Source organism: Microtus oregoni, unplaced genomic scaffold, assembly GCF_018167655.1.
Source record: "Microtus oregoni isolate MIOR12 unplaced genomic scaffold, Mior012 000035F_ref0000213, whole genome shotgun sequence".
Classification (NCBI taxonomy): Eukaryota; Metazoa; Chordata; class Mammalia; order Rodentia; family Cricetidae; genus Microtus; species Microtus oregoni.
Genome location: NW_024543094.1, coordinates 19,703,486 through 19,836,572, shown reverse-complemented (window position 1 = coordinate 19,836,572; position 133,087 = coordinate 19,703,486). Strand labels below are relative to the sequence as shown.

At 44.7% G+C, this 133,087-nt stretch overlaps 3 protein-coding genes across 5 annotated transcripts; 1 reads left to right on the top strand and 2 right to left on the bottom strand.

The window, feature by feature from the left end:
• Nucleotides 1–20,073: 20,073 nt before the first annotated feature.
• On the top strand, nucleotides 20,074–28,866 carry Ucma (upper zone of growth plate and cartilage matrix associated). Its single transcript, XM_041630873.1, has 5 exons — nucleotides 20,074–20,230; nucleotides 20,607–20,672; nucleotides 20,764–20,859; nucleotides 24,563–24,661; nucleotides 28,407–28,866. The coding sequence occupies exons 1-5, from the start codon at nucleotides 20,173–20,175 to the stop codon at nucleotides 28,502–28,504; spliced, it is 417 nt and encodes a 138-aa protein (XP_041486807.1). The 5' UTR covers nucleotides 20,074–20,172; the 3' UTR covers nucleotides 28,505–28,866.
• Nucleotides 28,867–34,825: 5,959 nt separating this feature from the next.
• Nucleotides 34,826–61,467, bottom strand: Mcm10 (minichromosome maintenance 10 replication initiation factor). Its single transcript, XM_041630745.1, has 20 exons — nucleotides 61,441–61,467; nucleotides 58,291–58,378; nucleotides 56,225–56,560; nucleotides 54,630–54,734; nucleotides 54,370–54,507; nucleotides 53,719–53,953; nucleotides 52,599–52,764; nucleotides 51,656–51,823; nucleotides 48,676–48,792; nucleotides 48,314–48,510; nucleotides 46,736–46,836; nucleotides 45,422–45,529; nucleotides 45,215–45,332; nucleotides 42,866–43,094; nucleotides 40,932–41,076; nucleotides 40,061–40,176; nucleotides 38,505–38,618; nucleotides 37,599–37,744; nucleotides 36,803–36,845; nucleotides 34,826–36,488 (listed from the first exon to the last, which is right to left on the bottom strand). The coding sequence occupies exons 2-20, from the start codon at nucleotides 58,295–58,297 to the stop codon at nucleotides 36,405–36,407; spliced, it is 2,673 nt and encodes an 890-aa protein (XP_041486679.1). The 5' UTR covers nucleotides 58,298–58,378; nucleotides 61,441–61,467; the 3' UTR covers nucleotides 34,826–36,404.
• A 5,358-nt stretch (nucleotides 61,468–66,825) lies between these two features.
• Nucleotides 66,826–108,490, bottom strand: Optn (optineurin). 3 transcript variants are annotated; one of them, XM_041630795.1, is made up of 14 exons: nucleotides 108,314–108,490; nucleotides 97,530–97,706; nucleotides 96,337–96,539; nucleotides 92,171–92,353; nucleotides 88,587–88,660; nucleotides 86,458–86,592; nucleotides 82,122–82,221; nucleotides 80,524–80,639; nucleotides 79,055–79,204; nucleotides 78,833–78,926; nucleotides 76,785–76,943; nucleotides 74,911–75,041; nucleotides 72,372–72,454; nucleotides 66,826–68,928 (listed from the first exon to the last, which is right to left on the bottom strand). In XM_041630795.1, the coding sequence occupies exons 2-14, from the start codon at nucleotides 97,693–97,695 to the stop codon at nucleotides 68,801–68,803; spliced, it is 1,722 nt and encodes a 573-aa protein (XP_041486729.1). In that variant the 5' UTR covers nucleotides 97,696–97,706; nucleotides 108,314–108,490; the 3' UTR covers nucleotides 66,826–68,800. The 3 variants fall into 3 exon arrangements, with proteins under 3 accessions (XP_041486729.1, XP_041486730.1, XP_041486731.1); XM_041630796.1 differs by having other exon boundaries at nucleotides 72,372–72,451; XM_041630797.1 differs by lacking the exon at nucleotides 86,458–86,592.
• Nucleotides 108,491–133,087: the final 24,597 nt, after the last annotated feature.

Sequence of the window (133,087 nt, the reverse complement as noted above, 5' to 3'; positions counted from 1 at the left end):
AGGTGAAGCTGCCAGCGAACGAGGAAAGAGATTTATTGCAGGTGGAAGAGAGCCGATCAGAAAGCAGTAGCTGAGAGATATTTGGGCCAGATCTGACTGCGAAGACAAGTTTAGAAGCCCTCAAATGGAGCATTGAGTGCAAAAATTGGAGGTATAGACAGTGCCAATGTTCCCATGAGTGAGGCAGACAAGTGAAACCCAAGGGTCTGTAATTTTTAACGTCCCAAAAATTCAGAGAGGGTCAATGTCGAGAAGACACAGGCGGCTCAGTGATTCGTCAAGGGGTCAAGGGCTCTGAGCCCAGAGTGTCACGATTGCCTGGTACCGGGACTTGTCGAGACCCAAAGGGGAGAAAGCACGCTTGAGAGATGAGTCCTCACTTGTGGAAAATGGCCAGAGGTGGAGAAAAAAATGGGCCTCACCAGTCATGCCGGTGTTAGATGGAGGGTTCCGGTGATACGTTAGTTGGAGAAGTGAGGCTGCCGTATGCGGACCAGGTTCCAGGGTCCTAGGCATGCCTCAAACTGCTGGCAGTCAGGAGGAAAGCCAGTTAGGGAACCAATGTTATGATTTAAAAAAGCAATGCGAGGGCCTGGAGAGATGGCTCAGGGGTTAAGAGCATTGCCTGCTCTTCCAAAGGTCCTGAGTTCAATTCCCGGCAACCACATGGTGGCTCATAACCATCTGTAATGAGGTCTGATGCCCTCTTCTGGCCTGCAGACATACACACAGAAGAATATTGTATACAAAATAAATAAATAAATAAATAAATAAATAAATAAATAAATATTAAAAAAAAAAGCAATGCGAGTTTGAGAAAAAGACGCCATAGAGTTCACATTAAGGGTTTTTTATTAGGGGAAATGAAACACAAAAAGAGGGAAGGGGCCGGGCAGTGGTGGCGCACGCCTTTAATCCCAGCACTCGGAGGCAGAGGCAGGCAGATCTCTGTGAGTCCGAGGCCAGCCTGGTCTATAAGAGCTAGTTCCAGGATAGGCTCCAAAGCTACAGAGAAACCCTGTTTCAAAAAACCAAAAAAAAAAGGGGGGGCGGGAGACCAGTCTCTGGGGACAGGAGCAGCAGCAGAAGAGAAGAGAGAGGCAGAGAGAGAGAGAGAGAGAGAGAGAGAGAGAGAAAGAAAGAGAGAGAAGGGGAGAGACAGAGAAATAGGCAGAGAAGCAGAGAGAGAGAAAGGGAGAGAGAGAGAGAGAGAGAGAGAGAGAGAGAGAGAGGACGGGAGAGACAGAGAAATAGGCAGAGAAGCAGAGAGAGAGAAAGGGAGAGAGAGAGAGAGAGAGAGAGAGAGAGAAGAGGTGGACAAGACCCACTTTTTAAAAGGGAGTGCAGTAAATGTGCACAGGAGGTTCCTTTAGTGACTCCATCTGAGAAGGTATCCTGTCAGAACCCCAAGGGCAGGCCAGTACAAATGCCTGAATACTAACATTGCGTGTGGTGAAAAACTATGATGTCCAAGAGCCAGTTCCTGACTTACACCTGGACCAGTTCTCTGTGGCTGCCGTAACAAATCACTACAAGCTTGAAAGGCTTGAACTACACATTGGTTTCCTCAGTTCTGGAGGCAGAAGTCTGAGTTTGCGGTGTTGGCTGGTTCCTGGCGAGGTTTCTGTTGTGGTTTCCCTGTGGGTGCACCTTATTTGAAACTGGGTCCCCAGCTAATGAGGAGGGGGCCTTTAGGAGGTAGAACCTCTGTTGTATTCAGAGTTCTATTTCTGTGAAGAGACACAATGACCAGGACAACCCTTATAAAGGAAAGCATTTAATTGGGGCTGGCTTGCAGTTCAGAGGTTTTAGTCCATTATCATCAAGGCAGGAAGCATGGTGGCGTGCAGGCAGACATGGTGCTGGGGAAGGAACTGAGAGTTCATCACCAGGATCCAAAGGCAACAGGAAGAGAAAGAAAGACACTGGGTTTGATTTGAACATTTGAAACTTCAAAGCCCACGCTCCAGTGACACACTTCCTCAAACAAGACCATACCTACTCCAACAAAGTCACACCTCCTAATAGTGCCACTCTCTGGTGACCAATGCCTGTGTGTTTGTGTCAACATTTCCTCTTCTTATGAGGGCACAGTCAAGTCTGTTGGGGCTTAATTTACCTTAACATATTCTTTGTTGTTGTTATTGTTTTTATTATTATTATCATCATTGTCATTGAGACAGGGTCTCTTTGTATAACCCTGACTGGCCCAGACTTGCTGTTAGATCCAGATGGCCTCAAACTCTCAGAGATTCCCTCTGCTCTGTCTCCCAGTTGGTGGGAGGTATGTGCCATAATGCACGCACTACAAACTCTTTAAAGTTCTACCGTTGAATGCAGTACTGGTCTAGGGACAACGTGTGAGTAATTGAAAGGACAGTCAGGACTTGGCATACCCTCGTGGAGCTTTGAAGCAGCCACGGGAGCCTCTGATCTTCCTGGAATTGTTACCCTCTGGGCTGTAATGCATATCAGCCCACTAGGAATAAATATTGCCAACTAGGAAAAGGAGAATTATGGCTCCCAACAACGTTTCATTTAAAAATGCCTGTGTTGGTTCCTTTTTTCATCACTGCATCTAAAATGTCAGAGGGAATAACTTCAAGGGAGAAATGATCTACTTTGGTTCTTCTTCTTCTTTTTAAGATTTATTTATTTATTATATATACAGCATTCCTTCTATGTATGTTTGCATGCCAGAAGAGGGCACCAGATCTCATTATAGATGGCCATGAGCCACCATGTGGTTGCTGGGAATTGAACTCAGGACCTCTGGAAGAGCAGTCAGTGTTCTTAACCTCTGAGCCATCTCTCCAACCCTACTTTGGTTCTTCTGTTTCAGAAGAACACTCTCATTGTTAGATAACACGTCTCTCTAAAATCATACTGACCCAGGCCTCGGGAGAAGGCTCCATTGGTTAAGAACTTGCTGTGCAATCAAGACCTAACTTCAATTCCCTAGCACTCATACGTAAAAAGAGAAATACAGCCGGGTGGTGGCGGCACATGCCTGTATCCCATGTAATCCCAGCATGATTTACTATGGAGAGCATACAAGTCTTCCTTGGTAGGTGAGTGGATATGCAAAAAATGTCACCTATACACATAAAAAAATATTATTCAACCTAAAATGGAAGGAAATGCTGACTCATGCTGCTACATGGATGAAGCTACAGGCTGCTGCTGTGTTAAGTGAAGTAAGCCAGGCCCAAGGACATAGGGTACGAATCCAATTATATGAGGTCTTTGCAGCAAATTCATACTGCAGTATGATAGCTGATTGTGGTGTCCAGGGTTATAGAAGCAGAAATAGGAGCTGAGGGTTAGTGGGTGCTGAGCTTCTGTTTTAAAATAAGGAAAGTGTTCTGGAGATGAGTGGTGGGTGTGGACACATTGTAAAGTGAATGTGATCAGTTCCATGGAGTTTTCCACTTACATATGGGTAAAACGGCCCATTTTATGCTCTATGTATTTTGTTACATATTTGTGTTTTTAAATTTTTATCATAAAATTTAAATTATATGCTATTTACGTGTGTGTGTGTGTGTATGTGTGTGTTGGTATACATGTTGAAGTTAGAAGATGATTTTTCAGTAATCTGTTCTCTCCATCAAGTGCCTTCTAGGGATTAAACTCAGGTCTTTAGGCTTGGCAGCAGGAACTTTGACCTGCTGAGCCTCCTTGCATGTCCCTTACCACGCACATACTTTTAGAAACATAGGCTTGGCGTGGTAGCACATGGCTGTAGTATAGGCTATTCAGAAGGAAGAAGCAGAAGAATGGTGAGTTCAAGGCCAACCTAAGCTACAAAGCAAGATCCTATTTCAAAATTAAAAAAAAATAACTAAAAGAGGTTGGAGGGAAGAAAGATTGTAGGAGCCAGAGGGGTCAAAATCAACACAAGAAAACCCAAGGAAACTAACCTGGGCTCACAGGAGCTCACAGAGACTGAACCAACAAACAGGGAGCCTGGATGGGACTGACCTAGGCCTTGTGCATACATGGTACAGTTGTGTAGTTAGTGATTAATGTTGTGTGTCACCACTGCCCAGCACCAGGACGTGGAATAGAGCTAAATCCTGTGTTCAAGGAGATGAAAGGATTTGGAAGTGGAATAAAGGGAGTGGTAAACTCAGGGCAAGGTCCCCCACAACTGAATTTCCAATTTGTGAAAAGGAACCAAGGGAAAGTTTAGAGCTGGGTATGGTGGTGCATGTCATTAATTACAGCACTCTCGGAGGTAGAGCTGGGGGATCTCTGAGTCTGAAGCCAGCCTGATCTATGGAGCAAGTTCCAGAACAGCCCAGTTTAGGCAGTGAAGGTAACCATGGAAACAGAAAGGTGGTGAAGAGGTAATTGAACTACAGGGTCGTGTTCCAGCTCGAGCAAGCAGGAGAATGTTGCAGTTTTGGTCACGTGGTTCTGGCTTTAGACTCAAGGAACAAATAAGGAAAACCACTGAGGCCAGGCATGTGTGCGTGTGTATGGGTGGGGGTGTGTGCAGGAGGCAGTGTCCCTGAATGGAGGCCTAGAGGGGCCATTGTGTGAAGTAATGAAGAAGAAGCCTGGATTACCTTGAAGACACCAAGATGTTAGAGATGCCGTGGGATACCTGCTGAGCAAGGCTGCTAACAGGGAGTGGGACCAGCCTAAGAGAGAGAAGTGTGTTGCAGTCAGCAAAGCTGGAAGGACTTGGAGATCTGAAGAGCCCTTTGATATCAAGCATGGAAGTGCAAAGTTTGGAGCTTGCCCAGCTGGTCTCAGTCTTGCTTTGGTCGAGTATTTCCTCACTATTCTTCCTTCCCTACACTTTGGAATGATAATATGTGTTCTATGCCATTATGTTAGAAGTATGTGTTCTGGGTTTTTATGTTGATTTTACCGGTGATTACAGTTAAGAGATTGCATGAATCTCAGAAGAGACTTTGAACGTTAGACTTTTAAATAAGTTTGAAACTGTGATAGACTACTGTTGGGACCTAATGGAGTCCTGGTCTTCCTACTCACCTCCCCTGTTGGTGACCTTTCTTCCCCTTGTTGTTCTGGGTTTCTGAGAAACTTACAAGTTCTGTGCTCTCAGAGTTGTTTACCAACCCTGCTTCCTGAGTACGCATTGCCTTAGATCTAACCCGAGGATTCTGTGATGAGGTCTCCATCCTGTTGACCTACCTGTCTGGGTTAGGTATAAAACCCCTCTTGGTGATGTACAATAAAAGGGGCTTCTGATTCTGCAACATGCAGAGTGTGTGTTTCATTAATCCTGACATCCTTCGCTTGGACTTGGCATCCAGGCTGCTCTGGCGCGGCAGACTATGGGGATTTTTAAAGTTGGACTGAATGCAGTTTGCATTATGATATCCTTACAAGCTTATGGGGGTCATGGAGTAGAATGTGATGGTTTGAAAGAAAATGGCTCCCAAAGGGAGTGGCACTATTAGGAAGTTTGGTTTTGTTGGCGTAGGTATAGCCTTGTTGGGGGAAGTGTGTCACTGTGGAGGCGGGCTTTGAGGTCTCATATATACTCAAGCCATGCCCAGTGTCTCAGTTCACTTCCTGTTGTCTTTCAGCTCTAGCACCACGTCTGCCTGTGTGCCGCCATGCTTCCTGCCATGATTATAATGGACTAAACCTCCGACTGTAAGCCAGCCCCAGTTAAATGTTTTCCTTTATGAGTATCGTCACAGTCATGGTGTTTCTTCACAGCAGTAGAAACTCTAAGACAGGTTTCCCCTTTTTATCTTCTGTTGAGCAGCCCATTCAAAGGTCTTTTGGTAAATATCTTAAAAATGGAGGTCATGCCAGTGTACATCTGTAATGTCAGCATTTGGGAAGCAGAAACCAGAGGAACACCAGGCTCAAGACTAGACTATGAAGCATGACCAAACCCTATATCTAAAATTAAATTAAAATTAAAAAGGGGGCTGGAAAGATGGCTCAGGGGCTAAGAGCACTGCCTGCTCTTCCAGAGGTCCTGAGTTCAAGTCTCTGTAACTACACGGTAGCTCACAACCATCTGTAACAGGATCTGATGCCATCTCTGGCATGAAGGATTTACGTGCAGAGCCCTCATACACAAAATGTAAATAAATAAAATTTTAAAATAAAAAGCAAAATTTTTACAAATCTGAAGCTGGGACTAGGAATATAGTGGGGAGAGCGTTTACCTAGCGTGCATAAAGTCCAGTGTTCTGAGTACTTGGCAGTCAGAAGCAGGAGGAACAGAAATTCAAGGCCATCCTCAGCCACACAGTGTATTGGAGGCCAGCCTGAGGTACACGGGACCCTGATTAAACACCATGCCTGGCTCACGATGAAACTGTATAAATCTGTCACATCTATAACAACTCCATTATATATATATATATATATATATATATATATATATATATATATATATCTGTGTATAATTAATATATGCTAATAAAATAGCTTTTAAAACTGCAAAACAGAAAGTCATAATTTGTTTTCAAGAACACCTGGACCACATACATAGTGTGGTGACCTGCTTGTTATTGGGACTCCATTTAAAAATTTGCTTGAACCCTTGAGAGAAACCCCGTATTGCTATAACAGAGCCTTCAAAGCCACAAGCCCTCAAGTTCCAGGAATGTATACAAAACCAAATTTTCAGCAGGACCACAGAGGGTTAAAAGGAATGAGTACAATAGAAATGCATTAGGAGCTGGGTGGTGGTGGCACACTCCTTTGATCCCAGGACTGAAAAGGTAGAGGCAGGCAAATCTCTGAGTTCGAGGCCAGCCTTGACTACAGAGAGAGTTCCAGGACAGCCAGGTCCAGAGAAACCCTGTTTTGAAAAAAAAAGAAAAAAGAAATAAATGCATTAGGTAAATGTATGAAAATAGCACATTGATATATATATATATATCTGTGTATAATTAATATATGCTAATAAAATAGCTTTTAAAACTGCAAAACAGAAAGTCATAATTTGTTTTCAAGAACACCTGGACCACATACATAGTGTGGTGACCTGCTTGTTATTGGGACTGTTTACCTTGTTAAATTCTCGTTCCTTGAAAGGGATGTGGAGAGCTCAGTCCCCTGAGTGGGAAGAAAAATAATGAAAGGTTTTGAAACAAGGATTTCATAAAGGGCAAAGCCAGCCTGAGGAAATGGTCCTAGACTGTTCAAATGTTGAGAGGCCAGAAACATGTTTGCACATTCCTGGCATGCCTCTGACCAGTCTCAGAGTCTTGGTGCCAACCATTTCAAAGATGTCCCCAGTCCCCCGAACAAGCTCCCTTTCACACCTCCTCTCACAGGAGACTCGCCTTGCACAGGCTTTCACTCACTCACCTAGTTAACACTCGAGCTGTTCACAGTGGCCCATTCATGCATTTCCTCGTTTGTGGGTGCATACACCACACACCAGCTGCCTGTCTGCTTCCCTCTGCTTTGTTTGGCTACAGACCACCACCAACCCCCTTCTCCAGCTTCCACCCAATGTCTCCACATTAATCTCCACCAGCACTGTTGGGACCCCTGCGAGAAACAGAACTGAAGAAGGCCTGGCCTGTGCTTGGGGAGCTGAGTCTTTTGGAGAAGGGGTTGGGGCAACCCCATAAAGTCTGCACACAGAAAGACAGGCTGTAGAAGTGAAGAGAAGCACGAAGAAAAGCGTGAACAAAGGGAAAGAAGGAGAAGGAGGCACAGGGAAAGGAAGATGGGTTGAGGAAAGAGGCACTGAACAGTAGGGCTTTGGAAAAACCATCAAAACCGTTAAAGATTTTTCTAGAGAAGTTTGCTCACCAAAGCGTGTGGAGAAGGGGAATTCATGGGCATGGCCAGAGTATGATGAGCCAGAAAGCAGAGAACAGGATAGCCATGAGGTTGGAGAGCACACGGAGAAAGTTAACAAAATTTCTGTCATGTCATGCCAAGTAAAGAAAATACGTCCAGCTGGGTGTGGTGGCACAAATGCTTTAATCCCAGCACAAAGGAGGCAGGGGCAGGCAGATCTTCATGAGTTGGAGGTCAACCTGGTCTGCATAACAAGTTTTAGACAGTCAGGGTTACACAGTGAGACATTGTGGTGGCAGAAAAGCCAGGTTGTGGACTGAAGAGATGGCTCAGAAGAGAACTGACTGTTGATAGAGATTTCTGTCTCCCCCCCACCCCGCCCCATCCCACAGCCATTTAGTTCCAAAGAAACATATAGAGGTCTACATTAATTATAAACTGGTTGGCCTATTAGCTCAGGCTTCTTATTAACTCTTATATCTTACATTAACCCATAATTCTTGTCTGTTAGTCACGTGGCTTAGTACCTTTTTATCGGTGAAGCATTTTCTTCTTGCTTCCTCAGCATCTGGATGATGATTGCAGACTGAGCCTTTCCTCTTCCCAGAATTCTCCTGTTCTGATCTCCCTGCCTATACTTCCTGCCTGGCTACTGGCCAATGAGCATTTGATCAAACCAAATACAAGTGGAAAATCTTTACAGGGTACAAGACCATTGTCCCACAGCAACTAACTATACTTCTGTTCTTCCAGAGGTCCTGCATTTGCTTCCCAGGAACCACATGGTGGCTCACAACCACCTATGAGATCCGGTGCCCTGTTCTGGTGTGCAGACAAAATACTGTATACATAATTAATAATCTTTTTTTAAAAAAAAAGAAAAAAAGCCAGATTGGTTTTACTTTTTACTGGATTTCTAATCCATCCTGGTAAATTTATGATATTTTCATTTTGCTATAATTAAAAATAGGGGAAAAAAAGAGATAACATAGTTCCTTTAAATTTCTGAATCTTTAAAAAATGATTTATTCATGTGTTTGTTATTATTTATTCAGCATTTTACGTGCATGTGTTGACATGTACCATGTGTGTACAGTGCACATAGAGGCCAGAAGTGAGCAGGGGATCCTCTGGAACTGGAGCTGTAAGTGATTATGAGCTGCCACATAGGCAATGGGAACTGAACCCAGATCTTCTATAAGAACAGGGAGTGCTGAGTCCTGTGCATCAAGGAAGTAAAACCCTCCAGGCATATCTGGGTATGTGTGTACGAAGAATCTGAACAGAAAGACCCTAGGGCCTTGCAGTTTTATGCAGTAGACTTGTAGTAAGAATTTAAGGATTGAGAGGGAACTGTGTCTAATTTCTAACTGCTAAAAAATATCCTGTCCTTGTATGTTAAAAAATGGTAGTAGTGGCTTTAAATTCACTACTGTATTTAGAATTCACCACTAGTTTCACAGCATAGCCATTTTACTTAAAATGTTAATTCCTATTGTAGGTGGACTTTCCTTTCCTACCACCAGTTCCCAAATAACTGACTTGGAGACTCAATTATGAAAGCTCAGCCAATAGCTCAGGCTTATTACTAACTAGCTCTTACAACTTAAAGCAACCCATATTCTTATCTAAGTTCTACCACATGGGTCATGGCTTGTTACCTCATTTTGTACATGTCCTGCTTCCTCTGTGTCTGGCTGGTGACTCCTCTGACTCAGTTCTTCTTCCCAGAGTTTTCCTAGTCTGGCTCTCCTACTCAATCTCCCCTGCCCAGTTATTAGCCAGACAGTTCTTTATTAATCAGTGAGAGTAATATATATTTACAGTGTACAAAGATTGTTCCACAGTAACCTATGATATGGCTTAAGGTATTTATAATAATTTAAGCTCAAAACCGTGGATGTCAATCCATATTGTGGAATCAGAGAATGGGTTCCCAAAAGGTTATCTTCTGACCATACCGGAGTCATGGCATATACATGCCATCCTCACACCTGTGTGTATGCACATACCAAATAATAAATAAATAAATAAATAAATATATAAAAAAATTTTAAAGACCTTCATTTTAGAATCTGTTTTGTCTTGGCTTCATTTCTGTGTTCACTTACGTATAGCAGGGAAGTGGCTGTCCAAGGTTCCAAGGAATCTGAATACTGCGAGTCATGAAATCTGATGAATTATCATATTTTGAAAACTTTTAAAAGCCCTAAAATTCTTGCCACTTGATCTCTTGAGCCAGACTGGGAAGAAAAAGAGCAGTGAGTGATGGGTAGGGCAGAGAAGCAGCCATGGCCAGGCAGCGATAGGGATGCTTCCTGAGCCTCTGGGCTTGCTGGGAGAAGCTGGGGAGGAAAGAAGCAGAAAGCAGTTGGGGGTGCAACTGGGAAGTTACAGAGCACATTCTCTCTAAGTAAGATGCCCTTTGGCCTCTAACAGGGGAAAAGAGTCAGAGGTCATCAGGGGTCAGGGTCATTATTTCCCTTGCTTCTCTAGGTCCACTGTGACTTCACCAAACAGAGCCTCTACACAAGGCTGGCCTTCAAAGCCATGCCCAGGAGGAGAAGAGTGGATTCTGTGTTTTTTCCTTCCCGTGGCATGGCTCAGGCAGGTCCCGGCTTCCTTCTTGCTGGATCCAGCTGAAGCCCAGTTTTAGCTCAGAGCACAAGCTATGCATTCACGGATTCCTGGAAGGCTGGGAGCCAGTCAGTTAGACAGATGTTTCTTACCCAAGACCTGATTTGTGTGCTCCTTTGTGGCTCTGCCAACAGTAGTCCTTCGCTGTCTAGGCCCCGTAAATTCTATCATGAGATCAGAAAACAGCCTGTGTCCAAGGCAGGGATAGAGAGATGGAGGAAGAGGGAGAGAGAGATGTTGTATAAGAGCAGCAGAGCGGTGGGGCTGCATCCCGCTAGCTTTACACCTGAAATAATTACACGGAAACTGTATTGTTTTAAACACTGCCTGGCCCATTAGTTTTAACCTCTTATCGGCTAGCTCTTACATATTGATCTAACCCATTTCTAATAATCTGTGTAGCCCACGAGGTGGCTTACCAGGAAAGATTTTAACCTGTGTCTGCCTTGGGTTGGAGAATCATGGCGACTGCCTGACTCAGCTTCTTTCTCCCAGCATTCTGTTCTGTTTACTCCACCCACCTAAGGGTTGGCCTATCAAATGGGCCTAGGCAGTTTCTTTATTAATTAACCAATGAAAGCAACAGATTAGAAAGAAATCCCTCCCACATCAGAGAGGGGGGATGTTTCTAATAAATGCATGTTCTGCTCAAGTGGGTATAGCCCAGTGCCCCCCACTTGGTTCTTTATTTTGTTTCCAATTTTGCATTTTCATAGATAAAGATGCTCTCAACTTGCTTGTGTGTTAATCTTTGTAAAGAGGTGAGATATTAATGGGACTGGGAGTAGAATTTCAGGATGGAGAGCAAGAAGATACAGGGATCATAGAGGACAAGGTCAGGAGATTTGGGAGCAATAAGGCAAGTGAGGGATCGTCCTGGGCATTGGACACACATTTACCATCTCAAATCGAGTCTCTCTGTGGGCACACACAGTTTTCTGGAAGACTGGGCCACGCATCACCCTTCAGGTACTGGACTATGTGAAGTGAGGCCTGAGAGACCGTGGTTGAGGGCACCAGACTGGGCTCAGATGAGTAGCTGTTGATTGACTGATAAGGATGGAGGTGGAGATAGTATGATATGCATTGATCAGAGGGTCTTCTGCGTGCTAATGGATATACTGCTATAGGCCTATGTCCTCAGCCAGTTTGCAAAAAAAAAAAAAATTATTTTGAGACAGTCTTGTTAATTTGCTCAGCTGGCCCTGATTTAGGCTCCTCCTACCTCAGCCTCCAGTGAGTAGCTGGAATGACAGGTGTGTCAGGCAAGGAAGTCTCTTGATGTTTAAATAATTTGTGTAGCCGTAACAGTGCTTCTGTCCTGTGATGGTCACTTTGACTGTCACCTTGATACAAGCTAGAGTCACCTGGAAGACTTTACGGCCTGCATCAGGTTATCCTGTGGGCATGTTCATGGGTGACCATCTTTGTTTGTTTGTTTGGAAGGGGATTTCGAGAGAGGGTTTTTTCTGTGTAGTCTTGGCTACCCTGGAACTCACTCTAGACCAGGCTGTCCCTGAACTCACAGAGATTCTCCTGCCTCTGCCTTCTGAGTGCTGGGATTAAAGGTGTGTACCACCAACACCTGGCATGTGTGTGATTATCTTGGTCAGGTAGTCCTGAGGGCACGTTTGTGGGTGATTATCTTGTTTGCCTTAACTGGTGAGAAAGACCTCCTCTGATAAAAGCAGCACTATTACCAGGTTTGGGGCCCGGGCTGTATAAGGGTAGGGAGAGCAAACTGAGCAATAGCGTGTGTCTCTATTCCTCAGCATTCTTGGTTTTTGTTTTGTTTTGTTTTTTTCAAGACAGGGGTTCTCTGTAGCTTTGGAGCCTGTCTTGGAACTAGCTCTTGTAGACCAGGCTGGCCTCGAACTCACAGAGATCACCTGCCTCTGCTTCCTGAGTGCTGGGATTAAAGGCGTGCACCACCACAGCCAGGCTTTCCTCTGCACTCTTTTTTTTTTTTTTTTTCGAGACAGGGTTTCTCTGTGGCTTTGGAGCCTGTCCTGGAACTAGCTCTTGTAGACCAGGCTGGTCTCGAACTCACAGAGATCCGCCTGCCTCTGCTTCCCGAGTGCTGGGATTAAAGGCGTGCGCCACCATCGCCCGGCTTCCTCTGCACTCTTGACTGTAGATGTGGGTAGCTATTTCAGGCTCTTGCTACTGTGACATCCCTAAAAAGTATGGATTATAAACTGGAATCATAGACAAAAATAAGCCCTTTCTCCCCTAAATTTCTTTCTGTTAGGCCATTTTATCACAATAATAGAAGTGAACGGAGGACCTTCTGTGAGGCAAGGTCTATACAGATGCCCCATGATGCTGTGGGCTTCCACAGAAAAAGGCACCAGGTAGGATTTAGGAACGTCTTGACTCATGGAGCTCTCAGGTTCCACACCTACCTGTGTCAGCACAGAAGCTCCAGGAGGGCTTCAAATGAACTGATTTAAAAAAATTACAGCCTGTCCTTGTTACAATTCGAGTCTAATAAGCAGGCCTTCACATTTGTAATGACGATGCTTCCCTTCCATAGCCCCTACGGCTAGAGAATGGAGGAAAGATGATCATGTCTTCCCGGACAGGGCTCAGTTCTGGAAACTTCACTTTTTAAAATGGAGGTCATAATTAGTCCATTAAGAATGAAGGAAAATGAGGCCGGGTGTGGTGGTGCACACCTTTCATCCCAGCACTCAGGGGGCAGAGGCAGTTGTATCTCTGTGAGTCTGAGGCCAGCCTGGTCTACAGAGCGAGTTCCAGGATGGCCAGGGCTACATAGTGAGGGAAAATGAAAGTACCATGAATTACTAACGTTAAGAACAGACAAGACTGTATGTTTATACAGGAAAAACTACAGGTGAGCCAGGGCATCTAGGCAGCTCTTTGTGCATGGATACAGTCCCCTAAGATCATTTCTACATGGCATATGAGTTATGCCCAATGTCCTCGGAGGATTAGATGGAATATTGAGTCAATGCTATCGTCAAAGCTAAAATGCATCCAACCATTTTAGTCTTTGTTCCAGACTATGATAACACGTGAGTGGGCCTGAGCCAACTGTTCCAAAACCACAAGAGCTTCATGGGAGAAGCCTTCATGACTCCAAGTTAGGCACTTAACCATTTCACCGAGACTGGGGACAGGAGTGTTGGGTCTTTCCAAGTTTATGTTGCAGAAAGATGGTTCTCAGAGAATTCTAAGTGACATTCCTGGGTGAAACCAGAAGTCAGACACATAGTCAGCCTTCTGAATCCAGTCTGTTGCATCTGTAATTTTTCTAAAAATATGTTTTCTTTTCAAAAATTTTTATTTTATACGTGTTAGTGTTTTTCCTGCATGTATGCCTGCGTACCACCATATTTGTGCTTGGTTCCTGAGCAATCCAGAATAGCTCATCAAATCCCCTGGAACTAGAGCTACAGACATTTGTGGGCCACTATACAGGTCTATGTTGGTGCTAGGATCAAACCCAGGTACTGTGGGAGGGTAGTAAGTGCTCTAACCACTGAGCTATCACACCAGTCTCTCTGAAATCTATTTTAAACATTTCAGGTGAGCTGAGTGTGATGGTACCCTCAATCAATCCCAGCACTGGGAGGCAGAGGAAGGCAGAGCTTTATGAGTTCAAGACTAGCCTGATCTACATAGTGAGTTTCAAGCCATCCAGAAATAGAGAATGAGACCCTGTCTCAGAAAAGTGTATGTGTGCAGATGGTTCGCAGTTAAGAGTCCCAGCTGCTCCTTCCGAGGACCTTGGTTCAACGTCTAGCATCTGCATGTCTGCTTACAACTGTCAGTAACTCCAGTTCCTGGGGCTCCGATGCCCTTTTCTGGCCTCTCTGAATGCTATACACATGGGATGTACAGACCTACCTGAAGGCAAAACACTCATATACATAAAAGAACAAATTACAGGTGAATGAGCCAATCATTCCCTAGCCAATATAGTATGGCTTACATACCACTTACATTGTATTGTAAATTATAAGTAATCTAGAGATGACCTGAAGTGTAGGGGAGCCAGGCATCATCGTGCAGGCCCATCATCCCAGCATTTGGGAAGCTTAGACTATGGGGTTATGAGTTCAAGGTCAGCCTGGACTACTGAGTGAGCTCAAGGTCAATTTGATCTACATAGCAAGACAATATTTTAAAAAACAAATAAAATGAGGTGCATCAAAAATATGCATAGGTAGTATGCGTGCATGGTGCCACTTTCATTTAAGAGCCTGAGCCTTTGGCTATCCACACGGCCTGGAACTCACTCCCCTCAGCTGGGGAGAATTGATTTTCTAAAGCGAATGTTCCATGAAAAGGCAAGTTGGGGGCCTCGAGGCAGAAAGAGATTTGTTTAAAGTTTGGCTCAACTGGGGGAATTTTAAGGGCATCTTGCTGACCCTTTTGCACAGCTCGTCTTAAGTGCACCCCCAAACTCACTCTTGCTGCTTGAGAGGGACCCTATCCACAGAAACACGTGGCTACAGAACTCTCAGGCCCCTGTATGAGTTCTTTCTCATGAACAGCCCATTGAGATGAACACATGAATGTTCTCTTTTAATGCGCTTAGGCAAGGGTATTTTCACTGATCCAGTAAACATTTACGAGGCAGCTAGGCTGTGCCAGGTGGTATGTTAGGCACAAACCAGGTGGAAATTCCACTCAAAGAGACCTCAAAGCCCCAAAGGAGACAGATGAATAAATGAAAACTTTAGATATGAGAGTCCTTCAAAATATTAAACATAAAGTTGTCCTGGGATCCAGACAGCCCCAAGAGAAAAGAAAGCACGGGCCGGTACAAACACCCACACACAGAGTCCACTGTAGCGCTCTCCAGAGTGAGTGAAAGGTAGGAGGAATGTAGCGAACGCATGGACAAACATACTCTACCCTCGTCAGTGTTAGTCATCAGTGAAAAGAAATGAAGTTCTAATTCATGACACACCATGAGCAAACCTGGAAAACAGTTTGCCAAGGGCAAAAGGCCGGGCACAGAAGGCCAGGTGTTGTATGAGTCTATTCAGTGGAAATGTCTAGACTGGGCAGATCCATAGCCATAGGGCATGCAGGAGAGGTTGCCTTGGGCTTGAGGAGAATGGGGAAATGGCTACTAGTGATCTAGGGGTTCCTCTTTTTTTTAAAGATTTATTTATTTATTATGTATACAGTGTTCTGCTTGCATGTACACCTGCATGCCAGAGGAAGGCACCAGATCTCATTATAGATGGTTATGAACCACCATGTGGTTGCTGGGAATTGAACTCAGGACCTCTGAAAGAGCAGCTAGTGCTCTTAACCACTGAGCCATCTCTCCAACCCCCTAGGGGTTCCTCTTAAAGAACAAAAGTGAAGTTGATTGTGGTGAAGTTTGCCTCATTTTGTGATTAGTTTCCGAAGTGTTGGGTTGCAGTTGTGCACTTTAAATAAGTGAATTCTATGTTCTGCAAAGTCCCTCTCAAAAAGCTTGTCACAGTGGGGGCTGTAGAGATGGCTCAGTGGCTAAGAACACTTGCTGCTCATCCATGAGGACTGGAGTTCAGATCCCAGCACCAACATTGGGCTGCTCACAAATGCCTGTAACCTACAGGCATGGGGGCACACACCTTTAATTCCATCGCTAAGGAGTCAGAGGCAGATGGATCGCTGTCTCTATGAATTTGAGGCCTGCTTGGTGTACATAGCGAGTTCCAGGCTAGTCAAGGTTACATAGTGAGACTCTACTTTAACAAAACTAAAAAAACAAACAAAAACTCTAAATGTCTATAAGGTCAGCTCTAAGGAAACTGATCCCCTATTCTGAACTCCACAGGCACCACACCTACCTGTGCATATGGTCACACAGACACACGCACATACACACAAATAAAATTCTCCCGTGCAGAGTCAGAGACGGGTGTGGTACGAGACACTCAGAGGGAAGTGAAGTCTGAGCAGGGGAAACTTGAAAGTCAGTGTTTCCACAGCCTTGTAGAGCAGAGGACACACATTAGAAATGAGTTCGTGGATGTCTTCTGTTTTGTTTTTTTGTTTTTCAAGACAGGATTTCTCTGGGCAACAGCCCTGGCTGTCTGGAACTCTCTTTGTAGAGCAGGCTGGCCTTGAACTCACAGAGCTCTGTCTGCCTCTGCCTCCTGAGTGCTGGAATTAAATGTATGTGCCACCATGCTCAGCTGGATGCTCTATTTTCAACTTCTCATGCAAGAACATTTTCCTTGATTGACTCAATAAACATTTATGAAGCATCTAGTTTGAGCTACTTATCATATTAGGGGAGAATGTGATCTACATCTTCCTTCAAAAAGACCTCATGGCTCTATCAGAGATACATGGAGCCCTATCAGAATGGAAAGCATTGCCAGAGACCCAGAACCAGCCACTCCTGAGGATAAGCAAGTATCCCAGTGGTCCCAGAACATAGGAGACTGCTTGGGCATGGAGGGAAGTCTGACTTACACACACACACACACACACACACACACACACACACACACACACACCCTGAAACAGGAGAGGCTGACAACTGGGCACACAGACCTCAGGGCCAGGTGACTCGGACTCAATTCCAGCTCTGGATTTACTGAACTTTATGGTTGAGCAATCACTTTACCTCCTTATTCCTTAATCCCCTCCTCTGTGATGCAGATTGACAGGAGAATAAGCACCGAGGCATCCAAAGTCCTTGCATTGAGGTCTGGCAGGCTCTGGGTGCGTCCTGTGTGTGGACCTCAGATGGTACTGAATCCCTGCCGAGCGACCCAAGGGCTACTCAAGGTCATCCTTCAAGGTTGCGCAGGGCAAAGAGGCGAGACTAAAGCGCTGCTGAGATGGAGGAGGAGGAGGCTGCAGTCAGACGTGGTAGGTGGTCTCTGGGGAGGTCAGGAGCAGGGATGGCAAGGAGAGAGAGCGGTGGATAGACACCAGAAGAATAAACACCAGAGTGTGGTAAAAAGCTAAGGGCAGGAGGAGTTGAGGTGTGCCCGCTCACAGGCAGGTGGTTGCTGAGTTTCTGATTTGGATAACTGGGTGGATGGATGGTGGGATCCTTCATGGAGGTGGAGAAGACAGAACAAAGAGAAAGTGTACAAGTCATGTCAATGGCCATGTCTAGTATATGGTACTTATGGGATCCAAACCAGGCCTTTATGATCACTACTACTACTACTATTATTATTTTATATTATTTGTACACAATAATTTCATGTTAATTATATATATATATTCTTTTGATCATATTCACCCTGCTTTTCTTCTTTTGTCCCCTCCTGCTTCCCAATAGTTGTCTTTACCTCCAATATAAGCTATATGTTACATGAAATATGCATGTTATATAGTATTGTATATGCAATCTATATTTCACCTATGAGACTCAGGCTCACAGAGATCCACCTGCCTCTGCCTCCCAAGTGCTGGGACTAAAGGTGTGTGCCATTGCTCCTAGGCTGTGTCTGTCTTGTCTTTTTTTTTTTTTTTTTTGATTTTTCGAGACAGGGTTTCTCCGTAGCTTTTTGGTTCCTATCCTGGAACTAGCTCTTGTAGACCAGGCTGGCCTCGAACTCACAGAGATCCGCCTGCCTCTGCCTCCCGAGTGCTGGGATTAAAGGCGTGCGCCACCACCGCCCGGCTGTCTGCCTTGTCTTAATGTAAAGCAATGATAGCAATGATCTTCATTCAGTTCCATCCATTTTCCTGCAGATGACATAATGTCTATTTTCCTTATAGTTGAATAAAACCCCATTGTGGGTATCTTCCTCCCTGCCTCTTCCTCTGTGTGTGTGGGAAGTACGTGTTAGTGTGTACATACCTGCAGAGATGTGCGGTTACTCCCAGATGTCTTTCCTTGATTACTCTCCACCTTTATTTTTTTGAGACTGAGTGTCTCCCTGAGCTCATTGGCTCCGCTGGGCTGAATGGCTAAGGTGCTTCTGTGATCTGACTGTCTCTGCATGCCTCAACCACTCCCTCCCCTGCCTTTTTACATAGGCTCTAGGGAGCCAGACCCAGGTCCTCCTGCTTGCATGGTGGACATTTTACGAATTGAGTCATCTCCCCAACCTATCTTCTTTATCTATTTTATCTGTCACTTAGTTGACAGACAACTAGGCTGATTTCATAATGTGGCTATTGCGAATAGTGTCACAGGCGTGTGGCTGTCTCTTTTGTACAGTGATGGTGATACCTTCGGGAATATACACAAGAGTCAAACTGAGTCTTCAGATTCCAGACCTAGACCCTTCCAGTCACTAGAGTTATGACCTTTTCTTGGCTTGTTACACTACAGGGTAGACATCATGAATCGGCCAGTTCTGCTGTGCACCCAGCCTGGTGGGCAGCCCTGATACAGAACGAATGAAGACTCAAGGGTATGACCAGCTGGGTACCAATGGTTTGGGACTGAAAGTTCCAAGGGAACTGGGAGATCATGGGAAGCAGCTAAGGGCCATTTCTGGGATCAGCTCAGCATACTTAGCACAAACCTAAGGCCAACAACTCAGAATGTGAGATTCACACTTAATTCTCCTCTGAGGACTCTAGTACTCTGCTCAGAGACTCCTGACTCTGGCCATTGTCTTCCAGGCTGCTTTAGGAGGGCAGCATGGGGGTCACTCTCTAAGCCTTTTGGCACAGACAATGTATATACAAAGCCCCAAAGTGGGAATAAGTGATTTTGGTGAAGTGGTAAAGTTTACCCCAAACGGACTGGCTGGTGACTGACTGATAAAGGGGTGTGGGAGAAAGTCAGCGCTCAATAAGTCTGTGGTTGAATGGGGGATCTTTCCATGGTCATGGGTAGGCAGGGATGTCAAGGTTGCCACAGGTATTCCCACATCTACTGTTTCACCTAGGATTCCTGCCAAAATGGCTCTGCCCTATGGCCCATTCCTCTTGCGGGACCGTGTGCTAATATACCCATCCACCACTTCCAGTCCTCGGCAGGTGTGGCAAGCGCTCTTTAGCTGAGTCGTCTCCCCAGAGCAGCAATAAAGATGTGGAACTATTTTGCTAGTGTTGTCTACTGAAACCTCAGCAAACCTAGAGTTCCATGTTTTAAAGCTGTTATAACTAATTCATGAAGTTTGCAGTTCTGGGAATTGAACCTAGAGTCTCTCACATATCAGGAAAACTCCCTGCCACTGGCTATACTCCCAGGCCAAAGGCTTCATGTTTTGCTTGACAAACATCACCTCAGAGAACAATGGACCAAGTGAGGAAATCCTGTAGGTATCATCAGAATGGCCCCCGCGTCTCGGTGAGCATCACCAGACATCAGAGTATACTCCAGACATTAGGGACCATCCTTGTCTGACATTTGAGTGTAATGATCTGTGAGAACTCCATATGTTTCAGCCACGATTACCAGGGTCCTACCCTTCCTTGAGCAAAGGCAAAGAACTCATTCAAACATGCCACTGGTCTCCCCACCCTGACTCAGGCTGAGTATTCTTCATAGAACCTCCTCGGGCATGGTTGTTGGGAAGGACACTTCAAATCTGTCCCTGCCAGGGCCCCCACCAACTACAAGCTCTGCTTCTGAGCAGGTTTTGCCAGGCGCCAAAAACATCTCCAGTGCTCTGGCCAGGAGCAGCCAATGGAAACCACAGCCAGGACCCCTCCCACTCTCCCCCAGTGGCACCCCAGCTTCCTGCCTCCTGTCTCTCTTTCCTGACTGTCTGCCGGACTCAGAAGTGAGGATTCACCGGGCAGCAGCTTCAGCAGTACTGGAGGCTCCAAGACACCGCATCTCATCTGCCCTGTGGTCTCTGGAGGCGCACTGCAAAGATGTCCTGGAGACAAGCCATCCTCCTGTCGTCTCTCTTGGCCATGGTGCTCCTGTGTAGTAAGTATGGGAGGGCTGAAGAGTGGGCTGTGTCAGCTACATCGTAAGACCTTCTCTGTATAGGTCAGCTTGCTCAGCTTGCTCAGGTGGCATGGGTAGGAAGAGATATTAAGGTACCTATTCTTGGGGGGTGTGTGTGTGTGTGTGTGTGTGTGTGTGTGTGTGTGTATACTAGATAATATAACACTGAGAAAAATAGCAAAGATAACAAATAGGAAACAAGCCAGCTCACACGGTAGATTCCATAAAGATTGGCTATGGGGCTGGTATATTGAGGGGCAGAGGGTCCCAATGTAGTCTAACAAATCACCACACCCAGAATCATTGAAGCCCCACCGGGGCCTCTGATGCTGCAACCTTTCCCTGTACCCCACAGTGCTCCAAGAGGGGACCAGTGCCTCTGTGGGCAGCAGCCAGGCAGCCGGAGAAGAGGCACAGGAGGGTGAGTCTATGGGCTATCCTTACACGCGGGACAGGTGGATCTTGCTCCCCCAATCCCACGCTGGTTGTGAAGAGCGCTTTTCTGGTTTCAGGTATGAAACAGAAGATTTTCATGCCAGAGTCTGACGCTTCGAATTTCCTCAAGAGGCGTGGCAAGCGGTCTCCCAAGTCCCAAGATGAGGTCAATGGTAAGGATGTGAATGGTCTCCCTTCCATAACGAATACCAAAGCTCTTGGATGTTAGGTTGACTAGGGCTCTAAACGACCAACAGTGTCATATTTGGGGTCAGTGAGATAGCCCTATGGGTGAAGGGGCCCCGAATTCAATCCCTGGAACCCACACAGTAGGAGACAACTGACTCCTACAAGTTGACCTCTGACCTCCGTGTGCACACTGTGTCACATGTCCCTAACAAGTGAAATAAAAATGTAGGAACTGGTTGTCAGTCACAGGTTGGATCAATGTGGCACCAAAGTAAGGAACAATAAAAACGATGCTACCTCAAGAGCACCAAGATGTATTCAGAAGGTGATAAAAACTCAGGGTACCGGTACTAGGGCCCCACGTGCTAAGAAGAGTGGGCTTGGTAACAGTTCTGCTGCAGAGTGGCCCCAGCCATTCCCTCCCTCTGATTCCAGTTTCCTTATCTATAGACCCAGGAAAGATGCCTCAAATTTAGGGCAATGTAGCAAGAGAGGGGGGCTGGTGTTTGTTTGTTTGTTTTTCTGCAGTTTAATTGTCTGTGAATTTCAGAGTCTCCAGGACTCTGAAGTCTGGTTCTTGACTTTCCAACCCAGCAGGGACTGAACTTTCCTCCTCTGAATTGATTCTTCCAAACCTCTGAGTTCAGACCATCCTGGCTGAGTCTGTGGCTTGATTCTTTCCTTGTGCGTGTGGATGAATGAACTCTTTGTGTCCCTTACCACGGTCTGCAAGGTGACTTCTCGCTCAGTAAAAACAGCAGGATTATTTTCAAATGACGGGGAAAGAATGGAGATGGAAGTGCTTGCAAATCCTCCTTTTTTTAAGATTGGAGAAGTCTAACCAACCACAGTAGGCATAGTGCCAGACCTCACACAGGTTGAAATTTGAAGTAGGCCAATGTCAAGCAACACTGAAAGTCTGTGCTAGAGGTTCAGACCTTGATTGCAGCCACAGAAGCAACCTCTGGCAGACACTGGGGAAGGAAACAGGTGTGGACTGGCAATTATCTTCTGCCTGTGAAACTGAGTCAGAATAATGGGGTGTGCGATTAAGCCTGAGCTCTCTCACCTTGGAAGGCAGCTCAGGCAGGAAGGTAGTAGGGGAGGCCCAGCATATCCAAGTAAATACCCAGGACTTCACAGAAGGGGATTGGCAGTCAATGGGCCAACTTCTGTGGATAGGCAGAGAAGCATCACCTTGGAATTAATCTGAACTTGGAACTGCTTTAGAAAAAGAATTGGATGTGTGTGTGTGTGTGTGTGTGCGTGCATACATGTGGGGACCAAAAGACAATTTCAGGAGTTATCTCTAAGTTGCTGTTCACTGTTTTAAGGCAGGGTCTCTCAGTGGCTTGGAACTTGCCAGATAGTCTAATCTGGTTGACCAGCAAGCCCCTTGGATGTTTCTCCCATCCAAGCTCTGGGATTACAACTGCATGGCACCATGCCCAGTTACTTTTTGAAAATATATACAATGCGTATGCTGCATCCCATGAAACATTGTTTAGGTTGAGTATGACATCATCCTTTGTTGCTGTTAATGTCAGGTGGCCAATTGTTGGATGGTTTCTTTTACGAAGATGCTTCTTTAGAAACAGGTAGTCACTCATGATGGCCTTCCTAAACCTGAGCGCTCCTGCTGTAGCTTCCTGACACCTGGAGCCACATCAGAGTCTCCAGTGGGTCAGAAGGGAGACACTGCCATGTGAGGTGCTCCTGCCCAGGCAGCTGTGTGGCCTCCATTAGGTCACCGCACCTCTCTGAGCCTGAGGAATCTGTAGGATGTGGAGATGGGCTGAACCATGCATGAACCATTTCTGCCAGGATAAAGTTTTCTGCCACTGTAAATAGAGACAGAACTTTGGGAAGAAACACAGACTTCCCTCAGAAGTCTGTACTAAGGCAAATTCACAGGCAACCTGGCTTTAATGAGTCAATTAGCACTCATATTTACTTATGAATATAAGCTTCTTGCTTCCAGGAGGGATTTGAGGTTTTCTTATTTTTCTTTTTTCTCTACATCCTTATTTTTTTCTTCTTTCCTCCCTCAACATAGCAAAACAAAAATCCCACTCACCTATTCACTCTGTGTTGTGTGTATGTGTGCATGTGCACGCCACAGTGTGTGCAGGGGTCAGAGGACAGTTTGTGGTTGCTGATTCTCTCCTTCCACCGTGTAGATTCTGGGGTTCCCACTCAGGTTGTCAGGCTTGGTGGTAAGCACCCTGCTGCTGAGCCATCTTCCTGCCCTTCTTCTCTCTCTTCTCCCCACCTCCTTCTCCCCAGTACTAGGTATTGACTTCAAGGCCTTGTGCCTTGTCCAACACTCCATACCATGGAGTGGTGATGGGGACTGTGGTGCCTTAGCTTTTCTGCTTCTTGTTTTCCTCTTGCATATCTGTGTTGGAGGGCAACAAGCGCTATAGTCCAAACCGTGACATGAGGGGTTTCTTGAGAATGTGAGGCAATCTCAGGGGCCCACTCTTCTTGAAGTGCCTATGACCACAGGCCTCCAGTGTGTTTTCCCACTGAAGGACACATTATAAGAGCCTTTAAAGTAAAGAGCTTTAAATAACACCTTCCAGAACATACAGCTCTCAGACTTTTATTATAGATGCCATCATGCTTGGTACAAAGTTATTTGAATATTACTGTTATTTCGCAATGTTGGGAATTGAACCTTAGGACCTGCACATTCTAGGCAAGTGCTCTACCATGGAGTCACACTCCCCAGCCTGCTGACATGTGATTCTACACCCTTCTTAACTGTGACACGGTTGTTCCTCTTAAGAAGTGGAAGAATGGAGTCTTTCTATATCTGCTTTACTTTTTTTCAGTATTTGGTTTGTGTGTGTGTATTTTGTGTGCAGCAGGGGCTCATCTGCTATGGTGCACAAGCAGAGGTCAGAGAGCAGCTAGTGGGGCTGGTTCTTTCCTACCATATGGGTCCTAGGGACTGAATCACGTTGTCAGACTTGGTGACAGGCACTTTCAGCCACTGAGGCGTCTGGCCAGCCCCTCTTATCTACCCTTTTCATCTCGGTGCCAATCTCACACCCTTGCTGTGACAGGGACGCAGAGCAGACTAGACGGTATTCATCAATGTGAGATTAACTGTCACAAATCTTTATTTTTACTTTATATGTATGGGTGTTTTGCATGCATGTATGTAATATGTGTATCACATGCATGTCTGGTGCCTGTGGAGGCCAGAATAAGGACACTGGATTTCCTGGAATTGGAGTTACTGATGGTTGGGAGCTGCTTCGTGGGTGCTTAGAATCCAACCTAGGTCCCCTGGAAGAGCAGCCAGTGCTCTTAACTGCTGAGCCATCTCTCCAGCCCCAAAATTAATTTTCAGTCCAATTAATCTTTGGAGAGTTTATTTTCCATCATGGGAGTTAAAGTTTCTAAGTGGTCTGGTACTTGGGTCGCATGACTCACTTTGGGACCAGAGCCAAGGCACTTGCCCTGTTTGGGCCTCCATCTTCCCCTCCGCAAAATGGGGCAGCTGGATAGAGTCTCCCAGGCCCTTCACCGTGTAAAGTCCAGCTGAGGCATAAACCATTTCAGCAAAGCCCTTGGTCGCCCCTCTTCCCATCAGATCCAGTCTCTCAGGCACACTGGGGTGTCCCTCATACATGTGCCCCCCTTGCTCTTTTCTCAAGAACAACTTTGTCTTCACAGTGGAAAACAGACAGAAGCTGCGGGATGACGAGCTGCGGAGAGAGTACTATGAGGAACAAAGGAATGAGTTTGAGAACTTCGTGGAGGAACAAAGAGATGGTAAGAGCTCTCCGGCAGCATTGTTGTGGGAGGAGAGCATGGTGAGCAAGGCCAGGCTTGCCCCCATGTTCCCCTGATGTCTCCGCCTTCTGAGGCTGGGGTCACTGTGTCCACCCAGTGTTCTACATGGATTTTGATCCTCTCGTCTTCACACTTGTATGTGGCAAGATCATGATCTGCTAAGAGATCTCTCCAGCCTATAACAACACTCTGGTCAAAAGAACTGGCCACACAAAAGCACTGGTTCTTTTTTAATTTTCATTTATTTATTTATTTACCATGCCTCATACCTGACTTCTAATAGCTATGGTCCATCTCGGCTTCTCAATTACCCAATAGCAACATGGATCCTTAAGGTTCCCCACCCCCAAGGGTTTCTGTGCCTCTTTTTACTCATCTGTTGGAGGTACCCTTTTTACTAAGCCTTCGCTCTCATTGATAGAGTAGAAAAAATGCAGAGAGTTTGGGGCTCTTATGAGGCAATGGGAATCTTCTTCCTACGATTGGGACTCCGATCAGGACATGCTCATACCAGGCCTCATAGGAGGAGGTGTCGGTGGGGGATAGTTCAGGAAGGTTCTGTCTGCACTGCAGCTTACTAGTGGGCTCGTGTCACCCACAGCAGATATCCATAGAGACTCTTAATGGAGAGAAAGGAGGGAAAGAAGGAAGAAAGATGGAATAAGGGGGAGAGGGGAGGCCAGGTGGTGGTGCACGTCTTTAATCCCAGCATTCCGGAGGCAGAGGCAGGTGGAGCTCTGTGAGTTCAAGGCTATCCTGGTCTACAGAGCAAGTGCCAGGACAGGCTACAAAGCTACACAGAGAAACCCTGCCTCAAAAAACAAAACAAAACTAACAAAAGTGGAAGGGGAGCCTGGGGAGATGGAGAAGAATGAAAATATAAATATTTCTCTGAGTCTTTTCCAATTTCAAGCCTGATGTGTCCCCACATAGTCTCTCGGAACCTCCTGCTGCACGAGCTTGGGCACAAAGCTTTCGTTGGGATCTTGTCGACTTCTGTTCTCCTGGCTTATGGGCTCTGATGGGTGAGGAGGTCCTTCCTCTAAGGGCACAGAGAGAAGGCTACTGCTAGAGACTGAGGGCTGAAGCTGTGCCCAGTGCCCGGCAGTCGGCACCCAGCTAAGCCCTGCAAGCAGGTGTTGGGCTCGAATCCTAGGAAATCAAACTTTCTTGGGAACATAGTGTAAGGAACTCAGATTGTTACCTCAGGAGCAAATGCCTCAGTTAGAGATTTGTGGACCTTGGCGAGCAGCTGAGGAGAGCTGGCTTGTTTTTAAAACCTGAGGATTTGGAATCCAAGTTTGCTTCAGTGTGACTTACTCCCACTGTTCCTAATAACACTTGACACGGTGCCATATTAAATGCTTCAGGCCTTTTCCAGGCCTGGTGGTGCTGGCATGGAATCCCAGCACTTCCTTGGTGGATTGAAGCAGGGGAATCTTAGCCTTGAAGCCAGCCTGGGTTACACAGTGGAACTGTCTCAAACAAACAAAATGAGAACAAAACAAAAACAACCCCCCCCCCAAAAAAAAACCCAAATCAAGCAAAATGTATTATTTTCAAATTTCTAGCATGTGGCTGGACAAAACCTCACTGTTTTCTCTTTCATGATGAGTTGGGATGCCGGGTTCAGAGGATACAGAAACTGTGGTCCTTGAGCCCCACCCACACAGTGAGGCAGAGGCTGCTTGGGGACTGCACTCCAGCGCTTTTGGCATCGAGAATTTGTAGGATCTCTGAACCATCTTCATTTCACAGTCTCAAAGAGTGAGCTTAGGGAAGGTCCACAGCCATGCATGGCAATGTGCAGGAGATGCCCTCGGATGCGTGCGCAGGGTGTGCCGGCAAGCTGCAGTTCTTCTCCATTGTGAGAAATCACACTCATGGAGGCCTTGGGGATCTTCCACCGGTCCACAGGGATGAAGGAATGGTCAGTGAGAAAGAGAGCGACCTGAAGGGTCTCTCCAGAGCTTAATACAGGAAGAGGAAAGAGGGCCAGCCTAGCTCACCATAGAATCAATTTTTGAAAAAAGTCGAACTCATTACCACCTCACCCCACCCAGCCATTCTGCCCTAGGTGACTCTCACAGTGGTCCAGCTGTCAGAACTTGTTACCTTGCAGACACCTGCAGCCTTTTTCCTGTAAAATACTTTTATTTATATGATTTTCAAGGACTTTTGGCAGTGAATAATAACAATTATTGAAAGCTATAAACTAGATGTAACAATTTTCAGTAAGATGCCCTTTTTATTTTCTTGGTTTTTTGAGACAGGGTTTCTCTGTGGAGATGCCCTTTTAAAATTATTAATTATCTTCATTTATTTTATAGCCTGACTGTAGTTTCTCCTCCCTCTTCTTCCATCCCCCACCCCATCCCCCAATCCATTCCTCCTCCTGTTTCTGTTCAGAAAGGGGTAGGCCTCCCATGGGTGTCAACAAAGCATGGCATATCAAGTTGAGGTAGGACTGAGCTCCTCTCCTTGTATGAAGGCTGGGCAAGGCAGCCCAGTACAAGAAGTAGGTTCCCGAAAGTCAGCCAAAGCATTAGGGACAGGTTCTGTTCCCACCATTAGTAGTCCCACAAGTAGATCACACTACACAATTGCCACACACAAGTAGAGGGTGCAGGTTGTTTTCTGAGCCCCATGACAACCTGCTTTCAGTTCACAGCTTCATGCTAAGCCAAAGTCTGAGCTCTGCCAGTGAGCTGCTTCCTAAGAGGGACACCTTAACCAGCATCGATGTCAAAAACATAGCTCGGAGAGGAGTTGCTCCACTGAGAAATGTCTGGAAGGCTAACACCTCCACCAGGGCTGGGCTCTGTGTGTACCTGGTTGTTCCAAATACAGAAGGGGATTTCAGGGCGAAGGGGAGCACACAGAAATGAGACCTTCTCAGTAGCCATGGTGCCTGACATGTGTGTCACCTGCCCCTTTTCCGGTTAATTTTGACAACAAAATTTTATTGTCGAAGCTTAGAAAACATAGAACACGCCAGGTATGGTGGCATGTACCTGTAATTCCAGCACTCAGGAAGTTGATGCAGCAGGAACATGAGTTCCAGATCAGCCTCAAATGCATAAGATTTTATCTCAAAAAAAGCAAAACAAAAGTTTATAGGGAAAATACCATGAGACACCATTCCATGCTGCCAATAATTTCCATGTTTGTCTTTAAATTATTGTTAGTGTGTGTTTGTGTGTGTGTGTGTGTGCGTGCGTGCACACGCATGCACAAGCACGCATGTGAATATAGAGGTGAGAACAACTTGTGGGAGTTGATTCTTTTTCACGTGGGTTTGAGGTGTAGAACTCAGGTTGTTAGGCTTAACGCCAAGCACTACCCCCAGACAACCCATCTCACTGGCCCTCATACATGAGTTTTTCAAGGTGTGGCTTGTATCCCCATGTGGCCATGACATTACTTGCTAGTTTGATGTCTAGTTGTCTGTTTCAGCCTTTCCCCTCATTGCTGGGTAGACTAGGTAAGACAGCTTGGATACCTTTGTCTCCGTTCTGCTGGCAACCAGCCATGAGCTTTATCCCCTTGCTTGATCCAAAACCTGTGTACACATGGTCACCAGCCCCTGTCAGCTCTGATCTTGGAGCTGATGCACAGGAATCTTGGCTCAATGTCCCTTTAGCAGGTGCTGTGGACTGATTGACAACTAAAACAGGGTTGGGTGTCCTCTCTATGCACAGTGACCTTTGTCTTTCCTCTTCAGAGCAGGAAGAGAGGACCAGGGAGGCAGTGGAGCAGTGGCGGCAGTGGCATTATGACGGCCTGTACCCTCCCTACCTCTACAACCGCCATCACATCTGACCTCAACCTGAAGCAACTGAGGAAGACAGGCATGACACCCGCCACCCATCTCCCCGACCCACTTCCCGCCCACCTGCCTGTCTCCTACAGACAGGCCCACAAGGTGAAGCTCAGGGGCTGCCCAGGCCAACAGCTCTGGGAACACACACCCTTTATTCTGATGTCTTACAATACCTGGCTTTTGTTTCTTTGTGGATTTTTTTTTTTTGAGGTGAACAACCACCTATGTTTTCTCCCATTATTAAATCTACATGCTGTCCCCTTGTTTAGCCACTGGAAACAGGATTAGAATGCCCATCTGATAGGACTGTTAAAAGGATTGCAGCAAAAGGTTTGCTTATGGCCTATTAATAAAGTTGCTGACTTAACCTTGTGTGGCATCATAACAAAACTCCAAGGGAGCCGTGTGTCCGTGTCATGCTAAGTGCATGCTCTAGACTGAGCTACACCCCTTCCCCTATCCCCCCCCCCAATTTTATATGCTGAAACCCTGTACACAGGCAGAATGGAGGACCCGCCCTCCTTCCAGGGCCTGGTACTCGCCTTTCAAAACTAGGAGAATCCAGCTTGGAGTACAAGGCCCATCACGGTTCACAGTGGAGTGACAAACTTCTGTAGCACCACAGATACACAGCCATCTCTCTTCCCCCATTTCTCTTTCCTACGGGAATTTGTGGGGGCCTCTTTACCAGAAGCCTCAGTACAGTGGTCATGGTTCAGGTAGGTTCAGTTTCCACACGAGGAAGTAAGTCTCTGTCGGGTAGCAGGTACTCAGAGAATTTTCAGTGCGTCTGAGTTTTCCCTCCATAACTGTTTTGTATCAAAGCCAATGGTGTTCTCGGGGGGTGTGGCTAGTGTCGGTGTCCCTAATTCCTTACTCAGAAAAGGGGTGAAATGCGGGCCCTAATTTCTGTATTGTCAACCTGGAGATAGCAGCAATTTGAAACATTCACAGGTGAGTCTTGGGGAAGGGGCCCTTGAAACACACACGGCTGCCAGTGCCATCACACCTCACCAGGCTACCAGTGCACACCTACCTGCAGGATTTGTCTGTCCCTACCCCCAGTGCTTCTGCGTGAGGCCCAGCCCCAGAAGAAAGGCTGTTCGGGAGCCTATTTATCTGCCATTGTTTGAGTCTAGACTGCCACAAAAACCCGAAGTTAAAAGGTTGGCACAGGTGGGCCCAGAAGGAGGAGTTCTGGGACAAAGACCTCACAGGGACTGTGCACCTTGATGCCTTCCCATTCTCTCTCGCTGCTGACCATGAAATGAGTGCCACATGTTCCTGCCATGACAGGCCCCACGCAAAGCCACAAGACGGGTCAGCCATGGACTGAAGCTTCAAAAACCAAGAAGGACCCTAACTCCTCTCTCTTTAGATACTGCTGGTCCCCAGGTATTTGTTACAGTAGTGGGAGGCCAACAGCTGCTGCTCTACATTGCCCTCTGTGGATATGCCATGCAGCTGTAAGTTAGCATGTGCTAACACAGGGGAAAACTGGTATCAATAAAAAGCTTGGAAGGTACCTCGATATTTGATAGCTATTTTTATTACATTACCGGAGGGTGCTGAGGTTACCAGCACTCCCAAGAAATGGGCATCTCAATGTTGAGATAGATCTCAACAGAAAGGATCTGGCTTCTCATGGAAACTGGATGAGAACGCACTCGGGTTTGAGCAGACCAAAGTTTGGAGATGTTCCTCTCTAATTTACTAGAGACTCACACAGATTCCACCTGATTCCTGTCCCATCTCCAAATGACAGAATAAGAGTCCAGAAACCGTTATTAATTCCCAAGTTTGTTTTCTTGGGGTGGCTCCTTTAGGTACCTGATCCACTTAGACTGGAAATCCTAGACTGATCCACCTTCATTCATACCTTCTGGGCCACCAAACATGAAGGGTAGTGAACCTTTCTAATGGGGCTAACCTTTCTAATAGCTTAGCCTGCTGTGAGCTTAGGTGGCTGGATTATATGTTGTTGGGCTAATGATCCAAGGGAGGTTGGACTGTGGTCACTTTTGGTTAGCCAGGAGCTAGATGACACAGGCTTTGAGAACTTTCCTCTTTGACGGGTAATTGGGAAGAAAGGTGCTTTCTAAATTGACTACAGTTGTCTCTCGGTATCTGAGAAGACTGGGTCCCAGACTAACCAATGTCTAAAGATGTTCATTTCCTGTCATAAGCCACATGATGGGGTGATAGCTGTAGGGGGTCCAACCTCGATAGAATTAGCAGGTTCCAGGGTAGGAGTGTGAGGATTAGAATTATTTAGCAAAAGGAACAAAGATATGAGAGAAATAAAAGACAGAAACACGGAACAGCACTGGGAGAGAAATTCAGTGAATACTAAATTCGCCTGTGTTTATTTTCCACATGCTTATATACTCCACTCCAAAAGGGGAGGGGAGACTTCGTTAACATGATATAAGGAATAGACCAAGTGTCCTGCAGGCAGCCACTCCTGGAACTTCCTGCCAATCTCCTTGAAGGAGCAGGAATAGCCTTGAATTCTCTGACTTTTGGTCAAGTAGAGTGGACGCACCTCTACACTCAAATTAACCACCCCCTAGGTCAGGATTTCTTATTTGTAGTCACAACTGTTGTCAACGACTCTGAGAGAGCAAGAATAAACTTCAAACTCTGACCTTTAGTCAAGATGGAAGGCACTCATATCTGTGAGCCCTGGAAAGTTCTTATATAAACCATGTATGCAGTAGCATTTGCACAACCCTCCCCCAAACATCTTGTATGTTCCAGTTCGTCTCTTGATCATGTAAAGGTAATACAATATAAATGGTATTATTCTCGAACTATTATTTTGAGAACAATGACAAAAATGTCTTAAGTCAGTGCAGATGTGATCTTTATCTCAAATGATTTTAATCTGTGGTTGTTGAGCTGGTATATACAAAATCCCACACATCTGGGTTACACACCCAGCTGGGCAACAGAAGAAAGGTAAAGTATCGCTCTCTCTATTCTAGGGAATCAGGGGTCCTAATCTGGTTGACCCTGTCCACTTGACCCACTTTCACCCGACCTCCTGGTTGGCATCTCCTCCCACAGGCTAGCAGGCAGGTAGATGGCAACAGCTGGGTCCACACACGCACCAGCCTGTGGTGTCCGACGGAAGGGATGCTGGCACCAAGCAGACGTCCGAAAGTAAGATTTGGGAGAACAGCCAGTTAAAAAAATAAGTAAACAAAACAAAACCCTTAACAGTCTGCCCTTGCCTCTTCAATGGCTGCACTTGGCATACTGGCCCTCGATAAAGAATTCTGGCGGCAGAGGCCAGGGAGGAATTCTTTCACCTCACTCACCCCTGTTCCCAACAAGGGGTCCATTATATTTAGTTTTCAAATTCAGTCTAGAACGCCTTCACTAAAAGGCCAGCACTGCCACTCCCTGGTGAGAACGATGCCAAAGGTAACAGGACCAGGAATCCGAGCAACCAGATTCCATGGGGCACTGGCCAACAGAGCAATTTGTACTTTCCTGGCCTTGTCAAGAGCGGCTACTGGGACAGGTTTCTGCTCTTTCCTTCCATCGCTGTCCCCTCTTTCTGAAGAGGCTGAGAAGGAAGGTGTCAAAATTGTCTAATTTCTATTCACAGGTTTTATTTACAAATACTGGGAGGTGGGGGCTCAAGTTGGAGGTAGATTGGCAAAGCAATGCTTACCAAGTTCAAGGTCCTGGGCTCAATTCCCAGCACCACCCAAAACAAGGACAGTGACCAAAGAAACCGCTCCAGGGGTGATTCTATTTACTCAGACTTCCTGGGAAGTGGCGTGGGGACTTTCCGAAGCCCCACAATGAGTCTTGTATTTTCTCTGTACTTGTTACGTGTGTCTCCATTTGGTTGAGTTATTTAATTTTTAATTAATTTTCAAACAGTAGTGTTCTAATGCCTTGGTAAGATCTTCCTAATTTAGCCTGGTGAGATGGCTCACAGAGTAAAAAGTGCCTGTAATACACATTAGCTCTACCACTTGCTATAGAATAGTCCTTAACTGTTTTTTTATAAACTTAATGAACTCACTCACTCACTCAAAATCAAAAATATGGCTACTGCAGATCACTCTCTAGAGCAGAGGTTCTCAATCTGAGGGTCGTCTTCAAAACTACATTATGATTCATAACAGTAGCAAAATCACAGTTATAAAGTAGCAATGAAATAATTTTATGGCTGGGGGTCACCACAACATGAGAAACTGTATTAAACAGTTGCAGCATTAGGAAAGTTAAGAACCACTGACTTAGGTCATACACAACCATCTTTAGACTCCTTCATGATTAAAGCAAGCATTTGTATTCAGACTAGAGACCAAATTTTTATAACGTATCCCAATGCTACACACAAACAGTTGGCTGGTGAAAGCAGCCCGATGCTGAAGGGTGGTGACAAGGATGAAAACTGCAATGAGATGCCACTACACACTGATTAGAATAGTGAAGCTTAAAAATGATTAACAAGGGGCTGGGGAGAGGGCGCAACAGTGAAGAGCATTTGCTGCTCTTCCAGGAGAGCTTGGCTCCCAGCATCCATATAGGTGAGCTTAGGACAGCCTGTGACTTCAGCACCAGGGGATCTGAAGCCCTTTTCTGGCCTCTGTGGACACTTGTATATACACAGAATGCACACGCATGTGCACACACACACACCTTAAAAAGGCTGACAGTATCAGGGGTTGGTAATGCTGTGGAGCAAACGGAAAATTGAATTTTCACACATTTACTAGTTGGTGTGAAAGAGAATACAACCACTTTCCAGTAAGGCTAGCAGTGTCTTATAAAGCTAACACACACACACACACACACACACACACACACACACATATATATTTATGATACAACCTAGATATTCTGTTTTTAGATTTTACCTAAAAGATCCAAGACATAAACACAGAAATACTTCTGAGTGGATATTTGTAGCAGCTTTAGTCACAGTCCCAAAGTGGAAATGATCCAATCAAAATGCCCAGTAATAGGTGATTAAATAAACGACAGGCACACCCATACTGTGGAACACTTAGTAATAACCATGGACACATGCAACAACATGGATGAGTCTCACAATACCATGCCAAGTCAAAGATGGCAGGCACATTTCTCTTATAGAAAATGGATTCTTGTCTTAAGGACAAGTTCCTAGTGATTGTTCTTTTAATTCTAAAGTTTTTAAGTTTTTCTACAAATTGCTTCCAATTTTAGCCAACTGGCCTTTCATTTCTTTTTCATATATTGGCAAATGTAGAATTTCCTTTTTTTCTTGTTTGTTTGTTTCTTTTTTGAGACAGGGTTGACAGGGTTTCTCTGTGTAGCTTTGGAGCTTGAACTCACTCTGTAGACCAGGCTGGCCTCGACCTCAGAGATCCGCCTGCCTCTGCCTCCCAAGTGCTGGTAGTAAAGGCGTGTGCCACCACCACTTGGCCGAATTTCACCTTTGAACTCTCCACAGTTCTGAGGAGACTCTGTGTACCCAAGCTCTATCACAGATAGTAATGATATTTTCATGGCTATCAGTGACATACTTAGGCAAATAGATTTGTGCTCCTGCTTTAATAATAATAATAAAAAAAAGATTCTATTTATTCTTACTTTACATGTAGGAGGTCAGAAAGTGGGGTAAAGGGGAATTGGATTCCTTGGAACTGGAGTTAACACATGAGAGCTGGGAGTGAAGCCAGCTCCTCGGGAAGAGCACTGACTGTTCTTAACTGTGACCCATTGCTCCACATCTGTGCCCTTTAACAAACAAATGCCTGGGCATTATTAACCCAACTCCTGTTTGCTCTGCTAAACATCAGCCACCCTGAAGCTTCTGTTGGGAAATATTCATTGCTCATTTGGAAGGGCCCTATTTGTTATTCTGCAGGACTGTTAGCTAAACAACTTCAACTTCCCTTGTTTGGAAACAGGATTTTGTTTTTTAAAAAGTTATTATGTTATAAACAGAAACAGAGAAAAACAAAACAAACAAACAGCAACAAAAAAAAACATCATTGGTGGGTGGTAGTGGTGCACACCTAATCCCAGCACTTGGGAAGTAGAGACAGGTAGATAGATCTCTGTGAGTTCAAGGCCAATTTGGTTTACAGTGTGAGTTCCAGGACAGCTACACAGAAAAACCCTGTTTCAGAAAACTAAAACCAAACAACAAAACCAAACCAAACAAAGCATCATGAAGATGCATTCAGATCAGCCAGTTTCTGAATGTTGCTAGAATAGAGTGTATAGCCTGCCCTAATCTAACTGCCTGATGATACAAAAACAGCATCAACAATAGATCAAGAACAAAGAGAAACACGTGGTGAGATTGTATGAAAGTATTTAATAGTTGGTAAAAGCACTAAAAAGCAGGATTATAAGACTAATTCCATTAATGAGGATTTAAGGCTCATGAGCAGTTCTCGCTACTCCTCTTTACTCCTGAATACTCTGGGAAACCACACACAACGCACACAAATCCAAGCCTTCCAATACTCAGTGTAAGTGGGAAGTAGCTCCATTGTGTTTCTAATTACTTAGAAGTTTAAAATTAAAGTTTAAAAATAAAGGCATCCAGACTCAGGTCACCATGAAGCCTTGTAAATACAGAAACATTTTAAAGACAGCGTGTAAGTGAAGCCTCCAGTCACATCCTATTCAGATGAGAACACATGTCCCACACAGTAAAGGTGGCTCAAAGAACAATCTACCGTTCACGTTCTAGGCAGACTTCAGATTCTCCTCCATTCCAATCATCAGTTTCAAGTGCCTTTTGGTTTTAATTAATAAACACTTTATTTTTTCTTCGTTAAATTAGAAGCCAAAGTCTGAAGTGTCTGTAAGCACAGCACTCCTAAGAGGACGGTGGTTAGATCTGCGATAGTTAGCACCTGCCCACAGAGCAGAAACAACGCTGGCTGTATGAAACCCGGAGCATGCCATGTCTCCTTGGCGCTTGAAAACCTCGTAACTACTTTCCACAGGATCACACTCTTGACATTGTCCAGTCAGAGTTCAGATTCCAGGGTAACGATCCTTCCAGTTTACTATAGCATTAGACAGCACCAGCACTCATCCGGGTCAAATACTATTTGAAAAATGGTTGTCTAGCCAGTCTGATCTCAAGAACTACAGTTCCTGGGGGAAAGTAGAGGCTTTGATCTTTAAGATTCTTGACACACATAATCAAGTATAGCTGCCACCCCCAAAGTCCATGAGATTCTGTCTGCACAGCTGGTTTCTGAGTCACGCTTTGCAGCTTCTCAGGGTGTATATCTGCTTTATTTTAATAAAGCCACCTTTAGGTATTTCTACTTCAGAGTCCAACAGCACTGTGAGCATCAAAGAGCTGAGTCACAATTGGCTCAGTGACTTGAAATAACAGTGGAACAAAAGGAAAGGGGGTGGCTTCCAATGTCACACATTCAGACCTCATGAGCAGCAAGGAAATTCTTCACCCAGAACCTGAGTGCTGGGTACCACAGACACAAAGCCCAGGCTTTGTTTACACACAAGGAAACCAAGCATCTACAGCCATCCGAAATTTGTTCTTTTGTATCTCAGTGTCCATATTAACACCTGAACTTGACTGTGATTTAAATTAAAATATTCATCCTCTGTCTCCAACCAGGAGACCCAGAAGCACAGTTCCATGGTCATCTTTCAGTTTGGGGGCAAACATCTGTGTGGCTGTTATAAGACAGGCACTGGAGTGTGAACAGCAAAGACTGTGGCAGGCTGACTTCCCAGTGCCTGTCAGTGTTAACGATGGTGTTAACCCCACACACAATGGGAAGCAAGGAGGCAGGGTGCTTACCAAGCACTTCTTCCTCACAGTGCCAATCAGGAAGAAGGACAACACAGAGCCACAAGAAGTAAGGGCAGCTGTGAGAAACCATCTGCAGAGGGTTATTTAAGGCTGTTCAGAAACTTGGCGTGCTCTTCACCTCTTGGCATCAGTGTCTCTCCTCCTATCTTTGGACCAGTCTTCTCCTAGAAAAAGGGGAGTGCACGAATAAGAAATGGGTCACCAACTTAAGCACAGATTAGAATGAGAGTAGTGCACAGGTACAGGTAACATCTAGAATGCCCCAAGGCCGGGTGCTATAGCTTTGGCACAGCTTGGTGCCTCCTGGTGAGGAAGCCTCCTTTGTCTTCTCCTCTCACCATAGGTCCAAAAACAACAAGGCCATAGATTAAGCAGCCAGAAACTGAAGAACTGTGAACTAAGTGAACCTTTCCTCCTTTGAGGCTGATTATGCAGGTAATGTTTGCTACAGTGATGAAAAGCAGATTGTCATACACACCTTTAGCATTCCATCCCGTTCCCACTTGTAGAGGCCACAATTACTGAAACAGGAAAAAAAAAAGGCTTTACTCAGTAGTAAGGTATTAACAGACTCCCAACCCCATAGACATAAAGACAGTGGGGGTGGGGCTGGCACTCAGGGGAAAAGTTGTCCCTTCCTTAGCTGTTCAAGGAAGTACTCATTATATTCTCATCTATGGCTAAGTTCTGAAACTACTAATAAGCCTTCAACGACTTGAGAAATGGCCTTCAGCTACTTTGTAATCTGGAGACTTCAGAGATGAAACTTCAGATGACGGTACAACATATCCCAGTGAGGAGCACAATCTAGGCAGGAATTTTTGTTTCCTAGAGGAGAATGCTCTGGGTCTAGGGAGAGCACCATTCTCATAAGTGCTGTCTGCTGGAAAAGCTCCTGTTCTTCCAGCCACGGGCTGTACACACTGCTCACCTTAGTGAACACCCATCAGTCCACCACACTGCTCACCCTAGTGAACACCCATCAGTCCACCACACTGCTCACCCTAGTGAACACCCATCAGTCCACCACCATGCACGCCCTAGTGAACACCCATCAGTCTACCACACTGCTCACCCTAGTGAACACCCATCAGTCCACCACCACTGTGCACACCCTTCATCTGGGGGAGTGGGGCTACTTCTCAGGGGTCCCAGGTAACAGTCTCAGCCTGCGTGTTACCAGGAGCTACAGGAAGGCATGGGGTGATGATCTCATGCTCCAGGGACCATAAAGGAAGTGCCGCAGAGACAGAGAACCCGGGCAATTCCCCTACCTGCAGTGCTTGTTTGGGAGCCTGTCAAGGGAGATGGTCCTGTTTCCACAAGGACATTTGAAAAACCTCTTCATGCCATCGTGCCAGTGGAGGTTATGCTGTTCGCTGATGCAGGTCTCCAGTGGCTTGAAGTGGGTGTAGGCACACTGCACAGACAACACAAACCGCATGCACAATGAGAGGCTTTGAAGGAGGGACTAGGAGCTGCTGAGAGTCTGCCCGCAACAGTCTGTCCCTGCTGGGACTTCATCAACTCATCCTTTTTATGAGACAGGGGTCTGGAGCCCACACTGGTCTCAAATTCATGCTCACGTCGAGTCTCCTATTTCCTTCTCTCAAATACTGGGATTGGAGGCACAGAGCCACCACACCAGGCTCAAGTGGATTTCTTGACTCTCTCTGACACTGTTTTCCTAATGCCTGCCCCATTTCCAGCTAAGCAGACACAGAATAACATTACTCTGAGATGTCAGGAAGGTTGAGCTTGGAGGTGCCTGTTTCTATACCCAGCATTTGGGAGGTTGCAGCAGAAGGGGAGTAAGCTCAAGGACAGCCTGAGACACAGTAAGTTTCAGCTCAGTCAGAGTTACATAGAACCCTCCCAAAATAAATAAATAATTAAAAAAAAATTTTTTTAAATGTTTGGCCAAGTTCCCAGAGATGGCAAACTTTGAACCATCAATACACAGGGTGTGTTGAAACTTAAACAGCAGGAGGAACAACTTGGTCGTAGCAGCCACAAGGCTGGATCTCCCTACAAATGCTCCACAGCATCACCATCCCGTCAGGCAGGGAGCCTGAACTTTGTCTATTTTCCAGCCTAACTGAATGACATTACAAGACACGGCCTCACATCCCCACATTCCTAATACCCGGCCAACTTGCCCCACACAGCCTTGCACGCACCGTCCTGCACGTCACTACTCGGCACTTCACTTCTCGGATGTTCCTCATCTTTTCTTCCATTTGTTCTTTTTTCACTAGTGGCTCAAAATAGGATTTCTGTAGCTCAGCCTCGGCCTGAGGAGAAAACCCACAGGAGTAACTCCACCAAATCCAGTAATGCTCACAATAGTTCGAGAACCATCAAAACAGAACTGAAGAGACAGGCAAAATGTCAGAATTCTTCACAGAGTAAACCAACTGCAAACCAACGATCATAAGAGGCAGAAAAAAGAGTCCTTAAGATAGGGAATAAAAAGATCTAAAGGCATTTGGTTTTTAAAACAAATTCAAATAAATCCAGTGACATTATTAGCAATGCCAGTAAACAGACTGCTCCAACAGATTCCACACGGCCCCACGGGTGGCCACCCCATCTGCTAGGTACTGGTCTCTACAAGTGCTCAGGGCACAAGAGTATCCCAAGCAATTGGAGCAGCAGGGATGAGGGCAGGGGGCTGTATCTAAAGAGTGACGACACTCCTTTGGATAGCTGTACAAGGTGAGCGTGCAGAACACACAGGAGTGCAGCCTGCAGTCTCTGAGGCTGGCATTGTTATCCTTTCTGAGTTTCAGTCCAGTGGAAAGACTTATGACCCCGTTGTTAGGTATTAATCAATAGAAGAACAGATAATTGGGAACAGTGGCACTCCCCAGGGGACAGTCTGGGAATCTGCTATCTAAATGACTGCTACCTCCAAGCATTTAAAGGGCAAAATAAGTATTGTCAAAAATATTTTCCTGTTTTCTCTCATATAGTTTGTATATCATAATGATATCTCGGAAACTGTAAGTACAGGCAATTTATATTATCCATGAATTTTAATATGGATGCTTGTTATTAAAGGGGATTGGGAGTGATGGGGTTAATTGTTGACTGGATGTACTTGACATGTCAGTATAAAAATGTCTGAATGGAAAAAAATTCCTCTCATATTACAGAGAAGAAAACAAGTAGTAAACATTATTTCTATATAACACAGCCAAGCCAAATGTAAACTTCATGATATGGCAGTCTATTTAATAATACATCAGTTGTTATTCTTCACGGCAAGGACAAATGCAAACTTGAAATATTACTTGAGAGTACCAAGCAGATGGCTCAGTGGGTAAGAATACTTGCTTTGTAAGTCGAACCACCTGACCTGGATCCTTGGAATCCACATAAAAATTAACATGCATCTGTAACCCTAGCACAACTAAGGCAGAACCAAGAGAAATGCCCAGAAGCTTGTAGGTCAGCAGGCACACAGCCCAAGAGCTGAGCTGTCTTCTGATGTCCACACACATACACACATGCACGTACACATCCCCCAGGTTAGCAGGCACACAGCACAGCAGCTGAGCTGTCTTCTGATGCTCACACACATACACACACACACATGTACACATCCCCCATCTGAAACATTCCTGCTTCTCAAAGTGAACCACACAGGTCTGTCTTCACCTGTGCAGAGAAGCAGATAGTCCAACTAGCACCTTGATTTGAATGACACTGATCTGATTGCTTAGGCGCTTACCTCTTTCAGGATGTCTGTGTGCTTAGACTTTGCTTTTAGAATTCTCTGGAATTCGTCTGATTCTAAGTAGGCAAGTTGCTCTCTCCTTTTTTTCCTGGCAGGCTCCAGCTCATCTTCTGCAGAACATAACGATTACTGAGACACCAAGGGAACCAATGTGCTTCACCCACCAGCTCCCTTCCCTTTTTGTTCCTTCCAGGCTCTTCAACCCTGACAAAGGGACCCCACTTGTAACTGGCAGGGGTGACTTCAAGAGTGGACAGAAAGCTGGGCACGAGGGGCTGTGATCCCATTATTGGCAAAGTAAGGCAGGAGAATTACCAGGGTTGCATAATGAGGCTTTGATAAAAACAAACAAACAAACAAAAAGTAACCAAAAACTAAACAGAGAGGTAGAGCCTAGAATAAGAACATGAGGTGGAGCATGCCTGACATGAAGACTGTCCTTCACTTCTGAGTACAATGATAGAAAAGAACACAAATTTGACTTACAAGCCCACTTAAAAGGACATTAGCAGCTCCCGTGTTTTTAAAAATAGAAACAGCAAATTATAACAAAGGAATTCCATTCCTTTCAAAAATCTTTATGTAAATATAAAACGCATAGATTCAGTGAACAATCCTTTCCTCACGTGCTCAAATTGTACATGATTCCATTCCAAGTCAGTGTGTTATACAAGAATAACTGGATGAGCCAGGCAGGTGCTATGTGACTGCAAACCCAGACCTCAGGACACTGGAGCAAGAGGAGAGTTGGATTACTTTGAGACCAACTCAGAACCAACACAATGTCAGGGTACTGGTGACACTTAGAGTACTTCTTTACTAACAGGATCTGTCTATCCCGCTACTGACTGTGAAGCTGCAATACCTTCAGGAGAAACCACGTTGCTCTTCTCTGCACGCTCCTTCACTTCCAGTACATCTTGGGGACCCATCTGCTTCCTTAAAATACTGTTTGGATCCGTTTTTGTAAGAATCTGGCCTTTTGCCCTTAATTTTGCAATAGCAGCTAACTAGAAAAAAAAAGAGTTGATATGAGACAGATACCTGTAGCCTCAGCCCCTTTGTTCTCTAGAGAAACTGGGCTGCTAAGATGGTCTGTGGGGAAAACTTAACGATCTGAGTTCCGTCCTGGGAAGCCATGTGGAGGGCAGAGAGAAGCTCTTCCTGCCAGTTGTCCTCTGACCACCACATGCATGACATGTGCACCACACACACTAAAAAGAGCACACACAATTAGTAAGATTTGACAGAAGAAAAATAGTCTACAGATAGCAAAGATCTGGGCCTATGAATGGTATTTCACAGAAATAAGCACTATGAAGTAGCAGAAGTGTGCTTAGGGAAGTTGGAAAGCCAAATGTTCTAACATAAAACACTTCAGAGATATACTGATTTGATACTTATAGGCTGATGAATGATGGGAGGAAAATATTGTCTTTGCTACTGTGATTATGTTTAATTTCTGTAACTAAAGCATTATGTTTCTCTAAGAGTAGAAAGTTGTGCATATAGCAAAACCACTGTAAATTATAATATAAAACAGCATGGAACCTGAGCCAAGATTTCACAGCGTTCACTGGTGCTGTGTATTGGGATGGCATGTGGCGGGTTCAAAAGCAAGCCTGTAGAAGTCTCTCCATCAACACGGGCAAGGATTACCAGGAGCAGCCTGGATTCAACACGTGTTTGACTCTGAATTAATTTTCTGACATTGTGTGCTCATACTTTTATTAGTAATAAAATTTTCATGACTCATAAATTTAGTCACAAAGGGCCCCTAAACATAGTTGCAGCCCTGGTTAAGAAGCTAGATTTTCCACCATTATTTTGCAGTTTTATCTCAACAATTACAGGACTTTTTTTTTTTTTGTCTAAAGCTACTGTCTTAAGCTGTAGACACTATCTTCCTGAAGGCTGTTTCTTCTAGACTGACAAGAAAGTGCACTGAGTCAATGGCTCTCACCTTCTTGGATTAGATTAATGGCATTAGGCTGACACCATCATCAGTGCAAATTACTTTGAATCTATTTAGGATGATTGGTAAACAGCTGCTAAGCGACCATCTTTCCTGGACAGTAGCACAGGGATTCAATGCAATCTCTAGTCATAGAATACAAAGTCAAGCAATGAAAACAGAAGCCAGCAAAACCAAACAGAGACAAAATACCTTGGTGTTTATAGTACACGTGAGTGCTTGTGTGCACATGCCAGAGCTTGTGGAGGCCACAAGTGGACACCAGGGTTTCTCTTCCTTGATTGCTCTCACCTTATTTATTTAAAATTCATTTGTATGTCTGAGAACCTGCTTATCTGTGTGTGTACCCTGTGTGTACAGGTGCCTTGGAGGGCAGAGGAGGGTGTCAGGCAGTTAGAGGCTGTGTGAGCTGTCTGTTGCAGGTCTAGCATCCTCTAAGAGCACCCAACTTCTCCAACCAATGTGACCCACCTCTCCAGCCCCAGCCTCCTTATCTTTTGAGATAAGATCTTCCCCCAGCCCAGAACCCACCCCTTGGCCAGAAGTGCTGGTCAGCATGGATCCATTTGTGTGCACTCCCCTCCTCCACTAGTGCTGCAGGCAGCCGTGAAGCCTCGCTTTTTTTTTTAAATTTAATTTTATTTTTTAATTTATTTATTTATTAAAGATTTGTCTCTTCCCCGCCACCGCCTCCCATTTCCCCCCCGTCCCTCAATTAAGTCCCCCCCCACCCCGAAAAGCACAGGAGCACTAGGGATCCAAACTCAGGTCCTCACACACAGCAAGCGCTTCATCAGTGAGCTGTATCCCCACACCCCAGCTACCTTTTTAGCTTCTGCTGCTGCACCCAGCTTTGGTTTTGGCGGCAGAGATTCATCAAAAAAGAGAACATCATCCCCTTCTGAGATGCCTCTTCCAAGCTTAGGCATCCGTGTGGCTGTGTTTTTTTCCAACCTGGGGAACTCGGCCCCAATTCGAGGAGACTGGGCAGCAGACTGTTGAGACGAACATGGCACTGCTGGGCTCTGGACTTCAGTTGAGCTCTGAAGGAATCTTGAAAGGAATATGAAGTAACTAAATATGGGGCTGCGCATGTGGCTAGACAAATCATTTGTCTAGCATACTCCAGGTCCTGGGCTCCACACCACAACTAAATCCCAAAGTAAATAAATGCAAGTAAATACACTCCCAAGGCTCAAAAACCTTGAAGTCTAGAACTCTCGGCGGACTGGGAGACCCTAGACAAGCAAGAGAGGACAACTGGTTGTAGGTAAACAACTTCCTTTCTTCGGTTAAGAATTAAAATTAGCAACCAAGAACAACAGCAGCTTTGCTCACTGTTGGCTAACTGAATGCCGTAGCTGTTCTATCACTGCCTAACTGACGACTCTTTACCAGCTGGCTCTGCAGGAGTCGCTGTCTACAGCACACACCTACAATTGCGATGTGGAGGTAACTCTGTGTGCGGGTTAGCTGTAAGACCCCCAGGGCCTCAAGGCATCTCCCTGCTTTTCAGTTTATCCTACAGGAAGGGAATATCCTTCACAAGGGAGGGATGAGATGGTGTGATGGCAGGAGGTGTAATGACTAAAATTCCTTACAGACATGCATGAAACCGTAAAGAAAAGGAGATCCTTACCAAGAATGGCACTGCAACCTACACAGTGAGTCTTTTTTTTTTTTTTTTTTTTTTTTTGGTTTTTCGAGACAGGGTTTCTCTGTAGCTTTTTTTGGTTCTTGTCCTGGAACTAGCTCTTGTAGACCAGGCTGGCCTTGAACTCACAAAGATCCACCTGCCTCTGCCTCCCGAGTGCTGGGATTAAAGGCAGGCATGCGCCACCATTGCCCGGTACAGTGATTCTTTTGTATAGATTTAACATATTAGGAAAAAGATTCAAGCCAGGTGTGGTGGCACATTCCTACACTTGGGAGGCAAAGCCAGGAGGATGATGAGTTCAAAGCTAACCCAGGCGCCGTGAGTCAGGGTCTTACAATGTAGCACAGCACCTAGAACAGACAGTTCTAAGTCTCGTCAGTGTCAGGGTTACAAGCATGCACCACGCTGTCTGACTGAGAACCATCCTTCCAATAATTACCTAGTTATACTTTACTTAAGACAGCTTCAATGTGAAGACATTCTACACACACATGAAACATCTATTCAGCGATGATGGGGAAGCTCAACCAATCACATTTGGGTAGGGTGTGGCCGCCTGGAGCCCAGGTAGAAAAACCTGGAGATGCAAGTGTGTGCCCTCTCTGCGAGGTGCCCGCCGGACCTACTGGATTTCAAAACTCCCATTCTTACAGTGTAAGTTTCCCCTCTCTAACTATTAAAGTATTCCTGTTACTCTTGAGCTAGCCTGGTTACTTATCGTAACAACCTAATTCGCCAGTACCAGCTCTGATCAATTATAGCACAGACACAAAAGTTAGATGGTAAGTTTCAGGAGATGCGAAAAGCACAAGAAAAAAACTCAGTAAAGCAAAAGAATTTTATATTTTATAGTTGTTTGCAACATCCACAAGATAGTGCCCTACAGTCTCAAGAAGGATGTGTAAATGTTTTCCTACAGGGTCACACTGTTGCTCGAACTTGTAGCCCTCCTGCCTCTACCTTCAATGGTTGGGATTATAGGCATGTGCTACCATGCCTGACACTTTCAAAACAATTGCTTTTTATGTATGTATGCATGTGTGCATGCATGCAAACCCAACACTGAGTACATACAGGAGGTCAGAGGACAACTTGTGGGAGTTGGTTCTATACTTTTACCATGTTGGCCTGGGGATGGAATTCAGCTTGTCTGGCTCGGTGGCAATCATGTTTACCTGCTGGGCCACTAGTCAGTCCCATGCCTGACACCTTTAAAATAAAAAAGTCTGGGGCTTTACTTCAGAACCACCCCACCCAAACTTCTCATTTTGTAGATAAAATAGTGAGGTCAAGACCATTGTTCAGAAAGCCTCTTCTCACCTTCCTAGGGTCATACCTATTCCCTGTACCAGCAGGCTCTGGGAGCAGTAGCCTAAGCTAGACACAGACAGCTCAATGTCATTTAAGTTATAACAAAAACAGTCAACCCACATCGGCAGCCACATTCAAAAACCTTACTAGAGTGTTGAGGAGTCCTGGGTGAGCTATCCAATAGGGAGTTCAACTACTCTTTTACCGTTGCTGTATCTCTTCCGACTTCCGCTTCCGCATTTCTAGCATCTGCTGCTTTTGCTGCTTCAAGAGGGCTGACGCGGAGATCGACTGGATGGCAGGTTTTGGGCTCCCCATTACTCCTAAAACACAAGCCACATACTAGGGTTGTCGGGAGGGAGGTCTGGGGAAACATGGGCAGACACACCATAATCACATATGCTGACTGTACCTGAAGACTTGGCTTTGGCTAAGTGCTTTAAGTTTCTGGCTCCAAATGTGGGCAGGGCCATCAATTCCCTGAACTCCTCGGAGCAAGACAAGCTCTTCTGGGGAATACCTGAAATATGCAAACATTAATTCTAGAGGATTCAGAATCTAAATGGTTTCATATCATGTGACATCACTTTTTAAACACTATAATCATAACTTAGTAACTAGTTAGTAAATAAGATGGATTACTCAAAGAAAATGCAGAATTTTTTTTTTTTTAAAGCCTTGTAAATTCTTTTACTGTTAATTTCTCCCCTACTTCCACCACCCCAAATCATGTAGGGTCCAGATTTCATTTCCTAACCCTACCCCCAAAAGGTGCTACCTCCTACCCAGGCAGCTGAGGGGTGGGGGAAGACTTGAGAATGGACCCACTTTTGGCTCGCCCTCCCCCAGCCTGGAGCCAAGAAGGCGCGGTGACAGAGGGATGGCTTAGATGGATGGCATGACAGAGTGGGATAAAGGGGAAGATGCCCCACTCTAGGCTGAGCGCTGCCTCTCCAGACCCCGTCCCTGTGTGTGGGAGAGTGATTGACCAGACCTGTCGTGTCTAGCAGAGGCAAAACCCTTTCTGGAGTAGCCCAATTAAAGTTATGGGTTTTCAGCAATGCCGTGCCTGGTGTTTTAAAGCTATTGCTGTGGACATGCTCCTAACTCTGGTCTCCATCAAAATGGTACCCAGGGGTAGAAGGGAGAAGCAGCCCCTGCCTGCCTCTAACGATTACAGGCTGTGCCAGGAGAGCAGCCAGCCGGGGGCAGAAATGCAGAATTTTTAACTTAAAGGGCAAACTAGTAGGACAGTAAGGGGATCGTGAATATCAAATGCTAAGCCCCCGAGGTCTGTGGGGCCCACGGATATGCCATTTCTGGGACATGAGTAAGAGGCCATGCAAGTAAGTTACTGGTCATTCTTAGGACCACAGGTACCAGTAGACTCTTGCTGTCACACCTAGGTCTATTTTAACAAAATCAGCCAGGAACCTGACACTAATCCTGGATGCTGAGAGCCTGACTAGCTAAGACTTGGCTAAGATCAAGTTGCAGATTTTCCTTACTGCTCATCACCAAGCTTCTCTTCCTTTAGCCTATGCCACACTGGCCACTAACCATGTGATAATTGGTTATTCATCACTAGAGAACATAAGCAAGCCATAACCATGTGATAATTGGTTATTCATCACTAGAGAACATAAGCAAGCCATAACCATTCTCAATCCCAAATACTGCATCTACTTCTAATGGAGACAGAGAATGGGTGCAGAAAAAAAATTACCGAGTTTTTGTTTTGTTTCCTGGATGATGGAGTTTGTGCCCCTCACAACCAGATTAGTCAAAGTGGTTTGAACCTTCTTCTTAGGAGCAACAGCTGCTGCCCTGAAAAGACAAGAGCCACCAAGGCAAAAATTACTGAGTTGCAATGCCTTCAGAAACAAACCATGAAGATTTTTTTTTTTTTTTTGGTATTTTTGTTTTTTGTTTTCCAAGACAGGGTTTCTCTGTAGCTTTGAAGCCTATCCTGGAACTAGCTCTTGTAGATCAGGCTGGCCTCGAACTCACAGAGATTCGCCTGCCTCTGCCTCCCGAGTGCTGGGATTAAAGGCGTGTGCCACCAGTGCCCAGCACAAGCCATGAAGATTTGCATGCGTTTGTTACCAACCGCCCAAGTTTCTCAAGCCTCACACAAGTAGGCTTTGCTAGCCATAACTGAGTAGCCAGAGTTCTGGTTTGTACACTAAACACAGATGGAGAACAGGTAACCTACAGATTTGCTTGATGTCTTGCCAAAGGGTTGGAAAAAAAATGTGTCAGTACTGTGATACAGAAGCCTAAGGATTTGTCTTAAAATAATTAGTGTCTGTTAAAGTTTAGTATTTTACAATTATAGGTCAGTTAAAAATGTTATTAGAAGCTGGGCAGCATGGCACAAACATGTCATCCCAGCACTAGGGAGATGGAGGCAGGAGGTCAGGAAGTCAAGGCCAGGCTTCATCACACATGCACCCATGAAGTTAATGGTTTCTAAGAGGTCTGCAACCTCACTCTATAATAACGACAACAGAAATAGTAACAACGAATAATAATAAAAAAGGGAATGACTCAAGGGATGTTGGCACTTTTGTTTTGATACGGGAATTCACACAGCTTAAGCTGGCCTGAAATTCTGCCACAGCTGGGCATGGAGTCCTGATTCTCCTGCCTCTATCTCTTGACTGTTTTCTCTTTTCTTCTCCCCCATCCCTCCCCCCCCCCCCCCCACAGGATTCCTTTACGTAGTCCTTGTTGTCCTGGAACAACTAGCTCTGTAGACCAGGTTATCCCCGAACCCACTGAGATCTGCCTGCCTCTGCCTCCCAAGTGCTGGGGAAAAAGGTGTGTGCCACCACTGCCTGGCAATTGTTTTTCACTTTAGAAAAATGTTTATTTATTTTTATGTGTATATGCGCATGTGTGTGTAGGTTTGCACAGTGAGTGCAGTGCCCAGAGAGGTCAACAAAGAGCAGGGCATCTCCTGAGGCTGGAGTTACAGAGGCTGTGAGCCACCTGGCCTGAGTACTGGGAAGCAAACTCAGGTCCTCTGCCAAACAGTACGCCCACCTCTCCAGACTGCTTCCTCCATTTGGGAGGCTTAGGCTGGTCTTAGGCTCATATTCTTTCTGTCTCAGTCTCCCCAAGAGCTGGGCCTGCAAATGTGGGCCACCCCACTCAGCTAAACATGAAGCATGGGCTCTATGTTCAGATCACATGACTCTCCATTCATGCTGAGTGTACTCCTCTCTCTCTAGGAATGAAAGATGCTCTTAACCACCTTGGCGAAATCCTTTCCCAAATGCAGCCCCGAAAAATGTCTTACATGGACGCCGCAAAGGCTTCAGAAGAAACCCCGCCGTAGTAGAAGCCGTCCTGGCACAGCCGCTCTTTTAGGCTGGTGCCTTTGCGGAACTTCTTTGGAACCCGTCCTCCGGAGAAGGTCGACTGCAGATCCGACCGCTTTGCACTAAGCTTCTTGTACTGGGCCTGGATGTGATACTGGCAGTATTCGCAGTCATGCTGTTGGGGAAAAGCACCCAGTGAGGACGTGGTCAGCAGGCTGGAGGTGGTGCAGTCCACTCTCCCAGAGCTCCCGTTGGCTCACCACTACAGCACCCAAAGTCTACCCCTCATGACTGAGTCAAAACCATAGGCACAACCCAGACTGACAGATTTGAGACCCACCAAATTAACAATCTGTGTACACGGCTCTCCATTCTTCTTCTTGGCTTTACAGGTTCCCAGGTCCATAGCTTCTCCCATAATTAAGACTTTTTGAGGATGATCAATAGATAAGCACACCTGTGAGAGAAAGGTTACACAAGCCTTTATCGTAAGAATGGGTGAAGATTTCTGCAGCTGATTTTGGAAGGCATTTTTTTTCTTTGTTTTTTTGAAACAGGGTTTCTCTATAGCTTTGGAGCCTGTCCTGGAAGTAGCTCTTGTAGATCAGGCTGGCCTTGAACTCACAGATATCTGCCTCTGCCTCCTGAGCCCTGGGATTAAAGGCGTGCCCCGCCCCCCCCTTTTGCTAGGCATTTTTGAACCCAGAGCTCTATACAGATATAAACTGAGGAAAGTAGAAGACTCATTCTGCTCCCTTCTGTCTAACCAACTTTTCCTTCCTCTTGGTTATTGGAATCCTGACTGTCCTGGCTGGTCAAGTGCTTAGCCTCAGACAATGGATGTAGTGGCCCTGTTTTCCCAGCATTCCTTACAGCCAACAATGGTCATATAATAAGGCCTGACAAATTATACCGAAACAGGAATTGACAGAAAAATCTTGATTTCCCACTAAAAAGAGCCAGGCTGGCTCACCCTCCTTCATCTTGCCGCCAATGGTGGTAAGAGGCCAGAAGGATTGTCTCTGAGTGACCTTGGCTGACTCAACTCTCCCATTCCCAGCTGCCAGTCCTCAGGCAGACCTACCAAGAATACAGGCTGAGATAAGAAGGAATGTTCTCAACTGCCTGGGCTCTGTCCTTGTTTCCAGAAGGGGATATCTTGTCACTTGAGACCAGAAGGGCTAGTGGTTACTAGGTAACAAAATCCAGATCAGAAAGCTTTTAAAATCCCCAGCTAGCCATGGAGCAAAGTTGGCCACAGGTAAGATTCCATCTACACTGGAGAGCTCTCCTGAGTCTAGAGAGATGAGCCTGCCTGTAATGGAATAGATTTGCCTATCGGATTCACACTCTGGTAGCAGAGTCTGTGCAAAACTGAATGCCAGATCTAGGAATTTTAGCAGAGAACACCAAGCTAATCAGAGCTAATCACAATCCAGGATCAGTAGTAACCAATGTTCCACCTTCCAGGGTGGGGACACAGTACTCTGCTTCACAGAGTTAGTGAAGGCAGAAACTCACTGTGGTAGTCAGAGAAAAAATTGCCTCCATAGGTTCAAATATTTTAATGTTAGGTCCCAAGTTGGTTGAAATATTTTGAGAAGGATTAGAAGTTGTGGCCTTGTTGGAGGTGCTATATCACTGGGGGTGGGCTTTGAGGTTTCAAAAGCCCACACCAGGCTCGTCTCTCTTTCTGCTTCCAATTTCTGGATCAGGGTGTAAGTAAGCTCTTAGCTACTGCTATAGTGCCATGTCTGCCTGCTGCCATGTTCCCCACTATGATGATCATGGACTCACCCTCTGAAGGCCCCAGTTAAAGACTTTCTTATATAAGTTGTCTTGGACATGGTATCTCTTCAGTGATAAAAAAGTAAATTAAGATACTCATAGAGATGTGACATCACTAAATTACCTATTTCTAGATGTTTGTTTGAGAGAGGAGAGGATAGGGTCTTACTGTGTATTAGAGGATGGCTCAAACCCACCACATAGCCTAGATTGGCCCAAAACTGTGACCTTCCTCATACCACAATAGACTTACAAGAAAAGTTTGGCTGGCTAGATGGTTCAGTGGTGAGTACAATGTTTGGAATCCACATGGTAGAAGGTAAGGACCAATTCTGCAAGTCGTCCTTTGATCTCGCCATGTATGCTCTGACACCCACTGCACCCCCTTCCAGTCCACAATAAATCAAAGGTAGTAAATTTAAAAAGCAAGACAAAATAAAGAGTTGGGCGGTAGTGGCGCACGCCTTTAGTCCCAGCACTCGGGAGGCAGAGGCGGGCGGATCTCTATGAGTTTGAGGTCTACAGAGTTCCAGGATAGGCTCCAAAACAAAGAAAGAAAATAAAGAAAAACAGTAGTTTGGCATGGTAACTCACACCTGTATTCCTAGGACTTGGGAGGCAGAGACAAGAAGTCTGCTGCTAGTTCCAGGACAGCACTGGCAATGAGAAACACACACAGGCACACAAAGGAAAAAGAAAAATTCATTGTTGGACTTTGTTGTTTTGGTTTTATGTAACTGGATCTTACCTTGTAGCCCAAACTGGCCTTGAACTAACAGCAATCCTCTGGCTTTGGCCTCTGAACTAATCTGATTACAGGTGTGAACTATCACACACATTTAAATCTCAGTGTTTATTGTTTAAAAGAAACTATTCAAATGTTTTTGTTACGTATGGTCAAATACACTCTCACCCAACAGATGAAGACTTTTCACCATTCTCTCCTGGGTCAGTGTAGAAAGACTACCCATTGCAGTTCACACTGGCTGGCAATTCACCAGGGAGGCAGAGTAACCCAGAATGCGAATGACGATGGGGAGGTTAGAGATTTGCTTTGACTCTAAGCTCCAGCTAGGACTGTAAAATTAATGAAGCAAAATTCATTCAACTGCAACACACTGGTCTCTTGATACAGCCCTGGAAATTTATGCAAGGCTAAGGAAACCTGAGTGGAAGAGCTCAATCAACTCGAGCTGGCGAAATGGCTCGGCAGGTAAAAGTGCTTACTGTGCAAGCCTGGAGTGCAGTTCCAGAAAGGTGGGAGGGAAGTGACTCCGTAGAGCTGTGCATGCATCTCCACACACATGCACTCTCTTTTCCTTTGATAATAAGAGTTAACTCTGGGAACTGCGGCACAAATTCAAAACGATTTAGAGTAAGTAGATTCACAGAATATTGGTAGGCAATGAGCCAACAAATGAAGAACCAGAACAATGGGGACAGGGTCAGTACAGCTCAGAGGCAGATTCACATAGATGTTTCTGATAAAACACTAAGTGTATAAACCACACAGTCAAAGCTGATAGTCTTACCTCCTCGGAGCCTTCTTTGGGCTTCATGGGATTTGCATTGAGCAATCCTATGACAGTCCCTTGCTCTGTCTTCCAGAGATCTCTGTGAACTTCTCCAAACAAGAACAAGGACACACATCGCGTCAGGTCACGAAGGTCATTTAGTTTCCAGATGCTAAATGTTTTCCCCTGGAGTGAACAGAGCTACTTTTAATCACTTTTGAATCCTATTTGATAGTGCCTCCATTTAGGGTTCAAGTGTCTTATTGTGGGAAAATATTTGAATCTAATTCACCTGAAAGAAATGGCTGTCAGAGTGCTTTCAAATTCTACGCTAATTCTTTCTTTGGGCTTTAGTATTTATTACCTGCCTTGTTTGGGATGAAAGAGAAGCAAGGCAGGCCACAAGCAAACTTAGCAGAGGGTCTAACTGGTCTAAGCGCCAGCACTTCTGTCCAGTGTCACAGTACGTGGTTGTGTGTCACAAGTTCTCACACCCACCCTAGTGAGACAAGCAGCAGCTATGGCGTTATCATTCCTAACCCGATCATAGGACTAGATACCAGGTAACCAACTGTCACCAACTACGCTGCTAACAGTTATCTAAGCACACACCTCGCTGGAATGGGCCAAACATGTCAGCACCTCTGGACTGTCATCTTACAACCATGGGGATCTCTGGGATTTGTGGACTCAGCGTCTCTAATTACTTGGCTTTCTCCACAGGAGAGATCAGTGTTTTAGGGACCAACACAAGTGTCCCTTAAAAAGTGACAACCGAAATGCAGTAAAAATGACAGGACAATAAGAAGCCCAGCTGGCTCTCAGTCAAGAGTTCTCTGCTAATAGTACCCTTGGACACCAACCCAAAGACATGAGCTGACTGGAGGTTATTTCAAGAGGACCGACAGGCAGCAGCTGAAGGCTGGGAGACCCGTCGTTAGCCTGGGCAGGAGCAGCTTACACTGTTAGTGCTCTGTGGAGTGACTTTTCTCAGTATCACCCCGAATGTCACCCAGTCAGTTTCTTCCAGGTTCTCAGTTGCCATCTTCTCCTTGATCTGAGACAGTCTGATCAGTTTCCGGCCTGTCATTTTCCTGTCCATTTCTGTGGAGGACACTCGAGGTCGCCTGCGTCAAGAAGCCAGTAATTAATGGGTTATTTTTCTGGCAGTAGACTAGCTGGCACCTTACCAGGTGGTAAGGGGGACAACAGGGGGAGCAACTTCTTCAGTGCTCAGGGAACTTTTGTATAATATGGATTTAGCATACATTTATTTTTATTTAGTTAGTTTTGGTTTCTTGGGACAGGAACTCAGTATGTTGCTCAGATTGGTCTAGAACTCATAATCTTCCTGCCTCAATCTGGCTAAAGTAAGCTTTTTTTCCCCCTTAAAGTAGATTAAAAAATAATTTTCAAAGTGAAGATTACTTTTCCCTGGACATAGATTTGCCTATAAAGTTTACTTTATAATCCTTTGTAATTACAAGAAATTATAAGAAGGTACTGCTATTCTGGTTAAACTATCTTTTTTTGTTTTGGGGCTGTGTTTCACTCTAATAGCCCAGGCTGGCCACGTAGTCATGCAGGCTAGCCGTAAATTCTCAATCCTCTTTCCTTAGCTTTCTGACAGTGGGTATTAAAAGTATGAACCATCACACCTAAATTACATAATTCATAAATTAAAAAAATAGTCTAGGATTCTAAACTTGCACACAAGAGTCTAAAGTGCACCTATACAAAGATAGGAAGTTTTACAATAAAATCTTTATCACTGTTTTGATATGACAATGTCTGATTAAATAGCTATTATTTGTCCATTTTCTTTTAACAGGCAAACATTCTTTTTTGTTTTTGGAAATAGCCTTACATAGCCTTGGCTACCAAGGACTCACTCACAGAGATCCTCCTGCCTCGTAAGAGCGGAGGTTAAAGGTGTGCACCACTATTCCTCACTGTGTCGCTGTCCCTAGACAGCCACATCACACTGCACTGGGCTAAAGACAGCATGGCCCGCTGTGCAGCGGAGTTCCCAGTCTGATAGGACACAGAGCCATCCAGTGGGACGTGTTACAGCTACTGACCTGAGACGCAGGCCTGAGAAGGCTTCCACGGAGACCTGGGGAACCTGTGGGGCCCGTTCTTCAGAATTCCCAGGGGTTCCTGCGCTCTGATTTCTAGTCATCCCACTGGGTTTGTTTCCAGGAACGGTTTGTGGTAAAGGCGCACTTTTTGGTCTTGGAGAGGAGCTTTTGGGCTCTAGAAAATTGGAAATAACCTGTAGCGGTTGTGAGGGTGTGCTTGTCCTTGAAGATGACTCTAGAAAATTAGCATAACAAGTGGAGAGAGAATGACTGAGAGGCATAAACCTGCTTAGGGAGTTCTTTTTTAATCAACATATGGGATAATTTTTGTTGCTTTTTTGAGACTGGGTCTCAATATGTAGCCCAGGCTGGCCTAGAATGGAGGTTCCTCCAAATATTGGATGTATAGGCCTGCACCAAGATGCCTTAGGCAAACAAATCTTGAGAGAGAATACCAAATCTCTGCAGTGCTGTCCAACAGAATTTTGAGTGGAAATGGTTGGGAAGCTCACAAATACTTTTAACTCCAGCTCCACGGGAGCTGGTACACACACATACACACCTGTACACACACACACAACCCCCCCCCAGCAGACAATGTATTTTCAACAAGGTGGAGCAGTGAGACCAGTGAGGCCTTGAGTACCATACCTGCAGGAGTCTTAGGCATCCTAGCTACCCGCTTGGCTCTGGGTAAAGCAGGGACATCAAGCTCTGCAGAAAAGCATGCTGACTCCTGAATTCTCCGAACTTTCTTTTCCTTAAGAGGGGGCTGAAGAGATGCACCTCCTTGATTGAAAATAAAAGGAATTAGGAATGCTGCGGTTTTGGCAGGAGTTGAACAAAAACAGTAATGTTATTGTTTCTTAGTAACAAATACACATATTATTGCTAGAATTAAGTCACATTACCAGGTGATTTGTGCAAAAGGGCTATACTTGGAGGCTGTTTAATCGATGCTGCCTTTAGCTGCTCCTGTAAGGATTTCATCTGCTCTTGCAACTTCTTTAATTCATCTATGAGAGAAAAATATACTAAGAATCAGGGGATAAAGTACCGTACCTGACACAAACACTGGCCATAGTCCTGCTGTCCTTGTCCCAAACTCGAGATTCACAACACAGTCCTGTTTCAGTCATGGTTACTATTGCTGTGATGAAACACCATGACCAAAAGCAAGTTGGGGAGGGAAATGTTTATTTGGCTTACTCTTCCACAGCACTGTTCATCAGCAAAGGAAGTCAGGAAAGGAGTACAACCAGGGCAGGATCCTTGAGGTAGGAGCTGATGCAGAGGCCATGGAGGATGCTGCTTACTAACTTGCTCCCTATGGCTTGCTTAGTCTTCGTTCTTATAGAACCCAGGACCACCAGCCCAGGAATGGCACCACCTACAGTGAGCTGGCCCTTCCCTGTGATCACTAATTAAGAAAATGCCTTACACTCCAATCTCATGGAGGCATTTTCTCAATTAAGGTTCCCTCCTTTCAGATAATTCCAGCTTATGTCAAGTTGACAGAAAACTATCTAGAACAAATCCCATACTTCAAACTCAGGAATAATTGTTATATTTCCAAGAAGTTCCATAGAGAAACAAATGTTTTATCCCTAGTAATCAAGCCTTCGACGTTTGGGCTAGCTATGAGCTTATCCTACTAGCTGAGCATGGCTGTAATTCCAGCACTCAGGCGGCTGAGGTGACAACCAGGATAAGACCCTTCCTCAGAAAAACAGAAACCCCAAACAAAAAAACAAAAGAGGAATTTTTACAGACACGTATCACAGAAGTCAAACAATAATTTGCTTCACAAATTGAAGCTCACATGACAAACACCGGGTATTGGAAGAAACAGCAGACTACTGAGTCTTGTTCTAACTTAAAACTGTATGAAAAGAAAGGTGCACGCCTCAAAGTGGCAGTCCAGGAATGGTCTCTTGTTCAAACAAACTGTGTGGCAGCTTTGTAGCCTTGTCCCTGGCTCCCATGAAAGCAAAATATTGTGTAAGCAGCAGGAACAGCATTAGAGCCGTTTTGGGGAAGATCAGTTAGAGCTGGCTGACAAGGATGTAGGGAGGACCGTGAATGCTGAAGTCTGACTTTAAAAGTCTCATTTATCAGCTCATTAAAGTCCAGTCACGTGTGTGCACACACAAGGGCTTTGTTGTCAGTCGCCTTTCATTGCTCCTACTTTTTTGAGGCAGGGTCTCTCACTGAGCTCACAGATCTCACAGATTGTGCCCCAGGGTCCCATCTGTCCCCAGCTGCTCACACTAAAGTTACAGATAGATACACACCACACCACTCAGCTTTGGAGTGGGCATTGTGGATCTGGACTCAAGTCCCCATGCATTTTACTGACTGAAGTCATTCTTCTAATCTTTTATTTATTTTAAATAAAGCCATTGGCCACCACCCTTATACCTGCAGCTATTTTAAAGAGAACTATCAAACTTGTGGTCATCTACTTTCTCATGAATAAACTGGAGAAAGGAAGCAATCGGGGTACCTTGCAACTCCTGATTGGTTTTTTCTTGGCTGGGAGCAGGAACAGGGAGGACCTTGTTCTCAACTTGCGAAGTAGGAACTTCATCATCTGTTAAGTCCCCCACATCGCCAAAGAGAGTGGCCAAATTTTCCTCCTGGCTTTCTTTCTTTCCCTCTTCTCCACTGTCGGCCTCCTCTGTGTAAGATTCACCATCGCCATCAGCATCAAAAAGCTCATCAAATTCATCAGGCTCACCGTCCTCGGGAGACATGGAATTATTCTCTTCTGAACGACAAGGCAAGGCTGCCTCGTTCTCCTCCAGCAGGGACGCCAGTAGAGACAGGTCGTCTTCCTCCACTAGGGGAAACGGGAAAGTAAGTCTACCCCAGGAAGAATGATATGACAAGTAAACTTACTCAGTTAGCACGGACACCACAACAGAAACAGGCCTCCAGATCTGTCACCCGGCTGGCGGTTGTTGGCCTTTTATATTCTTTCCTGACCCTGAGTGCTTCTTAGAAGACACTGAGCTAAGGGAGATCAGGGACCAGGCACCGAACAAGAACTTCTTGCTGGCACTACTCTAAAGAGCCATCCTCCTGCAATACCTACTTTCATGGAATTTGACCAAGGAATAACTGAAGAACACTCAGACATAGATGTAGACCAGACTTTACCTACTCTCTCACTTTTTAACTGTTACTTTTAAATGGGGAAAGATACATAAAGTCATCACCTAGAATTAGTTATCATTAACATTTTTGTCATTTGCTTTTATTTGACCTTTAAAGACAAATAATACTTGGGTTGGAGAGAAGGTTCAGCAGTTGCGAGCACTGACTGCTCTTCCAGAGGACCCAGGTTCAATTCCCAGCACCCATATGGCAACTAACAACTGCCTATAACCCAAGATCTGACACCCTCACACAGACATATATGCAGGCAAAACACCAATGCAAATAAAATAAAAACAATTAAAAAAAGATAAATAACACTTTAGTCCATTGGTGATTTCATGTGAATGATAAAATTAACCCAATTTAGAATGATAAAATTAACCCAATTTAGAACATAGAGTGAAACAAGATCTTGTCCAGGAAAATCTCAACTTTTGCTTTTACTTTGCTTGAAGAAGGCAAAGTATAATAAACCTGAGTCAAAGAGAAGTGCAGTTTCAGCTGGGCAGGGACGGCACACACCTTTAATCCTTGCACTTGGAAGCAGAGGCATAAGGATTGCTGAGTTTGAGGCTAGCCTGGTGTACGAAGTGAATTCTAGGACTGTCATGGATACACAGAAAAACTCTGTCTCAAAAAAGAAAAAAAATGTAGTGTCTGGCAATGAGCTCAATTATTTAGGTGACAAACAACATCAAAAACCCCATTCTAGGGGGCTGAAGAGATGGCTCAGTGGTTAAGAGCATTGCCTGCTCTTCCAAGGGTCATGAGTTCAATTCCCAGCAACCACATGGTGGCTCACACCCATCTGTGGTGAGATTTGGTGCCCTCTTCTGGCCTGCGGACACGGACACACACACACAGAGTATTCTATACATAATAAATAAATAAATATTAAAAAAAAAAAGTAAAAAACCCCATTCTATCTGTTCAGATCCCATTAGAACCAGCACAGACTTTCTGAGTAGCTCCAAGTTGAACTTGGCTGATTAGAGCAATATTTCTTCATTGGAATTTTTCTTTGCACAAATCCCTAAAAAAACAAGCAAAATTAGAAGGACTGTAAGAATTAAAACTACTAGACTAGGCAGTGGTGGTGCACGCCTTTAATTCCAGCAGCTGGGAGACAGAGTTCAAGGCCGGCCTGGTCTACAAGAGCTAGTTCCAGGGCACCCAGGGATGTTACACAAAGAAACCTTGTCTTGAAAAACCAAAAAACTATTAGACTCAAACCATTTCAAAAGATTTTCACATCCAGAGTGACCTCTGAAGTCAGACCACCCAGCTTGAATCCCTGACCTGACAGTTTGACACGACAAGTCACTAAACATGACTATTTTGTAGTAGAAGACGACCAAATGGTAGTTCTCCGTGAACTAAAGAGGAATCAACAAAAGCGGAAGGCCTTACCATTCATGCTGTTGAGAGAATAGTTGAAATGATCAAGTGTGATGGCAGATCAGGTGGGCGGCCCAGGAGATGAGTGGAAGAATCTCGGCTGTGTAAAAACCAAGAGATGGTCACGTCACCCTTGAGTCGCCTCACACCCACCAGAACCCAAATCCCCGATTCTGTGAACTCCAACCTTGGAATGCATCCAGCACTTGGCATTTCTCACCCCCACCCCATTATCAACACTCAGTAGCGTCCTCCTCCTTGCATATAAGAAGTGCTCTTACACTTGGCTTCAAACTGTGGCTATGGAGTCCCAGGTAAAGCACAGTGTCTGTCGGGTGTGATACTACAGAGCCAACAAGGTGTGAACAGAAACTATTCAGGCTGGGAAAATTTTTAGGCTGTTATCCCATTTTTTTTTTTATTATAAAGCATTTGAGGTCTATTATATCATTGCAGCTGCTTATGAGATTCTACATAGTTCTACTTTTTTTTTCTTTTTCGAGACAGGGTTTCTCTGTAATTTTGGAGCCTCTCCTGGAACTAGCTCTTGTAGACCAGGCTGGCCTCAAACTCACAGAGATCCGCCTGCCTCTGCCTCCAGAGTGCTAGGATTAAAGGCATGCGCCACCACCACCTGGCTATGCCATAGTAGGTAGCAAAGCACAGAGGAGAAGAACAATTAAGACAAAAGGATAACATTGCAGCTGGGCATGGTATCAAACACCTTTCATCCTAGTATGCAGAGGTGGGAGCAGGCTGCAGAACACGGCCATCAGAATGATGAATGATGAACGCCTTGGGAACTGTGTGAAAACTCCAGGAAAAAAGGCAGAGGGCCTTTTACCTCAGATGCCATTTGTTCCCTGGACTGTTCTAGGAAGCGATTTTATGCCTCCTTTGACAAACATATGCATTCAGTGTGTAAGGCGTGTTCATTCTTGTAAGGATGCTGGAACACAGAACCTGAATCTGGATATGGCCTTCTGTCTTGCTTTCAAGACAGATATAATCTATAGTATGTGTCAGACAACCGGTCTGTTCTGAGAAAGTTCTGGGAGAGGGCTGCTCTGTTAATATTTAGTACGTGTTTATACTATAATATTTAGTATGGCATTTATCTGCATGGTTTTCCGAACTCAAACACCCTTCCTTGGACCATCTTTCTTGGTTACACTCATGTCCTAAAGTCCATGGACACTGAAGTACAACTGTCTGCAGCGTCAGACTGCAGTCCAGCCCGTCACTTTTTAAGGTCCTCAAAGTCCAGGTCTCCCAGACAGATCTGCAAAGGTGCACAGCAGGTGGACCTCTGAATCTGAGGCTGGTCTGGTGTGCAAAGAGACTTCCTGTCTTGAAGAAAAACAAAACCAAACAATGGATAACACTGCCCAACTCTTTCCGGTGTTTTGAGAAACTCTCACTATTCAGACAAGGTCAAACTTGAACACAGCTCAGCGTGGCCTACTACTCACAAGACTGTCGTGATAACTAAAATGAAAACCCCCTTCCCCACTCCGTACCCTGCTTTCCGTTTCATGTGTGCAACTGAGCCCAGGGCCTTATAATGTTCTACAACCAGCTTGCCCTTTCGTTATGTCACGCTGGCTGGTCCAGAACTATACAGACGAGGTTGCTTTGAAGTCATAGTCTGCCTCTGTGTCGCCATCCCTGGCTGGACTTTAGTAGTTCTCAGAACTGCATCCTATTCCTCAGCTTATGCGATGGCATGCAGTTTTAGCAAGTCAAGGTTTTAACTATGGTACATTCTCGTCACTCACTCCACAGACATTTGTATGGACCCTATGAGCTATTGTTATCCACTGGGATATCACGATTGTAAGCTTCTTGAGGGTTAGACACGCAAACTGTCTTGGCTCTTTCCTACCAGTCTGCTGCCCTGCTTCCCCAAATCAAATCAGTATACCCTTCTGCTCCTGACAGCCGGGGCGTCCTAACAATACTACGGCTCCCACCTACAAATGCTTAGTCTTCCACTTTTCTCCAACTTCACAGCTAGCACCCCAATTTAGGTCACCCTGAATAATTATATCACTTTCCTGTCCTGCTTATTTTGTTCCCCCACAATTGATTCCTCACACCTCAGAGTTAATTCATTCATTTTCTCTCTCTCTCTCTCTCTCTCTCTCTCTCTCTCCAGGGTCTCTCACTATGGCCTCAAATTCACAGAGCTCAACTTGCAGCTCAACTCAAGTGCAGCAACCACCCCCAGCTACTCACCCCTTTGTCAGTGATACTTTAGGAAAATAAATCAGGCCATGAAATTCTACATTCTGATGATTTCCTATTATCCTTCGAACAAAATTGACAAAGCTCATGAAGCAAGCAATGGGTACTTTTTTCTTTGTTTTTATTTCCTCATCTTTCCTGTGTTTAAGGTGTTATAGGTCCTCATTAACACTCCATTCTAACTCTCCATTGGCTTGCTTTCAGCTTCCTGCACCATACACTGCTTTTAGGCTTCAAGCACTCACTCCTCTAGAAAGCTCCCCTGGCCTTCTTTCTCATCTCCACTTAGCTAAGTTCTAGCCTTTCTAGTCGGCCATATCTGTAGGCCCCTTCTAGCCCTCGTCACTACACATCTGTCCACTGTGGGTGCCTGTTGTCTGGATCCTCATGCCAGCCTAGGAAGGGTAGGGCAGAGACTACGTGTCTCTTTCTGTAGGAGCCCGGTACAAAGTATGCACATATTGGGGGTCAGCAAGAGAGGATCAGTGGGGCGGCGAGCATTTTAAAATGGTGCTCTTTAGGCAAGCAAACGTAAACGTACCGGCATTCCGTGGGTTATTTTAAAAAGACTTGAAAGCCGGGCACGTACGGTGAAGACGGGGTTCAGAGAAAGAGGAGGAGGATAAGAGGAAAGGAGTAAATGTGACCAAATCTGCATGTGTATACATTAAATTGTCAAAGATAAACTTTTAAAAAATAGAAATAAAGGGGCGCTCTTCAAAAGAATACAAACTAAACGAAGCTCCTTAAGCACACGAGCCCTCAATCTTCCAGCCCCGGCCGAAGGTCTCCAGTTCGCCCGATCCGGATCTTGCCGCCTCTCAGCCTCAGAGTTTCGCGCCTCTCTCCCTTGGACCCCAAACCCTTCGCACACGCCCTGAGTCCCTCACACGCCCTAGGCCCGGCATTACTCACCCAACACCCCGTCCTCTTCCCGGTCCGCACAGGAACGCGCCAAAAATTACAACTGGACTCCGCCCCGCCTCTGACGTCACGCGCTCGCCTAGCGAGGACGCCTCTGATTGGCTACATCGGAACTGTGCCGGGCGGGGTAAACATCGCCTCTCAGTAGAGAAAGCTGATTTGGTGTAGGTCCCTCGGCGCCATCTTTGTTATGGGCAAAGAACTTCCGGTTAGTGAATCCGCCGGTTCCTGTAACTAAGTCCCCTAGCGCGTCCGAACTCCAGCGTTTACCCCTCTCAGTTAAATGGAGTTTCTCAAGTACTAAAAACACAAGCCTAGACGACTATCAAACGACGTTCACTGCTGCCCTCACAGGTCTCCCTGGTGTAAGTGAACGTATCGAAGTCTGAACCAGTTTTGCTGATTTTGTGTCCATATTAAGATTTAAATACAGAGAGAGCCAAGTTTCTACTTTTCACTGTCTGACATACAGGAACTAACATCTCTTCAGATTTTGTTTCATCATCTGTAAAATGAGGGAAGGCTAGATGATATTTTTGGGCTCAGAAACCAATATTCCTAGGATAGTGCAGAGTTGGGAAACTAGAATTTAGGTCAGAGTTGGGAATAATTTATTGGATCATTCTTTAGTAAAATTCAAACTTCATGTATTTACATCCTAAACAGTGTTTATACTTAGTACTAAAAGCAGTTTCCAAACTGGGCAGTGGTGGTGAACGCCTTTAATCCCAGTACTCACAAGGCAGAGTAGGCGGATGTTTGTGAGTTCGAGGCCAGCTTGATCTACCAGCCTGAGCTAGTTCCAGGACAGGTTCCAACGTCTACAGAGAAACCTTGTCTTGAAAAAACAAAAACCAGAAACAAACAAAAAACCCAAACCAGTTTCCAAATGCAGAATATTTAGCTTCCATAATAACGAAGACTTCCATGCACAATTTTGTTGTTGCTTTAGACAGGGTCTCTCCTTGCAGCTCTGGCCTGGAACTTTCTCTGCAGATCAGCCTTGAGGTTACAGAGATCCACACGTCTCTGCCTTCCACGTGCTGGGATTAAAGGCCTGTGTCACCGTGCCTCACTTGCTTTTTGTGTGTGTGTGAGAGTGTGGGTTTTGTTTTTTTTTTTTTTTTTTTTTTTGAGACATGATTTCTCTGTAGCTTTGGAGCCCACCTAGAACTTGTTCTGTAGACCAGGCTGGCTTCAAACTCACAGAGATCTGCCTGTTTCTGTCTCCCCAGCACTGGGATTAAAGGCGTGCACCGCCACCACCATCCAGCTCTGTCCTGTAAACTCACTTTGTATACCAGGCAACCTTTGAATTTAGATAATATCTCTGTGTCTCTGCCTCCCAAGTGCTGGGAGTAAAGGTGTGGCCCACCACAGCCCGTCTAGATAGATTAATTCTTGTGTCACTCTGAAGTTCCTTTCTTCCCCTGAACGGTCCAGGTAACCTTTGCTTCTGAGGAACAGGAAGCTATCAGTCAATCCAAGCACTCAAGCACAAATGAATGCAGAGAACCAAGCAATCTGTATTGAAATTGGTTTGGTGGCAATTTTGAGGGAAGAGGAGGAAGTGATTTTGAAAAAAAAAAAGATTCAGAATCCATTTATCTGGGATATCAGGAAGAGGGAAAGGAGGGAGAGGAAAGGCAGACAGAAGAGGGCTGATTAACTGGGTGTCTCAAGGTCTGCTCTTCAGTGGGGAATATGGGAAGCACATGTCTAAGGGAGATGATGTGGAGCATTTGGGCTTCAGACTGGCATATGAGTATGTCAGTCACTTCTGTGACAAAATACCCGAGACAGCATAAGGCAGGAGTGACTCTGATTGTTGTTTACAGACTTTGGTAGGGCACAAGGGTATGGTTAATGAGGCAGAGCATGGCGGGAAGGTGTGGTGTGGCTGAGCAGAGCTGCTCCCCTCATGGCAGCCAGGAATAATGGGAAGGCCAAGAACAAAGTTTATCATTCCTGCCTTCAGGGATCTGCTTTCTCCAGCTAGGCCTTCCCTTCCAAAATTCCACCACATCTCACTAGTCTATTCAAACCTGGAATCCATCAGTGAATGAATCCTCATTTTCTCAAAGATCCTCTTCTGAACATTGATTCTCCTGGGGGCCAGGACTTCAGGACAGGAATCATTTGGGGAGTGGTGTAGGAGGTTTTTCTGTGTGTTGCTTTCATTGGTTGAATAAAGAAACTGCCTTGGCCTTTTGATAGGGCAACACTTAGGTAGGCGGAGTAGACAGAACGAAATGCTGGGAGGAAGAAGAGCAGAGTCGAGATGTCAAAGTTCTCCTGTCCGAGATGGACGCTGGTTAGACTCATGCCAGTAAGCCACAGTCAAGTGTGATACATGTTAATGGAGATGGGTTAAACTAATATGTGAGAGTTAGCCAATAAGAGGTTAGAACTAATGGGCCAGGCAGTCTTTAAATGAATACAGTTTTTTTTTTTGTGATTATTTCGGGTGTAAGCTAGCTGGGCGGCTGGGACAAAAAGCAGGCCCTCTCTCCTCCTGTTACAGGGGAGGACACTTCATAGCTAAAGCACAACACTAAGAAAGAGAAGGAGGAGAGGACCAGGAGCAGCTTGCTTCTCTTTAACTGAGGAACTCAAGACAGGCTTCACTCTCTTAGAAGAAAAACTAGGGCCCACACACTAGCTTTAAAATATTGCAGGGTTGTTTTTGGTTTTTCTTTTTTAAAGATAGTGTCTTGTTGTATAGCCCAAGCTGGCTTTGAACTCCTGGTAGTCCTCCTGCCTCAGCCTCCCAAGTGGTGGTATTACAAACAGGGATGTACCATGTAGTGATTCTTAATTTTGGGGGTGGGCAGTGCTGGGGGTGCTCACAGACCTCTTTGAGAAAATAATAAAACTAGTTTTTCTTCTTTCTAGGAAAATATATACTCTCAAGAGTTTGCATGCTTCTCAGTTGCTCATACACGTTTTGGAAGCTAGTCCAGATTTCTCTAAGATTAAGAGTTTGCTGCCAGCCTGGTCTACAGAGGGAGTTCCAGGAGCCTCTGGCTCAGGAGGCAAGAAACTGGGAGGAAGAGGAACCAATGATCAGAGCAGCCAGGTTGGGTAGGGCAGAGTTGGTGGGACACCCTTCCTCTGCCCTCATCCTCACGTATTAGTTGATTGCACTCGTGTGGGTTTGCTTCTTTCTAGGTACGCCCTCCTGTACTGTTTGTTTCACTGTCAATGCTCTAGTCCTGATTGTAGTTTTCAATGTATTCAGGTTGTTAGAAAAACCATTATTTGTGTATGTATACATATGTGTGTATGTGTGTGTGCGTGCACACACACACAAGGTGGTTAATGTCCCAAAATAAATAATGAACACAACTGCAAACAATAGCAAAACTGTAGCAACAACCAACAACTTAACAAAGTCTTTGATTTCATTATTCGATACTGTTTTGGCTATTTCAGGTTTTTTATAATACCACCTTCCCATTTAAAATTTAGGGGGCTGGAGAGATGGCTCAGCGGTTAAGAGCATTGCCTGCTCTTCCAAAGGTCCTGAGTTCAATTCCCAGCAACCACATGGTGGCTCACAACCATCTGTAATGAGGTCTGGTGCCCTCTTCTGGCCTTCAGGCACACACGCAGGAAGAATATTGTATACATAATAAAAAAAAAATTTAGATGTCACTTTGTTGATATCACCAAATAGCCTTCTAGGATTCTGACCGGAATTACATTGAACTTAGAGATTAAGTTAGAACATCTTGAAATTTTTATATGTATACATTTTTGAAACTTTCATACAAAAATACGATGTTTTTGATCAGATTATCCTCCATGACGTTCTCTTACTCCCACCATTTCCTGCTGCACTACTTTCTGACAACCCTCCTGCTATAGGCATGTCCTATTGCAAGCACTGTGTTTCGTCAGGGTTGCTTACATGAGCACAGAGGGGAGTTATTTACTAATGTGTGGGAACTTAGCAGTGATTACACTTCTAAGGAAAATGACTCCCCTTCCTCTGGGCAACCCATTGACTGTCAATAGCTCTTCAAGGATGGGTAGGACATTGTGAGCGTTTTCCTCATGCATGAAGGCATGCTGACGGGAGTCCCATCTTGTGTAGGTATTGTGCAGGTATCCACACTTGCTGTGAGTTCAGGCAATGTCCAGAATATCGTAGCACCCCTCCCCATCTTCTGGCTTCCCCTTGTGATATTCCCTGGCCTTGGATGGCATAATACAGATGTTCTGTTTTGTCTGTTCTCAACAGTCACTCACTAGTAGTCATTTATTAGAAGCAGAAAAAAAAATGAAGATAAGTAGAACTCAACTACATCAGAATAAAAGAAGTCTGTTTGGCCAAAGGAATAATAAGTCAAGTTGAAAGCTTCAACTATAGAATGACAGAAAATCAAACTGTGTGTGTTGTATGCAAAGTGGTTAATGTCCAAAATACCAACAACCAGAAATGGAAGAAAACCAAATAATGCAATTTAAAAATGGGCAAAGGACTGGAGGAGACATGTCTCTGAAGACTTACAAGTGGCCGACAGGTATAAGAAAGGCTTAAAATAACTGATCACTGGATAAACACAAAGCCAAATGACAGTGATATATTATCTCATCTGTTAAGATGGCCATATCAGAAAAAAGAAAGAAGAAAGCAAGAAAACAGTAAATGTTAATAAGGATATGTGGCTGGGGAGATGGCTAAGTGGGTAATGTGCTTGTCGTGCAAGCCTGGCAGCTGGGGGGATTTGCTAGGAGAGTAATATGAGAGAGTCAGTAATTTTGACTACCAGCTTGACTGGATTGCTAAGTACCGCGGAGATTAGCAGCTTTCCCCTGAGTTTCCAGAGAGGGATAGACTGGCACTCAACATAAGCAGCACTACCCTGCCTGTGAGGAGCCCAGTGGGATCAGGCATCTCTCTCTGCTCCCTGGCCTCCCATGGTGTGAGCTGCCCAGTTCCACCACACCTTCCCTTGCAGGAAATGCCAAAACCTCTGGAACATCGAGCCAAAAGAAAACTTTCTTCCTTTTCAGTTTTCTGTTGGATATTTTGTCACAGCCATGAAAGTCTGATTAACACATGCAGACAGTCATGCTATTAACACATGTGAATAACTCTTCAGGCATAAAGATACCATGCATAAGCCAGGCATGGTGTTTTAATTCCAGCACCCAGGAAGGAGGCAAGTGACTTTCTGTGAGTTTGAAGCCAGTCTGGTCTACGTAGTGAGTTCCAGGACAGCCAGGGCTACATGGTGAGAGCTGGTCTCAAGAAAAAAAAAAAACAAGAAAAGAAAGAAAATAACATGTACAAAGCTCCTAACTGGTAACATGGAACAAGATCTTAGAACGCACAGTAGATTAAATAAATCAGATATCACACACGCAGCATTTACAAGTTGTTTACTAAACTGGCAATTCCCTTAAAACCACACAGCCTTAATATACAAATTACTGCAGTCACTATTCTGTACAGAGATCACTATGGCTCATCCCTCCTGAGATGTCGTGCCCTTAGACCAGTCTCTGCTCTCCCTTCCCACACCTTCCCTCATGTGCCGCTGGCCACCACTCAGCTCTCAACATCTATGAGTTAATTTTTCAGAGTTCATATACAAGTGAGGTCATGTGGTATTTATGACTGGCTTATTTCACTTGACATGATGCCTTCCAGGCTTATCTCTTAAAGTTATAAGAGTTCCTTCTTTTTAAAGGCTGACTGCTACTTCAGTATATATGTGTATCGCATTTTCTTTGTCTAGGTGAATGGCACCTAGGTTGCGCTGTATTCTAGCAACTGCAGAAAATGCTGCTATGAAGATGGTATACAGACAGCTCTCTAATTGTCTTAATTTGAACTTGCCCTCATTTGTAATCCTCTTCATGATCAAACAAATGTAACGGCCATAGTCTTATTAAGACCATTGAGTTCTCATTTCACAGTTTGGATTTATCAGATAACGATACTTGAACAAAATGAAAGGATTTTCCCAGTAACTTCATTGAGAAAGATTTCCTCCTCTGTCTGGGATACTATAGAAATCTACTTTATCCAGTATAAAATAGGAAAGAAATTTGTACCAGAAAATATAAGAAGAGAAAAAATGTCATAGTCATTTTAGAAATGTCATTAACAAACATTGTTCCTTAGGGTGCAAGCGGGGGAATCAAACCTACCTACTGCTGAACCAGTATAGTGTTGTATTGTCTGGAGTACAGCCATGGAGATAACTGTAACTTGGACAGTAAGTTCTCTTGCAATGAATCAACTGTTTTGATTCTATTTAAATACACACACATGTGTATTTAACCAGTGGTCTTATGGTGAACAGCAACAAAGCAGACCTTCTCATTTTCTCTTAAATGTTTTAGGAGTTGATACTGTTCACTTTTGTGACTCGTTTAGCTCTTGCTAGCCTTTTAGACAGAAAGCATGGCGAATCCCTGTTTATTCTGTGTAGTTCTGGCTGGCCATGAGCTGGGGATCTCCAGTCTCAGTTTCTCATGTGCTGGAATTGCAGGTGTGCTCTGCACCACATGCCTGACTCTGTTCACCAGCTTAGCAGGGATCTTGTCTGAACATGTGCTGGCCCTCTATGAAAGGACCTGCTCCTGTTTACATGAATAAAGCATCTCAGTGTTGAGATTATATTAAGTTAAATGAGCTTAATACAGAACATACATACTACAATGTCACTGGCCATATATGAGCCATGGGACAGACTTATAGTGAAATTTTATTTTGTAATAACTGATGTTTGTAAGCTTCTACTTCATCTGGGAAGGAAATAGCTGTTCTGTTTAAAATTATACTGTGTGCTGTACTAGCCCATATACCTCCAGCACAAAAAAGACCGACAGTATCCTCACACTGTCCAGCTGTAGGAAAGCACTCCACTCCTGAGCCACATTCCCAGCCCTCATCTGGCCCGATAGCCACAGAAAGCTCAGTGCTCAGGCAGAGAGCCAAATAATTACACATAAAACAACAAAGCACCTGCAGGTGAAGACTTGCCTAGAAAAACACTCCAGACACGTTTCCTTATCATTTCATCTTCCTGCCACATAAAGATTCTGAACATATGTCATTCGAAACACACGGCATTCTGCCTTACTGTTCTCAGTAAGTCTTAGGAGTAAACACAAAAACACCGATCTCCTACTGGAAGGGTGGTACTAGAATCTACTACTAGATTCCTGTCAGTCCAGAAGATGCTCTCCTTAAGATGGGTACATTTTATTTTCTCCTGAAATAAGGATAATGTGGCAAAAAGATTTGTGTGACAACAAATAAGACAGAAGTCCAAGTCTTGGAGGAGAAAATGTGGCATTTACCAACAGTTTTGGGGAGCTGAAACAACAGTCAAATGATGCAGTCCATGACATGGATCTGTAGCGTGTCCATGTCCGGCAGAACTTCTCCACATTTGGGGCACGAGTGAATCGGAAGACTCCGTGGCTGCTGCTGTCTCCAGCTCATGTCCTCGGCTCCTGGGAATAAACAAGAAGCGACATGTGCCATCAGTTCCACCTAAGACCACTGTGGGCTGAATTTAGTAACAGACGGTTAATGTGAGTATCTGTTGGATACAGATGTATAATTTGTACATCAGAGGAAATTATGACTACAAATACAGAGAATTCTAGAAATGGTAACTTACTTAAACTGGATCTCAAGTTCAAGGTCTGTGAAAACATAGTTTCAGTTCTAGGTACAGGTCAAGACACATTCTATTAAGAATTAAATCTACAAGAGTAAGAGATGGGGGGCTGGAGAGATGCCTCTGTGGTTAAGAGCACTGGCTGTTCTTCCAGAGGTCCTGAGTTCAATTTCCAGCAACCACATGGTGGCTTACAGCCATCTATGATGAAATCTGGTGTCCTCTTCTGGCATGCAGCATACATGGAAGGAATGTTATATACATAATAAATAAATAAATCTTAAAAAAAAGTAAGAGATGGATGAGACTAGAAAGAAAAGAAAGTTTCTTGGAAGGACATGCCTATTCTCAGAAGCAGACAACAGTCTCCTTTATTCAGTAGATGGTGAACCCTCCAGGATGTGCGAAAGTGCCACTCTCTGCTGGGATATCAGTGAGGTGGGGAAGCCAGGTGGAAGGCAGTAGGCACAGCCTCAGGCACAGAGGTTCAGCAGGTTTGAGAGGAGGGCCCCTGGCTCTCAGCAAGGCCTGGTATGGGGATGAAGCACCTCTCCAGAGGCTCTTGTACTGGTCCTCGGATGGCAGCACTCTGGCAGGTGGGAAAGCTGTGGGACCTTTAGAAGGTGCAGCTTATCTGAAGGAAGTAGGTTGCTGTGTGGTGTTGGGGCTCTCAAGTACTCTGCCCTTGCCCTCTTGTCTCTACTTCCTGTCCACCACCTCTCCACATGTTCTCACTGCCATGATGTTCTTCACAAAACGTATTCAAAATATATCCCAACTCTAAGTAGATCATGGATCAAAAAGTTTGCCGTTAATGTTGAAAAGTGTTTCTGCTTCCAGGGCATTTCTCTGACCCGACTTCTATGGACCACATTTTTGGCTCTTTAGAGTCTAGACTAGTAATTGGTTCAGCACACAAAGCATCATTTTTGGAGTAGGACAAAGAAAATGACCTTTAATATATGGCTGCTTCAAAGCACATTACTTGAATTTATGATATAAAAGGTTATTAGATGGCTTGTGGTAAGCAAATTTAGAACACTTTTATTGATTTATTTTATTGACTATTTTATTATTTATTTTATTGCTTTATTTGCAATACTGAGGGTCAAACTAGGGCCTCAGGCATGTTAAGCTAACTCATTATCACTGTAGGTTGTGGGAGGGGGTATAGATGTTTGTACGCACATGTGTGTGGGAATGCTAATCTGTGCATACATATGTGTGTGGGAATGCTAACCTGTGCGTACATGTGTGTGTGGGAATGCTAACCTGTGCGTACATGTGTGGAGGCCACAGGTTGACTTCTAGTGTCTTTCTTTGCCACACTCCAACCTAACTTTTTGAGAAGGTGAGCCTTTCTTCCCGATGCTGAAAGTGCCCGAGACTAACATTTAAGTCAGGCTGTGTGCTATTTATCTCCTCTGTGCCTGCTTTATGGATGCATATGTTTATTGTTTGGATTTATTTTGTGATTTAGGATTTTTATTTTTAATTACTATATACACAGATATGTAAAGTACTCATTCTGTTATTTTTTTTTTCATGTGTGTTTGTATGTGTGCTGTGTGTGTTCAGGTGCTTGCAGAGACAGAAGAGGGAGTCAGACCGCCTAACGCTGTAGTAACAGGCAGTTTTGATGGCCTGAAGTGGGTGCTGGGAACTGAACTTGGGTCCTCTGAAAGACCAACAAGTATTTTTAGCTGCTGAGCCTTCTCTCTAGTTCCTTTATCAATTCATATTAATTATATCACTGGGCTTCACTGTGATCCTTTCATATATGTTTATTGATCTTAGTTTTATTTTGTTTTTTTTTTTAGAAAGAATAGCCCAGGCTGGCCTGAAGTTCTCAATCTTCCTGTCTCTGTCTCCCGAGAACTAGGATTTTAGGCATAAATCACAACACTTGGATACTAAACTTATTTTTAACTTATTTTCCTATCACCAGGCTTTGTTGAGGGCATGGGGAAGGAGGGAGGGACAGACAGAGAGGAAACACGAATGACGTCCGGAGATCGCCCCAGACTCACCGTCCGGGTTGCAACGTATGCTAATGTGCTAATGTTTTGCTGCTGCTGAAGACACGGCTGTACCACGTGGTCGGTTGTGTGTGATGGCTAGTTTTCACTGTCATCCTGCCATAATCAAGAGCCACGTGGGAAGAGCGAGGGACTGTCTAGATCAGCGGCCCGCGGGCGTGTCTGTGGGCGTGTCCTGAGTCCGTTGATTAGCTGGGAAACCCACCGTGTGGAGCACCACCATGGGGTTTGGGTCCTGAGTTAGGTAAGCATGGGAGAGCTAGCACAGTTCTAGGCATGGGTGCTTCAGCTCTCCTCTGCTCCTGACTGTGGTTGCGGTGTGACTGCCTCACTTCCCTGCAATGGTCGGTGACAGCCTACCTGGAAAGGCGAGTTGAAATAAACCCTCCCCTAAGTAGCTTCTTGTCGGGGATATGTTATCACAGCAACAGCAACAAAAGCTGGACAGAGTGTGAAAGGTACTTGGGATGGCCTAGTGCTTAATCATTTTTATGTCTGTGACATTTAAGATGACATCTTATTGGTGGAGCATTGCCATTAACTTTTTCCCTAGTTATGCTATGTCTTTGAATTTATTTTTTTCCTATGTAGAATTAAGGATAACACTTCCCTTTTGATAATTTACTATAAACTACAGAACATTGTTACCTGCATAGTAAATCTAGCACCATGCATTTTGACCTTGCCTTGTGTACCATTCCATGAGCATCTGGGTTCAAGTTCTAAGTAAATGCACAGAGAGGCTCGGAACAAATGAAGACGGTGACGCAGATCAGTGACAGTGCACTAGTGCATGCAGGTGACGCAGATCAGTGACAGTGCACTAGTGCATGCAGGTGACGCAGATCAGTGACAGTGCACTAGTGCATGCAGGTGACGCAGATCAGTGACAGTGCACTAGTGCATGCAGGTGAAGAGGGTGACGCAGATCAGTGACAGTGCACTAGTGCATGCAGGTGAAGACGGTGACGCAGATCAGTGACAGTGCACTAGTGCATGCAGGTGATGCAGATCAGTGACAGTGCACTAGTGCATGCAGGTGAAGACGGTGACGCAGATCAGTGACAGTGCACTAGTGCATGCAGGTGAAGAGGCTGGGCTGGAATGAGAGGGTATTGGAGCCTGGAATTCTGGGGAAATAAGAGGTGCTGTATTTTGATTAGTTTAATTCGGGATCCATTCTATACAATGTAATGAGGTTTTCCCTTGAAAACCTAGCTCACGGGTGACTCACCTCTCTGAAGCAGGTAGGCTTGCTGGTCAGAGTCACTGGTTCTTGCCCCATGCCGGCTCTGCATTTCCATCAAGGACTGCCTACTGGGAAAAAGCGACACTACTCGTGATGCACTGTAACCTTGCAACAGGACACCATTAACAGCCAATAGAATTGTGAGGGTGGGAAAGGAGTCAGAAAACAAAGCTGAAGTTCATAAGAACCAGAGTCGACTTGAGGGTGACTTTAGTGGCAGAGAGCTTGTCTAGCATACACAAGCCCTGGGTTATCCACCAGTGCTATGGAACCAGTGCTATCCACCCTGAACTCAGGACTAAGCTGATATTCTCTCTCTCTCTCTCTCTCTCTCTCTCTCTCTCTCTCTCTCTCTCTTATTTATTTATTTATGAGACAGGTTTTATCCTGTCAGTATAGTCCCGACTGTCTTGGAACTCAGACATCTGCCTAACTCTAGGTTGGTGCCATCACTACCTGGCTCTAACTTGATACTTTTTTTAAAAAATATTTTTATTTTATGGCCATTGATATTTTGCCTGCATGTATGTCCTTGTGAGGGTTTTGGGTCCCCTGAAACTGAGGCTACAGACAGGTGTGAGCTGCCATGTGGGTGCTGAGAATTGAACCTGGGTCCTCTGGAAGAGCAGTCAGTGCTCTTAAACACTGAACCATCTCTCCAGCCCCTCTAACTTGATTCTTAACTGCTACTAATACCAGGACAGAATATGATAAAAACACTAAGCAGGCTTTTGTAAAATCAGGAACTAGCTTAACTCTTTATTGATAGCAAAGTGGATGAGAGAAAAGTGGCATGCTTCTGGATCAAAATATTACATGGCAATTAAATATAAGAAATCATTTCACTTGCTAAGAGAAAAAAACCAAACAACCCCCCCAAAAAACCTCACAGGGCAGTGGTGGTGCACAACTTTAATCCCAGCAGTGGGGGCAGGAGGGGCAGAGGCAGGCAGATCTCTGTGAGTTCAAGACCAGCCTCATCTAGAGAACAAGTTCCAGGACAGCCATGGATATACAGAGAAATCCTGTCTTGAAAAACCAAAACAAACAAAACCCCACATTTTCTAAAAAAAGAAATAAATGAATAAAAAGAAAAAAAGATTTAAATCTTCATCAAAAGTTCACAATCACATGATATAAATAAAATTGCAGAACAATAGCTATAATGATCATTTTGTAACTTAAACACAGACAGAATCAATATTGTCTTCCTTAAAGAACACCATATTGAGAGCTGGAAAGATGGCTGAGCAGTTAGGAGCACTTATACTCTTATCAGAGGACCTGGGTTTGGTTCCTAGCACCCACACAGCGGCTCACAACTATCTATAATGCCAACTCAGGGGGTTGGATATCCTCTCCTGACTTCTGCTAGCATAAGGCATCTGTGTGGGGCACATACAAATATGCGGGCAAAACACTTATACACATAAATAAATCTTAAAACTTTGGCTAAAAATAGCATGCAGGAATTTGTGTGCATATTTGTAAAAGTATATTTGTAAAAGTATAATACGGATGGTGTGGCTACTCACCAGATTCCTGGTTTTACAGAGTAAGCAAGGGGGGTGGTACGCTGAAGGATGGGAAAACGAGAGAGACTTTAGCTCTGGCTACACCTCCCTTTGTTCCTGAGGTTGGTGAGACAGCTGAGCTGGCAGAGGCACTGCTGACAGCTTGAGTCCAGTTCCTGGGACCCACGTGGAGGAAGAAGAGAACTGCGTCCTGCAAGCTGCCCTCTGCCCTCTATATACAAACTGTGGCAAGCATCCATAGCCCACGCAAAAATGAATGTAATGAAAGTTGTTTAAAGAGAATTTTAAAAAATACTTGAGGCAAATGACATAAACAGTTCATTTAGAATGGTACACATACCACTTATGTTATTTTATTTTCTATGTAAACATATTTTAAAACCTCTTTCAATAAGCCAGACATTTGGTGTATGCCTGATCTTCAGTAGCACTCTAGAAAGTGAGGCGGGAGGACAAGTCTGAGGTCAGCACATAGTGCATAGCAAGTTCTAGACCAGTCTGGGTTACAGGGTACGACCTGCCCCAAAACAAACAAACAAAAGAAAAAATAAGTTTTTGTTGGGCGGTGGTGGTGCATGCCTTTAATCTCAGCAGAGGTAGGTGGATCTCTGTGAGTTCGAGGCCAGCCTGGTCTACAGAGTGAGTTTCAGGACAGGCTCCAAAACTACAACAGAGAGACCCTGTCTCAAAAAATCAAAAAGAAAAAGGTTTTAAGGTCAGAATTTGGTAAATATTTTTTTTTAAACAGATAATTTAAGGCTGGGTAAGACACTGGGATGCAGAATGTTATTTTTACAGCTTATTTCAAAGCAAGGGAGTTGGCCAGGTTCCTACAGGCTTCTGTAAGCTTTGCTCTGAGCTGAACTGTGTGAAACACGAACAGATGAGGTGTAGGGAGAGCTTCTCTGATGCGAATGAGGACATGGGTTCTACAGCGGACCTCTGTGAGTGCTGACCTGTCTGCCACGTCTCCTCTTGCTTTATCTTACCTGCCTCCATCCTCAAAGTCATTGTTCTCTTTCAGCAAAATCGCCAGCTGCAGGGCCAGTTGCTCCTTTTCTTCATGAATCTTCTCTCTCGCTGCTCTCTCAGCATGAAAATCTGAGCAGTACACCTCCATCTGTTAGAGGAAAAGGTAAGTAAGTTACCATGGAGATGAGCATGGATTCAGCGATGACCCTGTCTGAGGTCAGGGTCAGTGCTGCACGGGTGGACATGATTTGGGAATGACACAGAGCCTTCTGCTGCCACCTGCTGTACTAAACTGTAGCTTTCCAATGCCATTACACAGTAGATATAAGTTGTGTGCATGTGGGTGCTTTAAACCCTGGGAGCTACCAAACTGAACTGAAACAGATGACTTAAGGAATGCATGTATCATTAATTCAGTAAAATTAGTATTCAGGAAAAGGACATAGTAAATGGTTTACCAGAATGTTAGTCTTAAGTTAAATTTAAAATAAATAAATAAATAGTATTTATTGAATTCCAGACATGTGAGGTCTTATGTTGGTTGTTTATTTCACCTCATCAAAAGTCCTCAGACTAGCACTTGGGAAACGGAGGCAGGAGAATCATGTGTCTATTCAGGTCTATGTTACAACTCCTGGGCTATACAGCAAAATCCTGACTTTAAAAAGTCCTGGAAATACAAATTCGCCATCATTTTTCAAATGGACTTAATAGTCCCCAGTCTTAGGAGAGCCTGGCTGAGCACAGCAGCACAAGCCTGTGATCTCAGTGTTGCAGAGGTGGAGGCAAGAGGATGTTGAGTTCTAGCCTCGCCTGGGCTACACGGCAAGACTGTCTGAAAAAGACATTTGTTTAGTTACGTCAGTGTTTGAACCTAGACTGGGTTTTATTTTCCCTGAACTTTCCATAATTAAGCCCTTTTCTCTGCACCTGTGGCCACCAGCCTCCACTGTGGCTCCATGATCTTTATGTCCTGGTACTGAAATTCTTCTGTGCTCTCCTCCCACATGTCAGCCTGTGTAACTCAGGATGCCACAGAAGGTTGGTCAGTGGATTCTAAAACCAGCTCATAAGGGCACTGTGGCTCGTGCCATGCTCTCTTCTGGATCATGTGCTTTGAGGTCAGCTGTCATGCAATGAGCAGGCCTCTGGGGAGGTCCACACAGGAGGGCTCCTGGACAGCCATGTGACTGTCATCTTGGAAATGGCCTGCCAAGTCCATTTTTAGTGCAGCCTCATGAGAAACTGAGCCAAAGCGCCTCCCTCCCTTGCTGGGCTGCTCCTGGATTTTCACCTATAGAATCTGTACGTGAGACAACAAATGTTTGCTTCTTTTTGAGCTGCTATGCTCTGGGGATAATTTGCTATATAGCAAAGTAGATAACTGATAAATTATGGCAATGATTTCATTGTTCTCAAATTATAACATGGAACAACCATTTCATAGAGAATGAAAGTGATCTGAACATTGTTTTAACAGCAGTTTTAAATCTTCTTTTGCATTCTTTTGTCTTGTTGTATTTTGAGACAATATCTCATTATGTAGCCCTGGGTGGCTTGGAGCTCCATATGCAGACCAGGTTCACTTCAAACTTGTAGTCATGGGTTTGTGCCACATGTCCTGCCTTCTGGGTGCTAAGATTGCAGAATGCACCATTGCACCTGGTGCCAAGGTTTCTTTTCTTTTTTAAAAAAAATATTTTTTTTGTGTGTGTGTGCTCATGTGTTCACATGCAGGCATGCACACGTGTGTGCAGTACCTATAGAAGTCAGAAGAAGGTGTTGTGTTCTCTGCACTGGAGTTACAAGGGGTTTGAGCTGCTGCCTGACATGGGTTCTGGGAGCTAAAACTGGGTGTTCTGATTAGCTCATGTTCTAGACCATGTCTCACCTGAGTCCTGAGGACAGCCATGGTTTCCAGGTCCTCCTCCTGCTTAGCAATGGTCTGTTTCATCTTGTCCATCTGAAGCTGCTTGGATGCCAAAGCCTGCTCTGCCAGCTCCAGCTTTTCATGAAGTTCTTGCAGCATCATCTTGTCCACCTTTTCTGCCTGAAAAAAAAAAAACAACTTCCTTCTATAAATGGCTCTGAGACGATACAGCCTACTTTAGGAAAAGAGAAAGGTTTACACTTAAAAACCATCAGCTCTAGTGTTACCTAGCAGTGACAATTCATTCAGGAAGTTGTAGTCACTTGTGACTTGTAAGTAATCACTTCCTCGTTTAAAACAATTTCTTAAAAGGTAACCCTGAACGTAGCATTGTTCACAGTATATGAATTCAGATCTTTAGCACACATCAAACATCAGATAACTGTCAAATACACAATAACAACAAGCCCTACTCTGATGAGCTCCTCAGGCATGGATACTGCTATTTATCTTGTTACTTTAACTTTGTTTTTTGTTTTTTGTTTTTTTTTTTTTTTTTTATTTTCAAGACAGGGTTTCTCTGTAGCTTTTTTTGGTTCTTGTCCTGGAACTAGCTCTTGTAGACCAGGCTGGCCTTAAACTCACAGAGATCCGCCTGCCTCTGCCTCCCGAGTGCTGGGATTAAAGGCGTGCGCCACCACTGCCCGGCGTTACTTTAACTTTGTAAACACGCTTATATTTAAAAGGGATTAGGTCCTTGCTGGGCATTATGGCTCACACCTTTAATCCCAGGAGGCAGGGATAGGCAGAACTCTGAATTCAAGGCCAGCCTTGTCTAGTAGTGAATTCCAGGCTAGTCAAGGCTACATAGAGACTCATTCTCTAGATAAATAAATGCTTTTTAAAAGCTATTAGGTTATAATAGTCTTTTCTTTGTTGTTTTGTTTTTGTTTCGAGAGAGGGTTTCTCCGTGTTAACAGCCCTGGCTGTCCTGAAACTTGCCTTGTAGATCAGGTTGGCCTCAAACTTACAGAGATCTACCTGCCTCTGCCTCCCAAGTACTGGGATTAAAGGTGTGCCCCACCATGCCTAGCTCTTTTTTTTTTTTAATGAAATAAAAAGGGCTGGGCAATTATCCAGTCCATAGAGCAGGACCTCCTGCTGTGTGCTTGAGGTCCTGAGTCCAGAGCCTCGGCCAGAAGTGATGGTGACTCTTGTCTGCAGCCTTAGTGCTGGGATCCAGAGACAGGAGGGTCCCTGGCTTGCTGGTCAGCCAGCCTAGTCAATTGGTGAGCTTCTGGTTCAATAAGAAAGACACTCAAAATTAAGGTGAACTGTCTCAAAAAATAGCAAACATCAACTCTGGCGTCTACATGTACACACCAGTATGAATATGGATGCACGCAATCTTAGCTACTCAGGAGACTGAGGCAGTAGGATTGCAAGTTCAAGATCTGCTCAGGTAACTCTGTGACTCTGTAAGAGGTGAAGGGCGGAGGATGAGAAGTAGCCCAATAATAGAATATAGCTTGTAGGAAGCTGTAGGTTTAATCCCCACTATGGGAATGAAAGAGGGGAGGAGGGAGTGGTAACAAGCATTTTTTTTATAAGGATATAAATTGAAAGACTTAATTCACAGGCTTCATGGCCTGTAAATTTTATATCATGCTGGGCATTGTTATTAATTTAAATTAAATGCTGCAAATCCAGGATTCCAAGTTCACTGCCAGCAGGCAAGATGCCCTTGCATAATTTCATTCAGCAGATGGCCATAGCCACCTGTCTCCCTGCACACCATTCACATAGGAGCCCAGGCTCTCAGCTCTCCTCCAAACAGACCCCGAGAAATAGGAAAAGCCATGCCCTGCCTGGTGAACATCAGCTCTGTCTCCATACACAAGCAGGAAAAGCTACAATGATTTTGACATAACTGATAACTGCAAAGCACTTTCTGAAAACAGACTGAGTTGAGGGGTCATGCATTTATTTACTTATTTATTTTTGTAGATAAAATGTTCAATGGGTTCCATCTACCAGACTATGGAAGTCTATTTTTTCTCTATAAATACCTGTTTTCTGGTTAGCTCCTCAATTGTTTTCAGTGCATTATTATGTTCCTGAAGAAGCTTGTTGTGTGTTGACTGCAGAGTGGCTAACCTGGATCTATTAAAACATGACATTAAAAAAATGGAATCATGAGAGAAATGTCACAGAAACGCTTGCTCTTGTTTCCCCAACAGCCTTGAAAGCTCAAGCAGAGGAATCTCTGCTTCCCCCAGCCCAGCACTGACTTTTCATCCTCCGTCTTGGCTTGCTCCATCTTGATTTCAGCGCGCATGCTCTCCAGCTGCAGCTCTAACTTCTGGTTGTTATACACGAGCTCTTGCTTCTCGGTCAGCTCTGATGGCGTGGCCGAGTTTTTCCTCTCCAGAGCCTGGCACCTGAAAAGACGAATATTTCATGAGGAGAAACCAAGCTTTGCCACTCCCGTGGCTTCTGCGCAAATCCCCAAAGGACTTAAAATACAGAGTGTGTTAGGGCTACAGGATTCATGGAGGCAAATAAAATACTTTGTTCTTTGCTTCCTACTTGCTTTTTGTTCTGTTTCCTTCTTCCTTGCTTCTTGCTTAGGAGCAGCTCGTACTGAAACCCCTGGGTGCCTTTCAGAGTTTAAAAAGTGTGTCTGTCACAAAGACTTGGATTTCTGATAAGGATTCAGTAAGAGGGAAGGAGAGCTCCTGAGCTTCTCTTAGAGGTGAGAAAGAGAACTTCAACAGAATAATAGGAAAACCAAATAATTGATAGCTCTGTGCAGGGTGTTAATGCCAAGCAATTCAACATCTCACAATACGTTAAATATCACAATATATGCCTATCATATGAACTTTGACAAAACTGAGGTTCGGGGAGGTTAAATTGCTTGACCAGTGTGACATCAACTTGGTTTGCGAGCTTTGGCTAACACCTCTTTAACATTTTTATTTACTTGTCTGCTTTGTGTGTATGTGTCGGGGTGTGCAAGTGGAAATCAAAGGACAATTTGGGGGAATCAGTTCTGTCCTTCTATCTTGTGGGTCCTGGGGATGGAACTAAGGAACTCAGGTTGTCAGGTCTGGTGGCAAGTGTCTGCTCACCGAGCCCCTACCCCGTTTTACACTATTTAGTTCAGGCTGGCCTCAAACTACCAACCTTCCGGCCTCGGCCTCTCCAGTGCTGAGACTGAAGTATTGTGCTACCACTCCTGGCTGGGGCGGCTCTCCTACTCCTAGGCCTACCTCAGTATTGGGTGTTAGACAGGGCCTTGGCCATGCTAGGCAAGCACTCCAATCCATCAGCTAAATGCTTAGCTGTCAGATAGTTCCTTAAATCAAGAAAAACGAGAAAGGGCCGAATCATCACTAACTATGCCAGTTTTAATGACTCAAACGATTGACTCAGATGGGCCTTTTCTAAATGACCCCACCCGATTCTATGCTCATTCCAGACATCTTTTGCTTGCTTATCAACCCACAGCTCTGTACAATAGTCACATAGGCCAGTGCTCTTCACAGCACAACCCGAGCCCTCCTGTGTCCTCATGACTCAGGTGACAACAATGGCTTCAGGCTTATACACCAACTTCAAAACTCTTTTTTTTTTTTTTCTGAACCATATTTCAGATAGATCCCTGCTTTTCTTCAGTCAGGAATAAAGTAACAAAACCATTTTGATATAGTAACACACTTCATAAATCATGCAATAAAATGAACTGAGTTATTACTTTTCTTGAAGTCTCTTCTTCATTAGCTCAGCCTCACTGAGTTTCGTGTGTGCCTCTTGAAGCTCCTTAAACAGAGATGTTACTCGAACGTTCAGTATTTCCACTTCGCTTCCAACCTATCACATAGACAATGCCGGACATTCACATAAGAAACATCAGAGCGGACATGAACTGTGTGTGAGAAACAGACCACACCACTAGCATCCAGCTAACACTGATTGATACCCCAAATAGATTTAATTTGGACAAAACCTCAAGTGCCTTGTGGGAAGAGCAGTCTTCTGGGTATGCTTCTATTTCCGGGTAGAGCAACTGTCAGTCTGAGCATGTGTGATAATGGATTTACTATTAAACCCCACCCTAATCATGCTTCAGGAATCACAGGTCACAGAGATATCAAAGTGCGATCTTATTTATCTGGGGACAGACTCGGACCCTACTGCCTTGCCTACTTCTGCTTCTAGTTTTTGTTATTATTTCTGCTATACAGCTCTTTTCCTGGAAGTCTGCCTATGGTTTCAGGACAGCTCAGAAACATCAATACTTTCCCATAACTGCTGGTTCACTTCAGTTAATGGTGTGCTGTTCCGCAGAAGAACTCTCTTCATCTGCGTTCACTGTGTTCCCTCTCCACCCAGCCCTCTGCCCCACCGCCTTCCTCCTTTGTTTCCCTTTTGTAGCCACGCTGGTCTGGAACCTGCTCTGGAGCATAAGCTGCCCTCAAACTTGAAATCCACCTGCCTCAGCCTGCCAGGCACTGGGATTATAAGGGTGTGCACCATTGTGTCAGACTTTGAAATGTTCTCCATTGCCTTGTCAGAGTCAGACAAGGTGGTGCACATCTGTAATCCTACCACACCCGAGTCAGGAGCATCAAGAGTTCCTCTCCAGGGCTACATAGTTCATCAGAGCTTAGCTATGGCTGCACAATAAGATGCTGTCGTTCCCTGACCCACCCCCCGGGGAAAAAGGGAAGGAAGTAGCAAACAGTGTGTGTATGTGTGTGAGTGTGTGAGTGTGTATGTGTCATGTGTATGTGTATTGATAAATACAGTGAACAAAAGGATCCTTTTGTTTCTCTCTTAATGACTTCTGTGAGTACCATAACTTCCTAGCTTTGGGAACTATTCCCAAGCTTTAGACTCTTCAGGCTCAAAGGCATATCTCTGAGTTACCATACAACGCTGAATATATATATTCAGGAACATTTTTTTTTCATGCCAACTTCCTTGTTCCTACTAGTGCTGAGACAGAAGCAAGCTTTTCCAATTCTAAAAGTTTTAGAGCCCTGTCCACAAATGATCTCATCACAACATAGTCAAAATGTCTTTTCCATGTGGTGGGCTTTGTTGGCTTAAGGATTTAGGGGGTAACATCAGTCAAGAAGATGCGTGTTTCATATAGTACAGATTGGAATACATCTTAATGTGATTGACATGGAGTTCAAACCCAGGATTAGGAAATGAAAAAAAAATAGAAAATATCCAGTAACAAACAGAAAGTTTCCATTTCTAAAGTAAACAGCACAACATAAGGCTTGAACTCACAGCTACATCACCAATGGGGGTGTGATAGTTTCATAGCAGTGTTATACCCACACTTTCTGGGTCTTTGTCCTCTTCACCCTCTTCTCTGCTCCCCTCTGTCTGGGTCTCAATCTCAGAACGGTTATTTGCTTTCTTTTCAAACTCTGAAATTCTGAAAAACAACAACAACGGAATGTAGAAAAGTTTGACTTTCTGCAAGAGGGTCAGCATTGTTGAAGCACTCCAGTGAGCGCTCTCAAAGCCTGGAGAAGAGAGGGGTTTTCAGTCTCTTTGATTCGCCTCATTAGCAGTGGCCTTGTTCTCTATCCTAAGCTGGGAGAACTGCTGTGACTGAGGATGAGTACACACAGAACACAGCTGTCTCAGCACAGATGAAGCCGAGAGACTGCGGGTGAAGGTGGCAGACTGGCTGCCATGGCAGGACAGGTCTGTAATCTCAGCTCCTGGGGAATCTGAGGGAGAAAGCAGAAGTTCAGAGGCTGCCTGGGTGACCTAACAATTGCTGTCCAAGGCCAGCCTTGGCAACTTCAGAGGACCCCGAATCAAAACGAAAAGTAAAAAGAGAGCGAGGGATGTGGACCAGTGGTAGATTGCCTAGCATGCCTATGTCCCTGGCTTCAATCTCCTATGCTTAAGTACACACACACAGTAGGTTCCGTATATACATGTAATTCTTCTCCCACTACAAATCCTACAAATGTAACTTTCAAACAGACACAAGCCTACAGGAACAAAAAGACAGCAGCAGCAACAATAAACGTTCCTGTACAGAATGAGTAGGGCAGGGTTAGTGTTCTAAGAAAGCTGGACTCTAAACCAAGAATAGGAAGGGCCAAAGAGTTACCTGTGTCATACTGCTGAAACTCTTTATGGTTTGGGAGTTGGGGATATTGTGTGTATCCACAGGATGGGGGGGGGGGACAAATAAAGACAACTGGAAATGATAAAATAAGGGGGCTCAGGATGCAGACATGTTTAGCACAGTTGAGGGATTGGTTTCCTACCTAAAGGAAGGGAATTTACATTAGACAGATGAAGCCCTGGCCCTCTCCTTTTCATGTCAAGAACCCTACCATCTAGAAAGATATTATCTAAGCAGGAGATGGGAGGCATTCTCTGGAGAATTGGACTAGGGACAGGCAAAACATTTTAAGGTTTCAGACACAGCCTCACCAAGGAAATCCCCAAGTTGAGTCTTTCCAAAGCTTCAAGTAGCTTTGAATTCTCCTCCTTGCTAAATCTAAACAGCCAAGATCACTAGACATTTGAGGAAAACCTTGAAATAAAACATATTCTGCTCTGAAAATAGAACAAAAAAGTGTAAAGGAGAGATTATCATTAATATCCCTAGAGACCCAAGACATTATTTATATCCACTAAAAATTAAACAAATCTACCCTAAAATGATGGACAAGAGTGAGCAAGAGAACACAGATAACAGAGGAACACAGGTTAAGAAAACCACATGATTAGTCCTATCTAAAAATAAGAGATGATAGCAGGTTTTTTTATAAGTGAAAAAGGACCAAGTTAGAACAAAATCCCCACGTTAGTCGAGATTGCTTTGTAAGGACAGAAGAGCAGTAGTCTGGAGAATGAACTGAGTGAAAAACAGCTTCTAACTAAAACAGGTGTCAAATTTCAGACCCTGCAGGGGTGAGGAAAAATAGCACCAAAAAGTTCTATACAAAAAGAGTCAGAATCAGAAAGGCAATGGGTTTCTCAGCAGTAAAAATAGAAGTACAATAAAGGAATGATTTCAAACTTCACATGGAAAACAATCAGTCCAGAGTTCCCTATTTAGCCAAACCATTGGTCGAGTATAAAGACGGACGGATAGGCGGATCTTAGAAAATAGCCTTCTCTAATATTCCTTCTCAGTAAGTCAGTAGAGATGTAATTAAGAGATTGGGAAAACTTGGAGATACAGTTAGATAGAACACCACCTCCAAAACTCAAGATGAAATTTTTGGGGTTAGAGGATTTTTTAAAAAATTGAATAAAAACATAATTTATGAGGAAATATGTAATATGATCCCATTTAAGTTTATACCACAGCGGACTGGGATAGGTACATAGAAAAATCTGTCAGAAAAAGGAAGCAACAATTAACATAAGATTCAGAGGAATTGTGTTTGTGTGTGTGTGTGTGTGTGTTTGTGCATATGAATACAGAGGTCAGGAGAGGGTATCAGATAGATCCTCTGGAGTTTCAAGCAGTTGTGGGTGCTGGGTGACCACACTTAGGTCCTCTGTAAGAGCAGTATATTCTCTTGACTGTTGAGCCTTGTCTCCAGCCCTTTATGTTGACACTCAGTTGCCTTGGCACTGTAGCAGCCCTGCCCTCATGAGAGCCGTCATTTCAGGAGTGGGTTCCTAATAAAAAGGCTCGGATAAAAACTTGACTGTTTTCTGTTGAAAGCTTCCAGAACTATAGGCTGACTTCCACAGTTTATAACCCATTCTGTTAAAGGAGCAGAAAACAGACCAAGACATTAAGCAAACGTGTAAATGACTGATTTTGCACTGAGATATAAAAGGTATAAGAGGGAAAAGTGATTGTTGCACAGTGCATGGTTTGACTGTGAGCAGACACGTACATACATGCACACATGTATGCCTAAATGCTCAGCAACATGAACACCGGGGACTCATGTGACTAATGCTTCAAATTATTGATTTCAGCTGCGAACAGGAGTTAGCGAAAGTCCAGAAATGCATGTGCTGTGTTGATGATAGTTGTGCAGGACAGCTAAATCTTCCTCATCCATACTCAGAGGTCAATATGTTATATTTAAAACTTTCAAAGAAAATAACAATTTAAACCTTATCCATGAAGGCAGCTACCAAAGGGACCAGATGGTCTGACAGTGACCGAGAAGCAGGAATAGTGTGGGTGGAGGGGCTGGTCAAAGCACGGCTTCTCCACGGGAGTCTGGAGAACCACTCTCTGTCATTTTTGGGTTACAAGCTGTCCACCTTAATTGGTATGCAGTGCTGTCTCTCCGGCTGGGCCTATTTGGTCTGTTCCATGGGAGAGGTGCCAGATGGCACAGGCAGGAGGGTGGGCTTATTAACACTGTAGTACCGTTCATATGTGACACAGGTTTTAATCTATGTTTGGATTACAAGTTATCTTAATTTTCTGGGGCAAATACTCACTTTGAGTCATCTTTCCCTTGCTATTGAAACAGGGGCTACATTTCCTAAGAACTTCTTTCTCCTTACTGACTTATTTAGAGAAGTCAGCTGTGGCGGTGCACACTTTAACCTCAGCACTCAGGAGCCAGGGCAGGTCGATCTGTGTGTGCTCAGCAAAATTTATTACAGCATGGTCCAGGCCAGCCAGGGGCTACATAGTGAGATCTTGTCTCAAAAAAAAAAAAAACCCACTGAAACAACAACATAACCCCAAATAACAAATCAACAAAACCAAAATGACAGAGAAAAGACAAAAATAAAAAGCCCTACAATGACATGAACCACGAAAAGCTGTACATACCCCAAAGAAGACAGAAAGGCAAACCTACTACCATCCCTTTCCCCCATATATCACCTAAAATTGTGTTTTCCTTAAACTTAAATGTAGAACACCTGTATCCCTGTTTCCAGTGACCGGGGAGAAAGGCTAAAAGCTGGCCTGCTTATTTCAGAAAAACACAGGGTTGGTGTTGTAATGTGTTTGTGCCATAACCAGTTTCAGTGTGTGCAAACCAGGCTGGGTGGCCACGTGTCCATGATGTGTGCTGGCTTTAGTCCTGCTGTGTCTGAGAAGCACCCACTATCCTGGTACCATGCAGAGAATATGAATCTTTGCAACTACTTACTGGCTTGCCCTGTTAAATACTGAGAGTCACCTGGGTCACAAGAGAGAAGTTCAATGTCATCAAAAAAGGAACCTTTCTAGAGTACTCAGGGTTGGGTGTACCCCTCTAAAGAGCCATCTATATCTTCCAGTATCTAGTGAGAAAGCTGTGTTTTTGTTTGTTTTGTTTGAAAGCAGGAAGAAGATTAGGAATATATGATTAGCCAGCTGCCAGGCTTATACATCTTGTATTTGTTATTCATCAACATTAAGGACAGAGTCCTGGCATACACAGCGTTGTAGATGAAGCTCAACACTATGCTGAGTGGAAGAAGGCAGTCACAGAAGACCAGTGATGTATTTGTCCAGGGCACAGAGATCTCCAAAGACAGAGAGTTGGTTACTGGGGGAAGCAGGCAGTGAATGCCGAGGGGAACTGACTCTTTATAAGATTACATTGTGGCAATGGGCATACAGTCATGTGACTAAAAGCCTTGGAATGTATACTTTAAAGGGTGATCTGCATCTTATCGTATTTGTGTTTTACTAAAGCCATTAATCTTTCATATTAATAGTTCATACCTTTCTTTGGCTTCTCTGAGGGCAAATTCAAGTCTCTCTACCTTTTGGTTTCCTTCCCTTAGGCAGAGCAGGAGTTGGCTCACAGTTAATTCCTCAAACTCCATACATGTCCTGGCATCTTCTGTAGATTTGGTCCTAATAAGACATCACCAGCACATTCAGTATGGAAGTTAAAAAGGTTTTAATCTCAACAAAAATATCAAGGATAAGAACAGAGAAGTCCAACACAGCTGAAACCAACATCCTCCAATTAATTCTTAATGCCCCAAGCACGGCTGATCCTGTGGACACTGTTTAATTCTTCTTTACACGCTGGGAAGGCTGTAGAAATGAACACAATGCTTCACGGAAGCTAACCTCATAAAGTGAGCACTCACTCCAGAGTTACTGTGTCCACAGTGGCTGGAGGTGCGGTGATCCCCAGAGATTCTGTTTCAGAGTGGACTGCAGATTAACTATTCAGGTCCATTCAGACCACTGCCCATTCCATCTTGGCAGAGACTATCATCTCTATGAGTCAAGTGAAGAAAAGCCTTTCTGGTTTTGGTTTCACACAAAGCAGAGGCATGGAGACACTAATGTCAAATGTTACCTGATCAAGAGACACAGTCACAACAAACAAGCATCTGTTACCACCACCCACTGACAGGATGCTCAGAGTGATGACGAAGACGGCAGGGATGGCAGCTAGTCTTTCGGCCATCTGCTAGGCTCACATAGCTAACAGCCAGGATTCAAGACTGCAAAGCTGGAACTCCGAGCCTAGAAACCACTACCAGATCCCTTACCAGACTCATACAAGGTAAGAGCCATTGGTCTGAAAGAGGAAGGAGTCTTTGCCTATGGAAATAAATGAAGAGGAAGTGGCTTAAAAATTACAAACACAGTTTTCTTCCTTCCCTCTACTTCCAGGAAAGTCTTGCTATTAAAATTAACAATTTGGGGAAAGTTACATTTTAAACCAAAAAAAAAAAAAAAGCCAGTAATAACATTCACCTATGGCAATTATTCTGGTGGAAAACTGTTGGATTATTTACATTCTCCGTCACATGAGAACATAGGGACAGACAAAAAAAACGTTGCTACTTTTTTGTGTCATTCTCTAGGCACATTTATCAAGTGATAGAAAAAATGGTTTTAAAAGTCCGTGAGGTAAGAAACGCAGAGGAATTCTGAGCAGACTGACAAGCAGACAGACTGATGTTGCCTGTACATGCGCAGAGGATCAGCGGACCAGCAGCTTTGGGGAAGACTGCCTTCAGAACCAAGTTCAGTGCCTAGATCTGCTGCTGCCCCTGCTCAAAGGCCGGTCCTCCCAGTATGCGTCTGTTCCCTAGAACCTGCTTGGGAAAGGCAGGTTTGAGATTGCCTAGGTAAGTTCCCGGACGTTTTTGAGGGTGACGAGATGGGCTCAGTAGGTAAAGATGTTGCCATCAAGTCTGACGGCCTGAGCTTGATTCTCAGAATCCACACAGTGGAGAGAACATATTTCTATAAATTATGTACACATGTGTGCCTCCACATGTGTACTGTAGCATGTTCCCTCCTCATCATGTACATACACACGAATAATAAGCTAAGGAAAAAGATCGGGGCACTTTCAAGAAATGTCCCAGTGATTGACAGCTATCACAGCCTTTGCCTCAGTAACCAATATTGGTTACTGTGGCTTATTACAGTCAGGGAAGAATAGGAAGAGAAAGGGTACATCCCATTTAAGGAAGATGGGCAGCCTGTTTACTTCGAGTAGCTCTGACAAACAGAACTGCGGGCTAGGAATTCATCTTTTTGATTGAGGATAAACTTGTTTACATTTAGGATAGAGAGGAATTTGCTTACATTTCTAACAGAGAGGAAACAGCTCTGCAACAGAGGGTCAGCACTTGTTAGCCTTAAAAAGGCACCAGACATTGTTTTCATTCCCTGCTAGTTTGGGCTGCAACATTAAATGCCATTGAAAATGAGCATTAGCTCGGGGGAAGCTGAGGCAGAGCAGTTGCAGGTTCAGATTAAACCCAGGGAAAACGTTACTTTTCTTCAGCCCATGACGCCTGACCTCCAATGACAGGTTCAAAGTGACGCGGCTACCCCTTCTGTGCCCCTGACAACTCTAGAGTTCGATCACCTACATGCTGAAGAAGTCTGGTCTTGTAGGTACAGGACTGTTCTTTAGTTCCTTCACTGCCCCTTCAGCTTCTCCTTCCTGTAAAAGCAGAGACAAAAGGAACTGAATACAACAGACTTGCAAGACAGATCTCTTTTCAAAAGAAAAAGACAGGAGTCCACCCAAGGAAAATACTCAGCTTTTGTATGAGAGATGACCTAAACTGTGGTCACTCAAATTAAACAGAAAACACTCTCCCCTGGGCCTGCATGCCCTGTCAGGATTACATATACTTAAGCTAAGGCATAACGGTTAATCTCCTGTCACACTCAAACCAACTTCATAAACACGTGCACGAGGCTTACAAAGCAATGGTTTGGCCAAGGCAGCTGCCGTTATAAATTTGCCTGCACCACTGCCTGTTAGGGAATCAAAGCCTAAGGACTCAGACCTACAGGATTTGTGAGCTGGTCATGCCTCAACAAGCTAATGGAGTAAATCTTCACACGGGCACACAGATGGCTCGGGATGCTCTGGCTGTGCACTTCCTAAGCCACGGACAGAGTTTCCCAGCTCACAGCAGCAGAGTGAAGGACATCCACACTCACAATGACGTCACTCAGGGAGGAGAGGCCGCGTTTGGAAACGTGACAAAATGTCTGCGTTTCCTGATGTTCACAGGGAGAAAGCTAGATCTAACTTTGCGTTTCAGCCACTTGCAGAGAAGTACACTTTTCAAGTCATCATTCTGGGCACCTGAATGCACCTCAAATTTAGGGGTCATTTTCCAACTGGACTGATCTGTAGGGCAATTGGTGAGTAAGGAGTTCCACGCTAACTACTCCAGATCTGTCTCGTACCTTAGGGGTCTTGCAAGCTGCTCTCTGGCCTTATCTCCAAAGTGCACTTCTCTCCTTAATTGCTTTTCCTTCGTCGGATATGAACTCTGACAAAGGGAATGTCACTTCTATTACAAAGGATTTTGTCTGGTGTAGTTTTTTACCAGTTTAGGCATCTCTCAGCAGCACTGAAGGAGAGATCCCTCTGATGCTTATCCACCTGCTTTCTTCCTGTTATGGGGCTGAGCACACCCAGATACCATCAAAAGCGACACCCCACACAAGCTCAGTGCACACTGCCTCAGTTGGCCAATTCACTTGGGTTGCACAGAATTTAAGTGTGATAGCTCTGGCTTCAAACTCTGTCCTCAGAAGCCAAGTCATGGCTTCTAGCAAGGAGGTAAAGAGCAGATCCTCCTCCGTCTGCACCCAGAGTAACTGTTCTTCTTGCCTCCACCCCAACATTTATCTTACTGTTGATTATATGCATGTATGCACTGGTGTGTAAGTAGCGTAGGTGAGTGCAGGCACCATCTGAGGACAGAAGAGGGTGTCAGTGCCCTGGCTGGAGCTAAAGACAGCTGTGAGCCACCTAATGCGGATGCTTGGAATGCAACTCAGGTAACCGCAGGAAGGGCAGCTGTATTCTAACTGCTGGGTCTATCTCCAGCTACCACCCCGCTTTTTGAGGCAAGGTTTCCTGTTCCACAGGCTGGCCTTGAACTGGCTATCTAGTTTAGAATAACCTTGAACTTCTGCTCCTCCAGCTTCTACCTACTGAATCCCAGGACTACAAGTGTGTGCTACTACACTTAGTTTCTGTGGCACTGGGGATGGAACCCAGGGTTTCATACATGAAACATGAATGGCCAGACTTATATGGCTAGTCCAAAGGAAACTACAATTCCCCAAACTACAAAAAGTAGTGCGTGGTCTAGAAATGACAGTTGGCCCAGTTCAGGCTGGACTGTAGAAGGATTTCTGGTGGTTAGATAAAAGCCAACACTCCTTAGGAACTTGTGAACTGGGGTTCGTGGCTTCCACTGGCAGACATGCCCTCGGTTGACATAAACCTATAGATGCACATCAAAGCCCATGCCGGCCTCCAGGTTCCTACAGCCCCTACTCTCATTGCCTCATGCCTCCCTCTCCCCCTAAACTCCCAGGCCTGTCCCAGATTACTGGCTCCCTTCCCCCAGCTCCTGGTCCTTCTTATAACCCAAATGATTCTTCCACGCTGCTCCCCACTCCCACCCCAGCTTATCTTGTAGATATCCACATCCAGTTTGTTTCTTTTCTCTTTAAGACAGACTCTTCTAGATGCCTCTGGATATTTTCTCTCTCTTATTCACAATACAAATATCCCTCCTAATAGCAGAGTGGCCATTTTGATGGTTTCTTTCCTGTGCCCCTCACCTGCATCCAGGACAACCCTTGTTCGGGGCTGCACACTTAAACAAGTTTCCAACCGTGGCCTCTCCTCCCTGAGTGACGTCATTGTGAGTGTGGATGTCCTTCACTCTGCTGCTGTGAGCTGGGAAACTCTGTCCGTGGCTTAGGAAGAGCACAGTCAGAGCCTCCCGAGCCATCTGTGTGCCCGTGTGAAGATTTACTCCATTAGCTTGTTAAGAAATGACCAGCTCACAAATCCTGTCAGTCTGAGTCCTTAGGCTTTAGTTCCCTAACAGGCAGTGGTGTAGGCAAATTTATAACGGCAGCTGCCTTGGCAAAATTTAATAGCCAATTTATCTCTGTTACTCTGTTACTCCTCATTTGGCTGAGCTGTGTTGACAGCAAATTGTGGGTAATTCTTTCATGTCTCCCCAGGAGGCTTGCTTGCTTAGCATGTTTAATTTGCAAGCAAGCACTCTCACCAATTAAGCTATACAACCAGTAGATTTTATCATTAAAAAAGTATTATTATTATTATTATTATTATTTGTGTGTGGGTGCTTGTGCCGTGGAGGTGCACAGGTCAGGTGACAACCTGCGAAGCCAGTGCTTTCCTTCTGCCTTTATGTGGGTCGCAGAGACCAAACACAGGTTGCCAGGCTTATGTGGCCAATACCTTTTCCTTCCGCGCCATCCTTTCAGGCCCTCTTATTTTTAATTATCGGGGTTCCTCCCTAGACTTTGCAAAAAAGTCTATTAAACACTATTGAAAGGAGTTTAAGGGTTAGTAAGATGGCTCAGCAGGTTAAGACAATTGTCACCAAGGCTGATGACCTGAGTTCAATTCCTTGGACCCACAACATAGGAGAGAACCAATTCCTGGAAGTTATCCTTTGACCTCCAGGCAGTGTTATGGCACTTGTATAAAAAATAATTTAAGCTGTTTAAAACTAATCCAAACATTTGATCACAATTTTGCTCACCTAAGACTTCTGAGACTTGGCTTGGGGAGGGGAGACAAAATTCATGCTTATGCTTTTCATTTGGGACATTTGCTTGTTTGTTTTCAGATCAGCCAGAGAAATGTCCAACCTGGGAGGACAGATGTGCGGTGGGGACTTTTGTCCAAATAGCTGAGTTGTTTTGTTTTGTTTTGTTTTTTAAATTTAACCAGTGCTGGATCCCACTATAAACAGAACCTCGTTAGCCATCTTCTTACACTTAGAAGACGGGAGCAAATTTGTCTCTGCTTTACTGCAATTTCCTCATTATTTGGATAAGCTGTGTTGACAACACTTTGATGTGTTATTTTTCACATGTCTGGGGGGGGGGCGGGAGTTGGACGTTTGCTTCCTATAAAAATGACCATAATTCTTACAGCCATCCTGATCTCAACAAAGGAATCTTCCGAGAAGCCACTGGAGTTGAGCTTGAGCTGTAGTTCTGAGACGATGCCCAGCAGGTCTGCCTTTTCAGCTTGAAGGCGCATCACCTGGGCCTTCAACTGCTCTACTTCCTGCTCCAGGTTTGCCCTGGGAAGCCCGGAGACACCTATGGAACCCTGGGAAAACCAAGAATGAGGCAAATACACAAATCAAACCAAGGGTCTGGCCAGCAAAAAACATCACAGACAATGCTCATGCCTCTCTCTCTCTCTCTCTCTCTCTCTCTCTCTCTCTCTCTCTCTCTCTCTCAAAGCAGGATATCATGGAGCAGAGGTTGAGTTTGAGCTCAGAGCTGAGGATAGCCTTGAACTTTGGAACCTCCTATCACTACCTTCCAAGTGCTGGTATTATAGACATGCACCACGACGTCCAACTTAATTTTTGTGTGTTGGATGTGCACTTGTGTGGACACGCTCATGGTGTGCATGTGTATGTAGAGGAAAACAACCTTAGGTGCCAACCATCTTGTCCATCTTCCCTGTTTTTGTTTTATTTTGGAGAAAGGTTCTCTTACTGGCCCAGGACTTGACAAGTAGGCTAGGCTGGCTAGCCAGTGAGCCCCAGGAATCTGCTTGTCTTTGCATCCCCAGCACTGGGATTATATACACACACCACCATGCTTGTCTTTGCATCCCCAGCACTGGGATTATATACACACACCACCATGCCTGGCTTTCCACGTGTGTTCTGCCGATTAAACTCAGGTCCTTAGCACTTCATTAACTGAGCTCTATCTCCAGCCCCATGCTCGTTTTTAGAAGAGGCACTTTTCTAACATTTTCATCTGCTATGCTTTAAGCAGAAGAGTCACCCTCTTATTTAACAACTTATTTTGACACACCATATAAAACAGGAATTTGGGGGCTAGAGGTAAAGCCGAATAGTAGCTTGTCTCAAATGTGAGAGAGACCCTAGGTTCAAACCACAGAGCCACACATGTGAAAAAGAAACAAGGAATTTAACTTAATGACAAGAAAAAAAGGCTTCCACAGCATGCAAGAATCATGGGTTAAAATCCTGAAAATAACCAACTAGACTTGGACAGTGATAGACTCAAACACTGGTAAAAAAACCTCAGAAAACAAGGACCAAGAGCTGTTAACACTCAACCTTCTACCTTCACTCTTCCTTGCAAATACCCACATCTCCACTCCCTGTCCCCCAGGTGCAGTCAGAAACCGGAGCACCAAGATGTGATCTGGTTCAGGGATGGCAAGATAAGAAAAGGTCTCCAGTTCTCCCTGCGTGCTAACTGCTGGGGATGTTACTCTATGCTGGTGTTGGAAGAGGGAAAACCTGGGAGAAAGAAGACAGAAACTCGAGGATTAAGAAAAAGTTAAATTTCCGCCCATATAGAACCAATAATACATATTAATTAGTATTGCACAGATGTGAACTATATATGTCATGTGTGTTGAGTTCACCCTGATGTAATGACCACATATGACAGCAATAGTACCAGCCTGTTCAGAAGCGGTGCTTGTTTCTGGGGAGAACAGACTCATTTGTATTCCCTGATCACTAAAGATGTGGTCCTCAGCAGACTCTCTGAAGTCCCGGCCTCAGTTTTCTTGGACACCACATAGTCCACAGTCTCTTATATGACCTCCCAGGCTTCCCTGGTTCCCTCCGCAGGAAACCTCTACAGCTCGATGTATAAGACACTGTGCTTCACTCTCCTTTCCTAACTTGAAATAATTACAGTTCATGGAATTCTTTTTTGTTGTCATTTGTTCATTACTGGGGATTGAACCCAGGATCTTGTGCATGATAGGCAAGTGCTCCACCACTAAGCTACACCCCAGCCCTAGTATGAATTTTTGTTTTTGTATATGTGTATGGTATATGCATGTGTACACACGTGTGCATGTGGGTGTGGGTCAGAGGCTGTGTCAGGATATCTTCCTTATTTTATTCCTCACTTTATTTTTATTTTCACCTTATTGTCTTGAGAAACTGTGTCTCACTGAACCTGGCCCTCCCAACTGCAGCCCCCAGGGCTGGGTTACAAACTCACATTGCCACACCCGTCATTGTTTTGTTTTTATTGTTATTTATTTAGGACAGAGCCTTGCTACGTAGCCTGGGACAGACAGGAACTCATTATATAGTCCATGCTGCGCTCCAACTCGTGGCAATCCTCCTGAGTGCTGGGATAAGAGATATGTACCAGTTCACTACACAGGGCCCTAGGACACTTCATTCTTGGAAGGGTTAAGTATGAGGTTTGGAAGGAATAGATGGCAGGGTCACCCAGATGTCACCTGGGGCCTTGGAGGACCAGCTGGGATCAAGTGTGCTCTGGTGTGTCCTTTGTTAGTGTCTCTAACACATGTTTACAGGACCATGGCAGCCCTGCAGTCAGTGTTCCATATCACACCACGCCGCTCCTAAGTCATTTCTCAAAAGCCAACTGTAAAGGGAATCACTATTTAAAAGGATATAAAGGCCAGAAAGCAAGCACTCCAAGGTACATATATAAAGTCTAATTTTATATCAAGGATATGAATTAAGAACTAACAATTGGATGCCCTCTGGACAGAGGTCCACCTACTATTTTTTTTAAAAAAAGATTTATTCATTTATTATATATACAATGTACTGCTTGCATGTCAGAAGAGGGCACCAGATCTCATTATAGATGGCTGTGAGCCACCATGTGGTTGCTGGGAATTGAACTCAGGACCTCTGGAAATGCAGTTAGTGCTCCTAACCTCTGAGCCACCTCTCCAGCCCCCTGCCCTACCTACCATTTTAATGAATGTGAAACACTGATTTATAACCTGAATATACTTTTAGGTTTTTTTTTTTTTGACAGAGAGCCTCATAGGTCTGGGACTTACTATGTAGTCCAGGTTGGCTTTGGGCTCTCCATCCACCTGCCTCAGTCTCTACAGTGCTGAGATTACACTGTAAACTACCATGCCTAACTCCTAATTATCTTTTGACTATACTGTATGAGATCTTATAAATTTCTGGTTTGTGATGTATGTATATATATGTATACACATATATATCATATATGTTATGTTCATGCAGGTATGTGCATGAAGGTTTGAGGGTGAACATGCATGTGGGTGTGTATTATGAAGGCGAGGAATTGTGGGGTGTTCCCACATTGCTAGGTCACCCTCCATCACTGCACATGGAGCTCATTGATTCAGCTACGTGGCCAATAAGTTTCAGGGGTCTGACGGTCTTGGCCCCTGGTGCTGAATTAACGGATGCCAGATTTTACATGGGTGTTGGAGAGCAGGGCCTCACATTTGCATGGCAGGCATTTACAGACCGAGTCATCTCCTCAGTTCTGCCCTTATAAAAACCCCTTCCCAACAGAGGTTATATACGACCCAGCCAGTGTTTCTAGCAAAACCACACTGCTTCCAAGACCATGTAAAACACCAGTCCAGCCTGAACCACACAGAGTGGTTGATCGAACAGTCCAGATCAGAAAGATTCTACTGCTGCTGTGTAAATTTTTCCCAGGCAGAAACATTGCTTCCTGCAGGCAAGCTCTTTAAACAGGAAGGTGGACTCTCAGCTTTTACTGCTTATTCTGGCAGGGAGGGACCTAGTAAGATCTGGTCGGTTTCAGGGACTTCCTGAAGCTATTTTGAGTTGTCCCCTCTGACAGAGGAAGCTGAGCTGTAAAAACAATGAGAAGAGAGGAATACAAAGAAGACTCTAGAGACCAGACCAGCTGTCTAGAAGAAGCAGAAAGCAGTTGAGCTGCCTGGAAAAGGTTCAGACTGGAGTCACTTGGAGAGGACATTTTCCAAATGGTCGAGCTGCCTGAAGGCTGTGCAGTGTGCTCCAGGTTTCCTAGCTTTTGTGTTGCCCATGCTAGGGTGGGGTTGGTGATGCAGCTGGCTTTGAGTTATTTCTGCACCTGTAAGTAGCCACTCACCCATACTTCTGTAAGTAACCCTAATAAAACTCATTGGTTCACCAAATTGGGCATTGGTGGTATCCATACTTTGGTCTGTCATGGATTCCTGTCTGGAGTAGGTAGGCGTGTATATCGTATCTCCCCAGGAAAAGCTTTGTCACACAACTGTACATACGAAGAAAGTAAGACCACAGTGGATCATGTACTCACTCCAAACAGCCTTTCTGATTTCTCTCTTAGTTTCTCAAGCTCTTCCTTCAGTCTCTCATTTTCTTGACTCAAGGTCGTCAGGTGCTCCTTAGCTTCTTTGCTCTGTGTCTCAAACATCTGGCGTTCTTCCTTCTGCTTCTCTGTCCAGGCTGAAAGCTCCTCAAATCGTCCTTTCATGACCTGATTATTTAGCTTTATGGCTTCTGTTTGGGGTTTAGAGAGAGGGAGTCACCAACCAGGGAATGGATGGAATTTCATGAATCAGCTCTTCCTCTGGCCATTTCAATACTCTGGGCTCCAGATCTAAACATGCCCCAGTGACCTAGGATGGGTACATCAGCAGGAAAAAGACTACAGCAATGGCAGTAGAGTTTGCTTACAGACTCCAGAACACCACTGTTGGTCCTTAAAGGTCATAAGAAAGGCCAGGCATGGTGACTCATAATTGTACTCCCAGTATTTGGGAGGCAAGAGGTGGGATGATATGGAGGTCAAGGTTCAGGTTTAGCTATGTGGCGAGCAGGAGGTCATCCTGGTCTACACAAGTCACTTTCAAAACAACAAAATTCCCCAAATAAAATTGATTTGGGGATATAAATTCCTCTTAATGACCAAAAGTCTGGAAGACTCTTTGATTACGATATTTAATTAGCCATGGCTTGAGATATTAGAATATAATCCTCCTTTGAAACAAAGTTTCATTGTGTATATAGCTCAGGATATCCTTGAACTTGCTATGCAGCATGTGACAGCTCTGCACGTGGAATCCCCCTGCGTCTGTTCTGGAGCCAGGACACAGTCATGCACCATCATGCTTAGTTCAGAATGCTTTCTCCTGACAAGTAATGTTTCCACCTAACTGTAGCTAGAGGTGTCTCTCGTGTTCCTTTTAAATGGGGTAACTGTCATTAGACTATTTTCTGAGCTAGTTTGGTTTTGTGCAGTGGTAAGGATGCATGCTAGAGCCTTGCACATGCTGGGCAAGCTCTCTCTTACTGATCTACACTCTCAGCCCCTAAACAGAGTAGTTTTTAGTCTGACCTGTAAAATATGTAAACAGAAAGCCTTGTAGCACTGCTCAAAGTCTTGCTGTGCTGTTTCTAGGGAAACAGGCTGAAAAAGGGCCTCACTTACAGCCTTCTTCAGAAGGGATTGTTTCCTGTGTGGCGAATCTAGACGACAGGCCTGCTCACCTTTCAGCTGGTGGTTCTCAACCAGGAGCTCCTTCATTTGCTGCACCAGCTCCTCAGGAGTGAATGTGTCCAGGCTGGGGTGAACCATACTGGGGGGTCCATTTCCTGGGGTCTCACAGGGGCTGTCCCCCTTCTCAGTCAGGCAGCTCAGAGGTTGATGGGACATGGCAACGGGTCCTATGGAAAAGCCACAAGCTAAAAATATGGCCTCGGAAAGACCCGCAAATCTGTTAGTAACAAGTGGTAGTTATTCCCAAGGTTGCTGGCCTTCCCTCCGGGTGCACTGTGAAAGCTTTCCCTTTAACCATCAGCTGCACTGCCCACCTTCATGGGACCATGTGTAGAAAAGGGCAGAACTGAAATGAGATGGAAACTGTAGAATTGATAACGATTAGGATAATATCTGCAGCCTTGGTGAAGATCACTACATAAATCCCTTGAAGTCTTTCAGTTCAAATATCCTTATTTTGAGTGATTTGTATTGTTTGGGAATTAGACTTCAATAAAGTTATTAAAATCTTCATTTATATATTTATTGAAAGCCATTAAAATCTCTATATTTTATATTTATTGAAAACTATTAGAGTCTGCATATTTTATATTTATTGAAAGCTATTAGATCTCCATATTTTATCTTTGATAAAAGGAATGGAATGGAATGTTTATTTTTGGTAATTCTTAGGCTTAGTATGTGCTGAAACACTCTGCCATACATACCCTCTCTCTCTCTCTCTCTCTCTCTCTCTCTCTCTCTCTCTCTCTCTCTCTCTCTCTTCTTTCTTTGGTTTTTCAAGTCAGAGTTTCTCTATGTAACAGCTTTGGCTGTCCTGGACCTCCTCACTCTGTAGACCAGGATGGCCTTGAACTCCTATACATCCACCTGCTTCTGCCTCCAGAGTGCTGGGATTAAAGGCGTGTGCCTTTGCTGCCTGGTGACACTCCCTACTCTTGATCGTCAGGTGAGGTTTAACAGGTGTAACAGCTCACCTAAGGTCAGAAGTGGCACATAGCAAGGCTGCTGTGAAGATGCCATCTTATACTACACAAAAGGCGCAAGAAAAGTTTTATTTTTATTGAGGCTTTGATATGATATTTGTCAGTGAATACACACAAAACACTAATGCAGTTTGATGCCTATTGTACATCCTGAAAACACTTCTATGTATATGGCTTTATTTCATAGATGTGTCGATGAGAACACATAAATGCCAATTCTACTTCTTTATTACATACCACTCAGGCAAAAGGACCTCTTTCCAATGACTGGCTACATACACATTCCAGGCAAAAAAAATTTTGTAGTAATAAGGGCGGCGGGGCTGCGTTCCCAGCACCCCGGCCGCCTGCCCGGCTAGCTTATGCCCCGAAATAATTACACGGACACTGTATTCTTTTAAGCACTGCTTGGCCCTTTAGCTCTAGCACTTACAGGCTAATTCTCACATCCCGATCAACCCATCTCTAATAATCTGTGAGCACCGGTCTTACCGGGAAAGGTTCAGCATGTCTAACCTGGTGGCTTGCTTCATCACATGTGTCTGCCTGGGAGAGCGGAGCATGGCATCTCTCTGAGGTGTCTGCTCCCGAGAGCAGAGCGGTGGAGCCTCTGACCTCACTTCCTCTTCCTCCCAGCATTTTGTTCTGTTTACTCCACCCACAGGGCCAAGCAGTTTCTTTATTGGCCAATGACCTTCCTCCATCAAAATTTCATCTTCATGCTTCATGAAAATGATAGATATTCCCATCATGAACTGATGTGGATAGATCATAAAACAATATAAAGTAAAGGTAAAATACACACACACCTTCACACATGCACATATACATACACACTTGCCCTATTCTACAAAGGAAAAATTACTGACGTCCAGAGAGATGGTTAAAAAAATATTATTTCAGGCTGGAAAGATGGTTCAGTGGTTAAGAGCACTGACTGCCCTTCCAGAGGACCCGGGTTCAATTCTCAGCACCCACATGGAGGTTCACAACTGTCTGTAACTCCAGTTCTAAGGGATTTGACATCCTTGCACAGTACAGGCAAAACACCAGTGTACATTAAATAAATATAAATCTTTAAAAAAATATTATTTCTTGAGCCTGCAGAGATGGCTCGGTATTTAAAAGCACTTGTTCCTCTTTGACTCCCAGCACACATTAGATGGCTCAAAACTGCCTGTTACCCTAGCTCTAGAGGATCTGATGTCCTCTTCTGGCCTCTACAGACACATACAGATATATGGTATATACTCACACAGACACATACATTTTAAAAAACTTAAAATTTACCTCAATTAATTGTAAGATAAATTTAAATTCATCTATGCAACAAAAGGCATCAAATGGTGATGTTGCCCTATGACTGTGACAGAGCAGAGAGCCACTGGCACCACAGAAAGCCCTGGGATGAAGAAGGTGCATGGGTGCATACTGGTGAGCACTCCCTCCCCCACCTCAGTAGGAACTGTATCTAGAGCCTCCGACATATTACTCAAATGCTCTACCACAGAGTTACAGTCATAGTACCCAAACTTATTTCTAACTAGGAGAGAAGCCATTGTTCTCAGACTGCCAGCTCCTCATGATTAAGGTGCCTGATGGCTCCGTGAGTTGTATTCCATTATATATGAAATCAGTCCCTCTTCTGACAGGCAGGAGAATCACCCTCTCTGCCAGGTAGCATGCAGGTTTAATACTCACATATGAAAATAAACCAGATGCACAGAATGAGGGGCTCTTGCTATGCCCGTAGGAGGCAGAATCCTGGGATCTCTTCAGGTTCTCTACAATCAAGAGTCTGGTGCACTGCTTCTAGTCTGGAGACTGTGTTAGGTAAACTGTAGTGCTAGTGTTGATGAGGAGAGCAGGCTGGCTGTGCTACTTAAAGTATCTGCTAAGAAGAAATGCATCCCATGAAGTATACAAGGAGGATGGCAATTTCACAGAGGGAAAACACTGAGCAAGCATTACTCTCTTGCTTCTTGAATGGAAATGGGTTTTACTTAATTTAAGATGCCTTCCCTGTACCTTTGCTGGGTAAAGCCCATGTTTCTGACTTTCCACAAAATTCATTTTTGCAACTGAGTAGTGTGGGAGGTCCTTCTGTCTATGTGTTGCTTTCATTGGTTAATGAATAAAGAAACTGCCTTGGCCTGTTGATAGGGCAGAACTTAGGTAGGCGGGGAAAACTAAATGGCATGCTAGGAGAAGGAAATTGGAGAGAGACACCATGGATCTGCCAGAGACAGATGCTGGGAATTTTACCTGGTAAGCCACTGCCACACGGCAATCCACAGATTAATGGAGATGGGTTAAATTAATATGTAAGAGTTAGCCAATAACAAGTTAGAGCTAATGGGCCAAGCAGTGATTTAATTAATACAGTTTCTGTGTGGTTATTTTAGGGTTAAGTTAGCCAGGTGGCTGGGATGAACAAGCATCCCTCTCCTTGCAACAATTGGCACTCAATGTGGGACAACTGCATCCATATAAAGCCTGAGAGAGCTTGGGAAGTAATTCTAGACAAAGAACAGAGTTAAGCACAGCTTATTGATAGCAGCATTTTCTCAGGTGGGCTCTGTTTGCTAGAGGCAAATGTGGCTCATCTAAGAGAGGCTTCCTGACTCAGCTTTAGCTGTAAAACCTTGCAGTTCTTTTAAGAGGTCCTACCACGAAACACTTAAATGGTATTGATGAAAAGATGACTGCATGCTTTTTGGTTTTTAGCTACAGCAGGAAAAAAAGCTGCACCATTTTCAAAATGCTGGCTTTCTGGACCATCCTGCCAGTGCAAACTCTGACTCTTTCACAAGGTCTGGCTACAGCGCATTTGAGTGTGGTTTGTGAGCAGACTGCTGCAGCTTGCTTGCTAGCAGGGAACTTGAAGCGCCATAGAGTTGTGGCAATTGGCTATAGCCGGTACCTCTACCATGAGGCTGGAATCTCAGACAACTAAGAAATGGGCTGGATTCAGCTGCCAAAGCCACAGCTTTAATTCTTTTGCTTTAATTTCTATGGCTAGAAAGCCATATCACTTAGCAAATTAAAGACTCATGTGGTCAGAAAAAGAGAGATATACAGTAAAGAGAGATTAAAAGACAAAGAAAAACCTCTAAATGTTTTCCAGTGTATTAAAAATAAAAACAGGCATGGGAAAGAAAAGAAAAAGGTTAAAGTCCTTAAAATAAAAAAGGGATTTAACAACTGTGGGAACCAGGCAGGACAGAAAACTAAGTTAACAACTGAGTATAATGGTGCACACTTATTCACTGCCTTAGGGGCTGAGGTAGGAGGATTACACATTTCAAACCATTGTGGGCTATATAGTGAAAACCTGTCCCTGCAAAACCAATGAAAGGTTCTGAGGAGATAGTCCAGGGGATCAAATGCTCATTGTGCAAACACAAGGACTGGAGTTTGGATCCCCAGAACCCATATAAAGCCAGAAGGGTATAGTGGCTTTCTGTAATGTCAGCATTTGGGAGGAAGAGACTGGACCCTGGGGGCAAGCTGGACAGCTAGATTAGCTGGAATTTGTGAGTTCCAGATTCAGTGAAAAGATCCTGCCTCAATAAACTGGAAAGCAATATGTACATATATATTAGGAGAGAAATAACCAACTAAAATTTTTATTTCTGTACATAATAATGTTGGTGATAACATTTCATAAAAATGGAATTTTCTGGAACAGTAGTAAATTTTCCTGAGGTATTTAATCTGTCAAACTACAGAAACATTTAACAGGCTTTTGTGTGTGTTGGGAAGTGGGTGCCAGGGATAGAACCCAGAGTCTCATGGATGCTAACAAGCACTCCAGTGAGCTATACCTATACCCAACACATTCTTTTAATTTTGTTTTTATCTTTGTCTTTTGAGATGATGTCTTATTTTACAGTTCAGGTTTGCCTGGGACTCACTACGTAGAGTAGATTGCCTTTGAGTTCATGGTGATCCTCCTGCCTCCATATGTTGAGTGTTGAGATTACAAAGATGAGCCACTATGCCCATCTCAACAGATTTTTAAAACGTAATAAACAGACATATAGAAGATGTGTTTAGTTCCATCTTATTATATGTATAAATCAACATCTCTCAATCTAGTTTTTTTTTTGAGACAGAGGCTAGCAATGTAGCCCAGGCTAGCCTCAAAGTGGAAAAATTCCTGCCTTAACCTCCTCAGGGCTCGGATAACAGGCATACCACCACACTTACACCCAGCTATCTCTTCACGATTTTATCAGAAGAAAAGGAAAAAAGGGAAGGGGAGGTACAGAGCCGAGAAGGAGGAAGGGGCAGAGGGAGGAGGGGATGGGAAGGAGAGGAAGTTCTGAAGACTGCTGAGCTGGCTCTCCTCCTTGACCTCCATGTGCACCTCCACTGGGACTATAGATGCAACCACAGCAGAGACAGCCTTGGTCCCACAACACTTCTAACTCGTGCAGGTCGCCCAGAGTTTACAAGGACACTTGAAAAAAGCAGGGCTGTGCTAGGTGAGACAGTACAAGAGTCAGTTGTACTGATTCATAAGAGTGTGTGGCCTTGGGAGAGCCACCTGATCTCCACAGGCTGTTTACTGACTCATCAGTGGATAATGCTCCTCATGGGTCTCAGCTCAGCAACTCTAAAAGGTATGCTTAATTTTCTAGAAAGATCACAGCTCCACCTCTACCCTTCAACACAGGCATGCCCAGTATTCCTCGCCCCACTACCCCTGCCAGTCCACCATCACACTGACCATCCTCACAGCACACTCACCTGCCAGTCCACCATCACACTGACCATCCTCACAGCACACACTCACCTAGTCATGTTGTTGTCAACTTTTGTTAGGGAAATTAATTCCGTAATTCAAGTGCCACAGTGAATAAGAAGCTAGCGTATCCTGCAAATGTGAGCATTCAGATCCTACTATTTTACTAAAAGCGGTTTGAAGGGACAGTGAAAGACTCAAAGGACACTCGGGATTTTTGAGTACTTAAGAGGTATCAGTGTGGATTACCACTATACTGAGGTATATGTGAAATACCTACAGGTAACATGTAGTGGGAGAATACTTAAATCTCAGAATCGCTGAACATTTTTATCCTATCTATCTATCTATCTATCTATCTATCTATCATCTATCCTTTATCTATCTGTCTATCTATCTATCTATCTATCTATCTATCTATCTATCATCTATGCATGTATGACACACACACACACACACAGGGAGGGAGGGTAGGAAGGAGGGAGGGAGGGAGGAGAGAGAGCATCCCAGAACATGGGCGAGCACAAGCACCATGCCTTCTATGTGGAGGTCAGACGACAGCTGGTTTCCCAAGGGTGGAAATCAGACCACCAAGCTTAGCAGCAAGAACCTTTACTTGCTGAACCAACACACTAGTGCCTGAATGTCTAATTAACTTCCTCTTGAATGACATTCAACCGAGCAAATACAGAGAGACATGCATATCTTTTTATGTATCTTCAGAGATTACAAAAACTGGAAAGAAGTTTTTCTTTCCAGTTTTTCTTATTCCTTATAGAAAGCCAGCTGATCTGGGTTGATCAGTGCCATTTATGGGCAAAGACATTTGGGAAGAAAGGGGAGGTGGGGCATACCTGTAACCCAGTTCTTGGGAAGCTGAAGCAGGAGGAAAGCCATGAGTCTGAGGACAACCTGGCATACACAGTGAGTTCCAGACCAGCATAGTCTACAGTATGAGACCAAAAAAAGAAAGAAAGAAAAAAAAATTAGCACAAGACAACACAAAAAATGTTAGACATGCATGATGGTGAAAGCTTATACTCCCATCACCAGGGAAGCTGAGGCAAGAGGGTTGTTAGAAGTTCTATGCCAGCCTGGGCTATACAGCAAGCCCAGCTTCCTGTGGGAGGATAGAGTTAGGAACACAGGATTCGTCACAATTTCACTAACAAGAAAGACTGGGAATTAGCAAGGTAGAAAGTCAGAACCAAAGCCCCAGCTTTATTTCCTCGATGTGCCCCTTGAGTCCCTAGTCATGTGCACTTATTCTTTATTCTGAGGTCAAGTAACTATAGTAATGACCTGGCCCTGAGACATGGGCATAAATCTCATTCCTTAGAGATAATCTACTCTGACTTCTTATTCAATACAAGAATGTCTGTGTGGTTTCCATGGTGCGCAGATACACAGAGCTGGCTTAGAACACATGAGCCATGCCCACCACCCCTGCTGCCCCCAGCAGGCAATGTCTCTTCCATTACAGATGGCTCTGACAGCCAGAAGGCCATGTGCCCAGTGTTATCTGCCTTATGCCAATTTCTACTCACTGGACACTGGACACAAAACAAGCCCAGTCCTTTTCCCTGGTGGAGATGAGCCTTCAGATCTATGGATGAATATTAACTGGTTCATATGTGGTATGTGCATGGGAATGCAGGTGCCGTAGGCACTGGGTTCCCCAGAGCTGGGGGTGTTTGAAGTGGATATTGGGAACAGGACTCAGGTCCTCTGGAAGAGCAGAAAGTGTTCTTATTGCTGAGCCACCACTTCAGCCTGGTAAATTAGTTTTAAACAATGAAGACCTGTTTCCTTAAGAGAGTCAATAGTTTCCATTCACAAAAGGGAATAAAGGGGGCTACCAAGATGGCTCAGCAGGTAAAGGCACTTGTCAAGCCAGATCACTCCAGTTTGGTCCCCAGGATCCACACATCAGAAGGAAAAAGTGACTTTTACAAGTTATCCTGAGTCCTTCTCACGTATGTTGTGGCAAGTATGTACTCACGCCCATACGGACAGAATAAATAGAAAAAGGTAATTATCTTTGTGGAAAAGGAAGGTGGGACACACACATCTTATTTCTGGAGTAAAAAAAAGTCTTGCTGTTGCTTGCTAGGAATACTACTAGTAAGGCTATTCCATGACTTAGGGATACACAGAAAACAGAAACAGACTTAAACTCACTGACGAAGGCAGGGACATGGCAGTAGGCTTCCTTCTTTCCCACTCCCCCTCCTCTCAAAACTAAAGGGGTCGTCACTTGTACCTCCAAAATGCTTCCAAACTCCTCATGTCTCCAACCTTAAAGGCTTAGGCTTGGACTTTTGCTTGTGAATAGCCATGTTCAACTTCTGCCTATTTTGTCTGTTGCTGTGTCCCCAGTACTGTGGTGCACACAAGAAAAAAATTATTAGGGTTTAGATGAATGAATTCTAATAGCATTCTTCTCTTTCCATTTCAATCCTGCTGCAAATGAAGTTCATGAGAGTTATTTTTATTTATTCCCAGGCTTAATTATCCATATGCATCAATGCCACCTCCTGTTACCAAGCCACAAAGACCACATTAAAGGGCTCACGGCTCCATGCATTCTTGGCCTCTATGTCCTTGCCTCTGCGGTGTCCTCTGCCTGGGAAATGTCTGGTTCCCATTTGCTCTGGCACACATCCATGGGGCAGTTTCAATGTCCAACATTTGACATTTTGTGGAGAAGCAGCTCTTCTGAGCATCTAAGGGCCATTTGTATTCCTAGCTCCTTAGTCCCCCCACCAATTACTGCCATTTTTAGACTATTTACTTTCCATCTTTTTCTTACTAGAGACTGGCACACAGCAGCCTCTGTGTGTTTGTTGAAACAAGATGAAAACACAGCCTAGTGAGGGCTATTCAAGTCCAGCACCAGTAAAGTGCTTCCTGCTCTGTGAGCACAAACCACACATGTTAGGACTGTTATGTACATGTTAGCACATGTTAGGACCGTTATGTACATGTTAGGACTGTATGTACATGTTAGCACATTTTAGGACTGTTATGAGTTTCCTGCAGCTCTAGGGTGCTCGTATCCAGATTCTTGAAGTCAACTTTTCAAACTCATTTTTAAAGTCAGAACTGGTTTTCTCTACCACCACAAAGGATGAGGATATTATTATATAACGTACATTCTAGAACTTGTTATCACACACAAGCCAAAGCAGAATCAAGGAAAACCTTAATACATTTAACTTAAACAAAGGATTTGGGGAGGGTGGTGGTGCATGCCTTTGATCTCAGCACTTGAGAGGGAAAAACAAAGCGGATCCCTCTGAGTTCAAGGCCAGCTTGGTCTACAAAGCGAGGTTCAGGCCAGCCAGGTAGACATAGGGAGACCCTGTCTCATAACCAAACCGAAACAAAAGATTTTTAGGTTTAGAAAGATGGTTCAGTGGGTAAAGGCACGTCCTGCCAAGCCTGACAACCGAAATTGAATCCATGGATCTCTCATAGACTGTCCCCTGGTGTCCACTTGAACACCATGGCAAGCACATGCATACACACATCTGTGAACATACATGCACACAAACATGCACACACAGCTAATTAATAAATATAATAAAATTTAAAAATTTAATTTCTTTTGCCTTTGGATTTTGATTTTCCAGGAAATCCAAAAAAAAATCATTAACACACTAAGTCTCTATAATAAAAGGTCAGGAAAACTGATTTGGGGACTAGTAGGTATATTTCATGTATTTCATGGCCAGAACAACTATGTGCTACTTAAATGAGGGAGTTCAGGGGGAAGATATAACTAATTCCTTTCAAGTTTATTTCATTAAGTCTCACAAAATATAGATTCTGTCCCTTTCTCCCTCCTCCCTTCCTTCTCTTCTTTCTCCCTCCCTCCCTGCCCCCCCCCCATGTAATTTACAGGACAATTGTAAAAACTAGTTACTTTCATGGTGTTGCACACAAAACATAAAGTACTGCTCAGACCGCTCACTGTAAACAGAACAAACATGCACAGTTCACAATGAAACTTCACTTGTCCAATCAAATCCAAGGCAATCTCCGGCAGTGGCCTCTGCTCTGTCCAGCTCTACCCTATTATCAACCCGACAGCAACGGGACTCCTCCTCTCCAGAGACCAAAAGAGTGAGGCTGCTTTGGGGAAAAGGGCAGCTTCGGAGACAGTTGTGAAAGCGCCCAGTGGCCCCACGCTGCCTTGCGTTCTCTTCTTGAGGCTCTCCCTAAGGTTTTCCATTTCAACGTTAAACACCTCAGGCGTACGTTCCTCCTCACAGGAGTCCTGCTAGTGGAGGCCAGGTCAGGGACTGAGTTTCATTTTCCTCTGAGGCTTGTTTATTGCCTCCAATGTAAACATTGACCGTGGTCCAAAACATTCCTCTAAAGTTCTCAGCTCCATTAAATTCATTCTCATATATTCTCTCCCCCCCTTTCCTCCCCCAAAACATACAAACATACTTTGAGTTTATACATGAGTATATACATGCACGGATATAGCGCACTCTTCCCAGACAGACACAACAGTTTATGTACTGTTCTGTAAGCCTGCCACTTTGGCAAGGGGTCTCGATTCTTTACTGTTCCTGGGCCACATCATTCAGAGTGCCTTTACTCCTTGTGACAGTACCTTTAACCACTTCCTTCTTAGAAAGAACGACTCCTTGCTTAATCACCATCAACACCGGACGTCACCTTCAAACCACCTTAGTGACCTGAACTGGAAGTCACCTGCGGCCATTCAAGTCAGTGTTTTACCACCCTGGGGAAAGGGGGGAGGGGCCTTTGTAGCGGCCGCCACTCCCAGCCCCCAACTCACATCCCCGCTGCCCTTTCACACCAGGTCAGGATCAGCCTGGGCCTTGGAAGCCTTCCTAGGGAAACCATCCTACAAGAGGACCGCCCCAGCTTCGTCACCCTCCCCGCGGTAAGCTCCCAGAGACAGCTACAGCGAGAGTCGCTGCCAGGATGGATTGGAGCCCGCCGGGGAAAGTCGCCGCGCTCGGCCAGCGCCCGCCACCCCCCGGCCCGGCTCACCGACCTCCGGGATCCGCTCCTCTCAGGTCACTGCTTCGTTGGCATCTTGTCCCAGTATCAGAGTTCTGGATGCCGACGCCCGCCAAGGACCGGCCGGGGGGGCGGCGACCGGGCAGCCTGACGGTGACGCGCGCCTTCGCGACCCGCCGGGCGCCGCTCAGCTGACCGCAGCGCCTGCTCCCGCCCGAGCCGGGGAATTTCCCAGACCACGCCCACTCCGACACGCCCCTGGAAAACCACGCCCAACGCCCCGCCTCGGCTTCTCTTCCTGAGCCCCGCGATCTACCTCCGAGATCTGGCGCGAGTGAAGTGGGAGGAAGCCGAAGTGTCCGACACCTGGCGTTAACTACAATAAACTATTAATCTGACCAAATGGAGTGAGTCAGACTTCCCTGTGTCTATAGAGAAAGATCAAATCACATGGGATCTCGGAGCCCATCAGAAGGGTTTCAGGTATCCTCATTGCAAGGCCTTCATCTTTCCATCTCTCAACTTCTCTGCCCACTTCCACCTGAGTGTTTATTTAAACCTTACAAGTAGGCAGCACACCCTCCCACTGATCCGCTATCTTCTTTTGGAGGCCTTAATTAAAAACCAAAATAGAAAATAAATAAGGAAGGAAGGGAAAAGAAGAAAGTAAAAAGAAAAGAAGGAAGAAAGAAAAGAAAAAATAGAAAGTTTGTAAAATGCTCTTGAGCTCTTGTTCGCCCAGATCAGTTAACACTGGCTGCATCAGATGATCAGAGAGGTGAGACTGATGGGTTGTTTTGGATGACATTCAGGAAGCAGTCTTACTGCGATGGTGCTATACCATACTGGAGGATGCCTCTGCAGAGACTGGAGAATAAAAAGCTAAAAAAAAAAAAAAAAAACAAAAAAAAACAAAGAGCTGCCCTGGTTTGCATTCCTAGTCCTGAGAAGGCACCAGTAAGGTGACATCGCAAGATACAGATGGCATTTGCTCAGAAGGGTGAGCTCCTGACAGAGTGTTGCCTTGACAACCAGAACCCCAGCGAAAGGTAAGTCGTTAGAAACTGGGGCAGGATCTCCCCTGTGGCTCAGAAGAGAGCCTGAGATCAGGTTTTGTGCTCAAGGTCAAAGGAATGTCACAACCAGGGAAGAATTTCATTTACTGACGAAGGAGCTTCCGGGGCAACAAGGAACAGACGGTTGGCATTGCAGCTGCACCTGCTCACAGCTTGGAAGGAAAAGCAGGGATCCTCATCAACACAAGGAAGAGACAGCCCAGGCCTGCCCAGTCTGTTGCACAGACCAGATAGATCACCAACTGTCGTTTCCAAGACCTGGCCCCAAATTAACCCTACAGCCAGGCAGAGAAGGTCAGAGAAGTTGTGTCAGGGGGCACCTGTCATTTTCTGATACTCTCTACAATCCACACCGAAGACTTCTATGACCCTTGGTCATGTCTCTCCACCACTGACCAGTAATATCTGCGAGGAGGTAACAGCTGAGTGTCCTTTCATTCCGCTGAGTTCTGACATCATCTTCCTGCATGTGGTGGTAGATCCCATAGGTGAGAATGACACCCTACAGATCTGCTCTGTCTTCCAGTGCCAAGTAGAAGCCCCAGGTTGTTTTACCTGAGTTGCTGTTCCACTAACCTGCTGTAAATTGGTTTTCCTGTCTGGTGTTTGTGGTATGGAAATGTCTGGTGTCTCTTATACCTGTTTAAGGTATTGGCAAAACAGAGGATAAAGTTAAGTTTAGGAAAAAATAATCAAGGACCAGGAAATTGAGAGGGGTGTCTCTAACCTGTTTAAGCCTTCAATGCAGCTCCCTGGAACTCACAAGATAAACAGTAGCATATTTATGTTAGAATGGCTGTAACAGATGTTTAACTTGTATTTGTCTTCATACCTTTACACACCTTAATAACTTGCATTTGTGTTTTACTGAAATTTGTTTGCTGAAGCTGTCCTTTTAAGGGACAAAATCTCTCAGCTGTCAAACTTCATCAGAGATCTTTGAGAAGGATAAAATTTTACTTGAGTTATTGATTAAAAAACGATGCAGAACTTACTTGGATGGCACCCAGAGCTACTCTTCAGGGTCATCCATGGTTGCTGAGGGTCGTATTTGCCTTTTGCTGTTTAGTGCAGGACCTGCCAGGCTCCAGAAGATCCTGTGGGCTAAGAAATCTGTAGGAAGACAAGCCTACCTTGACCTGAACAGCTAGGCTGTCGATTCCAGTGATTCAGTCCACTGTCTGGATATCTTCAGTTTGGATGAAAGACAGTTTTGTCCAGTGGTGAGCACTTGGCAGTTGCAGCGAATTGCGGATGGATATTGTTCTGTGTCCATTTGTCTTCTGTCTTCTTGGGAAGAAGTAGGGGGCTGCTGCTAGGAGCCAACCTGTCTCTTTTTATTATAAAAAGTCTTTTTTTTAAAAAAATAATTAAGCATTCAAATGTCATATTCTCTAGATCTCTGAGCAGTTGAGGGCTGTTTACCAGGTATAGATGAGTTATAACTACAGTATAGAATTTGCCTTGAGAGCCAGGCCGTGGTGGTGCACGCCTTTAATCCCAGCACTCGGGAGGCAGAGGCAGGCAGATCTTTGTGAGTTCGAGGCCAGCCTTGTCTACAAGAGCTAGTTCCAGGACAGGAACCAAAAGCTATGGAGAAACCCTGTCTCGAAAAAATCAAAAAAAAAAAAAAAAAAAAAAAGAATTTGCCTTGAGAGCTGAGTCTGAGCTTGACTGTACTGGTAAGAGGTAAAGCAGGTGGATTAAGAAATAAAAAGTACAAATCAATTTAAAACATAAGACTTACTTCTTTGTAGTCTGAAATAAGATACAATGAACAGAGAATTATAACATTTAACAGTAAAAATAGGTGTATTTAAGTTACATGTATACACACACACACACACACACACACACACACAGAGTAAACAGGAATTGAGCAAAGTGGATGATCTTGATGGGCCCTACCAAAAGCATGCCACTGTGTAAAACACACATGTATCAGAGTTAACACCAGGAAACCAGGCAGGGGATTCCTCAGTAAAGATGGTGGGACTTGGTCACCTGACCTGGCTCTCAGTTAAGATGAAGGTGAAGTCACCTGACCTCAGTTAAGATGTTGGTAAGGTCACCTGTTCTCAGTCAAAATGGCAGTGGCCACATGTTGTATGGAAGAGAGACCTAGAGGCGTGATCTGTCCTGTTGCCAAGCTGCCATGCCACAAGCCATGGCGGGGAGCAAAAGGCTGGAACTGAAAATAGCTTCCCCGTGGATAGGACCAATCTTGTTGGTAGCGGTGGCAGGGACAGTTTGAGGAAAAGTGGAGCCAGTGGGACACCGGCGGTATCAGCCTAGGGAATAGGGAGGAAGGTCCCTACTCCCGTTTTTCCTTTTGCCTTCCTACTTCTCTTCTTGCTAAGATGTTTACTGCTAAATGATCTTTCTTTAGAGACTCAGAACTCAGAACCTCTGACAGCCTCAGTAATGCCCCCCCTCCCCGTAGTCATCAGCTTTGTAAATCACTGTGAGGTATAAACTGAAGCATTATGTTTATGAAAATACTGGAACCTGTCCCAGGAGGTTAAAGTCCATCACAGTGTCTTGGCCAGTGTGTAAAGGAGATAACCAGCCCTGTGCTGCAAGACAGAGTTCTGTTTAGCCTCTACCTTTCCCATTCTACTTCTTTCTTTCTCTCTCTCTCTCTCTCTCTCTCTCTCTCCCCCTCCCTTCCTTTCTCTCTCTCTCTCTCTCTCCCCCCTCCCCCTCCTCCCTCTCTCTCTCTAAAAACCTTTTGTACTCCTGAGCCCTCCAGCAGAAGCTTTATGACAAGAGTTTCCCTTTCTTCTCTGTCAAATCAGCTTTTTGAATTTCAAATGAAACGAAACAGAAAGCCAATGTTTCTAAAGTTAATTGGCTCAAGATAGGGTGATCAAGCCAGTTTGGCCAGTAACATCATAATGATAGAGCCAGGTTTAGTTAGTCATCGGCAACCTCCTGTCCCTTCCTTTGTCTCCAAAATTTTGTATTACAAACGTGTGTGACCAGGCTCAGCTGAATAATTCTGATTTAAAGGAAATAGAATCATTTATTCTGAGATAAATATGATTGGAAATACAAGTGTGAATAACAGGTTAGTCTGAATAACACTTCACAGTACAAAATGTTGTACAAACTTATTGTTACAGAGCATTAAAGGCCAGGGTTCTATTGAGGTCCTTGAAGGAAAGCTATTTCCTCCTAGGTGAAAGAGTGAAATCTACCTTTGGTTGGAGATGGCTTTGTCTCCTCCGTTACTTACGCTAGACAATCACCTAGTCAAGTATGCTGGCTAGTTTTATATCAACTTGACACAAACTAGAGTCACTGGAGAGGAATGAGCCTCAACTGAGAAAATGTCTTCATAAGATCCAACTGCAAGGTTAAAAATTAGTGACCAGTCACTGTGGATGGTGCTATCCCTGGGCTGACAATCCAGGGGTCTATAAGAAAGCAGACTGGTCAAGTCATGAGGAGCAAGCCAGTAAGCAGCACTCTTCCATGGCCTCTGTATCAGCTCCTGCCCTGCTTGAGTTCCTGCCCTGACTTCCTTCAATGATGAACAGTGATTTGGAAGTGTAAGCCAAATAAACCCTTTCCTCCCTAACTTGATTTTTAGTCATGGTGTCTCATCGCAGCAGTAGAAGCCCAGAGACTGAAGGCTGTTTCCCTTTAAGCTTCACTAGATAGATGGTAAGAATAATTAATCTATTAATGAGATAATGTGCTTTTCTTTCCCAGATTCCCTGCTCTCTTTTGGTTACTTACGGAACTGTATAAGGGTGTAATGTTAGAATCCAGCTGCTGCTCAGGCCACAATGTCTGCCCAGTCTTTATCTTTCAGATACCAGCACGTACCCTACAGAGAGTCTGTTACTCTAGTTAACAAATGTGTTAGAATCTCCCACCTGAGGAAGTATGTTTACTTCCACAGGGATATTGGTGGTTATATATCCTGTCCCCACCTTGTTTCCTGCCTCCTGATTGCCATCAGACAGCCTGGCTGCAGGCTTGTGCTATTGAAAGCACCTTCCTCTTCAGGAAGGTATAAAAAAAGACCCCCACTTCTGCCACATGGGCCCTACTCTGCTGGAAAGAGCGTCTGACTTTTCTCAGAGTCCCTGCCATGCTGTTGTATATCTATCTGTCTGTCCATGTAGCAATAACTTTTCTAATAACTCCTTGTCGTGGTTTGAATGAAAATGGCTCCCCATAGATTCATAGGGAGTGACATTATTGGGACTTTGGCCTTGCTGGAGGAAGTGTAGCCTTGTTGGAGGAAGTATGTCACAGCAGGTGGGCTTTGAGGTTTCAGAAGCTCAAGCCAGGCCCAGCTTCACTTTCTCTTCCTACTGCCTGTTGGTCCAGATGTAGAATTCTCAGCTACTTCTCCAGCACCATGTCTGTCTGCATATCACCATGCTTCTCACCATGACAATAATGGACTAAGCCTATGAACCTGTAAGCCAGCCCCAATTAAATATTTCCCTTTACAAGAACTGCAGTGGTCATGGGGTTGACTCACAGCAATAAAACCCTAAGACACTCTTACCCCCAGCAGTCTCTCCCAGTCCATTTGTACCCTGCACCTGACACCTTTCAAGTCACAGTTGTTCAGATATGTCAAACATAACAACTTCTCAGAGCCTATAAGTTTGTCTTCTTTCTATTTATTTCCTAAGCATGCATTTCCTGACGCTTTGGGCTTCCTTACTCTTTCTCTGAAGCACCCACCACTGCCTTTTGCCACGCAGTTGCTTGTTGGCCACATTCCTGACCTTTATTGCTGACCATGCTGGCTTAACTTCTTTCTTCCTTTGCTCCATCATTCTCTGATGGGCAGGGGCAGAGATTAACAGTTTATTTGCCCTAGAGTTTTTCTTTTAAACTCTAATAAAGATTGTTCTCAAGCTTTCTTCTGAGTCCATTCTTAAATTGTTTTCTTAGCAAGACTAAGAACACCAAGAGGGGAATCTCAATTTTCCCAGTGTCATGTAGCATACAAGGTGGGGCTTCAACCAATTTCCTATAGCTTTGTTCACAGAACAAAAGAAAATCATGAATCAAATAATTTACAGGTTCTGTTAGTGTTATCAGACAGATAAATCAAGATGTGAAAAAAATCTCTTTCATGAGTTTCAGATAGAATAATATTCTTAACTTTAGGGTTGGTGAAGCCTAGAGGCATGCTAAACTTTCCATGTTATTGAAAAATTCCTATAATAGGAGGATATTAGGCCAGACACGAAAGTTATGGCAAATATGGAAGGTCTGATAGCCCAAGGTCATTTGGCCCTTGCTATACAACATTCCATCTCTCTGTCATCAGATTCTTGCTCTGGCATCAACTTGGTTCTCCAGTCCTTGTGATCTTCCTTGAAAGAATTTAGATGGGATGCATAGTATATAAGTTAGGTGTTTTATTGTAGAACACAGGAGAACACACTCTCAAGAAATAAGAGTGGGCAGTAGCCAAAGAAACCATTGTACCCACTTGTGTTTTAAGTAGGGTTTATACTATTTGAGTCTCTAGAACAGACTGGCTGCATTTCCCTCCCCAGATGATTGTCTGACTGATTAGGAGTAAGTCCCCCCCTTTTTTTCTAGTGTACATATGAGGTTTTGCCTGTGTGTATGTAAGTACACCATATATGTGCTAGTACGGGAGGCATCTAGGATGGATGATGGGTCCCCTGGAACTGGAGTTACAGATGGTTCTTAGTCACAGTATGGATGCTGGGAACTGAAGCTTGATTCTCAAGAGGAGTACCAAGTACTCTTAGCTCATAAGCCATCTTCAACCCCAAGTTTGGATTAACTCTCGAGGGAGGGAATGATGTTTTCGTTTTCTATCAAAAAAATGCTGGCTAGATGGTTTCAATTCCTGGTTTTATTAGCTGCTGATTATGTGAAAGGAGTTTATCCCTAATGAACTTTAAGCCTGCTAACATCTAACTGTTAAACCCATGACAAATGACTAATAGCACAAGCTGGCCTCCAGACTCTCTACAGGGTCCATGCGGGCATCCTGGTTCCTCTCAACTCTTCTCACCCCCATCCCTTATCATAAACTTCTCCAGTTTGTGGGCTTCCCTTCCCCCAGCTTCTCATTCCTATATAACTCTGTCTGCCATTTTGGACATGTGCTCTCTTGGTCCACTTGCCCTTTCCCCACAAAGCCTCCCCCCCCCCCAGTCTCTCATGGCCTGATCCAGTCTGTTGGCCATGTGTAACCTATCACATTCTCTTTCTGCTCTGGATTCTTCCAGATGCTTCTGACTGTTCTCTCCCTCATCTCTATAATAAAAACCTTTTCTTCAACCACACCTTGGAACAGTTAGGTCCTTGCTTTGTATACTTGCTAGCTAGCTAGCATCTATACCATCAATGTTATAGGTATCCATGGTCAAGCAGGATATTTAACATAATTCTCCGGAGAAGCTCAGGCCAGTTTCTTAGTGTGAGTGGGACTTCCATTCCCCCTTACCCTTCCCTGAGTAGCTAGAACCTAAGTTATCTAAGACTGAAATTGAAACATGCTTTTTGCTGTTTCACTGATGCGGTTTTGTGGTAGGCAAGTGAATAGCCATGTGTGGGCTTTTTATGAGATGTTAATTTGTGTGATATGCCTCTTGGTTTCCTCCTTGACTGTGACCTGCTGTTTTGAGTTGGTGACTGGTCCCTCTGTATTTCTTATCTTAGTGACATCTGAATGACTCTAATCCACAGTTCTTACAAAAATAACCATTATTTTTTTCTTGTCTTTTGAAAAAGCTGATCTAAAGAGCTCTTTTATCTACCCCAGGTGTGGTGATTTGAAAGAAAATGGCCCCCAAATGGAGTGGCACTATCAGAAGGTGGAGCCTTGTTGGAGGAAGTGTGTTACTCTGAGGTTAGACTTTGAGGTCTCTTTTGTTCAAGCTTCCCTCAGTATGACTTTCCTGTTGTTTTTTGATCAACATATAGAACCCTCAACTCCATCACCAAGTTGGCCTACGTGCTACCATGCTCCTTATCATGATAATGAAACTATAAGAAAGTCACCCCAATTAAATGTTTTCTTGGTGATGCATACCTTTAATTCCAACACTCAGGAGGCAGAGGCAGGCTGTGAGTTCCAGGCCAGCCTGGTCTACAAAGTGAGTTCCAAATTAGCTAGGGCTGTTTCACAGAGAACTCTTTCTCAAAAAAACCAAAGCCAAAACCAAAAATCTTTTCTCTATAAGAGTCGCCATGGTCATGTGTATTTTTACAGCAACAGTAACCCTAACTATGACACTAGGTGTCCTAGAATGTAGTAAAAGGAGCAGCAGGCTGCGTTCCCACCGCTCGGCTCCTAGCTAACTTTACCCAAAATAATTACACAGAAACTGTATTCATTTAAACACTACCTGGCCCATTATTTCTAGTCTCTTCTTGGCTAACTCTCACATCTTAATTAACCCATTTCTAATAATCTGTGTAGCACCATGTGACTGTGGCTTACTGGGATGAGTCTAACCTACGTCTGTCTCAGAGAGGAGAGCCATGGCATCTGCCTGACTCTGCTTTCTTTCTCCCAGCATTCTGTTCTGTCTACTCCACCCACCTAAGGGCTGGCCTATCAAAAGGCCAAGGCAGCTTCTTTATTTAACCATTGAAAGTAACACATAGACAGAAGACCCTCCCACATCATTAGGAGTGAAGAGAGAGGCAGCGTGGGTTGGGGAGTGGATAGCAGTTAGAGAGAACAATAATTCACTCAGTTTAGGAGAAAGGAGGGGATTGGTGGCCTCACAGTGTCCAAGAACTCTTCAGATGATGCTATGTGGCCTATTTATTGGAACTCAGACCTTTTGTCAGATCCTTGTTCCCAAGCTTGTCATTGCAGATGTGTTTTATAGTGAGGGCATTACATTAGTGACAATGCTGGGCTGGGGAATAAATGGTCTTTGTCCCAAAACTAGCAGAAAGCTCTTCTGGATTTTTGTGTGGCCTTTGAGAAGGAAACTCTGTACTTTCAAGGTTAAGATATGGGAGGAAATGGGTTTCCTTACACCCCTGCAGGCAGAGGCTAGACCTTAAGAAGGAAAAGATGTTAACAGTTAATACACAGCTCAGTTAACAGACTAATCATTCTCAATGATGCAGTTACAGAAGACTATATGGACCAAGATTCAACAAACTATAAACGTCTAGGAATGCGCTACTCTGGGGCAGGAAGCTAGTGAATTAGTTTGAGACCAGGCACATCTAGTTAAGGGTCATTCCTATGGGTGGAGGTCACGTTACTACTGGGGGCCCTTTGAAGTCTGGGTGTCTGACAACCTGAGGTCTGTAAATTTTCCTGGGGGAAGTGAGAAAGGCACCCATATTCTCCTGGAATCTGGGCACCCAGGTAGTCTGTTTGGGGGTTAGGGATTTATAGCTAGGCTCTTAGTAGTAGGATTTGCCATTTCCTATATATAGAAAAGAGGCTGCTGCAGATGGGTGTGGCTTGAGAGGCATGGTGTGTGGGGTTAGGGGGTTGGGCAGGGGTTTCTCACACTCCCCTTTGCTCTGCTCCCTCGTCTTTCTGGTCTCTAGCAAATGGATTCAGAAAACACACACAGAGCACACTGTAGAAGACAGGCAGAGTCTACAGAACACAGTGGAGTACTTTCTCAAGGGCTGAGGGGACCCTGTGCTGAGCTACAGGGTATCCAGGCTTTATACTATTTCTGAAGTCTTTAGGTCAAACAGCTTTCCTGGGGGATTTTGTTCTGTCCAGGCAGTTGATCACCCTGTGGTTTGATTCTTATTTGAGGAGGAAGTGGTGTGTTTTTGTTGTATATGAGAAAACTTCCTGTATACAGTGCTCATACAAAATTTAGGGGTCCTCAAGCTGTGCCGGGACAGTGATGTATTAATTACCATTTAGGAAACTTAGGGCGTTATATCTCATAGTAGGGCCAGAAAGCTGACTCAGGTTCCATTCTTCTCACTAGTAATTAGAGAACTACTGTTCCACTCCTTGTTTTACAGGCTGTTGACCATGATGGAGGGGCCCAGGTCACTGTCTTCCAGTTTACTGCTATCAGACTCATTACATACCAGTGGGGTCAGTCCTGGGTGGTTCTGGTAGTATATACCTGTTGTTGCAGGACTTGGGAGGCCAGGGCAGGAAGATTTTGAGTTTAAGGTTAATGTAGAATACATAGTGAGAGTCTGCCTCAAAAGAAGGAGGAGGAGGAAAGGAAGAAAGGGAGGAAGGGAGGGGAGGAGGAAAAGAGGGAGTCAAGGGGTGTGATGTGGAAGACTTAGGTGCCAGCCTACCTAAGCTCCCAGGATCCAGGAAGAAGAGATGACCTTGGACTTTGGCCTTTGTAATTGAAAGTTTTTCTGTCCTACCTGGTCCCATAGCCACTTTTAAAATAATTACTTAGAGGCTTAATATTGATTATAAATGCTTGCCTGATGGCTCAGGCTTATTACTAACTAGCTCTTACAGCTTAAACGAACCCATTTCTATTAATCTATGTATTGTCACATGACCATGGTGTTACCTCATTTTCTACATGTCTTACTTCCTTGGTGGCCGGCTGGCATCTCCCAGACTCTGCCCTTCTTCTGTACCTCTGCTTGGATTTCCCATCTGGCTTTATCCTGCCTTGCCATAGATCAAAGTAGTTTTATTTATCAACCAATGAGAACAACACATATTCACAGCATACAGGATCCCACAGCAGGCCCCTTCAACACTGATGCATCAGGTGAGCTCTTTGTCTCTCATGTCTTCAGGACTAGATGGATGTCTCCTTCCAAGTTCTACTGTTGCACGGTGTGGTTCAACTCTGCCTTATTGTTAAAGTTCACTCCTGAATTCTATGGAGTTTTAGGGCTATGGTCTCCAGCTAGGCTTGGTTACCATTCCAAGGTGCCAGTTAAAGAGATGACTGGAGTTAGAGAGGTGGCTCAGTGGGTAAAATGCTTGCTGTTCAAGTGTGGGGACCTGAGCTTGATTCCCCAGAACTGGTGTAAAGTTCACATCTGTAATCCTAGTGCTCCTATGAGGACATGGAAGTGGAAATAGGAGAATCTCTGAAATGTTCAGGCTGCCTAACCTGATAGGCATACAGGATAAAGGACAGAAACTGTCTCAAGCAAAGTCCTAGGCAAGGACAAACTCCTGAGGTTGTACTTGTGGGGCACATATGCCCAATCTGTCTCTGTCTCTCTCTGTCTCTGTCTCTGTCTCTCTCTCTCTCTCTCTCTCTCTCTCTCTCTCACACACACACACACACACACACACACACACACACACTGTGAGAGGACATTCATTGAACACATTGGGAAGAATAATAAAAACCAGTAGTATCACAGTATCCAATAACTTCAACATCATCTTTGGGGTTCCGACATGAGTTTTAGGTTTAAATAGAGGAACGACTGGGACAAAGGACAAGAGGTGTGTGTAGCTAAACAGTCCTGAGCAGGTGTGTTCTCGTGGTCATTGTCTCCATTCTGGTTCTGTAAGGTGGCCTGAAGATGTTGTTTGTGTTGTTGGTTTTTTTTGAGACAGGGTCTCATCTGTGTAGCCCCTCACTGTAGACCAGACTGACCTTGAAATCAGAGACCTGCCTGCCTCTGTCTTGCAAGTACTGGGATTCAAGGTGTGTGCCACCACCAGGCTATGAAGATGTTCTTATTGCTTGAGGGAACAAGGGGATTCTTCTGGAGGTGAGTGCGCATGCTCCAAAGGGGCAGCAGCTACAGCAGAATGGATGATTGTCCTCACCTGGGGGTGCTTCAGCCTATGGGGCGCTTTCATGTGTTCCTGAAATCCAAGGTTGCTGTAGGTTTAGGACAGCAAACTGTCTTTGTGCCTTTAGCTTGAAAGAAAAATGAGACAAGCCAGGTGGATACTTTTCTACGTTTTAATATTAGATATATTTATCTCATTTTGTGTGTGAGTGCTTTGCTTGCACATATGCACAACATTCATGTTTGGTGCCTGAGAAGGTCTGGAGAGGGCATTAGATTTCCTGGGACTGGAGCTACAAATGGATGAGAACCACCATATGGGGGCTGGGAATTGGGCCTGGGCCCTCTACAAGAGCTACCTCTCCAGCCCCGGCAGATACTTCTTGAGTGATGACCATGCCTCTGCAGAGTTAAGTGTCTGGAACAAAGCAGAGCAGAGAACACACTTAAATGCACAGTAGCTAATTAATGTACAGGAGATTTGGGTAGCTTGCCCATCATACATGAAAAAACAAGATAACATTTTGGAAAACATGTGCAAAAGAAAGTGTTTACATGCTACTACAGAGACAAAATGATTGTGATTGAACTGAGCCAACTACTGTCATAAATATAGAAAAGGGGGTGAGAGGACAACACTGTTAAAAGCCCGTGTATCAGCTGCAAAGAGCACATGTGTCCACGTCAGGTGAATTACATGACAAGCAGGCCTTTTGCCTCAAAAGGAAACAGCATGAAGGCAGGGGGTTCAGGTTTCCTCCTGTGTTTAGTTATCTTATTGACTCATAATAGGAGGTAGTATTTTAACAAAAGCAACTATGCTCTATGCCCATCAGAGCATCCCAAGCCTTGCCCTATATTCTTTCTTCCCCATTCCCTACCACCACTCTTTCTTCTCCTTTTACCTTCCTTACTAGATGATAAAACATAGCATTGAATCTTGGGAGTGTCCTCAGTGTAGGAGGCCATCTTTTGTGAGATCCAAAGTTATGTTTTAAGTTTTAATTACTGTACCTAAGAGATCCATAAGACAAAAATGCCTATAACCTGAAAGCTAAGGACAGATACTGTGGGAACCCAAAAATGTGGGCCTGTTCCACCTTTTCTGAAGGTCAGAGAGTTTGACCTGATTTTTGCTCTTTCAAAGTTGTTGACAACACACATGACTACAGAAGAAGATATCCTGACCTAGGGTGTGGTTACTCAGCATTTTGGACATTAAGATGGCCATAGAGATGGATCCACTCCACCATGATTAAAGGTCAAAAAATTCAAGCAAACATATGCTCCCTCTTTTGAAATATGTTTGACTTAGGGAGGGGCTGCCTGCAGGACAGTTGGTCTAGGGTGTGTTCACTGCCCCAAACATCAATGCTTTGCTCAGGAATTAAAGACTTGATGTCTCAAGTATTAGAGCTAGTAACTGTTCTGGTTGTCCTTCGTGTCATGTTAAAACAGTCTTCTGTCTTCTTCCCCCTTTTGTAGTAGAGTATAAAAGTGTATGGAAAAGAAACATGGGCATAATTCAGCATTCAGTGTGTGCTGAGTTGCCCTCCTGTTATGATCCCGTGTCTCTGTTTCTTTCTTACATCTGTTCATCATAGCTAATGTTTCTAATCCTCTCACCTCTACCCTCGAACATATGAACTCACTGCAGCTAGGACTGCAGCAGGAGTCACCCCAAAAAGGTGGCTCCTGACAAGGTACTTCTTAAAGTTCTGGAGGCCATTTATGTAAGGTAACACACCACACGTTCTCACTCCTCTAAAAAAGTTTGTTTTACCCAGCTGCACCAGATGTGCTGACCACATGTAGGTGGGAGGTGCACAGGCAGGAAATACATCAGGATGTGTGCTTGTCTCTGAATGGACCTGATGGAAAATACGGAAGCATTATGGGTTTGCCTTTATAAGCCTCCGCAAAATGTGTCTTGTTGCCATTTTCTGGGAACCCAGGAACAGACCTGGCCAGAGTCCATCATCTTGGCCAGTATTTAATTAAAGCTTGCTTCAAATTGGTAGAATCTTGTTCTTTCCCGGTGGGATTGACACTTCCTAGAATTTATGCTATTTAGGATTTTTTTGTTTGTTTGTTTTGTTTTTGGAGACAAGGTTTCTCTCTGTAGCTTTGGATCTGTCCTAGAACTTGCTCTGTAGTCCAGGCTGGCTTCAAACTCAGAGATCTGCCTGCCTCTGCCTTCCAAGTGCTGAGATGAAAGACATGCACTATCACCACCCAGCTAGGATGAATTTTTATCAAAACCAAATACCTTGAGAGGGCAATGAATGAGAAAAGTGAATTAGGACAAAGTATACTGTTCTGTGAGTATGAAGATGCCATGATAAAACCTGATACTTGGTAAGCTGAGATAAAAATTAATAATAAAAAAACCATGAAAACCACTAGTCTGTTAAAGGACTTTCAAGGGATTTGCCAGAAAAGGGAAATGTGTGTGTGTGTTTGTGTGTGTGTGTGTTTGTGTGTGTGTGTGTGTGTGTGTGTGTGTGATCAAATCTAGGACCTTATGCCAGTTAAGTACACCCTGTGGCCCTGTACTCGAACCCACTGCAGACTAGTTTTCATTCCTAGTTCTTATGTTTCCTTTCAGGAAAAAAGACCTGTCTGTCATATAATTCACCCAACATGGAGACATATGCTAATTACAGTTGATACAACCTTTACTGGACTTTGGGGAGTCTCATCTTATAACACCCCCTTCTTATGTTTCCTTTTTATTCACCTTTCCTTTTTATTTTTCTCAACATACTTTTATTGATTATTTGAGAATTTCACATACTGCACCCCAATTATATTCACTTTACAGTCATCCCAGGTCTGTCCCCAATATCTGTGATTTACCCCAGAAAAAGGAAGGAAGAAAGAAAAAGTCCAATTTGTGCTTCCCATATACTCACTGGAGCATGGTCAAGCTCCCAGTGGCCAGCCCCTTAAAGAAAATTGAGCCTTTCCCCATCTACATTCCTAGAAGTCGTCAGTTATGGAGAGCTAAACTTCAGCATCCTTTTAGAGTCTCTTCAATGGGTTCCTGTCTAGGCTACTACTTTTGGGGGGTGTTGGGGTGTTTGGGGTGGTGGTTGTCATAGAAGCCTTCTATGTCTTTCTTTGTCAACTATGAGTCTGCAGTCATTGTCACCACTGCAAAAGCAGCTTCCTTGGTCAGTGGGAACATGGATCATGGACATTAACATGTTTTTTCATGATATCACAGACCACAGACATCCACATGGCCTTTGGTGGTACCTCGGATGATGGACATCAACACGGCCTTCTGCAGGAGCACAGATTATGGGCATCCATATGGCCCCTGTTGGGAGCATGGAAACCTCAAGGTCCTCAGTGGCAGCACAGGCCATGGACACACACAAGGACTCAGGTGGCCGCAAAGACTGCTCACATCTACGTGGCCCTCAGTGACAGCATGGCCCACAGACAGCAACATGGGTTCAGGTGGCAGCACAAACCACAGATATCTGCATGGCCTTTTGGTAACACAGGGTATGAACATCAACATGGCCCCTGGCGCAGAAGAGCCATGGGCTCCAATATGGTCCATGGACATCACACAGTCTTAGACAGCAACACTTGCCAAGCACATCAACATGACCTCTGGAGGCCACCCAGACCACAGACACTAACATGGCTTCCTGTGGTTATGGATGTCCACCTGGCCTCAGCAGTAGCATGGGACTTGAACATTGATGTGGCCTCTGACATTGACATGGCCTCTGACATTGATGGCCTCCAGCAGTAGCCCAGATCACAGACCTCCGCATGAATGCCCAGCTTCAACACTGCCTGGGGCAACAACATGGACCACGGCTACAAGCATGGCCTCTGGGGGCTGCACAAACCATGGATCTTTCGAGGAGGTTCAAGCCAGAAAATGAACCACATTCTTCATCTCTGACATCTTGTCATTGCTCAGAGCCAGGGCGATCTTGTGGCTGGGCAGTGTGTTCAGGGACTGAGTCTGCGCAAGCTCCAGGCTTCTGCATACCTCCCTGCTGATCCTACTTGGCAATGACACGTTCCCCTGTCCACCGCAGCCTTTTCTCATACCTGTGACAGCCATTGCATCTCTCTGTTGCATCTCTAGTTTCACCTGTATTCACTGAGCACACAGTGATCCATCCCTCCATCTTCCTCACATCTCTGTGGAATATTTGTTTGTCATAACGACATTGAAAACTACAATGTGTCTCTCGGTAAATTTTTTTCCCCTTACAACTTCACATGCAAGTATTCATTGCAATCAGTCATTGGTCTGGTTCAAGGTTTCTGTTTTTTTATGTACCGTAAATACCAGACCACCACCAAGATTCATCCTGAGTGTCCTGCTGTAGAGCAGAGATGGGCTGATCTTGCAGCTAGGCAAGGCATCCAAACTCCAGGTTGCAGCACCACCTCCCTGCGCTGATACTGATGTTGGCTGCCCCAAGGCTGGCAGTCTCAGTCTTCGTGCTTGTAGCCTGGGGTTAGCACCACTGCCCCACACTCTTGTCTTCCAGAAGGGCAAGCAGCATGGACGGCAGCTGCATTGGCCTCATGGGGGTAGGGATGGTTGGCAGGCCTAGGGCTGGCCCTATTTAGTAGTAGCATCTGGTTCTGCAGGACTGGCTCCTCCCCTCCCTCCAGTAGCTCACAGATGGAGTAGATTTTAGTGTGGACTGACTCAAAGCCCTGGGGTGAGGGGATTTCTAAGGTTCAGGACCCCTGGTTGGCTGACGTCCCGTCTAGGGCTGTCTTAGTGATAGGGATGGGTGTGTGCTGGGCTAAGGGACGTCTTGTAATCCTATCTATAATGGTTGGAATGCTAGGTATTTCCCCTTGGGTGGTCTGTTCCTGGATGCTTGGTTGGTCTCTATCCCACCTACAATTATCTCATAACTTCTGCTCTCTTGGAGCTCAGCTGCCACATCATGAAAATGCCTTCTTAGTTTGTTTTGTGGAGGACAGAGGTCATGATGAGCAGAACTTGGAGGTCCAAGCAAAGGCTGTTTGTTTTCTGAGTGAGTCTCCATGGGTGTTCTGCCCAGCTGAACTCCATTCAGCCAGCAGCATTTGTGACCATGATCCAGAAGAATTAACTGGTGAACAAAGGCCGCTTAACCCATAGAATCATAGGAAGAGGAAACAGGGCTGTGCATGTAGCTCAGTTGGTAGAGTGCTTGCCTTGTATGCATGAGGCCCTTGGGTTTGATCTGCCAGCACTGTATAGCCATGCATGCATGTGTCACACGCATGTAAGCCCAGCATGGGGAGGTAGAAAAGTCAGGAGTTCAAGTTCACCCTCAGTTGCACATCGTCTGTTTTATCATCTCCCATTTTCCATGTCGATCACCATGCCCTTCAGTAGTCACAAGAACAAAAGAAGCACATCTCACAGCCTTGACTGTGTCCCGGACACAGCTGGATGCTGGGGAAGCAATGATGGCAATGATGGTCTACATTGTGAACTGACTTGACCGAGCTATCAAGAGAAGGTGTTTTGTGAAACTCAGAGGAAATGGGAAGAGGTAACTTTGAGATGTGCACAGGAAATTGAAGATTGGCGCTTTGGCTCTGATTTGCTCAGACTGCCTCTGTCCAGCAGATGGCGCCAAATGACTGGCTGCATCCTAATGGCCTTCCTCTGGGAAAATCTGCAATGCAAGGTCAGCGTTTTAAGGAAAGCGCTCTTATTGTCGGTTTAAGACCTTTCTATTTGCTTCATTTTAATAGAATATATGTATCAAAATAAAAATAAAACAGACAAGAAAATGGCCTCCCTCCCTGGGATGTGGCAATTTTGTGGGATCATGGGAACAGAGGTCATAAAACACTCAGTAAAACAGCACCCCAATACAGACTGGCCCAGGGAACTCCCATGAGTGTGCATATATGTGTAGTCATGTGTTTTGAGTCTACACATTTATATATGTGTATGTGAGAGTGTGCACATGTGTGCATATATATGTGAGTGTGTATGTTTGTGTGACTTTATGTGAATGTATGTTGGTAGGTGTGTATAAGTGTGGATATATGTATAGTGTCTGTATGTGTATGAGTGTATGTGAGTAGGTGCATTGGTTGTAAACATGAGTGTACTCACGTTGTGTGTGTGAGTGCGTGTCTGTATAAATGTATCTCTCCATGTGTGAGTGTATGCATGTATAACTTGACTTTTGAGAAAAATTAGATGGTGAGGAATAGAAGTGATGATATTTTTAAAGGGCAAAGTACAATTGTTTACCACTTTAAGGCTGTGGAACATGGGCAAATGGAGCCTAAAAACGAGGCGGACTAAAGTCTCATGCCATAGCCCACTTTATTGAGAGGATCAGACGATTTACACTCTGGGGGCTAAGAAGAATCACGTGAGTAAAGCGTCCAATCACAAGGTCAAGCCACACATGGCAAAAGCGTGCTTTTCTATAGAAGCATAGAAACAAATGACAACAGCCCATCGGAATGAATGATCGGAAGTGAACTCACTCCCATCTGCTACACCTGTGAGGGGCGTGGAAGCACATCCCAAGAACAATTCTGTGTTTGCAAGAAACAGGTCCCAAGACTCTTGTCTTGTTTTCTTGGAGTTTTCTCACAAGCACTCAGAATTCTCCTCACAGGACTCCATTCTTAGGCTGTGTTCTGACATACAGTAATATAGAAGAACTTGTGTAGAAAATTAAAACATTAGAGGTATGTAAGTGCATGTACATGTGCGTGTGCGTGTGTGTATGTGTGCGCGATGTGCATGCATGTATGCATGTGCATGTGTGTGACCATGCACATGTGTGAGCATGTGTGTGTGTGTGCATGCATATGTTTAAGTGAGTTTGAGAGCCAGGGCTTGATATAAATGTGTTAATTAGAAGTACCAAAGAAATGATTCAAGCCTGTTTCTTCCAAGCATTTCAAATGACTATTGTGTAAATGGAAGATTGGAGGGTGGAGGTCCAGCTCATCCAGGGACCATTCTGTGGAGTTATTCATTTCAAAAGACTCAGATCTAGTGTTCCCAGAGCCTGGAGCTGGTCCCATCGCACAGGGGACCTGCTAGAGAAGGTGGGCTGGGAAGGGAACCGCATCGGCCAACACGTGACTCATTCTCTCAGTCAAGCTTTTAGATTCTTTCATTAAAATAAAGTCTGCAAGTCAGGCACTCAGAAGGGAGGTAGGAGGTTAGGAGTTCAAGGTCAGTCTAGGCTGTGTAGTGAGAACTTGCCTCAGAAGAGAAAAAATGTTGCCATCTGATAAAGTGGAGAATAGGGTGTCACCCAGTGCCTTCTGCTGTGGTTGAGGAACCCAAGGCCTAGTTTAGATGCCACTTCTGGGGTCTGGGCTCGAGGGATAGCTCAGTGGGAGAGTGAGTGCTTATGCTTCATTACACTCTGGGGTTCCCTCCTTAGCATGCACACACACACTTCAATGTACTATGCCACTACTCTGAGACACTTCAGAAGGAAGATAAAAAGAGCCTCTAGGAGACGGTGTCTTTAGAGCGTTGGTAGAAAACACAATGGCCTTCACACTTGATCATCCCACCACTCCAGTGACCCCCAAACTGAGCGTGCCTTTCTTCCAGGGAAGCTGATTTCCTACACAGAGAGCATCGCTCATTGTTACCAAGTTGGATGTAGTTTCAAAATGTGTAAGAGGGAAGCAGTGTTTACTTGGTTTCTTCTAGTTCATAATTTAAAAAAATCCTCAAACTAAAAGAGATTCCCTGGTAAATCAGCAACTCAAATTTGTGTCCTAAACACTCACCTGGGCTGCTTGTTAAGATGCAGATTCCAAGCTGGGCAGTGGTGGTGCACGCCTTTAATTCCAGCATCCAGGAGGCAGAGGCAGGTGGATCTCTGTGAGTTCCAGGACAGCCAGGACTGTTAACACAGAGGAACCCTGTCTTAAAAAACAAAAAAACAAAACAAAACAAAACAAAAAAAAAAGCGGATTCCAAGTTGAGCATTGTGGCACATGCCTGGAATCCTGACACTCAAGAAGCTGAGACAGGAGGATAGTTTGAGTTCAGTAGTTCAGGACCAGCCAAGGTAATATTGTGAGACTTCATATCAAAAAAGTAGTAAAAGGATCTAATTCTAGACATGGTGGTTAGAGTTGACATTTAAAGCAGTAACTTCAGGGGACTAAGATGCAGAAGCCAGAGAGACCCGATTTTCGTTTGTTTGTGCAGCCTGGCCTGGAACTCCTGGTCTTTCTGTCTCAGCCTCCCCAGTGCTAGGATAACAGAGAAATATTACCCCGAGTAAAGGCAGAATTGACCCAGTGGAGAGGCCTCCAAACTCAGTGTTCATTCATTCCTTCTTTTATGAACTCATTCATTTAACACCATTTCTATGCCCCATTAGCGTATTTATTGATACCAGACATGGTAAATATAAGAAAGACTCAGTTCTTGCCTGGCAGGACACATACACACATACACACTCACACACTATGGACTATATATTGACCATTTATATGTACATAGAGTATATATTGATCATATACAATGTGAATAATTATATATATAATTACAAAGTCAGTGGAAAGTACTGAATATATATAATACAGATATACATATGTACATATATATGTGTGTGCCATACGTATATATACATATATACACATGTACATACACACATACACACACACACACACACACACACACACACACACACATAATGCCAAAGAGGGTACTGCAGGGACATGTTTACTTACTTTGGTAGACTTGTGTTATTTGGTCTTTTAGGTAGGATCCCATGCCGGGTAGGCCAGCCTTAGCTTGCTCTGCAGCTGAGAGGATGACTTCAAACTCTTCTTGATCCTCCTGCTTCCACCTCTCAAGTGCTGGGTTTCAGAACGTGCCACCATGCCCAGATGCTGCAGAGACTTGAAGGAAGCCATGTGAACACAGGCTGGAGTGGTTGAGGGAGGAGTGGCTGGTCTGCGGCTGCAGTGGCATGCTACCTGGGATACTGATGAGCAGTGAGCAGCAAATTACTGGAGACCACGGAGAAGAATTAGCTTCATGTTTTACTGCCGAAGCTGGAGCGCAGTTAATATCCTTGAGCCTACACTAAAGATAGCTGAGCAGCGAAGCCGGGCTGGGGATTACGGCGCTAATCTCATTAAGCACCTTCAGAGGAGAAATGAAGGATGAGAAGCCCGACAACAAAATCAACTTTTCTTTGCTTCAGAAAAATAGTTCTTTTTGTATGTGTAAGTATTTTGCCTTCGTGTATGCACATTGTGTGTACCCTCTGCCCATAGAGGTCAAAAGAGAGCATGCGATTCCTTGGACTAGAGTTACATACAGATGGCTCCCATGTGGGTTCTGGGAACCGAGCCTGAGTCCTCGGCAAGAGCGGTAATAATTGAGGAGCCATCTCTTCGGCCCCCTACTTTTCTTTTAAATTAAGAGTCTGGTGCCAGTACTGAAAAGCAAAGTTGGGGGCTCAGTAGATGGTTGTGTGGTTAATTTCCAGCACCAACATGGTGGTTCACAGCCACCTGCACTCTAGCTTCGGAGGAGGTTCTGACACTCCCTTCTCATTACCAGGCACCCAGGTGGTGCACAGACATACATGGTGCACAGACACACATGGTGCACAGACACACATGGTGCACAGACACACATGGTGCACGGACACACATGTTGCATGGACACACATGGTGCAGACACACATGGTGCACAGACACACATGGTGCAGACACACATGGTGCACAGACACACATGGTGCACAGAAATACACACATGGTGCACAGACACACATGGTGCACAGAAATACACACATGGTGCACAGACACACATGGTGCACAGACATACACACATGGTGCACAGACAGACATGGTGCACAGACATACATGGTGCACAGACAGACACACATGGTGCACAGACAGACATGGTGCACAGACATACATGGTGCACAGAAATACACACATGGTGCACAGACACACATGGTGCACAGACAGACACACATGGTGCACAGACAGACATGGTGCACAGACAGACACACATGGTGCACAGACATACATGGTGCACAGACATACATGGTGCACAGACATACATGGTGCACAGACAGACACACATGGTGCACAGACAGACATAGTGCACGGACATACATGGTGCACAGACAGACACACATGGTGCACAGACAGACATGGTGCACAGACATACATGGTGCACAGACATACATGGTGCACAGACAGACATGGTGCACAGGCAGACATGGTGCACTGTAGTAATAGGAGCATCGGGGCTGTGTCCCCAGCACCCCGGCCGCCTGGCTAGCTTATGCCCCGAAATAACAACACACAAATTGTATTCATTTAAACACTGCTTGGCCCTTTAGCTCTAGCCCTTACTGGCTAATTCTGATATCCTGATCAGCCCATCTCTAATAATCTGTGAGCACCGGTTCTTACCGGGAAGATTCTAGCCTACGTCCATCCTGGGTCAGAGCTTCATCGCGTGTGTCTGCCCGGGAGCGGGGCATGGTGTCTCTGCTCCAGCGAGCAGAGCCATCGAGTCTGAGCTCACTTCCTCTTCCTCCCAGCATTCTGTCCTGTTTACTCCTCCCACCTATGTTTTAACCTATGAGGGCAAGCAGTTTCTTTATTGCTTAACCAATTAAATCAGCAGATTGATATATGACACTCCCATATCACTTCCCCTTTTTCTGTTTAAACAAAAAAAGGAAGGCTTTAACTTTAACATAGCAAAATTACATATAACAAAACAGTTTTCAAGTAAGAATTACAGTTAGACATACATGGTGCACAGACATACATGGTGCACAGAAACACACACATGGTGCACAGACACACATGGTGCACAGACATACATGGTGCACAGACAGACATGGTGCACAGACATACATGGTGCACAGACAGACACACATGGTGCACAGACAGACATGGTGCACAGACATACATGGTGCACAGACATACATAGTGCACAGACATACATGCAGACAAAAGACCCACATACACAAAATAAAACACACGGCTTTTAATTAGGAGGGGACTTTGATGGGGTGAACTTAGATGGTCTATCTTTATCATAGAATCACATCTGTTTTATCCAATGACTTCCGAAAGCTAAAATTTTGACAGTAAGACAAAGAGTTTAAACAGATAAACAGAACTAGGACTGCTTGAGATCAAGGGAGGTGGATTAGAGTAATTAAGAATCACTTCCTATTTTAATAGAGGTTTAGATTTATAAATATGTTTGTAGTCTTCCGTTTAGACATGATGTTTTTCTTACTTGTATTTTGCCGGCTTTATTAAATGTATACTAGTTATTGTTGTAGCTCCTATGACCACACACCAGAAAGAAACAACTTAAAGGGGAGAGGATTAATTTTGGTTCTCGGTGTCAGAGCTGTCAGCTTACCAAGGCAGAGAAGGCGGGGCAAACAGGTTATAGGATAGCAACGGGAAGCAGAGGAGAAGGGATGCAAGCAGGGGTAACTAGGGCAAAATCAGCCTCCAAGGATGCCACACCTGCAGGGACCTATTTCCTCCACAAGGTCTCGCCTCCTGCTTTTCACTGCTTTCCATGATTCGGTCAGAACCCTGAGAACCTGACTGTCTGTGGAAATGTCCTCACAGACTCACCCAAGGCAGACTTCACTGACTTCTTATGGATTTATTAGTCCAATCAAGTTGGCAACCAGAACTTTTAGCATCACATTATGTAAAAGAAATTGAGTCTTGTCCTCCTTTCCCAGAGTACACACTATTGCTGTCACTATTCTACAGAGTACCCACACTAGAATATCCAACAGAGTGTGTCCTGGAGTCCCCACCATGCGTCACAGAGGTGGTGTAGTCCAGGGGGTAAAGCAGCTCTGGAGTCTGGCAATTGAGGTTTACCTTCCTTCTTTTGTAACAAAAAATATTTAACACTCTTTATAAGAATGTGTAACATAAAACACTATTGTGCACATTTAAGACAGAAGACTAGCAAGAGAAAGGACATAGGAAAGAGGTGGTGAAGTTGGTAACAACGCTGGGACTGGGGAGATGACCCTGTCAGTAAAATGTTTACTTTGCAAGCACAAGGTCCTGAGTTTGGCACGTGAAAAGCACACAGATGAAAAGCAAGTGTGGTAGCATATCTATAACCCCAGCATTAGGTGAGTGTTGGGGGAGGGCAGAGAGAGGGAGACTCCTGGGGGCTCCCTGGTCAACCAGCTAAGCAGAATCTATCTATGAGATAGAATCTATCAATGAGAGAGCCTGTCTCAATAAGCAAGATAGGGAACAACTGAGAAAGGCACTGTTGACCTCTGATCTTCTTATACAGGTACACACATGCTCAAACATGTGTACATACATATACCACACATACACACGCCAAGTGCGCTGGCTAGTCTTATGTCAACTTGATACACAACTAGAGTTATCTGAAAGAAGGGAACCTCAACTGAGAAAATGCCTCATAGATCTGACTGTTAGGCATTTTCTTAATTAGTGACTGATGGGGGAGGGCTCAGTCCATGGTGAGTGGGCTAGTGGTTTGGGTTCTATAAGAAAGCAGGCTGAGCAATACAGGAGGAGCAAGCCAGTAAGTAACACTCCTCCATGGCCTCTTCATCAGCTCCTGCCTTCAGCTTCTTACCCTGCTTCAGTTTCTGTCCTGACTTTCTCCAATGATGGACTATGATCTGCATGTGTCAGTTAAATAAACCCCTTCCTCCCCAGCTTACTTTTGGTCATGGTGTTTCATTACAACAATGGTAACCCTAACGAAGACACAGAACATATGTCTTATGTATGTGCATGTAATGGGTAGACCACACAGTTGGCTTTCAGCTTCTTTTTTTTTTTTTTTTTTTTTGGTTTTTCGAGACAGGGTTTCTTTGTGGTTTTGGAGCCTGTCCTGGAACTAGCTCTTGTAGACCAGGCTGGCCTCGAACTCACAGAGATCCGCCTGCCTCTGCCTCCCGAGTGCTGGGATTAAAGGCGTGCGCCACCACCGCCCGGCTTGGCTTTCAGCTTCTTAGCAACCATTGCAAACA

Excerpts from the sequence above, each read along its gene's own strand:
- Ucma (XM_041630873.1), top strand. The coding sequence starts at position 20,173 with ATGTCCTGGAGACAAGCCATCCTCCTGTCGTCTCTCTTGGCCATGGTG. Across the intron at positions 20,860-24,562 it reads GTCCCAAGATGAGGTCAATG|TGGAAAACAGACAGAAGCTG; the intron begins GTAAGGATGTGA and ends TTGTCTTCACAG. Across the intron at positions 24,662-28,406 it reads CGTGGAGGAACAAAGAGATG|AGCAGGAAGAGAGGACCAGG; the intron begins GTAAGAGCTCTC and ends TTTCCTCTTCAG.
- Mcm10 (XM_041630745.1), bottom strand. Across the intron at positions 52,765-53,718 it reads TTCTCAGGCCTGCGTCTCAG|GCGACCTCGAGTGTCCTCCA; the intron begins GTCAGTAGCTGT and ends TTCTTGACGCAG. Across the intron at positions 45,530-46,735 it reads GGAAACAAAACAAAAACTCG|GTATTCCCCAGAAGAGCTTG; the intron begins GTAATTTTTTTT and ends TGCATATTTCAG.
- Optn (XM_041630795.1), bottom strand. The coding sequence starts at position 97,695 with ATGTCCCATCAACCTCTGAGCTGCCTGACTGAGAAGGGGGACAGCCCC. Across the intron at positions 92,354-96,336 it reads AATCAGAAAGGCTGTTTGGA|GGTTCCATAGGTGTCTCCGG; the intron begins GTGAGTACATGA and ends TGGTTTTCCCAG. Across the intron at positions 78,927-79,054 it reads GCCAAGACGGAGGATGAAAA|ATCCAGGTTAGCCACTCTGC; the intron begins GTCAGTGCTGGG and ends ATGTTTTAATAG.